The 144179-nt window shown below is 36.9% G+C and overlaps 1 protein-coding gene and 1 long non-coding RNA gene across 3 annotated transcripts in view; both read left to right on the top strand.

Annotated features, from left to right (window-relative positions):
- LOC122204199 overlaps positions 1 to 11402 on the top strand; it is a 16925-nt gene extending 5523 nt beyond the window's left edge. Inside the window, exon 2 of the long non-coding RNA XR_006195549.1 lies at positions 10901 to 11402. This is a non-coding gene — a long non-coding RNA (uncharacterized LOC122204199). The remainder of the gene's footprint in view (positions 1 to 10900) is intronic.
- A 13602-nt stretch (positions 11403 to 25004) lies between these two features.
- On the top strand, positions 25005 to 108588 carry TRAPPC8 (trafficking protein particle complex subunit 8). 2 transcript variants are annotated; one of them, XM_042911493.1, is made up of 29 exons: positions 25005 to 25499; positions 33619 to 33813; positions 37786 to 37875; positions 39383 to 39557; positions 42083 to 42236; positions 44750 to 44843; positions 46146 to 46405; positions 46758 to 46873; positions 47560 to 47710; positions 52431 to 52531; positions 58221 to 58326; positions 65869 to 66000; positions 69700 to 69924; positions 70738 to 70846; positions 72897 to 73091; positions 73510 to 73640; positions 76001 to 76075; positions 76634 to 76760; positions 77186 to 77340; positions 82375 to 82817; positions 86817 to 86964; positions 88302 to 88398; positions 89561 to 89629; positions 89718 to 89776; positions 91962 to 92135; positions 94963 to 95064; positions 99356 to 99501; positions 105042 to 105131; positions 106066 to 108588. In XM_042911493.1, the coding sequence occupies exons 1-29, from the start codon at positions 25343 to 25345 to the stop codon at positions 106298 to 106300; spliced, it is 4311 nt and encodes a 1436-aa protein (XP_042767427.1). In that variant the 5' UTR covers positions 25005 to 25342; the 3' UTR covers positions 106301 to 108588. The 2 variants fall into 2 exon arrangements, with proteins under 2 accessions (XP_042767427.1, XP_042767428.1); XM_042911494.1 differs by having other exon boundaries at positions 25006 to 25499; positions 46149 to 46405.
- The last annotated feature ends 35591 nt before the right edge of the window (positions 108589 to 144179 follow it).

Here is a 144179-nt window from a genome sequence, read left to right as displayed (position 1 = left end):
TGGAGAAGGGCCATAATATCTATAAGTGCTGCCACCATACAACAGCTGGTCTCAGTTCTTATGTTCATGTTCTAAACAAGCCCTATCCAGTGGAAATTAGTTCAGGCAAGAATCATTTCTGAGCAGCTGACAGACTGACTTAAACCTAAGCATCAAGGTGGACACAAAATTAAATGTCCCATAACCTTTATCTTCTGCAAGTTTTCTTTAAAACACACATATATATGGGGAACCTGGGTGGCTCAGTCAGCTAAGTGTCAGACCCTTGATTTTAGCTCAGGTCATGATCTCACAGTTCATGAGTTTGAGCCCCACATCTGGCTCTGTGTTGGAAGTTCGGAGTCTGCTTGAGAGTCCCTCTCCCTCTCTCTCTGCTCCTCCCTGCTCTCTCTCTCTCTCTCTCTCTCTCTTTCTCTCAAAGTAAATAAATAAACTTAAAAAAATAATAAAACATACATAAACAAAATAAGCAAAATATGAGGGCTATTCCGTTAACGGCCCTCAGAAATACCTGCCACATACATGACAGTCACCGTAAACTTTATTTTTAGAAAACTTCCTACTTGTTAGTTGACATTTAAAAATTTTTCTAATGTTTATTTAGTTTTGAAGGAGACAGAAACAGAGTGTGAGCAGGGAAGGGGCAGAAGAGAGGGAGACACAGAATCCGAAGCAGGCTCCAGGCTCTGAGCTGTCAGCACAGAGCCCCACGCGGGACTTCAACTCATGAGCTATAAGATCACAACATGAGCCTAAGTCAGACACTTAACTGACTGAGCTAACCCAGCGCCCCTGTTAGTTGACATTTAAAAGGTATATTTTCCAAGGGTGCTTGTCTGACTCAGTCATAGGAGCATGAAACTCTTGATCTCAGAGTTGTGAGGTAGAGCCCCATATTGGATGTAGAGATTACTAAAAAAAATTAATAAAGTTAAAAAATAAATAAACTTTAAAAATAAATAACTAAAAAGTAAAAAAAATGAGGTGTACTCTCCACATGATGGAAGATAATCATCGCATTTTACTTTGTACTCATCAGATCATATCTGGAACACTGTTTGATTCTAATTACTGCATTTTTATTTTTATTTTTTTATTGTTTAATATAACTTATTGTCAGGTTAGCTAACATACAGTGTATACGATGTGCTCTTGGTTTCGGAGGCAGATTCCTGTGATTCATCGCTTATGTACAACATCCAGTACTCATCCCAACAAGTGCCCTCCTCAATGCCCATCACCCATTTCCCCCTCTTCCTCCACCCCCCAATCAACCCTCAGTTTGTTCTCTGTATTCAAGAGTCTCTTATGGGTTTGCCTCCCTCTCTCTTTGAAACTATTTTTCCCCTTCCCCTTCCCCATGGTCTTCTGTTAAGTTTCTAAAGTTCCACATATGAGTGAAAACATATGATAGCTGTCTTTCTCTGACTTAATTCACTTAGCATAATACCCTCCAGTTCCATCCATGTTGTTGCAAATGGCAGGATTTCTCATTGCCAAGTAGTATTCCATTGTATATATAAACCACATCTTCTTTATCTCTTCATTGTTCGATGGATATTTTGAAAATCTCTTTCCATGATTTGGCTATTGTTGAAAGTGCTGCTATAAACATTGGGGTGCATGTGCCCCTATGCATCAGCACTCCTGTATCCTTTGGATAAATTCCTAGTAGTGCTATTGCTGGGTCATAGGGTAGTTCTATTTTTAATTTTTTGAGGAACCTCCACACTGTTTTCCAGAGTGGCTGTACCTGTTTGCCTTCCCACCAACAGTGCAAGAGGGTTCCCGTTTCTGCACATCCTCGCTAGCATCTGTTGTTTCCTGATTGTTAATTTTAGCCACTCTGACTAGTGTGAGGTGGTATCTCAGTGTGGCTTTGATTTGTATTTCCCTGATGAGTGATGTTGAGCATTTTTTTCATGTGTCTGTTGGCCATCTGGATGTCTTCTTTGGAAAAATGTCTATTAATGTCTTCTGCCCATTTCTTCACTGGATTATTTGTTTTTTGGGTGTTGAATTTGGTAACTTCTTTATAGATTTTAGAGAAACACAGACAAATGAAAGTATTCTCAGAGAAGTGAAGGGAAAATGGAAAAGGAACTAAAAACCATGCCTGAATGGAACTGTTAAAGATGTGTATATTTTTAGTCTAGAGAAGAGCAGATTATAAAGGCACATGGTACTTAGCTGGCTCTCTTCATATATGTAAAAGGAGATAGTATTTTTGTTATATAATGCTCTAGAGAGCAAAATCCAGACAAAGGGTAAAAGTCATGAGGAAGCATGTTTCAGTTCAGGCTAAGATGTGGCTTAGACATTGGCTTTGGTATTCAGTCATCAGAAGCAACCAAGTAGAGGCTAGACTATCACCTGACTGGAATATTGTAGCTTTTAATTCTAGTTTGAATATTAGATTTTATGTCCCTTCTTGTCCTTTGATTACTCGGTGTGAAACCCAGAATCTGATGAAGGAACTAAGCCACACTGCACAATTCTACAATATATTTGAAAAGCTTTAGCTGGTACAAGTTGATACAGAACCTAGGTGGGTTTTTTTGGAACTGTGTTACTCACAGCTCTAAACTGACTGCAATGTAGTGCGTGATCTCATTCATATTTTTGATGTGTATTTTCCAAGCATAAGTAGTATAAAATATCTCATACAATGACTTCATGGACACAATTTCAAGATATGTATAACTTGCAGAGCCAGAAATGTAGTCTTCTGGCTTTTTAAAAATTGAAACTTTAAGAGAATTTTCTTAAAATAGAATGAGTTGAACTTGCCCTGCAATTTTGTGGAAGAAAACCTGTTATCAATTTTCAGAGAACCATCCTGGAAAGTGCTCTCTGACTTTCAGAAGTAGGATGAAAATCATATCCCATGGGTATCACATCCTGTGTGTGGGTAAAGTGGCTCTATAAAGTGTCACTCATAGAGGCGTGCCCTGAGTGAGGGGTTGGGAAATGGGTGACAGAACAAAGCCGAGGAATGCATGTAGCCTGAGGTGGGAGAGGGGGCGGCCATGACATAAGAACGAGGCTCTGCGGGAGAAAACAGGAAGGACTGGTAGGGCCACTGCAGTCAGGGGTTTCAGCATTTAGCAAAGCAGATGAGATTAAGCACAGATCCATTCAAGGCTGCTGGAAAGAGTAAGAGTCCCCTTTCCTTTCCAGAAGGTCACTCAGATGGATGAAAGGAGAATTGTATACTCTCAGATTTCAATGCATTGGTGTTGAAGAATAGAGAAGCCTACAGATTCTGATGGTAAAAGTACTACTTTATATTTGCATACTATCTTTGAAATACTATTTTGAATAGTATAGGATTTTGAAGAGTATTTGAAATATTATTTTCCAAAGTTCTTTTCATTTAATGGAACCAGATATAACACTGTAGAAACTTTAAAATATGCTTGATATTTTTGGAGTTCCAAACCGGCTTAATGACTGCAAAATTCAGGCTATCGAATGTCTCTGTAAGGCCAGTGAATTTTGTGGGTATTAATAATAACTTCTGCATTTTATTTTTGTAGTAACTAATACAAAGATCATGTCTTCAACTTCACATTCTGGTCCATTGTATATTTCGGAAGGTTAGAATTATTTTTGTGATGCAAAATACTGTCCAGAGGGAAACTGGGCCAGGACATTGACTCGATTGCTTAAAAGCATGGACAACAGATCCAAGATGCATTTTATAAGTTTATTCTGGTTTATTCTAATAAACCTTATGTTCATATGGTTTTAAGGCTTGTACCAGTGATTCCTCAAACTAAAGCAGAAATGTTGAGTATTATTTTCAAATCAATATTCTTCATACTTTGTGGTCTTTTTTAAGAAAATGCCAACTCTATTATTTCTCAAGTACAATATTAAGAATTCTACTCACATCCATTTATTGAGTATTTTTTGAGGAGAAACTTGAAATACAAGTTATGACATTATAAAGAGTCAGGGCAATAGAAGGGGTACAGCATATAATAGATAAGAATGTGGAGTCAGAGTCTGTCAGAGTTTAGATTCTAACCCTACCACTTACTACATGGGACTTCCTGGGTGAGTCAATTTCTCTGTGACTTGGTTTCCTCAGTTGTGAAGTGAGGCTAATAATAGGATTCACTTCTTAGAATTGCTGAAAGTTTTCAATGGACTAATATATATAGAATACTCTGAACAGTGTCTAGCCTTTGGCAAATGCTCTGTAAGTGGTAGCTACCATTAGTCAGAGATTTCTACTTGAAGTTCTAAGAATTCAAGCAAAAGTTTCCTTAATCTTACCATGTATTTAGAAGTATTGGGAAAGAATTTTATATCTTAGAGCTTTGGGAGTGCCCAGCTGGCTCAGTCGATATAGCATGTGACTCTTGATCTCAGGGTTGTAAGTTTGAGCCCTACATCAGATATAGAGATTACTTACAAAATAAAATCTTAAAAAAAAAAAAAAAAGATCTTAGACCTTTGAAGAAATTATACACTTTACTGTTTCGGGATTCCAAATCAATGAATAAATGTAAATATAGTATTGTTTAGATATTTAAAATGAAAGAATTTCATTTAAAAAAGTGAGAGAATTTAGATATATGTAGATTAAGGGACTTGCCCAAGATGTGAAAGGCAAAGATTATATTAGGAATTCAGTCTTCTTATAATCTTTAGAGCATTGCAAGCAAAAGTAAATGAATACCCAGAGCCAACTCTGGTTCACAGATACTATTAACACTTGTACCCTTCGGTGTTTTATGTACACAGCTTTAAATGCAAGGTGACTTATTCCAAGGTGAGTTGAAATGAGTGAGTTGAGTCATCTTACCTTCTGGAAAATGTACTCATTTGTTTTTCCATGCTAGCAACCTTAAGACAATTATCTATACATAGGCAAGGTAGAAAGATTAACTGGGAAAGCAAACCGTATAATTCAAACCAAATGACCCCTTTGGTCTGAACTATCCAAATAACTATGACTATAAACAATGTGGTTATTTTTTTGTTTTTTTATTTACTTCATTTTGGAAACTGGAGGATCAGCAAAAAAGTAGATGTAGAAAGAACTGAATTATCCAAACAATTGTCTCAATTTTCTACTCAGGGACAGTCACTGTGGACCCTTAAAATAGATAACAGGACGTGCTATGAAAGTGTTTTGCCCTAAAATAAGAACCCTAGATCCTGTCATTTCACTATTATGCATAATTTCTATTTAAATTTTATGTTTAAAAAGCATTGCTGTTATTAAGATGTTTACTCTAAGCTGCTCTCGGCCAAAACCTGATAGTGCAGTGTCGCCACTGCCCATCAGCAGAAAGCAAGGTTAGCACATTGGTTTCTAAATATTTGTCTTGGAGAAGAAAAGGTCTTAGACATGAGGACTCAGTTTTCCAATATGCATGACTTGGATTTAGTCTAAAATGTAAACCCCGGGATCACCTATCAGTATGAATTGAGTTATTACACATAGAAACGAAAAAGCAGGGCACCTGGGTGGCTCAGTTGGTTAAGTGTTCGGCTCTTGATCTCAGCTCAGGTCATGATCTCAAATGGGGTCCAGTCCCATGCCAGGCTCTGCAATGACAGAGCAGAGGCTGCTTGGGATTCTCTCTCTCCTTCTCTCTCTGCCCTTCCCCCACTCACACACATGCACTCTCTCTCTCAAAATAAATAAATTTTAAAAAATAGTTAAAAAATAGAAATGAAAGGGAAGCCTGGGTGGCTCAGTTGGTTAAGCGTGCAACTTCAACTCAGGTCATGATCTCACGGTTTGTGGGTTTGAGCCTCGCGTCAGGCTCTGTGCTGACAACTCAGAGCCTGGAGCCTGCTTCAGATTCTGTCTCCCTCTCTCTGCCCCTCCCCTACTTGCACTCTGTCTCTATCAAAAATAAATAAACATTAAAAAAATTTAAAAAATAGAAATGAAAAAGCTAGAGCAAAATCAATTATCAGTTGCTACTATCTAAAAATATTAGAAACCTCTAAAAGTATTTGTCATCATAGTTGATGTGAATTAAACTATCAACTACCTTAACTGATATTGACAGAACTCTACACTTAACAACTATAGAGTTGTCCCCTTTGATTGCACCTTCCAAATTTTCAAATTTCTTTTCAAATTCATGCTTACTCATGAATTTTGACTCAAAGATGTTGACTCATTAAAAATACCTAATGAAAAAAATCATAATCATGTAGAATATGTTGCCTGACTATAGCAGTATTAAATTAGAAGTTACAAACAAGATATCTTGATATATTAGGCTCCTCAGGCTGCTACAACAAAGTACCACAGACTAGGTGGCTTAAAGATTTAAGGTGCCAGTGAATTTCTGGTGAGTGCTTTCTTCTTGTCTAGTACATAGCCAACTTCTTGCTATGTCTTCACATGGGTACATGAAGAAAGAGAGATGTGAAAGGGCTCTCTGATGTCTCTTATAAGGACATGCTAATCCTATCGGCTCAGTGCCCCACCCTTATGACCTTATTTAATTTTAATTAATTTCCTAGAGTCCCATCTTCAAATGTAACTACACTGGAGGTTAGGGCTTCAACATACGAATTTTGGAAGGACACAAACATTCAATCCATAACACGTGGAAAAGTTCAAATATTTAGAAGTTAAGCAACAAACTTCTAAGCGATCCATAGATCAATAAGAAATGACAGGAGAAATTGGAAACTATTTCAAACTGAATAACAATGAAAATACTAGATATCCATTTTGGGGAGGATGCAACTAAGGCAGTGCTCAGAGAAAACTTTATAGCTTTAAATTCTTATATTAAATAGAAGCAAGGCCTAGGGCACCTGGTTGGCTCAGTCAGTAGAGCATGCAACTCTTGATCTCTAGATGGTAAGTTCAAGCCCCATGTTAGGGGTAGAGTTTACTTTAAAAAAATAAATAAATAAAAGAAAGGTCTTACATCAATTATCTAAGATTCTACCTTAAAAAACTTAAAAACAGAAGAGCAAAGCAAACTCAAATTGTAGAAGGCAGGAAATAAAGCAAAGAGCAGAAATCAGTGTAATAGGAAACAGCAAACAATAGAGAAAATTAGTAAATATAAGAGCTGATTTTACATTATTCACTAGTAATGCTAAAAAGATTAGCATATGGGGCACCTGGGTGGCTCAGTTGGGTAAGTGTCCAACTTTGGCTCAGGTCGTGATCTCATGGACTCTGTGCTGACAGTGTGGATCGTGCTTCGGATAATCCATCTCCCTCTCTCTTTGCCCCTCCCCTGCACTCTCTCTCTCTCAAAAATAAATAAACATTAAAGAAAAAGACAAGATATTAGAAAAAAATACAAAAATATTAGCATAAATAGTCAAGCCTTAGAAAAGGAATCAAGGGAAAAAAATAATACATATCTCCAGTTAACAAGAATGATACAGGAATTATTACCACAGATCCTAGTGGATGCCTGAAACTGATCATAGTACCAAGCTCTACGTATCCTGTTTTTTCCTATACACACACACCTATGATAAAGTTTAATTTATAAATTAGGCACAGTAAGATATTAATAACAATGCTAATAATAAAGTAGAACAATTACAATGATATAATAAGTTTTATGAATGTGGTCTCTCCCAAAATATCTTATTGTATTTACCCTTTTTTCTTATTATTTATTTATGTGTTTTTAAAAAAAATTTTAGAGATAGAGCATGCATGAGCAGGGGAGAGGGGGAGAGAGAGAGAGAGAGAGAGAGAGAGAGAGAGAGAGAGAGAGAGAATCTCAAGTAGGCTCCATGCTAGGCATAGACACAGGGCTCAATTCCATGACTCTGGGATCTCGACCTGAGCCAAAATCAAGAGTGAGATGCTCAACCGACTGGGCCACCCAGGCGCCCCTGAAACAAAGTAATTTCAAAGCAAAAACACCAAAAATTGAAGGACTTAAGCAACCTGATTTCAAGACTTACTATAAAGTTATAGTAATCAAGAGGTGTAGTATGAAGGAGAAAAAACCACAAACAAACAAAACAAACAAAACAAAACAAAACAAGGGGTGCCTGGGTGGCTCAGTCAGTTGAGCATCTGACTTCGGCTCAGGTCATGATCTCATGGTCCATGAGTCTGAGCCCTGCATCAGGCTCTGTGCTGACAGCTGAGCCTGGAACCTGTTTCAGATTCTGTGTCTCCCTCTCTCTCTGCCCCTCCCCTGCTCATGTTTTGTCTCTGTCTCTGTCTCTGTCTCTCAAAAATAAACATTAAAAATAAGTAAATAAATAAAAATAAATAAACAGAGCAAAGCAAAACAAAACAAAAAGATGATGTATTACTGGTATAAGGATAGATGTAGAGGGGTGCCTGGGTGGCTTGGTCAGTTAAGCGTCCGACTTCGGCTCAGGTCATGATCTCACGGTCTGTGAGTTCGAGCCCCGCGTCGGGCTCTGTGCTGACAGCTCAGAGCCTGGAGCCTGTTTCAGATTCTGTGTCTCCCTCTCTCTCTGCCCCTCCCCTGTTCATGCTCTGTCTCTCTCTGTCTCAAAAATAAATAAACGTTAAAAAAAAAAAAAAAAGGATAGATGTAGAATAAAGAATCCAGAATTAGGACTTCAGATACATGGTAAATTGGTTTTCTACAAAGGTGTCAAGGCAATTCAATAGGAATGAAAATACTTTTAACAAATGATGCTGTAATAACTTGATATCCTTATGAAAAAAAGTTAGTGTTGACTCTTTCTCAAACCATTTACAAAATTAACTTGAAATGGATCATAAATGTAAACATAAAAGCTAAAAACTATAAAACTTGAAGGGAAAACCTTGGAAAAAACTTATGTCACCTTGGTATGTTTGGGGGGTGGTAAATTAAAAAAATCAAAATTATAAAATATCAAGGAAAATATACAAATTTAAGTTTATAGATCACTAAATTCCTATAAGCGAATATATCTATGCAACCACTCCCTATATCAGGATCAAGAACATTACCAACACCCCAGAAACCTATCTCATGCCCCTTTCTAGTCAATATTTCTCCACCAAAGTTTACCACTTTTCTGACATCTGTCATTATAGTTAATTTTACTTATTTTTTATTCCATAAATGTGGACTCATATAGGATGTCTTTGTACATGTAGTATTGGTTCATCACTTTTGTATATATTCTATCATAGGAATATGCCCCAATTTATCCACTCTACTGTCAATAGTCATTTTGAGTTTGTCGAATTTAGAGCTATTATCAACAAACTCCTATGAACTTTCTTATACAAATCTTTTGGAGCATATATGCCTATGTGTTAAATATCTGAATGGAATTACTGGTTCTATTAAAGTATGCTTGGCTTTATTAGATAAATGAGATATAATTTGTGTTTCTCAGAGGGATCTGGTCCAGATAAGCAGGACAGTAGTGGATTTATTTAGTTTCCACAATTCTAAATGTAAAGAGCAGCTGAAGCCAATGGGACTGAATCAACTTAAACTCCCATAGCAGAATATGAGAGTTCCAGTTACTCTACGCTATTGTGAACACTGAGTATTGGCCATGCCATAACTTTCGCCATTATGGTGTGTGACAAATGATATGGAGCACCCTTTCATTTGCTTATCAGGCATTTGGATGTCCTCTTTTGTCAAGTACCAGTTCAAATCATTTGCCTATTTAAAAATTGCAGTGTCTGTCTTTCTTACTGATTTGTAGAATCTGGATACAAATATTTTCTTGTCAAATATGTATATTGTGAATATCATCTCCTATTCTGTAGCTTGCATTTTCATTCTCTTAATAGTACATTTGTTGTACAGAAATTTTAATTTTAGTCAAGTCCAATTTAGCAATCTCTTTCATTATGTGTCTTGTGTTATGTTTAGGAAATCTTTGCATATCCTAAAGTCATGGGCATATTCTCCTATGTTATATCTAAAAAAGTTTTTGGGGCACTGGAGTGGCTCAGTTGGTTAAGCATCTGACTTGATTTCGGCGCTGGTCATGATCTCCCAGTTCACAAGATCAAGCCCCACGTTGGGTTCTGTGCTGACAGCACGGAGCCTGTTTGGGATTCTCTCCATCTCTCGCTGCCCCTCCCCTGCTCATGCTTCAGCTCTCTCTCTCTCTCTGTCTCTAAAAGATAAAGAAACTGAAAACAAAAGTTTTTTTCTTAGACACTTAAGTGTATGAGCATCTGGCATAGATTTTTGATGTCTGTTTTTGAAATTTGTTTTCTGATCCACCGATCCATTTGCTACATTTGAATCAATACCATGCTGTTTTTATACCTGTATTTAAAAATAATTTTTGATATTTGATAGTGTAAATTCTCAATTTTGTCCTTTTTCTTCAATATGGAATTTGTTATCCTTTAGATTTTGATACAAATTTTAGAATCAGTTTTACTAAATTTTCTATTCCTTTCCCCCCAAAAATATTCTTTGATATGGAAAGAATTGTCATCTTTAAAATATGGACTTCTCAAATCCGTGAAGATAACACAACCTTGATTTATTTGGGTCTTCTTTAATTTTTCTCTGTGATGTTTTGTTGTTTTCTGAATATAGGTCTTGGATATTTTTTATTAATTTTTTCCCTTAGGTATTTGATGTCTTTTGATGCAATGTTAAGTTACACTGTTTTAATATTTTATTATCTAATTTTTTAGATTTTGTTATGTAGTTTTTTTCCTAGCTTATAGAAATACCACTGATTTTTATATATACTGACCTTATATCCAGTGACCTTGCTAAAATTACTTATTAATTCTACTGGCTGATGCAAAGTTCTTCCTGATTTTCATGTGCGCAATTGTATCATCTGTGAATAATGACTGTTTTATCTCTTTCTTTCCATTCTTTGTAGATTTACTTTTTTTTTTTTGCTTAATTGCATAGTTTATATCAAATAAAATGTTGAATAAAAGTGGTGATAGTGGATATCCTTTTTTTTTCCCCAGGAAGGCTTTGGAGATTTCATCATCAAAGGTATTTTCTGTATGAGTTTTGTAGATACCTCTTTTCAGATAGACTGTATTATTTTTCTTTATTTGCTGAGAATTTTTAGATCAGTAGGTATTTTCATATGAAGGGATATTAAATTTTACCAAATGCTTTTTGGCATCAATTGAAATTATTAAATGATTTCTCTCCTTTGTTTTGTTATTGTGGTAGGTTACAATGATTGGTTTTTCAAATGTTTAAATGAATTTTATATTCCCTGGAATAAAAGCATCTTGGTCATTATGTAACACGTATATCTGTATGAATTTAATTTATTAATATTTTATTTATAATATTTGTACCTATGTTTATGAGTAAACCTATAACTTGTTTTTGTAATTTACTGTTAAGTTTTGATATCAATGTTATGGTGGTTAGGTAAAATGAGTTGGGAAGTATTCCCTTGCCTATCTGGAAGAGTTTAGGATACTTTTTTTTTTTTTTTTTTTTTACATGTTTGATAGAATTTACTAATGACACCCCTTGGGACTGGAGTTTGCTCTGTGAGAATTTTTTTTTTTTAATTATAGATGCAATTTCTTTAATAGTATAGTATTATTCACCTATCCTATTTCTTTTGGTTTCCTTTTTGTGAGGGATTTGTCGGCTTCATCTAAATATTCAAATGTATTGACATAAATAGTTCATTCTCTTATTATCCTTTTAATGTCTTTGGCATCTTTTTGTCTTCTTTTTCATGCCTGTCTTTGAAACTTCTACCTTTTTCCTGTTAAGCCTTACAAAGGGTTTAATAAAAACTTCAAAGAAAAAGTATTTTGCCTTGTTGAATTATCTCAATTTGTTTTCTATTTCTTTGATTTCTGATCTTACCTGTATTATTTCCTTCTTATTTTCTTTAGATTTAATTTGCTAATTTTCTCTTGTTGCATAAACAGTTAACTGATACCATTTCTTTTTATTCATAAATATTTAAGTCTTAGATTTTCCTCTATGCACTACTTTCACTGAGTTCCATGACTTTAAATGATATGTTTTCATTAGCATTTAGTTCAGAATTTTTCTAATTTCATTCTGATTTCTTATTTAGCCAAGAGTTATTTAGAAGTATGAAATTTCCATGCATTTGTGGATTTACTAGTTACGTGTTATTTATTTCTAGCTTAATTTCTTTATAGTTAGAGAACATACTCTCTCTGATTGTAATCTTGGATATTTGATTAGTCTTGATTTATGACTTAGCATATGATTTATTTGAATAATTGTTCCATGTGTATTTGAAAATTATGTGTTTTCTACACTTGTTGAACTATATTTTATATAATGATTAGGTCAATTTTGTTAAGTGTGTTATTCAAATAACCTTATGGACTCTTTTCTGCTTGTTTATCAATTATTAAAAAGATTTGTCTGCTTTTGCCCCTAATCCTTTAAATATTAGCTTTGTATATTCTGAGATTATATTATTAGGCAAACTACATTTTTATTTTATTTTTAAATTGAATTTTATATTAAGAGCATTTAACATGAGATCTATCCTCTTAACCTATTTTTAAATGTGCAATATACAATTGATGACCATATGTGCAGATCTCTAGAGCGTATTCATCCTGCTTGACTGAAACGATATGCCCATTTATTTGTAACTTTCCATTTCCTCCTCCCTTCAGCCCGTGTCAACCACCACTTCACTCTGTGCTTGTATGAACATTTAGATATTTCTTGTAAGAGAGATCATCCAGTTTTTATCTTTCTGTGTTGGGCTTATTTCATTGACCAAAATGTCCTCAAGATTCATCCATGTTGTTGCAGATTGCAGAATTTTCTTCTTTTTAAGACTGAATTATAGGAGCGCCTGGGTGGCTCAGTCGGTTAAGTGGCCGACTTTGGCTCAGGTCATGATCTCGCGGTCCGTGAGTTCGAGCCCCACGTCAGGCTCTGTGCTGACAGCTCAGAGCCTGGAGCCTGTTTCAGATTCTGTGTCTCCCTCTCTCTGCCCCTCCCCTGTTCATGCTCTGTCTCTCTCTGTCTCAAAAATAAATAAACGTTAAAAAAAATTAAAAAAAAAAGGACTGAATTATATTCTGCTGCATGTATGTATATACCACATTTTCTTTATTCATTCATCAGTCAACGGACATTTAGTTTGTTTCTACATCTTGGCTATTATGAATAGTGCTGTGTGGGACATTAGTGTCCTAACATTTCTTCAAGATTCCAATTTTAATTTTTTTGTAGAATTTTTCAGAAGTGGGATTGTTGGATCATATTGTAATTGTTTTTAATTTTCTGAGGAACATCATACTGTCTTCCATAGTGGCTGCACCATTTTGCATTCCCACCAACAATGTACAGAGCTCCAACTTCTTCATATCCTTGCCAACAGTTATCTTTTATTTTTTTGATAATTGCCATCCTGACAAGTGTGAGATGTTACCTCATTTCGGTTTCGATTTGCATTTCCCTGATGATTTGTAACAGTCAGCATTTTTTTTCATATGCCTGTTGATCATTTATATATTTTTTTGAGAAATGTCTATCACGTCCTCGGCCCATTTTATTGGTTATTAGTTTCTTTGCTATTGAGTTGTAGGATATATTAGATATATGATTTGCAAATATGTTCTCCCATCTTGTATGTTGCCTTTTCATTCTATTGATTCCTTTGCTGTGGAATTTTGCAGCTGAAACCACCTGAAAATAATCTCAAAATGAATCTCCTTTTCCACCTGAAACTCTAACCTTTGGAATAATCTCTCTTCCTCTTTTACATTTCTTTCTAATAACCCTCTCTTCCCTACTCTGCTTCACATATCTGGGGGAAAAATTACACAGGAGATATTAGTGAACTAAATTAGTGTCTTGATTGTCAAGTATAGTTCAGAACCATGGAGAGCAGCCCATATGGTTTAAACTTTTAGCAGTTAAGATATTATTATAGAAGGATTGTATGCCTTGTTGTAAACCAATTGGGGCAGGGCTATGAACACTTCCATAGCCCTTGATACATGCCACCAAATTGCTTTTGAAAAGCGAGACATTAATTTACAGAGCTGCCAAGTAAAACTTCTATGACCTCTCTCTTTATATCTTTCTTTCATTTATCTTACACGGGTGATGAAATGAGTGCCTACTGTGTACTTGCTCTCAAAAAACTCAAAATTTATATGTGAGAACAAATAAGAAAGCAAATGATTATATTACAATGGGACAGTCTATATTAAGTTTTGCTATGAGACACGTAGAAGTACACGACATTGCTAAACTTGAAAGAGAATTCTATCTCACGAGAAGATGAAATTTGAGCAGAATGCATTTGTGGAGGAAGAGGCTGGGGAGAGGACAATGGCTGGGTAAAAATATATCCTAACATGTCATGTTAGGGATTTGGGCTATGGAGAGTCACTGAAAATTTTTACAGAAGTGAATAACATGTTTAGATATGCATTTTAGAGAGTTCACTCTAGAGAATGGCATTGAAGCTGAACAAGATTGGAGGCTGAAAGAGCAATTAATGGGCTATTGAAAAATTGAGGTGAGGTATAATAAAACAGTAAAGGCAGGAAATACCTGAGGATAGAAAGAAGTGGGACTAATTTGAGAGATGCATAAGAACAAAAAGATATGAGGAAAGATTTATCATAAATATAACAAAAAGCAAATATGTTTCTCCTAGAAAGGAAACTCTGTATATGAAAAACATTTTATTTTTGTTATATTTATGATATACCTTTCCTCCTGTTTGGTTATTTTCTGATTATCCCTTTTTTTGTAAATAATAGTTTTAAATTTTGAAGTAGTAAAATTTACTTATTTCTGCTTTTGTAATTCCTCATATTCTTTTTTTTTTTAAGTTTATTTATTTATCTTGAGAGAGATAGCATAGAGCCCAGTGCAGAGGTCAAACTCATGAACCAGAAGATCATGACCTAAGCCAAAATCAAGAGTCGGATGCTTAATCAACTGAGCCAACCAGGCGCCCCTGATTCCTCATATTATTAAATTTAGAATTGAATTTACAGATTAATTTGAGAAGAACTGCCATCCTTACAGTGTTGAGTCCATAAACAAAGTGTATCTATTTACTTAAGTATTATTTTAAATTTTTTAGTTTTAAAAAAAAATTACTTTTTCAATAAAGTTTTAAGGTTTTCTCCACAAAATAATTTCATGTTTAAAATTTACATGTAATAAATTTCATATTAAAAAATAATACAAAAAATAAAATTTCAAAAAGCTAAAAAAATTTACATGTATATCATACATATAAAAATACATTATATATATTCCAATCAGGTCAAATATTTAATTGCTGTTGAAGAATTATCTTTTTAAATGTCTATTTTCTGGGTATCTGTTGCTGATATGTAATAGCACAATTGGTTTTTTGATCTTTTATCTAGAAATTCTCTAGAACTCTCTGTTGTAAATAACTTTTCTATGACAATAAAGTAAATTTTCTCCTTAAGTAATATCATCTGTCAAATAATGAGAGACTTACTTATTTTTCTTTCTGATCCATAGACCATATATTTCTTTCTTGCCATATTATGCAAACTAAGACCTTCAGTATTATGCTGCATGGGAGAATGATAGTGTTCATTCTTCACTAAAAAAGCCAATTCTTCAAGAAGACTTAGCAATACTAAACATTATTGCACCAAATTGAGAGCTTCAGATTATATGAAGCAAAAATTCATCGAACTGAAATGAGAAATAGGCCAATCTACAATTATAGACAGAGATTTCCATACTTCTCTCTCAATGAATAGATGTACATCAAAAAATCCACTGTAAGTCTAAAGATACAGAATGACATATCTTTCTATGAGGATAGATATAGGTATATAAGAATAGATATAAGAATAGTGTTGTGGGTTCAACTGCATCTACGAAAGAGGTGTACTGAATTCCTAACCCCCATATGTATAAATATGACTTTATTTGAAAAAGGATTTTGCAGAAGTAATCAAGTTAGATGAGGGTGGGACCTAAATCCAATCACTGATGTCTTTATAAAGAGGGGGAAATTTGGAGACAGAGACATAGGAAAGCAATCCAAGTGACAACAAAGTCAGAGATTAGATTTGCCACAAGCCAAGGAATGCCAAGGATTGTCAATATTCACCATAAGCTAGAAGAGGGAAAAGGAAGAGGATTCTTCTTTAGAGTCTTCTAAGGGAGCACGGCCCTGCTGACACCGTGACTTTGGACTTCTAGATTCCAAAGCTGTGAATAAATAATTTTCTGTTATTTTAAGCCACTCAGTTTGTGGCAATTTTTGCTACAGCAGTCCTAAGAATAAACAGATAATAGAGGTGCCTGGGTGGCTCAGTAGGTTAAGTGTCTGACTCTTGATTTAGGCTTAGGTCAGGATCTCATCATCATGAGATTGAGCCCCACGTGAGGCTCTGCACTGACAGTGCTAAGCCTGCTTGGGATTCTATCTCTCCCTCTCTCTCTGCCCCTCGCTCTTGAGTGCTCTCTCTCTCAAAATAAATAAATCAACATTAAAAAAATTTTTAAAAAGATATTAATAAGGTAAAAGATAAATATAATAGATAGATGTAAGAGTACAAGGCAATTGAAGATCATGACCAATCAATGTTACCTAATTAACATTTAGAGAACAACCTTCCAACAAGAGCAGAATGCATAATTTTTTTTCAAGTATGCACAGAACATTTACCAAGATAGACCATATTCTGAGCCTTAAACCAACTCTCACTAATTTAAAATTATTCAGTCATACAAAGTATGTTTGATCACAAAGGCATTAAATTATGAATCAATAATAGAAACATATCTGGAAAGTCCTCAATATTTGAAAAATAACTGAAATTTTCATTGATTGAGATAACCTTCCAATTCAGGAGTATAGATTTGAATGTGACATCTTTTTTTAAAAAAATTGTATTTTCCAATTAGGTTATTCTTGTTCATTTCTATTGATTTTTATGAATTTAGGACAGTTTGTTGAATAATTTTTATTAGTTCTCATGATTTTTTTTCTAAATTTGTCCGGGTTTTCTGAATATATAACAGCCTGTTTTTCCTTTTTCAATATTTATACCAGTTATTTTTATTTCATTTGTCCAAATTTCAAAACAATATTAAACATTAATAATAATTAACAGTGCCTTATGATTTATACCAGAATGCCCCTGATGTTTATCAACTTCTCAAAGAGATCTGTGATCCTAAAAATTAAGAACCATTGTTTAGAATCATAAGTTCTTTAAAAAAAAAAAATTTTTTTAACGTGTACTTATTTTTGAGAGAGAGAGGCAGAGCATGGCGGGGGTGAGGGGGGGAAGGGCAGAGAGAGAGGGAGACACAGAATCTGAAGGAGGCTCCAGGCTCCAGGTTCTGAGCTGTCAGCACAGAGCCCAACGCAGGGCTTGAACCCAAGAACCGCAAGATCATGATCTGAGCCAAAGTCAAACGCTTAATTGACTGAGCCACCCAGGCTCCCCTAGAATCCTAAGTTCTTAGCATTTGTACAATCCTTAATCTACAGATGATGATTCTTGAGATCACAAAGGTTAAGTGACTAGTGTTCCAAGGTCTTACAACTAGGCAGTGGAAAAACCATGACTAGAATTTCTTTCCATTTATGGTTTTGTTGTTACTAAACATTACAACACAAATTGTAATGCTTTTCCTCATCTCTGATCTTTTTTAATTGCAAATTATTGCAATTGCACTTTTTGAGTAACAAGTTTATTGAGATATAATTCACATACCATACAATTTCACCCACTTAAATTACACAATTCAGTGGCTTTTTAGCACATTCACAGAGTTGGGCATCATCATCATAATTATTTTAGAATATTTTTATCACCCCAAAAGAAGCCTGGCAGCCCTTAGCCATAAGCTTCCAACTCTGCCACTCCTCCTCCTCACTCCCCCCAACCCTAACCTATTTTGTATCTCTATGAATGTATTCTGGATATTTCATATAAATGGAATTGTATGTGGTCCTTTGTGACTGACTTCTTTCACTCAGCATGTTTTCAAGGTTCATCCATGTTGTAACATGTATCAGTAATATTAACAGTAATAATATTTTGTCGCATGGTATATACTTACTTATTCGTTCATTAGTTGATGAACATTTGGACTGTTTCCACTTTTGGGCTATTATGAATAATATCATTATGAAGGTTCACATACCACTTTTTGTGTGGACACACATTTTCATCTCTCCTAAGGGTAAAAGTGCTGAATCATATGGTAACTCTATGTTTTTTTGTTTTTTTACTTTTTAAAAAAATGTTTATTTCTTTTTGAGAGAGAGAGAAAACACAAGCTGGAGAGGGGCAGAGGACCTGAAACGGGCTTGGTGCGAACAACAGAGAGCCCAATGTGGGGCTCAAACTTGTGAACTGCAAGATCATGACCCAAAGTCTGACACCTAACCTACTGAGCCACCCAGGCATCCTGGCAACTCCATGTTTAATAGTTGAGAAACTCTGTTTAACAAGCTGTTTTCCAAACTGCTGCACCCCTTTAACCTTCGCACCAGCAGGAGAGGAAGGCTCAAATTTCTCCACATCCTTGTCTCATTTGTTATTCTTTGTTCTTTTGATTACAGCCATCCTAGTGGGTGTGATGTCGTATTTCATTATGGTTTTGATTTTCATTTCTGTGATGGTTAATGATGTTGAACATCTTTTTATGTGCTTATTGCCTATTTATTATCTTTCTTTGGAGAATCATCTACTTGTATCCTTTGCCCATTTTTTTTTAACTATGAGAATATTTAAATGTTTATTGACAGTTCAAGTTTCCTTTTCTGTGAAATGACTTTCTGTCATTAGTCCATTTTTCCATTGTATTGTTTCCCCTTTTCCTTATTAAACATAATTCCTTAGTGTAGATACATATCTTTTCACATCTGTAGCTTGTATTTCTGCTATCTTTGTGGTCTTCTGATGAAAAGATCTTAAATTTTATTTATTTATTTATTTATTTTGGTTTTTTGTTAAAAAATTTTTTTTAATGTTTATTTATTTCTGAGACAGAGAGAGACAGAGCATGAGTTGGGGGGAGGGGGCAGAGAGAGAGGGAGACACAGAATCCGAAGCAGGCTCCAGGCTCTGAGCTGTCAGCACAGAGCCTGATGTGGGGCTCAAACTCACAAACTGTGAGATCACGACCTGAGCCAAAGTCGGTCGCTCAACCGACTGAGCCACCCAGGCGCCCCTAGAAGATCTTAAATTTAATTATCAATATTTTCTGTCAGGATATGCACTTTTGGAATTTTGTTTAAGAAATCTGTCCCTCCTCTGTCCGAAAGGGAGACAATATAATGCATTAACATATGGCATATTAAAATGGTCTCAAGAGGCAGATTACCTAAGTTCAAATCACAGTTCTTCTACTTAGTGGCTTTGAGACAATTTAATTAACTTCTTTTGCCTCAGTTTCCTCATTTATAAAATGAGATGATATTAACAGTACCTATTTGATAGGGTTCTTATGAGGAATAAATAAGTGGCATACGTAAAAGGCTTAAAATACCAGCTTTTTAATAGGCATCAAGTAAGTGTTTGCTATTGTTATTTGCATCTTTATTCTATCTAAACTATTTTTTTTAATCTTTTTTAACATTTATTCATTTTTGAGAGACAGAGTGTGAGTGGGGGAGGGGAAGAGAGCACAGAATCTCAAGCAGGCTCCAGGCTCTGAACTGTCAGTACAGAGCCTGATGTGGGGCTCGAACTCACGGACCACGAGGTTATGACCTGAGCTAAGGTCAGAAGCTTAACGGACTGAGCCACCCAGGTGCCCCTACCTAAACTTTTTTAATGAATTGGATTTTTGTTTCAAAGAGATAACTGATTATTAAAGCGCCATTTATTGAATACTCCATCCTTTCTATATTGCTTTGTTTCAAGTTGGTCTATCTTGCAGCTCTCTATTCTATTCCATTGGCCTATTTGTCTACAGCTGTCTTTTGACAACTGTATTATGACCTTGGTATGGCTGGCTTTCTGGTAGAGTAAATACCTTGGAATTTGTCTTCAAAATTATCTATTCTTAGACCTTTGTTCTTAAATGTTGATTTCTGAATTAGTTTGTCAAATTCCATAAAATCTCTGTGGGTATTTTGATGGAAATTGCATTGAACCTGTAGATTAATTTCAGTAGAATTGACATCTTTGTGGTGCCTCTGCCACTACCAGGGAGAGCAGAAGTTAAAGTTCTCCAAAAGCATATCTTCTCATGTAATTCACTTTCAGATAGGATTTTTGCAAGTATACGCCTAGCTGACCAAAGCCAAGTCAAATGATGATGCCTTAACTCTAAGAGCTGAAAATATGAGTTCTGCCTTCCACTTGTGAGAGAGCAACTGAAGAGAAGATGAACAGCCACATGAATATGATGAAGGTGCACTGGATATTTACTCCACTATATCATCTCCAACCAAGTACAGCTTTGTTTCTTCCTTTTGAAAGCCTATAAATTTTGCTTATTTTTCTTTTCTAGCTGCTTTTGTAGGAAGCTAGAAAAGTATTGAATAGCAACAGTGATAATCCTGTTTTATTCTGACTTTAAAGTAAATGCTTCTTATATTTCACCATTGGGCATAATATTATGGATTTTTGCTACATTTTTATCCAGTTTTGGGAAGTATTTATATATAACTGAAAAGCAAGCATTTAAATCATTATTATTTTTAATGTTTGTTTTTGAGAGAGAGAGTATGCGTAAGTGGGGGAGGGGCAGAGAGAGAGGGGAGACACAGAATCCGAAGCAGCATCCAGGCTCTGAGCTGTCAACACAGAGCCTGACGTGGGGCTCGAACCCATGAACTGCAAGATCATGACCTGAGCCAAAGTTGGACACTTAACGAACTGAGCCAAACAGGTGCCCCTTACTATATTTTTTAAATTTTAGTGAGAGAGAATACACAAGCAGGGGTGAGGGGCAGAGGGAGGGAGGCAGAGAGAGAGAGAGAGAGAGAGAGAGAGAGAGAGAGAATCCCAAGCAAGCTCCACGCTCACTGTGGAGCCTGATTCAGGGCTTGATCCCATGACTCTGGGATCATGACCTGAGCCAAAATCAAGAATTAGATGGTCAACTGACTGAGCCACCCAGGTGCTCCTAAAACCAAGCATTAAAAAAAAATTAAATCAAGCATTGATACAATCTCTTATTTTAGAAGCATAAAGGAGAAAAATATTTACAAAAGATTTTTACCTGCAGATTTAATTAGAGAAGATTTATATGGAGTGTAAATACCTGTAATAAGTATAAAATAGAATTATGAGCTTTGGAGTACAAAACTGTGGTTATGATTCATCCTTAAAATAATTAGAAAATGGATGTCATGTGTTTTAGAATGTTAATAAATAATCTTAAAACATCCAGTGCAGTAAATAAAATAGAAAATATGGGCCAACATATGGGTTATATATTTAAGTCTTTTTCCCCCCTAGCGTTTCAAAGCAACATAATGTAAAATCTTTGAGCTTAAGAAACTTTTCGTGTATGAATTTTCTGGTCATCCCCTGATCTCCAATGCTCTGATATACAGGTAAGTGTCTCCTAATGAAAACTATGTATCCAGGAATTAGAACGGCTTTTACTGGGTTTTAAAAGCCAATACTCAATAGCACCATCTACTGTTTACACAATGAAATTTAATAATAGTGGAAAGAATAGATTCTCAGATCTTCACCTTCAGATGAATGCAGCAAATCTTCTAGTCTCAACTTTCTAAGCTCACAGATAAAGAATGTGAGGCTCAGGAAAGATAAGTGACTTGTCAAAAGCCACAGATTTCTTGCTAAAACTATGCATACGAAACTATGCAAATGAAAATTTCTATAGGTGCTTTCAAAGCAAGGAGACGTGGAAAAGCAATTTACCCTAGTGATCAAGTCTCTAGGTTAAACTGTACTGGTCCTGTTCCATGCTCCATTGCTGATTATCTTTGGGCAAGTTAATTAACTGTTCTGTGTTTCAGTTTCTACATCTAAAAATTGGCGATGCAAATACTTCTAAGGGTTTGTTGACAAGCAAAAGTAGTAGAGAATGTAAAGCATGATGCCTGGTGGATAGTGACCAATAATCATGATATTATTTCTATTCACAAGTGGTAGAACCACTTTTTCACCCAGGCCTCTCTGACTCCAGTGTCTCTGTTCTTTAAACTTGACTTCACCAGCCATCAGAAGAGATCAGCAATACCATACACACCAAATAAAATAATCAATGAACGTTTGATAGCACAGTATACCAAAATATAAGCCCATTGGCTTAGCAGAAGTTTTATGTCATTCTTTGATTTTGGGGAGAGAAGGAAGATAGTCCTCATATTTAATACTGGAAAAGAGGTTCTTAGTTGTTTGTGTTATTGTTACTATTTTGTCCAGCAAGTTTCCTCTTTTAGTGATAGACCCTATCCTCTTGACTTTGAGGTTGGGCACATGACCAAAGCCTGCCAATCATAGCAACTCATTTTTCCTGGACACAGTGAATAGTCTCAAGGACATGAGATACAAAAAGCTCCGGTGTCCAGAGGAATCAGAGAAATGAGAGATGTGTGATATCTTGGACCCTATATAATACATTCAGTTACATACAAATACATTCTGCAGGGTATCTCATTAATAATAAATAATGAAATGTAGTGGACACCTTGACTTCCATCCCATATTCCCTCTCCTCCTCTTCATTTAACAACAGAAGACTATGTTTTTCAGTCTCTTTTGGAGAGATACATGAGATTGTGAGACTCATTAAAGCCAGTAGTATGTGAGTGAGATTATTGAGTGCCATTAATACAATTTGAACTTAAACTATTAATCATGTGCTTTTCCATTCTTTTGTCTACTCTTGTAGCCTGGAAAGCAGTGACTCAGCTTTAACCTTTAGATGAGGACACCTTAGAAGGTCAGGATAGACGAAGAAAGAAATAGATTTTTACAGTGAATTACTCACCCACTCTGTGGATGTGGTGTTAGATTGTAAAGTCAGTGCATAAGACACAAATCCATTGAGGTTCAGCCATAAAGAGGAATTAAGTACTTATAATATGCTATAACATGAATAAACCTTGAAAACACGCTAAGTGAAGGAAGCCAAACACAGAAAGTCACATCTTCTATGATTCCATTCATATGTAATGTTCAGAATAAGTAAATCTTATCGAGACAGAAAGTAGATTAGTGATTGCCAGGGGCTGGAGAAGGTATAGGGGTAGAGAGTGTCTGCTAATGTGTACCAAGCTTCTTTTTAGGGTGATGAAAATGTCCTGGAATTAGATAGTAGTAATGGTTGTACCACTTTGAATACACTAAAAGCCACAGAAATGTATACTTTAAAGGGGTGAATTTTATGGAATGTGAATATCTCAAAAAATTCATTTAGGCTAAAATATTTGAAAGTCCTCCTCAGGGGTGCCTGGGTGGCTCAGTTGCTTAAGTGTCTGACTCGTCATTTCAGCTCAGGTCATGATCTTGAGGTTCATGGGTTCAAGCCCTGTGTAAGGCTTTGGGTTGGTGTTGGCAAGCCTGCTTGGCTTGGGATTCTCTCTCTCTCTCTCTCTCTGCCCCTCCCCTACTCATTCTCTCTCTCAAAATAAATAAATAAATAAATAAACAAACAAACTTTTTAAAAAAGTGAAAAAAATAAGAGTCCTCAGAGAGGTTAATGCAAATAGTTTTAATTTTAGTGTAAAAAATATGTTGCCTTTTTAATTACTTTGAGTACTAAATATAGTTGTATGCTTGCATTGAGGCGCCCTGTTACCAAAAAAAAAAAAAAAAAATGTATAACTTGAGTCATACTCACTTTTATAGGATTCTCACATAAGGGATTGAGGTCCAAGGTATTCAAAAGGGGATGTGTACTCCTGGGGATACAAGAAGAATTTCCAAGAGATGCTCAGGCACAGTTTTAAGGAAATGAATTCCCAGATCCTCAACTTGCATGTTATGTGTTCTAAATTGATTTGTGGCTAAAATGTCACGTCATTAGGTCCTGTCGTCCTTTCCTACCTTCCATCAATTTACAGGAGAAAGGCATACCTCTTGCCTGTCATAAATTTTTACAAGGTAAAAACCTCAGGGTGCCAAAGAATCCGACAATTTGAGATACTGGTGTTGGTGATGCCTCCTTTAAATTAAGGTACCATAAAAGCATGATAGAGCATTGTAGTTTTCCTTGCCTTGTATCTTTGGCTTATAATTCAGAAGGAATTCAAACAATTGAGTGACACTGTAATAGAATCCCTTTCATTCACCTCTACTTACGTAACCGAACAATCTTTAAAAAGGCAAACTAAGAACGGAAGCCAGTTTAGGACTTCATTTGGTAAGGAATTACTGGCTTCCCGCAACTCCATCACTGTGAAGAAAACATCCAAGCATAGTGGAGAAACGAACGTGGCGGCGAACGACTCAGATGTTTGCAAGCACACCACTTCCCTGCGACCAGCAAACATACAGTAGCGCCAGGAGTTTCCCCTTACACGCGTGTTAATTCCAGTACCCACAAGACCACACATTTCTGCTCACTGGTTGGGTCCACGTTTGTGGTAGTCCATTTCTAAAAGCATGGCTGTATTTAAACGATACAAGGTCTGCTTAGGCCCGCGCCACGAGAAACAAGCACACATCGCACGGGCAGCACACTTTTCCTTGAGCAGGTGTCCCTTGCTGCTCTACGGGGAGCGTGGGAAACAGCGCGAACAGCCACATTATTTTGCCTACTGTTTCCAGGGAGAGGCTTTGGGGCTCCAAATAGGCCCGACCCGCGTGGAAAGCGAGCGAGTTCCCGCACCACTGTGACAGCACGGATCTCGCACACGCTCGGCGCCTGCACCGCGCTCGGCTTGCGAAAGGCTTGTGTGAGAATCAGGCCTAAAGTCGCGCGTCTCGTTTGGCTCCGCCCACCGCGCTTGTAGCCCCGCCTCACTCCGTAGGGGCCCACCCATCGCACCACTTCCGGCGCCAGCCTCCCAACCGGCCTCCGTCGCTCTTCACTTCCCTCTCCTCTGCTCTTTCCCCGCCCCATCGCCTCCTTTAATACCGTCACGTGAGGGGCGAGCGCGGGGCCTGCTGGGACGGGTACTGCCGGTGGGTCAGGGTTCGGCCTCAACATGGCGGTTCCGGTCGAGCAGTGACCAAGGTTTTACCGTCTGGAGGGTTAACTGGCGATTGTCGGCGTCTCCACCCATCACGGTGGAATGTGAGGACGCCGGGGCGAGCCCTGAGGAGCGGCGGTGCAGGGGAGGGGTCCGTGGTGTGTGCCTGGGAGCCGAGGCAGCGGCGTCTGTTCCTTCTGTTGGTCTCAAGGCTTCAGTGTGGGGCCCCGCCCGGCCGGGCTAGGCCGGCGGGCGGCGGCAGTAGCTGCTGCAGCCGCAGGATCAGTCTCTGAGAGCGGGCCGGAGGGCGGGCGCCGCCGCTGCTTGTGCCGCGGCGATGGCTCAGTGTGTACAATCAGTGCAGGAGCTAATCCCGGACTCCTTCGTCCCCTGTGTCGCCGCGCTGTGCAGCGACGAAGCCGAGCGGCTCACTCGCCTCAATCACCTTAGCTTCGCGGAGTTGCTTAAGCCCTTCTCTCGCCTCACTTCGGAGGGTATGTGGTCTCCTCCCTTTTTCACTGTGCTTCCTCAAAGCCGGGCCGGGAAGGGAAGAAAAGGGCGATGTTTACATCTCGGAGCCGGTAGAGTGGCGTCCGCGGCTGGGGCCCCGGGGTGTCTCCACTGGCGGCTGGGGGAGGGGCCATGAGTGAGGTTGTCAAGACAGCGCGGTCCTAACCTCTAGTTTCTCTAGGCACTTTCCTTCTTCCCCGGACCAGCCGGGCTGCTGGGTAATTGGGGGAGGGGGGGGGGAGAGCCCCAGAGAAGGGCGTTGAGACTGTTTTCAACGACCATAGGGAGGGAATTAGGAAGTTGCAAGGCAGGTAAGGGTAGGAAGATGCTGAAGTCTTAAGAAGGCGAATCATCTTCTCCTGGGTGTTAAACTGGACTTTCAAAGTTGTTTTGAGTAGTATTCTTCTGGTAGTGGGGCCTAGCTCTGTCTCTTTTTAAGTTTATTTATTTTGAGAGTGAGAGAGCAGGGGCGGGGCAGAGAGAGAGAGAGAGAGAGAAAATCCCAAGGAGGCTCTGCACTGTCAGCACAGAGCCTGCTGCTGGACTTGATCTCATGAACCTGAGCGGAAATCTAGAGTTGGATGCTCAATCAAATGAGCCACCCGGGTGCCCACCTGGGGCCTATCTCTTTCTAAGCTTCTATTTAGTTATGTTTTTTCTTTGAAAATGTAAACATTTTCTTAGGCATATAGTATTTTATTTAACCTCTTGTGAAAAAAAATGTTATAAAAATAATAAAACTTGCAACAGCCTTTTGCCTGATGGATGAAGAAGTAAGGACAAGTTGTAATTTGGATGGTTGGAATTAAATAGATTTATAGGAATGGAAAAGTCGTAAGATTCAGTTTTTCAGATAAAAGTTTAATCAACAGGAGAAATGTGTCTTTAATTGAAGAGCCGCCTGTTTTCATCACCTTTACATTCTTTATTAGTGAAAAATAAGCATAATAAAACTCCCGAGTATTTAACCAATATATTTACCTTTGCAAATAGAACATAGCAAAGTATAAATAAAGTTCTTTCTTCTTAAGGTCCGAATAAAATGAAGGGTTCTATGATGAGGTTGTATCAAGCAAATGACTATGATGTTTATTTGGTTATGATGATTTCTTCACAGAAAGTGCTGTGCTATACATGTATGTATTTATGTGCCACAGGTGGTATTCTTTGAGAGAATAGCTCCATAAGTTCACTTTATTATTTAAATGAGAGTGGGAGCTGTCCAAAAAAACAAAGTTTGGGAACCTTTGGATTTTCTTCAGCTTGTACTTTAGCCATCAAGCTCAGCTCCTCCAATGTTCTACTAAATCAAGAACAACAAAGTGCCCTACATTCTGTTTTTGTTTTGTTTTTAAAATGTTTATTTATTTTGAAAGAGAGAGTAGGGGAGGGGCAGAGAGGAAGAGACAGAGAGAGAGAGAGAGAGAGAGAGAGAGAATATCCCAAGTAGGCTCCATGCTGTGGGTGCAGAGTCCTGCGCGGGGCTTGAACTCACGAACCAAACTGTGATCATGACCTGAGTGGAAATCCAGTGTCTGATACTTAACTGACTGAGCCACCCAGGGGCCCTTAAAGTGCCCTACATTCTTACGTTCTTAAAAAAAAAGTGTGAGAATCAGTTTGACTTTGATGTGTATGCTCTTTCCTGCTTTGTTGATGAGGAATAATGCTACTACTTGATACCTGCTTTATTTAGCTCTTCTCTTCTAGTTCTCGTTGAATCCTATAGAGTAGATAACTCTTCTCACCATTTTAAATTTGAGAACATTGAGTCATAAAGATGTTAACTTGTCTACAGTCCTATATGTGGGAAAGATTTAAAAACAGGCAATGTGACTCAAAGTATTCTTAAGTCATCTTATCTCTTGGCAGTAGGATTGTTATTCACACCAGAGAGCAGTGCTGTCCAGCAGAAATATGATGTGAGTTACATATATAATTTAAAATTATTTAGAAGTCACACTATAAAAAAAGTAAAAAGCAGGTGAAATTAGTTTTAGTATTGTAGTTAACCCAATATTTCCAAAATGTTACTATTTCAACATGTAATCAGTATAAAACATCTTAGTATTTTATGTTCTTATGGCTAAGTCTTTGAACTTTGGTATGCATTTAGACATTTATAAGGTTTACATTTTAGTTTGGATTAGACATTTCAAGTGCCCAACCCAATAGCTTCATCTGGCTGGTGCTTTCTGTATTGAATAGTGCAGTGAATAGGGGCCCACCTCAGGATTTTTCTGATTTCCTTCTGTAAACTGCGAAAGATTTAGGAAGAAACAAAATGAATTGGACTTTCATGGTTAGGTAGAGAGTTGATGGAAAGGAAGAGTGCCAGCATTCCCGTTGAGGATGGGGATGAGGTGAGAATGGCAAAAGCTAGAAGTTAAGATTGAGTGCTTCCTGAGCAGTGAGGAAACTGCCCCATCAGAGTACAGTATAGTAAGGGAAGATGATTCCTAGGTAAGGAAGGATCTTGAATTCTGGGAATGGGATTTTGGATTTCATATCTAATGGTAAAAATGCGTGGTAGTCATAGATTCTTGAGCAAGGGTATCAAGTTGGGGAGATTAGAATTGTATGGTTTATAATGATAAATAAGAGTTGATAAACATTTCAAAGTTTAAGGTGATTAGGACATTGGACTTTGGTGGTGGCATTAGAAATTTGGTGAAAAGGACATAATTTTCTGTAGTTTAATTTTTTGCTGATAAATAAATTTTGGGGTTCTTAGCCATCCAGAAAAGGCTACTGTTTTTGTTTTTGTTTTTGTTTTTTGTCTCAAGTGTGGGGATTCCTCAAAGATAGCGTATCTTTAGGCACTGAGGCATGAGAATATAACTTCAGGCACATAGTTTAAGAACACAACTAACTAAAACAGCTAAAATTTCCTTAAAAGGAGAAAGGAGTGTTAAAAAAAAATAATTGGACTCCATTCTGGCCTGCGGGTATATTGTTATTTGAGGTCAAAACTTGCTTTGACTATTGAGATACCAATGTACAGTGCACTTTTTTTCCAATTTCAGTAGAAAAACCCATGGTTTAAAGCTATAGTGAATAGTGAGGGAGGGTTGATAAAACAAATTTGAATACCATGCATGTGTAGGGCCTTAAAAATAGAGTTTAAATAAAAATAATAAAAGTTTAGACTTGTTGTATTAGTCAGTGGAGAGCCATTCTAGATTTCTTGGATACATGTTTTAAAATCCAACAAGTATTTCTTTATATTAAGTAATGATGAGTATATATATTTTTCTTATCGTTATGCTAGATAGATGTTTGAGACCTAAAAGAATATATATTCGTGATTTCAACACAAAGTTTGTAATCTTAATATTGCTTGAGAAATTTCTACTGGCCATTTATTTCAAAGAATAGTGGTGGTAGTATTACTTAATCAGACTTCACTGTTTTTGCTGTCATAGTGATAGTTCTTCAGTAATTTTAAAAAGTATTTCAACATATCATTTAGACATTTATAAGACTTAAGAAAATTTCACTTAAACATCAACTTTTGAAAGTACTTGACTGTCACTTTCAAAAAGTATTATTTTTAACTGGAGTAAATTAAGGGTTTAAAAAGAACAGAATGTAAATCTTCAGTGTAAATCTTGAGTATTTTCTAAAGGACCTTTGAAGGAAACTTATTGCCTCTAGTTTTCTTTAAAAGGAAATATTTCATTAATTTTAACTACCATGTTAGTGTGACTAGATAATTAACCTACAAATTTTTCAAGTACCAAACTTTGGATGAATTCAAGTCAAGTTTCAAAATTAAAATTTGTTTTTAGTGTTTTTATTTTTGAGAGACAGAGTGTGAGCGGGGGAGGGGCAGAGAGAGAGGGAGACACAGAATCCGAAGCAAGCTCCAGGCTCCACGCTGTTAGCATAGAGCCTGATGCAGGCCTCGAACTCACAAACTGTGAGATCATGACCTGAGCCGAAGTCAGATGGCCTAACCAACTGTGCCACCGAGGCACCCCTTAAAATTTAGATACATATGTTGTTTGTGTCATTTTTGTACAAGTTATGATTATTTTTCCAGCAATTCAGGTTTCCTGTATATAGTAAAGTCTCGTGTGCTAGGTAAAAACATAGAAGATATTATCATTTTTAAAAATATATTCCATAGGACACCCAATGTGTTATACATGCCCTGCAAATGAGTTTTATGATCAAATAAGTTTGCTTCAAATAGCATGTGTTTGGAAGAATTACAGTGTCACTGAGCACATTAAAGGCTCTGGGAAGACCTGGTATAAAGAGACTTTTTAAAAACTTAATCCTATGTTTCTCAAATTTATTTGAACATGAAATTGATTTTTCTGAAACAACTCTTAATTAGCTTGAGAAAACAGTAGTCTGTGGACCTGCACATACTGGGAAATTTTACTTCATAATACAATATTCAAGAAATTATATTTATGAGGCTACCTGGCTGGTTCAGTTGGAAAAGCATGCAAGTCTTCATCTCTGGGTCGTGAGTTCGAGCCCCATGTTGGGGGTAGAGGTTACTTATATAAAACAACAAAAAAATTATATTTATATGGTAACTTGTAAAAGTAAGACAATGGTAGAGCTGAATTTCATTTTGAAATTGAGATGTCATGTGATTATGATGTCACCTTTTGTGATATACTCTTAATGAGGCCAAGCTTTAGAACTGTGTGAGTTTTTTCAGAGTATTTTTTTAAATCGTTCTTAGCTCTTATCTTCCTCTTTATTAGGTTAGTTTTGGGATATTCCAGTGTTTTACTTCTCTGTTGTTGCATAACAAATTACTCCAAAATTAAGCACTTTAGGGGGGACAAAAGCATTATCTTGTCTCTCAGTTTGTCAGGAATCTGGGAGTAGCTCAGCTGGGTAGTTCTGTCCCAGGGTCTCTCTTGGACAGGGTCTCTCTTGAGGTTGCAGTGGTACTGTCAGCCTAGACCGTAGTCATCAGGGCTGGAGGATCTGCTTCCAAGCTCACTCATGTGGTTGTTGGCAAGTCTCACTTCCTCACTAGATGTTTTCCTGAGATCTCTGTTGTGTGCAGTGTAGGCTTTTCCATAGGCTCCTTGAGTATCCCCATGGCACGGCAGTTAGTTTCGCTAAGAGGGAGTGATGAAAGTGCACCCAAGATAGACCCTGTACTCTTTCATAACCTTATTTCAGAAGTGATGTACTCTTGCTTTTGCTGTGTTCTGTTGGGCACATATAACAACCCTGGGTGGGAAGGGATTACACAAGTGTGTGCATAACTCAAAATACAGGATTATTGGGGACTGTTTCAGAGGCTGGCTGTCACATCTGTTAACTCATTTCTGGATGTATTAGTAGGATTACCTAATAAATGATAAACTCATTCTGAATATGGGCAAAACTAGAATGTCTTTATTTATTTATTTATTTTTTTTAAAGTAACCTCTACCCCAAACGTGTGGCTTAAACTCATGACCTCTGAGACCAGGAGTCATGTGCTTTACAGACTAAGCCAGTCAGGCGACCCTAGAATGTCTTTTTTGTGTTGACACTTTTTTGTGTTGATACTAACAGTAATTAGCCAGTTTAAAATTTTGAGAGACACTTTTATGTTTTTTGACAATTAGAGACCAACTTTAGGGAGAATACTTGTACAGTATTTTCTAAAAGATATCAGAAATGCAGCATAGTATTTTCATGCTTTTCATTTTCTCTATTTCATAGTTAGACCAGCTGGGAAATTTAATTAGGGAAAAAGGCTTGTGTGTGTTTATTTAAATTAGAAAACAAACAATTATTGAAGAATTCAGAGAATTTCCTACTAAGCTTCCCACTACCCAGAACCAACTAATATTAATCTTATTACATTTACATTGTATTTCTTCCTTTTCTTTAAAAAGAAATCAAATATTATACATTTGAGTTTCCCTTTCCTTTCTTCCTTTTTTAATCATAGCCAGTCATAATGGAACTTATATGTATACTTTCTTTTTTTTTAATTAAAAATTATTTTATTTTAATTTTTTTAATGTTTATTTTTGAGAGAGCTAGAGAGACAGAGCGTGAGCAGGGGAGGGGGAGAGAGAGAGGGAGACAGATTCCAAAGCAGGCTTCAGGCTTTGAGGTGTTAGCATAGAGCCTGACGTGGGTCTCGAACTCATGAACCGCAAGATCGTGACCTGAGCCAAAGTCGAGCGCTTAACTGACTGAGCCACCCAGGTGCCCCTGCATGTATACTTTCTATACATATATTTATTTTTATAATACAAGTGTACATATTTATGCCATATATAGTATTTTTAAAAGATTATCGTCTTATGTTTGTTAATTAAAACTTGAGAAGTCAACAGAGAGGACACATAGGAAATTTTAGGAAGACATTTGATGTAACTTTATTTTAAAATATGGGCTTCATATAGAGGCTCAGTCAGTGAAGTGTCTGAATCTTGATTTTGGCTCAGATCATGATCTCACGGTTGGTGGGTTTGAGTCCCACGTCTGGCTCCATGCTAACAGTGCGGAACCTGCTTGGGATTCTCTGTCTCCCTGTCTCTGCCCTTTTCCTGCTCTCTTTCTCTCACACACACACACACACACACTCTCAAAATAAATAAGTAAACTTAAAAAAAAGTTTGATGTAAAGATTCTCCTCTGAGGAAAAAAAGTGTTTGTTTTTTTTTTTTAATGGGTAGGTATCCAAAGCCAGTTTTCCAATTTGCCTCTTATTTAAAAATGATGATCCATGCTGTACTTGAATGTGTGTGATACCTGCTGCTTTCATTTTTTCTTAAGCACCTAACTATATAGTTATGTATATGTCAGGTTTGGTGCTCAGTGCTTTTCACTTAATTGTCTCATCTAACGATATCTCATCTAAATTCTTAAAGTAACCCTTTGAAGAAGGCATTAATTACATGTTATAGATGAGGAAATTGAAGCATAGAAAAGTTGAAAAGTTTTTAGGATAACATGTGGTGGGCTAGGATTTAAAGTAAAGTCTGACTTTAAAAGTTGAGTCCAGGGCCGCCTGGGTGGCCCAGTCGGTTAAGCGTCTGACTTCAGCTCAGGTCATGATCTCGCGGTTCATGAGTTCAAGCCCCGCGTCGGGCATCTGTGCTGATGGCTCAGAGCCTGGAGCCTGTTTCAGATTCTGTGTCTCCCTCTCTCTCTGACCCTCCCCCGTTCATACTCTGTCTCTCTCTGTCTCAAAAATAAATAAACGTTAAAAAAAAATTAAAAAAAAAATAAAAATAAAAGTTGAGTCCTTAATATAATGGACTGCTTTTAATACTGTTATGGAAACTAATGATCTTCTTTGATTATATTTATGTGAAAAGAATATGTTCACATTTCCTGCTGTGCACTGTGGACACCGTCTTGTTACAGTCCCCTGCAAACCTATCCCCTGACCTAAAGTTCTGAAACACTGGTTATAAATCCTGTCGCCTTGGCAAGGCCTATAGCAGGGTGGAGTCAGGGTTTTGGGGTGGGGGAAGGGATCTGGGCATTTTCTTCTTGTTTTTTTTTTTTAAAGTAGACTTTCTTTTTTAGAGCAGACTTTCTTTTTTAGGTTCATAGTGAAGTTGAGCAGAGAATACAGAGTTTTCATATACCTTATGTTCCAGAACATAGCCTTACTACTATCAACATCTTTCTCCGGGGTGGGCACTGAGTTTTGTGATGGTAGAATAGGGCTGAGAATGCAGGCAGTATACTAGGAGAAGCAGAGGAAACCCACATGCAGCACTTAATTCCCCTTTCTTCCCCTTTACTATTTTCAGCATTGCTACTACAGATCTCACAGGTCACACTGCCTGGGGATTGCCCTTAGGGTGAGTGAGAATTAGGGATTTGATATAGATGGGGATTGGTTCCTGGCAACTCCAGAAAATAGGGGGAAGGAAAGGACCTACAAATAGCAAAGTTGTGAGTAGTAGCATTGAGGGAGAAGGTTAGACTCTACCTAGCCCTCTTGGTATATAAGTAAGTCAGTTGTGTTGTACTTCTGGAAGACTTCCACTTGGAATTCCTGGTTTTTGATTTGTGCATTCTTTTTGTAAACTATTAACCCAATTGTTTATTGTTGGATTGTTATTGTGTAGGATTAATTTCAAGTTTTTTTCCTTTTTTTTTTTAAAGTACATATGAGAGATCCTAATAATCAACTTCACATAATCAAAAATCTGAAGATAGCAGTAAGCAACATTATCACCCAACCACCTCAACCCGGAGCCATTCGGAAGCTTTTGAATGATGTTGTTTCTGGCAGTCAGCCTGCGGAAGGATTAGTAGCTAATGTGATTACAGCAGGAGATTATGACCTCAACATCAGTGGTATGTAGTAAGTTTTATTACTACTATTTAAATGAAATTTTCTTTTGTTAGAAAAAGTAATTCTGTATCTTGGAAATCATTCAATATTTAAATGCCTACTGGGTGCTAGAGCCTGGGAATACAGTATTGTAAAAAACCAATCCTTGCTTTTACAGAGATTATAGTCAAGTAGGCAGCCAACTATGAATTACATCATTTCATTTTATTTTTTTATAATGAAAATGTTTTTATAGTTCTAATTGTAAAGTTAATAGAAGGCTCCATGAGGACAGGAACTTTGGCTCTTTATTTTCTTTCCAGTACTTAAAGTAATGCCTAAAACTTATGCATGATAAATCTAGAGTGAAAGAACTAGCAGTAGATAAAAAGCAATATATTCTTTTGTGACATAAGTGATACTAAAATAAAAAGAATTAAGTTTATTTTACTTTTTATCCTGCTTGGTGTTAAGTTGAAGACATTTTTCTAATATATGAGTAAATATTTAATTTTTTGTAAGAGCTTATTTTTTAATTTTTTATTAAAAAGATTGTTTTTAATGTTTATTTTATTTTTGAGAGAGAGAGACAGAGCATGAGCGGGGAGGAGCAGAGAGAGAGGGAGACACAGAATCCGAAGCAGGCTCCAGGCTCTGAGCTGTCAGCAAAGAGCCCAACGCGGGGCTCGAACTCACAGACTGCAAGATCATGACCTGAGCCGAAGTTGGATGCATAACTGAGCCACCTAGGAGGCGCTCCCCCAATTGCCTTTTTAAAAAGCAAACTTGCTTAGAGTTCTTTGTATCTCTTCCTAGTCTTTTAAACTTCCAATAGCCTCTTGATAAGATTTCATGATTGACATTAATTTATCAGATAATCTGTTTATCAGGATCTCCTTCCTGAAGTTTTCTCTCTGCATTCTTAGTGAGGAATGATATCATCTGTCAGTGGGGGAGAAAATTTGGTTCTCAGTGGTGCAAAAATCCTAGATATTACAATGGTTTGTGACTCTCCAAAGGACCATGGTACATAAATAGGTGCACGGTACATGTATGTATCTGTGAAGACTAATTAGAAATGTCTAAAAGGCTCATAGGGGAGATTACAAAATAAAAGTTGCAAAACACTGTTCTGCTGCACGTTGGACTAGTTACTTTTCAAGGTCTGTTCCACAGCTGTCAGCCTGGGGATTTCCTTCCTTTCTCTTCTCTGTAGACTCTCAGTTTTATCTTTTTTGGTATATTTTCTTAATTTGGTGAAGGACATCTCCAGTAGCTTCCTGAGAAAGGTCACTTGGAAGGTAAAGTTTTTGAGCCAATTAATGTCTGAAAATGCTTTTAGCTTTTATATTTGATAGTTTGGCTATATATATTGTTAGAAATAATTTCCTTCAGATTTATTCCACTTTCAGTTTCTGGTATTGCTGTAAAGAAGCTGGATGACATTAGGATACCTATCCCCTCATTCCCTCCAGCCTTCAGAAGCTTTTAGAGCCTCTTTATCTCTGTTTTGAAGTTTCATTTTGGGCCTAATTTAACTTTTTTTTTTCACTCGTATCAGCAGCCCCTTTTGATAATTTGGGCATACATACTCTTTTATTAAAAAAATTTTTTTTTAATGATTTATTATTTTTGAGAGAGAGAGAGAGAAACAGAAACAGAGCATGAGCAGGGGAGGGGTGGAGAGAGAGAGGGAGACACAGAATCCGAAGCAGGGTCCAGGCTGTCAGCTGTCAGCGCAGCCCTATGCAGGCGGGGCTCGAACCAGCAGTGAGATCATGACCTGAGCCGAAGTTGGCCGCCCAACTGACTGAGCCACCCAGGTGCCCTGGGCATACATACTCTTAAACTTGACAAATTTTTTTATACTGTTTCTTGGTTAATTTCTTCCTCATTGTTTTTCCCTGTTCTTTCTGAAACTACTTGTTAATTGGATGTAGAACTTCTCAGTTGCTCCTTTAGTGTTCTTTCCTTTTTTTATAAATATTGTTCATTTACAGCTCTGTGTCTTTTTGTTTTACTTTCTGGGTGATATCTTTATCTCTGGCTTTATTTTCCTAACCTTCCGTTGAAATTTTAATGTTTATTGTGTGTGTATGTGGTTTTTTTTTTTTTTTTTTTGAAACTTTGCCTTGCTCTCTTTGTTTTCCTATTTGTACTGGGCAGTTCTTGTGTCATGTGGTATTTTAATTCAGGAAATTAATAAATTGTTGTTGGCTTCTTTTAGTATTTAAGTTTTCTTTTATCCTGTGTTTTCCTCTCATTTGTATTACTTTTTTCAGTTTGTTTTGGTCACTTTTTCACATTGGAAACTTTTCTCACATATCTGCTGAGCCCGTGGCATTATTTTCTATTTCAAACTGAGAATTAAAAGCCCCGCTGGGCATAATAAACTCTTGTTATCTAGTGGACTTCTGTACTGGGTGGTGAGGCTGTGAATAGGCTTTAGATTTGCCCAATACTTATGGTTCTTTTATTTGGGGCCATTTCATTTCTCCAGAGAAAGATGCTCAAGTCTGATGTCTGACTATCTGTAAAATGGGGGGGGGGGCTGTTTTATGACTGTTTGTTTTTTAACAGTCTATTAAAGTAGTTTGGTAGATAGAGAACATCATTTCCCCAAGTCTGTGAAGATTCCTTCCTATTTAACCAAATTTTCATTATCTTTTATTTTCTTGTCCTTGGTGCTGAGTGAAAATACATATTAATTTTCTAGCTAGACTGATTTTGACTGATTTTGGGGGAAGATATAGGTTATTGGTTGGTTAGAAAGAAAATGGGTTATAACATTGGCTAGTATTGTCATTTATTCTCCAATTTTTGTCACTTTTCATATAGATTATGGTATTTCTAAGAAAGCTTTTCCTCTCATATAGCAATGAACATGAAATTGTTACATTGATAGCCCTCCTAAACAATATATGGGTTATTCTCATAAGGTATTTGTTGGAATTAAAATTTTATATATTTATATATGGCACCAGGTTAGATACTACTATTTGGCCAAGATTGAATGGTTTTTTTTCCCCTTTACCTTCCAGTTGGTTAATGTAGTATTATAATGTGAACAAAGTATATTAGGTTTTTCAGTGATTGAGGTGAAAGGTTTGGTAGTCGGCATAAATAGCTAGGAATAGAATGTCCTTTAGTAAAACTGTGATTTATATAATCTGTTTAAACCTTGTGAAATGACCTGTCTAATGACTTAACTGTAAGTTAGTTTAAAAACAAATAAAGAATAGTTGTAAAATGCTTAGCATGGAGCAAGAGAGGTTTGACATTTTAAGAATTACATTATATACATTTATAAAAATGTGAAAACACACCTCCTTATATTTGATTACAAGGTAAATATACTTTGAAATTTCATTTAAAGAAGTTTTGTTATTGTCATACTCAAGTAATCAAATTATAAAGTAGATCTTGTCAACCTTACCACTATTGACATTCTGAGCCACATAATTCTTTTTTGTGGGGAGCTGTCTTCTGTTCATTGTAGGATGTTTTGCACTGTTCTGGACGTATTTGCCTAGAAGTCAGTAGCACACAACCCCATCCCTACTGTGACAACCCAAAGTATCTCCAGACATTGCCAAATATTTCCTGGAGGTCAAAATCACTGTTGGTTAAGAAACCATTGTTTTGAAATGATGTTTATGAAGAGGAGAGGAGCACAAAACTTTAGTTTCAGAATCTTTTTACTCATGTAGGTAATATTTAAAGGATTAATAGGTAAGTAGGTTGTGGATCATTGTGTAGGTTTAGGAATAAGTCAGTTTTATTTTTGCAAATGTATATTCCTATATTTGAATATATTTGTGTGTATGGCACAGACACTAATTTTAAAGCAGAGGTAGAAAATGCTTGTTTATATCTTTAAGTACAAGTGAAAAATGCTTATTTCACACCTTTTAGGAGTATGGACTTGACATTTTTTTTGTTGTAAATTGATTCTGTTGAGGAATTTTAACTGTTGTATATCTTGTTTATTTTAGCTACCACTCCATGGTTTGAGTCTTACAGAGAGACCTTTCTTCAGTCGATGCCAGCATCAGATCATGAATTTCTGAACCACTATTTAGCATGTATCCTTTGACCTTTGTGTTTTCTTTTTTCTTTAATTTATTTTTATTTTTTGACAGAGAGCGCACTAGTACACAAGTAGGGAAGGGACAGAGGGAGAAGGAGGGAGAGAATCTTAAGCAGGTTCCTCCCTTAGTGCAGAGCCCGAAGCAGGGCTTGATCTAATGACGGTGAGATCTTGACCCAAACTGAAATCAAGAGTTAGATACTTAGCCGACTGAGCCACCCGGGTGCCTGACCTTTGTGTTTTCTTTCCTTTCCTTTTTTTTTTTTTTAATTTTTTAACGTTTATTTATTATTGAGAGATAGAGAGAGCATGAATGTGGGAGGGGCAGAGAGAGGGGGAGACACAGAATCCAAAGCAGGCTCCAGGCTCTGAGCTGTCAGCACAGAGCCTGATACAGGGCTTGAACTCACAAATCATGAGGTCATGACCTGAGCCGAAGTCGGACACTTAACTGACTGAGCCACCTGGGCGCCCCCTGACCTTTGTGTTTTCTTAAAATCAAATGTTTTGGAAATTAGTAATCTCAGAAATAGTTCTATGAAGGCAAATTTTTAATTTTTTTTTTAATGTATATTTCTGAGAAAGAGAGTGCAAGCGGGAGAAGGGCAGAGAGAGAGAGGGAGACACAGAATCTGAAGCAGGCTCCAAGCTCTGTGCTGTCAGCACAGAGCCCAACGCGGGGCTCAAAGTCACAGACTGCGAGGTCATGACCTGAGCTGAAGTCAGACCCTTAACCAACTGAGCTACCCAGGTGTCCCCTATGAAGGCAAATTTTTTGAGAGGACATGGGAGAATAGAAAAATTATTTTTCATTGATGATGCTTCAAGTTTTTGTAACTGTTGTTTTTGTTAAATGACATCCTAGACAAGACTGGTTTTAATAAATTAATTTTTATTACAGAGTAAGAATACTGATGGCTTACTTACTGTTTTTCTTTTTTCTCCAGCTCAAATATTTCATGTTTAGTAAGTTTCTGAACCAAAGAGTAAATGTGAACTGTCATTGTTAACTGCTTTTGCTAATTGCCTCAAGATTAGTTTCTTATGCAAGATCTCATATATAAAAGCAGTTTTCCATTATTTTAGTAACCTGTTTTATAGCTGTTAACCTCTTTTGATGCTTATGACTTTTTAGTTTTCTTAATGAGGTTGCAGAGAAAGTTAAGAGGTAGGATAGAGTATGAAGCCGCAGTGAGATGGAATGGAGAGGAGCAAGATTCAGCAGAATTGTTCATTGTGTTGATGTGTAACTTTGATATTGTCCATTTTTATGTTCATGGATTTCCTTATGTATGTAAATGACCTAAAAGCCATTGTCAAAAAAGTATTTGAGATTTAAAACCTTGAGTTATTTGGAAATGCTGGAGAAATTATTTTGTGTTTGCAGTGAAAATCTGTGAAATCAGATTTTTTAGCTTAGAAAATTTCCTCAAAGTTTATTTTAATAGGATAATATGTATCATTTAGTGATAAGTGATAATTACCTTAATATGGTTTACAAGGTATGTTGGTAGCATCATCTAGTGAAGCTGAACCTGTGGAACAGTTTTCAAAGTTATCACAAGAACAGCATCGAATTCAGCACAACAGTGACTATTCCTACCCCAAGTGGTTTATACCAAATACACTTAAATATTATGTACTTTTACATGATGTAAGTGCAGGAGATGAACAGAGGTAAGCTTTATTTTTTTAACTAAAAATGTTTCCCTGTTATATGATTAGATATTAGTTTGCATGTTTTATTTAAATTTTAGATGTATTTTTTTATCTAAGAAAGTAAAAATACTAATAAAACATTTAACTATACCTTTGTTATGTTCAACAGCTAAGTTATTTTATGTTTGATTTCATATGCTTATCCAAACTTTGCTTTCAATATATATCTGTTACTACAATCTTTGTACCAAAGTGCCTGCCATTTTACACTTGTAGGTCTTAGCTGTTATTTCTTACTTTCTCATTTTTTTTTCTTTTCTCAGTTTTCCTTTTAACTTTTCACTTCTTGACTTTTTTTAAGGGCATTTCTGTTTCCACTCTTTACCCTATTGTCACTTTGTATTTTTAGCCTTGATGTTTTCATAGTCTCAAAAACATGCAGACATTTCTTTATTTTCTCTACTCTTCTCCTCTTTCTTTCTTTCTTTCTTTCTTTCTTTCTTTCATTCTCTCTTTCTGTCTTCCTTCCTTCCTTCCTTCCTTCCTTCCTTCCTTCCTTTCTGTCTGTCTTTCTGTCTTTCCTTCTGAGAATGGGCACAGCGTGAGCGAAGGGCAGAGAGAGAGAGAAGCGGGCCTCACTTGGGACTCGAACTCACCTTGAAGCAGGGTTTTGTGCTCCCCTTATGCTCACCTGAAGTGGTGCTCGAGCTCACCCAAAGCGGGACTTGAACTCAGAAACTATGAGATCATGACTTGAGCTGAAGTCAGATGCTTAGTGACTGAGCCACCCAGGTGTCCCCAGACATTTCTTACATGTCCTTTAATATTCATTATTAGTGATTTGCCATAGTCCTTTTATCTTTGGAACAAATGATTAACTTATCTTTAAAAATATAGTAAGTTCTTAAAAAATAAGATAACATAAAAAGCAATTTTATTTTTATGATTTTGGAGTTTATTTTGACTTTTGATTTGGGATGTGGATCAAATTAATTTTTTGTTTAAAATTGTCAGTCTGATAAATCAGTGCCATTTAGGATATACAAATAATCATTTCTTGCCATTGTTTTGAGCACATATCATTATCTTTTAAATAAATTTTCCTTTTATGTATTTATTATTTTAATTAATTTATTTGAAAGATTTTATTTTTAAGTAGTCTCTACACCCAACTTGGGGCTTGAACTTACAACCCCAATGTCAAGAGTCGTATGCTCCACTGACTGAACTAGCTAGGCACCCCATAAATTTTCCTTTATAACCAAAGAACTTTTCTGAGGAATAATTAATATTTAGGATTTTTTTTGAAATCATAAACAGTCTGTAGCCTGTGGATGAAGTATACTATGTAAATAGAAATAATTTGAACTGGCTATTAAAATTAGTTTCTATCTATAGAATATGATATGTATCCTTCATATTGAAGGGTTGTAACTAGGATATTTAAGTGGTAATTCAGGTATTAGATCAGTGGTTCATATCTTTAGCAGTATCACTGGTAAAGTGAGCAGTTTATTTTATTGTACTTGAGTGTATATACACATACATATACTTATATCTGCTTGTATACATTTATAACTTTTATTAATCCAGCCTTAATTTTATAGTGTGTAAATATGATTTGGTAGTCTGGCAGGCATGTTACTTGTATAGTATTATCTTGCATTTATATATAATACAAAATTTTTTGTTCCCCCCCCACCCCCCCAGATGGCTGATTGACTTAAAAAGATACCATTTAAATTAGGTTAGCCCTATGTACTAAAATTTCAGTTTTCATTAGAATATGCTGTTTGCTTCCTAGGCTGTGTTATCACTTGAATTATTTTTTCACCTACCAGCTAGCATAGCTTAGTTAACTTAAACTATGGCAATAAAACTACTTTTTATTGCATCTAAGATGTAACTCATGGATTCAGCTATTATAAATTTTGCAAGAAAAAAGGGTTGATTTCATGTAATAAATAAGTCAGCTGCTCTTCTTGAGTTTTCTTTCCTTTTCTGTCTTTGAACTGTGTCCCTTTGAAGACAGCTAAGGGAAGGATAAACTGTAGCAGTGAAAGATGTTTTGTAAGTTTTGGGGTGCTATACTTTTCTGTTTCGGCGCTTACGTTTTTTGATAAATGTTTGTTTTCTCAGATGGAATTTCCAAAATCTTCTTCCCTAAAGCCTGGTACTTACAGTTGAAAGAGTTCTTGATCTAGAAGTTTGAAGCCATTCTTTGGAAATTTACAGTGCACATGAGTAAATGGAAGGCTTGGAGGTGGTCTGCTGGTTTTGTTTACTGTAGTTCAACTAGTTTGACCACCAGAATGGTCTCTTTGACCGTTGAAGCACATTTTGTTAACTCTGCTTTAAGGTGATATCCAAGCTAGCTAAATTTCAGTTAGGATCATGATCTTTGTTTTAATTTTTTTACTATTTTATACCTGATTTTCTGTTCTGCCTTTTTTGGGAATTATTTTTGCATTATTTTAATATCTGTTATTGCCTAAGGTATGCTCTCCATTTACTACAAACTTTTTTTCCATTTTTTATTTTAGAGCTGAATCAATTTATGAAGAAATGAAACAGAAATATGGAACTCAGGGTTGCTATTTACTTAAAATTAATTCTCGAACATCTAATCGAGCATCAGATGAACAGATACCAGATCCTTGGAGTCAGTATCTTCAGAAAAATAGTATTCAAAACCAGGTATATGTAAAAAACAACCATGAAGCAAACCACAAAAGCTGTATTTCAGTTTTATGACATAATGGCATCATTGTAGAATTTTTTAAGTCTTCATTTAACTAGTAGAATTGTTTATTTATTTTGTGGAATCTAGCTAGTTCTGATCTATCAGCATGTGAGCTCTTAATTCAGTGGTTTAAAACTGTTTTTAACTAACACATAATCCCTTATATGTATTCCATTCAGGTATATAATATCCGTATTAATTGATCTTTTCTTAAAAAAATGAAAAGTGAATTACATAAGAATTGAATGAGATTGGCTAGACATGTAGAGAATAGAAGTTTTTACTTGTACATATAATTCCTTATGAATGCTTACAGTCAATTCTTTATTATCCACATGCTCTGGGGTTGCCTTCCTTCATTTTCAACATGCTGTTCTTATGGCCACCTTTTGGAGCTCATACTTTTTAGGTGGGTGGGCTTTTTTCCCTAACTTTCCTTTGATTTCCTTTCCTTCTGAATTTTCAGGAAGTGTTATTTCTTCCTAATTTTCTCCTTTCTTAATCTAGAGTCCTAGTCTAATGTTAATTGCCTATTAGTTGAAGTGGGTAGGTATAAGGTTTCATGGTCTGTTGAACTTCTAAGATAGAATTGTATGCCACTTGGTAGTAGTCAAATGTGAAGTTCCCATGTTTAGTTCAGATAATCAGGAGTTGACTTTTCTGTGTGTGTGTGTAGAAGGGGGATTTTGTAAGTAAATGAAAATATAGTTGTGTTCTGTACATTTGAATTACATTGGGTACTCTGTGATATTCTTTTTAAAATAACAATTATAAAGTTTGTAATTTTTGATGTCTTAATATAAATATTGTTTAATAATCTGTTTGCCTTATTTTTCTATCTAATATATGGAATTTTTGGTCCAAATATAGTGTTATACTGATATTTACTCACTTTAAGAAAATGCTGGGAAAAAGTGAGAAAAAAGAAAAACCAGTTGCATATGAAGGAGTTTTATTAAAAAAAATGGTCTTTCAGGGCCACACTCAGAATAGGGGCAATATTGAAAAATGGAATTTATTATTATTTTTAGTGTTTATTTGAGAAAGGGTGTGTGAGCAAGCAGGGGACGGGCAGTGAGAGAGAGAGGGAGAGAGAGAATCCCAAGCAGGCTCCATACTGTCAGTGCTGAGCCCGATGTGGGGCTGAATCTTACAAACTGTGACATCATGACCTGAGCTGAAATTAAGAGTCAGATGTTTAACTAAGTGAGCCACCCAGGTGCCCCCCAAAAATGGAATTTAGAGTCCAATCATTCTAAGGAAGGGAAACATAAGTCAAATTGACCAGTTTGAGAACTTTTAAAGAAGACAGAGGTATCAGAAATTCTATAGCTAGATAGCCAGGATTGGAGGATAGCTTTTTTATTTTTTATTATTGTTTTTATTTTTTATTTTGAGAGAGCAAGCAAGGGAGAGGGGCAGAGAGCAAGAGAGAGAGAGAGAGACACTCTCAAGCAGGTTCTACATGGAGCCTGATGCAGGGCTCAATCCCATGACTGTGAGATTTTGACCTGAACCAAAATCAGTAGTCGGACGCTTAACAGATTGAGTCATCCAGGCACTCCTGGAGGATAGTTTTAAAGCTTATCAAACCTAACCCCTAATCTATTTTAATTTCCTTTACCTGTGAATAACCTCATCTAGTACTCTCTTCATGTCTGAACAGCTGGAGGATCAACCAAAAATTATGTCCCTTAGCTTATACTCCTTGGTCCTTTGGGACCAGTTTTTCATTAAGTCACCTTTCAAAATATAGAAGGATAGTTTTTGTGTCCCCTTCTGTATTTACCAGGCTAAATATAACCACTTTTTTCAACTCTTTCTTGAGTGGCAGTTTCTTGTCCTGATCGCTTTTATCTTATAAAGTACTAGTTTGTAATTTCCCTCAAAGCATGACACTCAGAATAATACCTCAAATTATTGCTCTCGCAGAGTAGTCTGGGTATTTTTAAGTTTGTTTTGTGACTGAGAAACCAGAGCCTTTGTACAAATAAACACTGCATGGGATATATTTCTAATGCACTGTGATATATTCAGAATTTACTCCAACCTGTTAACACATGTCCATAACCCAGGAAATTTCATACCATCCTCTTATTTTCCCCTGCCTGACTCTAGTAGTCCTTCTCTCTTGGCATTTATTTCTTACTTCAGACAACTCTGCAGGTATTCATGTACTTATTACATATAAACAGGTAAACTGAGGTAGAGATCATTTGAATTCAGAAGAATTAGGATAGTAGATTGAACGTGAAAGGGCGTTTAGGAATATAGTAGATGTGGATTAGAATGGTAAAATATATGAAAGAAATTAAGAATTTGGAGGACTAAAAAGAAAGTGTCTTGCTAAAACAAATAAATGAGGCTTATAGTCAGCAGAAAAACCACAGTTGTTGATGGATTTGGTGATATCTTAAACATGATTAATTAACTAACCGCTAATGCTTTTTTTATTTTATTTTGATAGGAATCATATGAAGATGGCCCTTGTACTATAACTTCAAATAAGAATTCTGATAGTAACTTGCTTTCATTGGATGGATTAGATAACGAAGTCAAAGGTCTTGATATACTTTCTCTAAGTTTCTCTTTTAGTTGAAAATCTGCACTGTTGTCAAAGCATGCTAATCTTCATAGATAAAAGATGGGGGAAATTTTCATAATAAAAATAAAATGGGCTTCTCCTTTGAAGAGTTTTTTGAGTCATTTGAGTTTGACGTTTTTTGACATTTAAAAATTTGTTTACCGAGAGTAATATATACTATTTCTTTTAAAAATTTTTTAGGAGGCAAGGGGAAAGATACTGTGTGCAGCATTAATTATTCCCAAAGTTGACATGATTTTGAGAGCTTTATTTCTGTATTTTAAATTACAGTTGTTTTCTTTTAATTTTTTTTTTTTTAACTTTTATTTATTTTTGAGACAGAGAGAGACAGAGCATGAATGGGGGAGGGTCAGAGTGAGAGGGAGACACAGAATCTGAAACAGGCTCCAGGCTCTGAGCGGTCAGCACAGAGCTTGATGTGGGGCTTGAACTCACGGACTGCGAGATCATGACCTGAGCTGAAGTCAGGCGCTTAACTGACTGAGCCACCCAGGCGCCCCTAAATTACAGTTTTTGATGGTGATAGTTCTACAAATGTTTTTTAAAATTTTTTAATGTTTAATTTTGAGAGAGAGAGTGCACGAGCAGAGGAGGGTGGAGAGAGAGGGAGACACAGAATCCAAAGTAGGCTCTAGGCTCTGAGCTGTCTGCACAGAGCTTGACACGGGACTCAAACTTACAAACCTTGAGATTATGACCTGAGCCGAAGTCAGATGCTCGACAGACTGAGCTACCCAGGCGTCCCTCTAAAATTGTTTTGTTAAAATTTTTGTTATTGCTTAGTTGTGTTATTTAAATTTATTCGTTATATTATTTTAACACTGTAATTTTCTTCATTTATTTATATGAATCTAATTTTTTTTAAGTTTGAGAGAAAGAGCATATGCATTCACATGCCAGCCAGGGGTGGGGAGAGGGAGGCGCAGAGAGAGAGGTGGGAGAGAATCCCAAGCAGGCTCTGTGCTGTCCAAACCCTGAGATCATGCCCTGAGTCGAAATGAAGAATTGGATGCTTAACTGACTGGGCCACCCAGGCTCCCCTATTTAAAATCTTTAAATTGCTATTACATGTAACAAATATTAACTCAAGTCCTGTAGTTTTAGGAGGGAAAATGTTAATGTTATTGTATCTTAGACTTCTGAGATATACAGAAAGATGAAGGGTTCCAACATTCTTTTTTTTTTTCTTTAGCAGTATGGTAGTAATATCACAATTTTCTGTTGCATTCTGAAAGTAAAAGAAAGATCTGTTTTTCAGTAGATGGCTTACCAAATAACTTTAGAGCTCACCCACTTCAGTTGGATTCATCCAGTGACGCTTCTAACAGCATTGATGGCCCAGATCATGTAAAATCTGCTTCATCATTACATGAAACAAAGAAAGCAAATACTGGAATTATTCATGGTGCATGTTTAACCCTTACTGATCATGATAGAATTCGACAGTTTATACAAGAGTTCACTTTTCGGGGCCTTTTGCCACATATAGAGAAAACAATTCGGCAATTAAATGATCAGGTAAGATTTAATTGTTCGGATTAGTACTTTTAAATTTTCAGTAAAGAGTAAATTTGGGAATATAGTAGTATAAGTTATTTAAAGTACTTGAAGTTGTTTTGTTTTTTTTTTTAAGATAGACTAATGCCAGTATTTATTGGCATCACTGTCAGTGATGAAATTCTCTTAAATCCTAGAAGATACTTATTTACATTAGTGATTTTGCCAGCATATTGGACAATTTTCTTTAAATCAGTGTTGTTAAAATGAATATTTGCTCACTGTTAAAGCTTTTTAGTTATTTAGAATATATTGTATATAAAAGTAAAATACTAAATCTCATATTTGTAACGTATACTCTTTTTTTTGGTAGCTAATATCAAGAAAAGGTTTAAGTCGATCTCTATTTTCTGCAACTAAAAAATGGTTTAGTGGCAGTAAAGTTCCAGAAAAAAGCATTAATGAGCTGAAAAATACATCTGGATTGCTGTGAGTAAAATATTATTGTTTTTGTTTTTCCTCTGTTTAACTCTGATTGGTGTGTGACTGTGTGATGTCCTGCAAAAAATGATCTCTTTAGTTTTTTAGTTTCATATTGGTTAAAACTTCAGTAGATAAGAACAGTGACTATAAGTTAATTATATTAAAAAATGTTTTTAAACCATTAGGGAATTGGGTATCTAAAAATAAATAACAATGGAGAAAGTCCCTTACTTTGGGTTTCTTTCCCTATTTGTAAAAAGATGGAATTAGAACAAATATTCATTAATAACTCATCTAAATATTGTGGTCTAGTGGTTCTGAGCCATGGCATATATCTAGAAAATTTTGTTTCAAGGGAAAATAAAGTTCATTTTGGGTTTTTATGTTTTTTGTGGTTGTATATAGTGAGTTACCTAGAATTGACCATTTGCCTCATAATTTGACCATGGAAAAATTTCTTGCCTCTTGTTGAGAAGTTCTCAGTATAGGGCTATAAATTATATAAATATAAATGCTTCCAAATGTCTTTGAGAAATGACAGTCTCCCACTGGAGACAGAATTCTTGTTGAATCAGATTAGTTTTCCTAATATTTTAGACTCAGTTGTCTAGCTTGTTAGACATTTTATAATATTTGATGGTTCAGGGGTTATAAATTACAAATTCCTTTCTTAATTCATTTTATATTTATAGGTATCCGCCGGAAGCACCAGAGCTTCAAATCCGAAAAATGGCTGACTTATGCTTTTTGGTGCAGCATTATGATTTGGCTTATAGTTGCTATCATACTGCAAAGAAAGATTTTCTTAATGATCAAGCAATGCTTTATGCAGCTGGTGCATTGGTTGGTATTCTGTAATATTACAATTTCTTATTTCTACTGTCATAAATGATTTAGAAATCTCTCTTTATGAAATGGAAAACAAAAAACCTAGAGATAAAGTTGTACTCAAAGAGGACATAATGCTTTATGGGTTTTGAATTAGTTTATGCTGAATTGATGGATTTTCCTCAAACTGGTTTAAACGTGGTCAGATATAATGGTTGATGTCTTAGCTTTGTCTAGTACCTAATTTTTGTGCATGCTTTCAAAATTTAATTTGAGTTTCTGTTATTATATTGAGTAAATTTTTTTTAGCAGATGCTTTTAGATCTACTGAAAAATATTTTAAAATTGCTTAAATGTTTTTTTCTGATGTAAGACTATACATTGGTTAAGAACATGTACTTTGGTGTGAGACAAACTGTCATCTTAGGCATGTATTGAACATCTCTAAGCCTCAGTTTTTTCGCCTGTATAGTGTGAACCCTTACGGCATAGGGTTGGATGAAGAGGTATAAGGGCATGTGATGTGCCTAGCACACTGCCTTGTATGTTATAAGCTGTCAGTAAGCATCAGCTATGTTAGTTTTTATAATTGATATGTAAACCTTGGTGTGTCAGAGATTTATTTTGAAAGGGAGAGAGAGTGAGCATGAGCAGGGGAGGGGCAGAGAGAGAGAGAATCCCAAGCAGGCTGTCAGTGCAGAACCAGATGCGGGGCTCAGACCCACAAATTGCGAGATCATGACCTGAGCCGAAACCCAGAGTCGGACGCTTAACTGACTGAGCCACCCAGGCATCCCCAGAGAGAATTTAATATACTTGTTGCCTTATAACATTTTCATGTTCTTTTAAAGTTGTCGTATGTATATGCGTAATTTGCTTTCTGTGTGTAGAAAAGAGTAAAATCAGCACTGTTGCATTCTACATAATCACTTTAAAAGTATGTAAGCTTGTAAACAAAGTGCGAAGAACAAAAAAGTATGAGAATAAATATTTCATTGGGAATTATCATGTAGGTGCTTGTTAGTAATTGCCACTTATTTTGCATTTATTTTAATATTATGTGTGTATAAAACTAAAATAGGCAAGTTAAAAATGTAAAGCTAAAATTGCAAAATTATATTACTTTTCCTTTTCACTTCTGTAATTTTAAATGTTTACTTTTGAGAGAGAGAGCATGAGCAGAGAGGTGCAGAGAGAGAGAGGGACAGAGGATCTGCAGCGGGCTCTGCATTGACAGCAGAGAGCCTGATGTGGGGCTCAAACTCATGAACTCTGAGATCATGACCTGAGTGAAGTTGGATGCTAAACCGACTGAGCTACCCAGGTGCCCTTGTAATGTTAAAAAAAACATTTTTTTTTAAGTTTCTTTATTTCTGAGAGAGAGAGAGAGAGAGTGCGAGCATGAGCGGGAGAGGAGCAGAGAGAGGGAGACACAGAATCCAAAGCAGGCTCCAGGCTCTGAGCTGTCAGCACAGAGCCTGACGCAGGGCTCGAATTAGCAAACTGCGAGATCATGACCTGAGCCAAAGTCGGACGCTTAACCGATGGAGCCACCCAGGCACCCCTTTTTAAAAAAAAAAAAAAAAAAAAAAAAAAAAAAAAAAAAATTTTAAAGTTTCTTTATTTCTGAGAGAGCGAAAAAAATATTTATTTATTTTGAGAGAGAGAGAGAGAGGGAAAGAGAGAGAGAGAGAGAGAGAGAGAGAGAGAATTCCAACCAGGCTCTGTGCTGACAGTGCAGGCTCAATTCCATGAACTGTGAGATCATGACCTGAGCCAAAATCATGAGTCAGATGCTTAATTGACTGATCCACCCAGGTGCCCCTTCCTGTAATATTTTTAATGAAAAACATCTAACTTTTGAAAACCTTGTTCAGGAACTTAAAATATGCTATCTTTATAAATTGAAGTGTTTGAAAACTTACATGAATTGTCCTTGGCCAGACATTCTGTAATCTTTTATTATAGTCATCTAAAATGACGACTATATGGATATGAAATAATAAATAATGTTATTTCATAAATATAACATATTTATGAATTGATAAAATTTTACATTATGTACTTGCTAATGCATTGCTTGTATTTAGGTAGGTCTTTATAAAGGTATGGCAAAAAAATGTCAGTGGTTTTATGGTGTGTAAGCTTTTTCATTTTTATCTATAATCTGATAAATACTGTATTTAAGCCATTTAGGTGGTGGTATTAATAGCAACTATATGAGAAAAAACAGTTTAGCAATGGAAAATAAAGGTATATCTGCTATAACATAATATATGTATACCTGAAAATCCTTGTCTATAAAACTGTCCTAAAAATAATAGGCCATGGAGAAAAATAGGGTCGGGAAGTCTTCTCAAAACCTATGTATGTATCTTTGAAAACAAAGTACAAATAAGAACACAAAATTTATACCTTGAGAGATGATATATGTAATCTAGTGAGGCTGCTCCATCATGCCTAGAAGTTACTTAAAGGCATTAAAAAACACACACACACAAAACCAGTATATCAGTACTGGCTGGGAGAAGAAGAGCTCCTAATCCGTTATGGTGCCATGATGGGGAGCGTGGAGGGAAGTGAAGCTGTCTTGAGCCAAGAACTGTGCATTTACACTGGGCATGTACTTCTCTAGAGAGAGAGTCAGTGAGCACCAAAACTCAGGCATTCGTTTTCTGTAAAATACAGATAAAGGGAGCTCCTGCTTGTGCAACAGCTGAGCTTAGGGCTTGCTCCTTTCGTGCTGAAGGTTATAATTTTATATTTGCTATTTTTGATCCCCTTGCCCAAGAAAAATTGTTTATAAATGAATACAAATTTTATTTGTGTTGATACCACTTTCCTATTTACCATTCACATATTTAGCTAATTGATAAGGTCAAAATATGTTGTAGTAGAACAGACTATATTGCTTGCCTTTTTAGCTGAAAATTGTAGAAGGTATTTAGTTATGCTATCTTTAAAATTAAGTATCATAGCAAAACCAGTAATAGGAATTCTTAATACTGTTTTTTTGTAGTTCAGTTATATAACTACCTTAACTAACTGAAGGGTAAGTAGATCACTGTGGTTCTTGATGAAAATTTTTGTAAAAAGTATTGATCTGTTATTGATGACTATAAGAAATGATTTAATGGTTTGATATAATAGCTGGGGGTGATCATTCTGAATGTTCTCACCAGATCTGTAAAAATTATGTCGGTTTTGTTTGAATGTATATTGATTTAATACTTGCAGAATTAGAAAATAACTTAGAATTTGGGGGCATATTTTTCTCACAGGATTTTTTCTTAGTACCCTTTAATATATGTAATATATATTGTTTGTATGTAGTAAATAGGTATTTTGTACAATATAGTATTATACCATATGTTCAATGCATATTTGCTTTTTTGTATAATATAGAAGCATATGTGTATTCATTACATTAGTTAAAATATAAAGTAGTTAAGAAACCATGTTTCAGAGCTGTAGTATACTTTGTCACATGGGTATAATGCTTTTTCTTTAAGTTTATTTATATTTAGAGAGAGGGAGGGAGAGAGAGAGAGACAGAGAGAGAGACAGAGAAAGAGAGAGAACAGGGGAGGGGCAGAGAAAGAAGAGGGAGAATCCCAAGCAGGCTCTGCACTGTCAGTGCAAAGCCCTACGTGGGGCTCAAACTCACAAACCGAGATCATGACCTGAGCTAAAATCAAGAGTCAGACACTTAACCTAATTGACTGAGCCACCCAGGTGCCCCTGGATATAATGTATTTTCATTCAGCTTTTTCAGTAAATTTTGGAGCAAACACTGCTGGGTACTGAGGATGGAAAGACATTCTGAAACAGATACATTTTATATTGTCATGAAACCTATAGTCTGTCACGTTAAAGGTTTTAGTTATTCTCTGATTTTTAGGTAATTATTTGTATTTTTTTCTATTTTAAAAGTTGCAGATAAATACATATGTTCATCCTAAAAGTGTTGGCATTAACAGTTTTCCTTCCCAATTTATGAAGGTTTCATTTATTTTTAGTTTTTATTAAAACTTGGTCTATAAAAGGACATAGGATATTTTACTAAGAAAGCCAAAACCCATATTTGGATCATCATTTCTAAATTCATTAGGACTATTGTATATTTTTTGCATTATTAACTGAAAGCATACACATTGACAATAGATTGGCTTTTAAAAATGAAATACAAAGATCTAGAAAACTGACAGTAATTTAAGTCTAAGAAATAAGGTCTTTGTGCCTTTTGTATGGTATAGGATATACATTAGAGTGTGTAAATAGCTGAAAATATATATAGTTCAAGTTGTTGAGAGCTCTCTTCGCCTGTTCTGATGCCAGTAATTAGAAAGAGACGTGCTTTATTTTGTCTTGCTTTATATGGTCTTATCATTGGTCTGTTTCCTCATTGAGGAATAGGGAAAAACAGAGAGGAAGTGGTAGCAGAATCTTAAGCTAGGTGTACTTGGTAGTTGTATATATACACCATAATTCAAAATGCTTCTCAGGTCTTCTTGAAAATCTCATTTAAATTCTGAATGACAGACTTTGGTATTTGACTGTAGAATTGAAAAACAAAAAGCATATAAATATATTTTTCAAGCCTGCATTAACCCATGAAATTTCTATATCCTACATAAAAAGCCCCAGCAAACTTCAGTCCAATTTTTAGGTTTCCAAATGCTAAACTATAAGAATATTCCTCTTTTTGAAATAGTATAAATATCTTTTTCTTTAGGAAATGGCAGCAGTGTCAGCTTTCCTTCAGCCAGGAGCGCCTAGGCCATACCCTGCGCATTACATGGATACAGCAATCCAGACATACAGGGATATCTGCAAGTAGGTGACTAGAATGTTTATGTTCTGTCCATTTAGAGGTAAATTTAACACTTACATCATTATTAGATGTAAATGGTTCTTTGTTTTTCAGGCTTTAAACTTAAACAAGCTCCCAAATCAACTCAGTATACTCAGATAAGATGAGGTGATTTTTTTAAAAGTCCGTGTTTTCTTACATCCCTTATTTTCCTCTTTTGTTTGGATTTGTGGTTAAGAATTTGTTACATGTAAAATTGGGGTTATATGTTACATTGGATGATTTTATTGTGAGGATAGCTCTAACCTAAACTATTGTTAAGCCAGGGGTTAGCCATTTTGAATTTTTCTTGTTAAATAGGCAGAACACAGAGAATTAAATAGTAGTCCAGGGAAGAAAATGAGAAGTGTTTTCTTCACACATAATGAGTTCTCTTGGAACTCTATAGTAGTTAGAACTCACCACCTGTAAGGAGACTATGAACCGGTGCAGAAAGTGTTCAGAGGAGGTTTCGTAGTATTTTTAAAGAATGAATCTAGAAGAAAGGTAGTGGGGATTTGACAGCCATGAATATATTTCAGGAATTGTGATTGGCAGGAATAATGTTTTGGTTGAACATCACTGGTGAAAGGAAATGGAGCCTTGGCTAGGTTAGAAGGTGTACATGAAAAGGTGTTTTGAGAGACATTGGTGTGGGGGGGCCTTCACTCTCACTTATTATTGTTATTCTTAAGCTGTAGTTAAGATTTATGTATTAGCAATGGAGAGTTCCTGAATATTCACATAGAACCTTGACATAATAAAAGTGATTTTTCAGGAAGATTGATCTGACTGTTCTATGTAGAATGAATGGGTTGGAAGACAGATAAAGAGGCAGTCTTGTCTCTTATAATGTTGTTTAAGGATTAGTAATAGCAGTGTGTTTTTTAGTGTTTTAACAGCACTAATAAGCATTAACTTTTTTGTGTGTGCCCAGCATTTGCCACTATGCCAAAGTAATTTACATGCTCATTGAATCTTTACAACAAATCTGTGAAATGGTGGTTACTATCATTATCCTCACTTATAGATTAGAAGAATGAAACTTAGAGTTTAACTTGCTCTAGGGCCGCAGCTAATAAGTGGTGGAGCCAATTTTGGATCCCACCTCTTACCTTTTACAGTCTGTTCGAAACTATATTTAAAAAAAAAAACAAAAAAACATATATATGTATATGTTTGGAGAGTCTGGCAGGAGATATGCCCTGTGTGAAGGAGGACACATTGAAGGATTGTGAAAAGGTGAGGTTCAGAAGGTAGAAGAACTAGGAGAGTGAGGTGTCATAGAAACTAGAGTAGTAAAAAACTTTCAAGAAGTTTGAATATTCTTTCTCTGAGAAGATTTTCTTGTTTTCACAAGGTACATAGCTTTCGGTGAGAGGCACATGGAATGATGCAAAAGAGAAGGCATAATACCTAGTGACTCAGATAGCCAGATATGTCTGGCAATCCAATTTTGTCCTCCTGTTTGCAATAGACTATCATCTTTTTCTAAGTCTACACTTATTGTTTTGCAAAAAATTTACTTTATAATCTTCATTTTAAGTTATCATAATTGATAAGATTTATCATCAATTTAATATATATTTTGGGATAAATGAGAAACACTACATTCATTATACATGTGCATTTTAAGAAGCTCCCTGATCTCAGAAATATTAAAATGTAAATAAATTTTCTTAAAGTACAGGAAATGCAATATTACTTTTACAATGCTCTCCTCTTAGAATACCATGCTTCACCTTTTAACTGATGAGATCCTGTTTATCCTTAAAAGATTTTCTTAAATATTCTTTTATGATGCCATCCATTCCCTTTCTCTCCCCAAATCATAGTAAATATCAAGTATTCCCTGTTGGTTATCTATGACTGAGATCATGATGTGAGCTGAAATCAAGAGCTGGATGCTTAACTGACTAAGCCACCCAGGTGTCCATTACCTGTTTTATACCACTTTCCTTTTTTAGTTAGGGATTGTGTCATGGAAATACTTGAGTTCGTAGCACTTCCAATGCCTGAACCAAATGATTTTTTAAAAAATTATTTATTTAAAAAATGTAGATATTTTTGTTAAAAATTCAAAATTTTGGCTATTCTGACAGGTGTGAGGAGATATCTCATTGCGATTTTGATTTGCATTTCCCTGGTGATGAGTGATGTTGAGCATCTTTTCATGTGTCTTTTGGCCATCTGGATGTCTTCTTTGGAGAAATGTTCATGTCTCCTGCCCATTTTTTAATTGGATTGATGCTTAATTGTATTTGGTGTTGAGTTATATATGTTCTTTATATATTTTAGGTACTAATCCTTTATCAGGTCATTTGCAAATATCTTCTTCCATTCAGTAGATTGTTTTTTAGTGTGGTTGGTTTCCTTTGCTGTACAGAAGCTTTTTATTTTGATGTAGTCTCAATATTGTATTTTTGCTTTTGTTTCCCTTGCCTTGGGAGATATCTACAAAGATGTTCCTGTGGCCAGTGTCAGAGAAGTTACTGCCTATGCTCTCTTCTTGGATTTTTATAGTTTCAGGACTTACATTTAGGTCCTTAATCCATTTTGAGTTTATTTTTGTGTGTGGTATAAGAAAGTGGTCCAGTTTCAATCTTTTGCAGGTAGTTGTTCAATTTTCCCAATACCATTTGTTGAAGAGACTTTTTCCCATTGCATATTCGTGCCTCGTTTATCAAAGATTCGTTGACCATGTAATTGTGAGTTTATTTCTGGGCTTTCTGTTGTGTTCCAGTGATCCATGTGTCTGTTTTTGTGCCAGTGCCATACTGTTTTGATTACTACAGCTTTATTTTTTTTTTCAGTCTTTCTTTCTTTCTTTCTTTCTTTCTTATTTATTTATTTATTTATTTATTTATTTATTTATTTAGAGAGGGAGTGAGTGTGAGTTGGGGAGGGACAGAGAGAGGGAGAGAGTGAATCCCAAACAGGCTCTGCGCTGACAGTGCGTAGTGCAACATGGGACTTGAACACATGAACCGTGAGATCATGACCTGAGCCGAGATCAAGAGTCAGACACTTAACCGACTGAGTCACCCAGGCTGCAGCCACCCTGATTACTGCAGCTTTATAATAAAACTTGAACTCTGGAATTGTGATATCTCCAGTTTTATTCCTCTTTATTCAAGCTTGCTTTGGCTATTCAGGTTCTGTTCCATATAAATTTTAGGATTATTTATTCCAGTTCTATGAAAAATGCTGTGGGTATTTTGAAAGGGATTGCATTAAATCTGTAGATTGATTTGGATAGTATAGACATTTTAACAGTATTTGTTCTTTCAATCCATGAGTATGGATTGTCTTTTCGTTTGTTTGTGTTGTCTTCACTTTCTTTCATCAGTGTTTTACAGTTTTTAGAATACAGGTCTTTTATCTCTCTGGGTAAGTTTATTCCTAGGTATTTTATTATTTTTGTGACAGTTGTAAATGGATTTTTTTTTTATTTGTCTTTCTGCTATTTCATTATTGGTGTATAGAAATGCAGTGGATTTATATCCTGCAACTGTACTGAATTCATTCATCGTTCTAGTAGTTTTTTTGTGGAGTCTTTCAGGTTTTCTATGTATAGTATCATGTCATCTGCAAATAGTGAAAGTTTTACTTCTTCCTTGCCTATTTGGATGCCCTTTATTCCTTTTTGTTGTGTGAGTGTTGAGGTTAGGACTTCCACTGCTGTGTTGAATAAAGGTGGTGAGAGTGGACATCCTTGTATTGTTCCTGACCTTAGGAAAAAAACTCATACACTGAGTGTGATGTTTGCTGTTGGTTTTCATATAAGGACTTTATTATGTTGAGGTATGTTCCTCTAAACTTACTTTGTTTGAGGGTTTTTATCGTGACTGGATGTTTTACTTTGTCAGATGCTTGTTCTGCATCTATTGAAATGATCACATGGTTTTTATACCTTTTGTTGATGTGATGTATCACATTGATTGATTTGCAAATATGAACACAAATGATTAAAGAAAAAAATTTTTTTGTAACGTTTATTATGGAGAGACAGAGAGACACAGAGCATGAGCAGGGGAGGGGCCAAGAGATGGAGAGACACAGAATCTGAAGCAGGCTCAAGACTCTGAGCTGTCAGCACAGAGCCTGACGTGGGGCTCGAACTCACAAGCTGCGAGATGACCTGAGCCGAACTCAGACGCTCAACCGACTGAGCCACTCAGGCACCCCCAAAATGATTTTTTTAAATGTTGCTTGAATAAACAAATTAATCAAATCTTGGACTTGGTAGCGTTGTAACCTAATAACTGACCACATGGAGAACATAGGTGAGGAATCAAACAAAAATAAGTAAAACAATAGTGTAAGATGTAAGAGTGTTTATAAAGTTTACTTAAAACTCGTTAAGAAATGAGCATATTTAAGGGGTGCCTGGGTGGCTCAGTAGGTTAAGCATTGGACTTCGGCTCAGGTCATGATGTCATGGTTTGTGAGTTCTGGCCCCACATGGGGCTGTGTGCTGATGGTGTGTAGCCTGCTTGGAATTCTCTGTCTTCCTCTCTCTCTCTCTGCCCCCCTCCCACTCTCTTTCTCTCTCTCTCAAAATCAATATACTTAAAAAAAAAGAAGAGAGCATATTATATATGAGTAGATGTTACTAATTAGGAGTTAGTCTTTTGTGTTCATTAAAATAACCTTAGATGTTTATAAATACCTAAGAAAACATGATTTGTAGTAAGCTTAAGGCAGATAACTTTTGGAAGTAGAAAATTGTATTTTTAAAATATCACTGTTCAGAATGACCTTCAAGTTAGTAATCTGTGCAATTTTAAGGCCAATTTTGATATAAGGATTAGAAAATTAAAATAAAAAACTTTGCTATTTCCCAGCAGAAGCATTCCATCTTATAATTTCATAGTAAGAATATTTTAATTTATTATTATTTTTTTTTAGAGACAGAGAAGGAGGGGCAGAGTGTGAGGGATAGAGAGAATCTTAAAAGCAGGCTCCACGCCTGCTGCAGAGGCCAACACAGGGCTCAATTTCATGACTATGAGATTATAACCTGAGCCGAAATCAAGGGTCAGACGCCTAACCAACGGAGCCACTCATACGCCTCTATTTTATTATTTTTAATAATGATATTTTATTATTTTTAATTATTGATGATAGTAGTCCATGACGAAAAATCAGCTGATTGTGTGTTTTTACAAAGATTTTGCTTAAGAATCAATTAGGCATCACTGCCCCTCGTGTTATCTCCAATTGAAATATCTCAATGGTACTACTAGATGGAAAACACTTAAGTATTCCCAGAAGTAGCCGTAAATTAAAACACACATAACCACAGTTTGCAATGAGGAAAGAGAAAGAAATATGGTGAAATGTATGTATTCTTTTGTGTTCATAGCAAGTTTTATTTGTTAACCAGCAGCTGGTTCAAATATACCATTTAGGTTCTAGTGTTTTGTGTATAGAAAATGTGACTTTGCACTGTATTCTTACCATGAAATTATATGATGATCAAAAGTTTTGAATACTTATGAGAATTCTTTGAAGTTTTCTTTTTAACCTTTTGGTAAGTGGAAAACAAGAACATGGATTTCTTTTTACTCAAAAACTAGAATTGGAACTTTTATTTAACACATGGTTACTATGATGTATTAAGATATTATTGTAGTGCTAATTATATTTTTCTTGTCTTTTTTTCTTTAGGAATATGGTATTGGCTGAAAGATGTGTATTGCTTAGTGCTGAAATCTTAAAAAGCCAAAGCAAATATTCAGAGGCCGCAGCTCTCCTAATACGGTTGACCAGTGAGGTACTGAAAATGTATTTACTTTAATAACACTTTATAAATTTTAAAAAGTATGTCTTTTTTCTTGAAAGGGTGTGCAAAACATAAAAGTAGAGGGGAATTTCCTTTTGGGAATTTACACTATGCTACTTTAGCTATTTGTTGAATTAATTTTAAATGTGATATTTCATAAATATTTTGAGAATTTATTTTATTTCTAAATTTTAAGTCTATGCTATTATTAACCACAAACATATATTGTCCATCTTCTGTGAATTAGATTCTGACTTATGTATTACTATTTATTTATTTAGATTATTTTTCTTTTAAAATTTTTTACTTTGAGTATAGCTGACATACAATGTTACATTAATTTCAGATATACAACACAGGATTCAACTTCTCTATACATTATACTGTGCTCACCACAAGTGTAGTTACCATCTGTCACATACAGCACTATTACAGTATCATTGACTATTCCCTATGATATGACTTATTCCATAACTGGAAGCCTGTATCGCCCATCCCTTTTGATCCATTTTTGCCCATTTCCCCAACCCTTTCCCTCTGGCAGCCATCAATTTGTTCTCTGTATTTATAGCTCTGATTCTGCTTTTTATTTATTCATTTGTTTTAAGTTTCTACATATGAATGAAGTTATATGGTATTTGATTTTCTCAGTCTGACTTTTTTCACTTCACATAATATCCTCTAGGTCCATCTATATGTTGTTGCAGATGGCAAGAGTTCATTCTTTTTTATGGCTGTGTAATATTCCCTTTTGTATATAAGTATCCATTTGTCTACTAGTGGACGCTTGGGTTGCTTCCGTACCTTAGCTGTTGTAAAGCTGCAATAAACAAGGGGTGCATATATCCTTTCAAATTAGTGTTTTTGTATTCTTTGGGAAAATAAATACCCAGTAGTGTGATTAGTGGATCATAGGGTAGTTCCATTTTTAACTTTCTGAGGAACTCCATATTATTTTCCGCAGTGGCTGTACCAGTTTGCATTCTCAACAGTGCACAAGGTTTCCCTTTTTTCCACATCCTCACCAACACTTGTTGTTTCTTGTGTTATTGAGTTTAACCATTCTGACAGGTGATGTCTCGTTGTAATTGTGATTTGCATTTCCTTAATGATGAGTGATGTTGAGTATCATTTCAAGTATCTGTTGACCATCTGTATGTCTTCTTTGGATAAATGTCTGTTCAGGTCCTCTACACCACTTTCAATGGGATTGTTTATTTTTTAATGTTGAGTTAGTGTAAGTTCTTTATATATTTTGGCTATTATCCTCTTATTGGTTATATTATTTGCAGATATCTTCTCCCATTCAGTAGCTTGCCTTTTTGTTGACAGTTTTTTCACTGTGCAAAACTTTTTATTTTGATAACAGTCCCAATAGTTTATTTTTGCTTTTGTTTCCCTTGCCCTATACAAAAAAAGAGACATATCTAGAAAAACCTTGTCATGGTCGATGACAGAGAAATTACTGCATTCTCTTCTAGGATTTTTATGGTTTCAGATCTCACATTTAGGTCTTTAATCTATTTTGAGTTTATTTTTGAGTGGTGTAAAGAAAGTGGTCCAGTTTCATTCTTTTTGCATGTAGCTGTCCAGTTTTCCCAGCAGCATTTATTTAAGAGACTTTTCCCCATTGTATTTTATTGCCTCCTTTATCATAGATTAAATAGATAGATCATTGATCATATAAGGATGGCTTTTATTTTGGAGATGTCTATTCTATTCCATTGGTCTGTATATCTCATTTTTGTGCCAGTACCGTGCTGTTTTGATTTTTAAAGCTTTGTAGTGTATCTTGAAATCTGGGATTGTGATACCTCCAGCTTTGTTCTTTTTTCTCAAGATTGCTTTGGCTATTCAGGGTCTTCTGTGGTTCCACAAATTTTAGTATTGTTTGTTCTATTTCTGTGAAAAATGCTATTGGTGTTTTGATGGGAATTGCATTGAATCTGTAGATTGCTTTGGGAAGTATGGTAATTTTAACAACAGTAATTCTTCCAGTATATGAGCATGGATTAACTTTCCATTCGTTTGTGTCATCTTCAGTTTCTTTCATCAGTATTTTACAGTTTTCAGAGTACAGGTCTTTCACCTCTTTGGTTAAGTTTATTCCTAGGTATTTTATTCTTTTTGGTGCAGTTGTAAATGGAATTGTTTTCTTATGTATAACAATATTTAAAGCAACATACATGTGCATCATTCTCATATACAGTTGATACTTAAAATGAGTAATCACTGAGGACTTTTTAATCTTGTTTTCACTAGTATGAACTTTTAAAAACAATAATCTTAAGCACTGAAAATAATCTATATTATGAATATTTCAAAAGACAGAAAAAGTAATCCATTTATAGTTGCTGGTGAAGGTTTACAACAGATATTATTAAGTCGCATTGACTCCTGGCTTGTAAAGTACAATGGTAGTGATTTTGTGAGTATGGTTAAAGATAGGCTTTTTTTTTAGATGAATGCTTAAGAGCAAAAGAACAAAATCAAGCACCTCCTTTGTTTGCCTTTTAAACGTTAATATACCCTATGGTTTTAATCCTTGGACTGCTGTACTTTTTACTCTACACATTTTTGGGTGTGGTCAGTTCTTAGTGATGATTTTTACTCTTAAATCTGTCTTCAACACTGATCTCTTTGAGGTTTATAGATTTGTAATGCCAGCTGCCTTTTAGACTTACCTACTTGGATGTTTCTAAAACACCTTAAGTTAACATATCTAAACACAGAAACCTTCTTACCTTGTTGATCATGATTTAAAATTATGGTATAACCATCTAGCTCCTTGTTTGCTCAGCACAGAAACTGAGAGGTGCCTGTATTCTCCTGTCCTATCACTAATCCAGTTGGGTGTTTTTTGTTTTTGTTATTTTCTTTCCGTATCTCCAAATAATATACTCCCTCTACTTTAAGTCCTTCCTACTGCTGTCTTGGTTCATGTCCTTGATGTCCTTCTGGACTGTGGCCCTTTTCCTCTTTGTTCACCTTGTCTACAAGTCCTTATATCAGTCTTGTCCTAAAGATAGTTATCTGCAGTGCCCCAGGTTATCCTGTGTCTCTATCCTCCCCTCTCATATAATGCTGGAAGACCTGACTTGTCATGTAATACTGGAAATCATATTTAAGTTCCTGAGGGTAGGGAACTGTGTTGTCTTCTACATTTTTGTCTTTTGTGCCTAGCACTGGCCTTGGCACATGGTATATAATTTACCTGTATTTGTTGAGCTGAACCATTAATTACTCTAAAAAGGTTAACTAATTAGGTTAAGGGATGATATTAACGATGTTGAGTAATTGATATTGCATTGACAACTGATCAATATGAATAGTTGCTAGACATAAATTATTTGGTAGAGCTGAACATGTAGACGCTTGAGGGCGATGATGTTCTGTATTGTAATAAATAATCTTAATGTGGGTTTGAATATGTTGCTGTTTTTCAGTCTAGGAATTATCAGTGAATATAAAGGGAATTTATGCTTTAGGAGCTTGAATAAAAATTATCTAGCGAAAATTCTTCTGGCTTTATTTTTTGGACTGCAAATTTATGGGCAAGTGGATCTTACTATTGTTATGCCCTGGGATTCTCAGGATGACAGAGCAAACCCAGCTAATGATATAATATGCCACATTTACCACCACACAGGACAGCGTGTCTGAATTTGGTACTTAAGATATGATGCTTTTCTTCTACTTATGTCTTTGTTTCTGTGCTGAACATTTATTCTGGTCTTAATAGCCCCTTTGTCTGTTACTGCATTTAAACACAGTAAATCAGTTTTTTGTTTTTTTGTTTTTTTGTTTTTTTACTATCTGGGATAGTTAATAGTTTTTACAAGGTTCTTCACCTTGGCAGGAACTGTTCCTGTGGTAAACTCATCAGCTTATAGCACCTTTCCTACTAACTTCATAGTTACCCAAAGAAAAAATCTGAAAGCCATCCTTGAGATTTGATTCCTTTAAGTTTGTGCCACCAGTACCTGTATCAGTTCTGTAGTATCAGATATTTTTTTCTTAGTTCCTTATGGAGCGTATGTAATAGACTTGTTCATATCATAGATGTGAACTACCACTGAAATAAAATTTTATTCAATTCATTCAAAGCCTCTGCTTTCTAGATAAAACTGTCACTCTGTGAAATCCTTTCATTTTTCTTCCATCAACACTGATGGCAGTTGTGATTCTTTGCGGGGCTATTTTTTTGGTTTCAGGGGAATGTTTTTTCTCCTTTAGGTGTCACTGTAAGCGATAGGGACTACTAAAGAACAAAGTTGCAGTGAGTCATGAGTGTAGGGCATTCAGCACAGCAGACTGATTCTTTTTCAGACAACTGCCATACTGGATTCAAGAGTCAAATTTTGCTTCAACTAAATTAATAATATGCCATGGACTTCCAGGTCTCTTCTAAATTGGTCAGCCCTTGAGTATTAATTTTGACTGTGCTGAGGGTTTACTGTCCTGGTCTCAATTGGGTTATACATTAGAATCATTTACATACCATCAAAGATTCTAAGGCGTGTTCCTTATCTTAATCAAAATGTCCAGGATTGCTGCCCTTCCAAGTTTTTGAGTTTAATGAAGCCTCATAGGCAATTAAAAAACATATATATGTATTTATGCTGTATGTTTGTATGTGCCAGCGTGTGTTCACTTGCACATTACTAGGTATAGACTTAATTTATAGCACTTAAAAAAACCTGTGAAATACTATTGAGAAGCCTAAATAAAATTCTGAAATAGAAGAAGTAATTAGAGGGAATTGCTTTTCCAGATATTAAAATGTTACAAAGCTACAGAAATTGAAACTTTTTACAGTGATAAAAAGAGACAGAGTAATGGAATAGAATGAGAATTTAAATACAACATATGATTAGGTATCATTAAAACTAGTGGGGAATGTTAGGTTATTCACCAAATAGTATTGTGACATCTAACTGTTTGAGGTTGGATTCCTGTCTTACTTGTTACATGATAATATAATTATAGCTTGATTAAGTTATAATATAGAAAAACAACCTAACAGAATATGTAGGAAAACATTTTTTTTTTAATCTAGGAATGATACCATCCTTTCTTAGTTTGATGCAGTATTTTGAAGCTATAAAGGCAAAAGATAGTATGCTTGACTACTAAATAAACTCTTTCATGTAAAAACTGGGAAATATTAATGCAAATGTATGACAAAGACCTAATATTGATTAAGCATACAAAGGGCTTTTAGAAACCCCATAATCACAAAAACCCATTCACAAAAAGAGTATAAATGGGTAATTCACAGAAAAAATACAAAGATCCTTAAACGTATGAAAAGATTACCAGCCTTACTAGTCAATGTATGTTGAGCAAAGTGGTTTTTTTTTTTTTTTTAATTAAAGAGGTAAAAAAAAACTTAAATGATTTTTGGCTGAGTGGAATAGAAAACATACACTCATTCTCTGTTGAGATGACTATATGTTGGTATTACTTTTTTTTGTAGTAGTTTGGTTCTGTTGGCTAGAATTTGAACTATATACATAGCTTTCATTAACTAACCAGTTCTACTTCCGGAAATGTGTCTAATAAAAATGTATAATTACTCAAAAATGATTTTGTAAAGATGTTTATCAAAGTATTTTTTTGTAGTAACAAAATTCTGAAGCAATATTAAATCAGTTGGACACTGTATTAATAAAATTATGGTGTATTTATATAACAGGATACAATGTAGCTTTAAAAGAAATAAGAGATGTAGGTGTCTTGGAAAAATGTCCGTGATATTATTGTAAGTCAAAAAACGAGATAAAGAATATTCTGTATAATACCATTTATGTATAAAAAAGTATTGCATTTTTAGAAAACTATGTATTACATAAAAACAAATATGGAGCGAGAGAAATGACAAACACCAACACCAAGCTGGTAACTGTGTAGGTACCTCTGGAAAGTCAGATGAGGCATGGGGTAGGAAAGAAAGATGTTCACTTTTTTTTTTTTTCTGAACATTTATTCTTTTAGAAAAAAGTATTTTTAAAGAAAACATTTTCCTAAAAAATAAAAAAAGTATACTCCCTAGCTGCCTTAAGTAATTCTGATGTAAACCCTTGGATAAGAACTGCTTGTTAATTGTACGTTCCTGATTTTCCCACTTACTAGCTTTGGGATCTTACTTAGAAAAAAACACCTGATCAGATACTTAGTTTTTGTCACAAGGGGGTTGAAATAATATCTGCCATTTACTGGATGCTTTCTAGATTTTTCCCTCAGATCTGTTTCCACTCTAATTTTGTGATTGCTGCAGAGATAGTTATAATCACTGATTACACTGATTATGAGCACTATTTGATGTAACTATAATTTGTTGACATTATTGCATTTAAAGTAAATGTTTTCTGTTTTCAACTTTCCCTGGGGAAAATAATGGCAGCAGAACACATGGAAGGGCATGGTAAGTTCAGCTTGAGAACAGCTGAAAACCTAGAGAAAGTTTTGGTGAAAATGTTGATGCTTGATCAGCAACCTTCACTACTTTCTCAGTTATTTGTAAAGTGATGATGGCTCTTTCATTTGAAAGGTTGTCCTTATGGGTGAGGATGTAAATGCGGTATGTGGTTTTTGTAGACACTGTTGTAAGAGTCTGTTGAAGCGGAAACTAATTTGAGTTGTACCATTTACTAATAATACTAATAGTAGGTGATAATCTTTGAAGGGAAAAGCCTTCTAAATTTTTTAATGAAAAGCAGTCATTTTGACATTCTTGAATTAAGCAAAAATTGAGAATTGCTTTTAAATCCAGTAAAGTTAATAGAGGATAAAGTAGTAGATTGGATTATTTCATAATCTATACACATTCTCTTTTTATCTTTCCTTTTTTTCTTGGATGGAAATAGGCTATTGGATGTCACAGATCAGTTTCCGGAAGAAATTAGATAATTGTGAATCTATTGTTTTCTGCATTCTCTTTTCTGGTTTATCTTTATTCAGTATACCTGTATTAAATTCTCAGTTTATATACTTTTTTCTTTGCCATTTGAAAAAGGATTACATTTCTTTTGTATATTTTTGAGACAGAGAGAGAGCATGAGCAGGGGAGGGGCAGAGGGGGAGGGAGACACAGAATCCAAAGCAGGCTCCAGGCTCTGAGCTGTCAGCACAGAGCCTGACGTGGGGCTCGAACTCACGGAGTGTGAGATCATGACCTGAGCTGAAGTCGGACGCTTAACTGACTGAGCCACCCAGGCGCCCCGAAAAGGGATTACATTTCTTCAGAGATTTATTACAGGGTACATATCATAACCACACATTTGGCTTTATGAAAAACAAAAGAAAATATTTCATGGTAGAGAATGTTTTGAACGATTTTAAGAAAAGTTCATGCTTATTGGAAGAAAGAATCATCAAGATTAGATTGCCCCTTGATCTCTACCCTCAGATACTCTTAAGTTAAAGTGCATATGCTTATATTGTTTTTAGAAAGTAAATATTTTTTTACCAGTTATCTTTTTACTTTTAATTTTGTGAAACTAACCTTATTTTCTCTTAAACATTCAATAGGATTCTGATCTTCGAAGTGCACTTCTTTTGGAACAGGCGGCACATTGCTTTATAAACATGAAGAGCCCCATGGTTAGAAAATACGCATTTCATATGATACTGGCAGGACATCGGTTTAGTAAAGCAGGGCAAGTGAGTGCATTTTATTTAACAAATAAATTATTTTAATTTTTGTTACAGTTTGTTATGTATTTTATAAATATATGTCATTTGTCAATTTTTTATGATTTAAAATTAATCCTAAAAATGGAAGTAAATTTTGTTATATTGGTAAGGGCATGAGATTTGGATTTAGGTAAATGTGGGCTTCAGTCTTGATCTTCTACTCACAACATGACCTGGGTTACTTCTCTGAGCCTCAGGTTTTGTATTTATAAAATTTGAAAATTCTCCCAAAGTTTTGTGAGCTTAAATCAAAGTATATATGTGAAAGTTCCAATATACTGAATGTATTCAACCAGTTTTAATTATCCTTCACAGTGGTTGGACTGTCCCTACTTCAGCTCTAGTCTTCTGTTACCTCTCAAAGTGCCTTATAATGATATTTACTAAATATTTAATGAGTAGAAATCATCTCTCTCTCGTACCTGGAAGCAGTTGGGTTGGAGAGATCTTTAATTTAGATCGATTAATTTAGAGCAGTTTCTCCAGCCCCAGTTGCCTCTTTAAGCATTAGTTGGAGGGACTTTGCTGGAGGCAGAGTGGTAGCAGTAGTAAATGGTGGATAGAAATGTGGATTGAAGAATCCTCCCTGTGTTCCTGTCTGTCTCTGTCTCTGTCTCTCTCTTTCAAAATAAAAAAGTTAAAAGTGTTCTGTTAAAAAATTTACAAAATGTATAAAGTATGTGGTTCCTTTTGCTTGGGAGGAAAATTATATACCTCATTGGGAATGGTCCATTGTCTCTTATTAAAAACAAGTCATTCTTTTTCCACATCTTTGTCCACTTTTGTGAATGGTTTCATTTGTGAACATGATGATGTCATTGGAACTGGAAATAGCCACACATATTTCATCTTCTGAAATTGTAGGGCATATTGCTTCTAGGAAATGCATAGCAAATTAAAAATGGCTACATTTGTGGTAGGTTGACATACATTTACTATTTGGCTCAGTAATCTAACTATAGTTATATCGTGGAGTTAATGATTCCAGGGTACCCGGTTTTGTATTTTGAGAACATTCTATATAGACCCTGAACCTCTTTCTCAGACAGTATGTAGCAGCTGAAAGCATGACTAGAAATGCTTTTCTGTTGGAAAAGCAAATACATATCCTATTGAAGTTGGTCAAGAACAGTATCTTCCTGGGAAGGTAGGACGTAGAACACAAACAGTTGTGACTGAGGCCAAATTGTTTCTGAGAAGCACCAACTTTTCATGACATTTCCATTAAAATGTGTGTTGTTGGCAAGGATGAGAGGACAGTAGAGGAGATATGTGTGTATAGTAATGCCATTTCTCAGTCCTCCCTGAGAATTTGTGCTGGATTGCTTATCTTGTCCCTAGAAATTTTTCCTTTTTCCTTTTTTTTATTTTTTAAGAGAGAGAGAGCCTATGCATGAGAGCGCAAGCTGGGGAGAGGTAGAAAGGGAGGGAGGGAGAGAATCTCAAGCAGGCTCCATGCCCATTGCAGAGCCTGACGTGGGGCTTGATCTCACAACTGCAAGAACATGAACTGAGCTGAAATCAAGAGTTGTATACTCAACTGACTGAGCCACCCAGGCGCCCCTAGAAATTTTTTATAGGTTTTTTTTCCCATTAGATTTCCATTATGATTATCAACTAGTGAAAGGCATTTAAAAAAAAGGAACTGGCATTACCAAAGATTAAAATTAGTAAATTTTTTTTATGATAATTAGTAAAAAAAAAATTTTTAAGGAAGTGCTGGGGAGAGGGTGCCTGGGTGGCTCAATCAGTTGTGTCCGACTCTTGATTTCATCTCAGGTCATGATCTCATGGGTTTGTGAGTTCGAGCCTTGGCTTCAGGCTTCACGCTGACAGTGTGGAACCTGCTTGAGACTCTCTCTCTCCAGTTCTCTCTCTGCCCCTCCTGCTCTCACTCTCTCAGAATAATAAATACACTTAAAAAAAATTGCTGGGGAGGGTATATGTATATGTGTCCAAGTATACCCCTAGACAGTCTTTCAATTCTTACTTTAAAAAGCAGACTTTAAATCCTTTTTACCTTTTAAATCTCGTTGGGTGTTTTTCCAAGAAATCCTAAAAATGTACTTGAACTCAGCATTTTGACATATTCAATTTTTTCTCTGTATCTCTTAGTTTGTAAGACTTGTTTGTATTCCTTTTTACTGAATGCAGTATGGAGATTAGGGGTGTTTTCAAGAAACATCACTTTAAAATTATTTTGAAATAGTCTCAAACTTATAAAAATGTTACAAGTACGGTTCAGAAACTTTACCTGAGTGTTTGATAGTTGTCTCCCTGGTACCTCATTACCTCCAAATACTTTAGGACATTATTTCCTGTTTCCTAGAAACAAGACTTTTTCTACTATATAACCATAATACAACCATCAAATCAAGAACTTAGTACTAATACAGTACCACCCATCCTTAGACCCCATGTGGGTTTTGACAGTTGTCCCATAAAAATGGTCCTTTATAGCATAAGGATCCTGTTCAGAAAGATACTTTGACTTGATCACCTTGATAGTTTTGAAGATTACAGTCCAGTTATTTTAGTGGAGTATCCCTCAATTTAGGTTTGTTTGGTGTTTCCTCATGATGAGATTCAAATTGGGTATCTGTAGGAATATCACAAAAGAGATACTGAGTTCTTAAATTCTATGGTATTAAGTGGCAGATGATTTTGATTTGTTTTAATTATTTACAAGGAAACATTTCTTTTAAAAAACGAGCAGTCTTGGATATACATACTAAAAGTTTGTAATCCACCCTGGAGAGGAGAGGAGGTATAAGAGTATACTCTGAAGCAAAAGGTTGAGTGGGGAGAAGCCTCTTCCTTGGTACCAAATCCAGGTTTTAAGATAAAGGTTGTCTGAGTTCAGAGTGTGGCAGTGATAGGTAATTAATGCCAAATAATTGCTCACGGGTGTGGCAGGATGCAGCAGTGGGCAAAAAAAAAAAAAAAAAAAAAAAAAAAAAAGAATATATCATACTCTTACTCCCAAGTGAAACAGTAGTTAAAAAATGTGTATACACATATAAATACATATATACACACATATGGGGTATCCATTCAGCCCAATGCAGTGGTATAGAGATGATCATAACAAAATTAGTAAGATAGTTCTCAGTTATAAAATAACAACCGGGGCGCCTGGGTGGCTCAGTCAGTTGAGTGGCCGACTTCAGCTCAGGTGATGATCTCACAGCTTGTGAGTTCAAGCCCCGCTTCGGGCTGTGTGCTGACAGCTGGAGCCTGGAGCCTGCTTTGGATTCTGTGTCTCCCTCTCTCTCTGCCCCTAACCCACTCTCATTCTGTCTCTGTCTCTCTCAAAAATAAATAAACATTAAAAAAAAACATTAACAACCAAGCCTCTGATTCATGACTGCATATACTGCCGTTCTGAGAACTCCCAGATGGTTTTTTATAAAGTCCTTATTATTTCTGACTTCTTAGACTTCCTGCCCTTGGACAAAGCAATTAACTTGCCTGCTTCAGGATCTCTTGGTTTTTAGTAATAATTGCAACGGGGTTTTCATAAATGTTAGTTTCATTTTCCTCATCATTCCAGTCTCTGTTAGAGGAAGTACCAATTAACAGTTACGTGATTATGTGTGTGTGTATTTGTTTTTTCTAGTCCAAGAGAAATTCAGATTGTAATACTTTGTTTATTTTTTTTTACAGAAAAAGCATGCTTTACGCTGTTATTGTCAAGCCATGCAGGTTTACAAAGGAAAAGGCTGGTCTCTGGCAGAGGATCACATTAACTTCACTATTGGGCGCCAGTCCTATACCCTTAGGCAACTGGACAATGCTGTGTCTGCTTTTAGGCATATTTTAATCAATGAAAGTAAACAATCTGCTGCTCAACAAGGGGCCTTCCTCAGAGAGTATCTTTATGTTTACAAGGTGAATACTTATTTTCAGGACTAGATATTAAAATTATATTTAAGTTATTACTTTCAGCAAAAAGCATATTCAGTGGTGTCTAGTAGGAGTTTAATAAAATGGCTTTCTTAGAATTTATGTACTTATCTGCCATAATAAAGTGTGGCAGGCTATGCTCTTGGGTCATAGAACTGAGTTGCATTGCTCTTCTACACTTCTTTAAAAGAGGATTTTAATATTTCATTAAGCATTTGATTTATATTGGAATTAAAAACATTCTGGACTATTTCTTCATTATTTCTTTTTTTTGAATCATGCAAATTTTTTTATATTGGGTCCTCATACCATCCCTTGGTGAGAAAATACTTCACTGAGACAAGAGGGTAGAAAATACAAAACATTGTTTTACGGAAAAAGTGGAAAGTTGTGAATTTTTTTCTCAAGACCTATGGATAATGAATATTTTATCTGTCCTGCAGAAAAATACCTCTTTCTAAGAAACTTTATTAATTTGAGATCATATGGGTTAGAATTTTGGCAGATAGGATGCTGTAATGAGTCACAGGAAGTAAAGTGCACCAAAATAATATTTGGAAGTTTTAACTTCCAAAGAGAGCTAATAGCTAGCTGAGTAACTTTAGGAAGATTCTCTTGGGCCAGAATAAATGAGACCTAAAATTTTATGACTGATGTATTAAGTGAAACTATTAATTGTTAACCTTAATATTCTTGCTTAACATGTTTTTAATACCTTGCATATTAAAAAATGAGGAGGCAAATATGAAGGAAATGGAATTTTCTCAAAAAAACTTTTTTCTTTTGTATTTCTCCTAGAACGTAAGTCAGCTGTCACCAGATGGCCCTTTACCGCAGCTACCTTTACCGTATATTAACAGTTCAGCCACACGGGTTTTCTTTGGCCACGACAGACGACCAGCAGATGGTTCGTAAAATTTTATTTTGCCTTTTTACCTAGTGACTATTTTTTTAAGTGCTTTTTTCTTTATTTAAGAAATGATGTTGTAATTGTTAAAGAATGTTTGAAGATAAATAACTCTGTACCATGTCACCATCCTGCCACCTTGAAGATAACCACTACTTCAGTGGTTTTTCTTCCGGCTCTAAAAGCTAAAAATAACAAAATAGCTATAATTATAATGGGTTTTCTCACATAATAGGAAAAATGCCCATGTTATTACATACCTTAAAAAAAAATTTTTTTTTAATGTTTTTTTATTTTTGAGAGAGCGAGGGAGCACAAGCAGTAGAGGGGCAGAAAGAGAAAGACACAGAATCCGAAGGAGGCTCCAGGCTCAGAACTCTGAGTACAGAGCCTGACGTGGGTCTCGAATCCACAAACCATGAGATCATTAGATCGTGACCTGAGCCGAAATCAGATATTTAACCAACTGAGCCACCCAGGCATTCCCATGTTATTATGTAATCTTAATGAACAATGTTAATGGCTGTAAGATACTTTATTCAGTACTTACAAAGTACTGTAATGTTCGCGTCTTATATAGTTGGACTTTTTCTTCTTTTTCTTATATAAACATTGTGATGGATGTTCTTGTGGATAAAACTTGTTAACTTTTTATTATGGAAATTTATTATTTATTAATTTATAATTTATTAATTTACTAAATTTATTATGGAAATTTCAAATGTACACAGAAGCAGAGAACAATTGCCAATATTCTGCTGTCCTTGTTGTAAGACTTTTTAAAATATAGGCTTATTTTCTTAGGATTGAACCTTAGAATGGTATACTGGGCCAAGAGTATAAATATACTGATGTATGTTAGAGTAAAATTTGTGATTCTGTGTATTCTTATATTTAAGCTTACTATATTTCTCCTTGAGATTTAATTTAGTATTTTATTTAAAAATATTTATCAAGATGTTTATGGCAACATTGATGTTAACAGCAAAAAAAAAAGTGAAACAGTAGCAGGAAATGAATTGATAAATTTTGGCATATTTATACAATGGATTCATGCTGTAGAAATAGTTCTGTATGTTTCTACATGGATAATACACCATAATGTTGAGTGAAAACAGTTACAGAACAGTCAGTCAAATGTAATTCCATTTCTATAAATTTCAAACATATAAGCCAATTCTATGCATTGTTTATGTATACATTCATGTGATCAAGTAAAAAGCAAATATGGATGAAAACATTATATTTCAGCTTTGGAATAGCCCTGGGAAGAAGGGCTAGTGGACATGAAGGAGAGCAGTAGGATTTGGGAGGGTTACACAGAGCGCAATAATTCTATCTGTAACATTTATTTTATGAAGAGTATTTGGGATCTTACAACAAACATTGGCATTTGTTAAATTTTAATATATAAATATTTGTTATTCCCCATGTGTTTCTGTATGTTTGAAGTATTTCATATAAAATTATTTGGAATATTAGGAAAAATATATTCTTTCAGAGTCAAGAGGAAAAGAACATCAATGTTATAAGCCAAGTTCCAGTTAGACTAGGGTTAATAAGAGGATATTCTTCTCTCAGATAATTATAGGCAAGAGTGTATATGTATATGTATTTATTCGGATACCTCATATTTTTATTTAAAATAAGTTTCGGGGGTGCCTGGGTGGTTCAGTCGATTGAGTGTCCGACTCAATTTTGGCTCAGGTCATGATCCCGGGGTTGTGGGATTGAGCTCGGTGTCGGGCTCTGTGCTGAACGTGGAGCCTGCTTAAGACTGACTCTCTCTCTCTGTCTCTCTCTCTCTCTCTCTCTCTCACTCTCTCTCACTCTCTCTCACTCTCTCTCACTCTCACTCTCTCTCACTCTCACTCTCTCTCTCTCTCTTTCTCTTTCGCCCCACACCCCCACCTCTTCTCCCTCTGCCCTTGTCCCCTGCTTGCGTGCACATTCTGTTTCTCTCTCAAATACAATAATAAATAATAATAATATGTCTCATTGAAGGCAGGTGTTAATAAACGTGTTTAATTGTGACACTTTTTTTTTTTAGGTGAAAAGCAAGCAGCTACTCATGTAAGTCTCGATCAGGAATATGACTCTGAATCCTCTCAGCAGTGGCGAGAACTTGAGGAACAAGTTGTAGCTGTGGTTAACAGAGGAGTAGTTCCATCCAATTTCTACCCCACACAATATTGTTTGAGTAGTTATTCAGATAACTCAAGATTTCCACTGGCAGTTGTAGAAGGTGATATACTTGAATTTTTATTCATGGTTTTTTGTTTACCTACAGTAGATGCAAGATAATTTTCTATGTGCCAAAAATTACTGGAAGCCAGGCATGCAAAAAATAAATTAGGAATCATAACTTAGTGAGCTGTATGTATAAAACCAGGCACTATGTATGAGATGTAATACTAGTATATAAGTGTGCTATTGGAATATAGAAGAGAGAGTGACATTCGTTAGCACATAGGAATTGGGGAAATCTTCTAGAGGAAGTAGTTTTAAAACTGAATCCTGAATAAATGGACATTTATAAGCTGGTAAAGGACAGTCTAGGCAGAAATGCAGAGCTGTGAAAGTAAGGTGTGTTCAGAGAATTGAAGCATAGGATGATAGGTGGGATTTATTGAAGTTACTAATTTAGGCCTTTCTTTTTGTAGAACCAATAACAGTGGAAGTGGCTTTTAGAAATCCTTTGAAGGTTCCACTTTTGTTGACTGATTTGTCATTGCTATGGAAGTTTCAACCTAAAGATACTAGTGGAAAGGATAATGAAGAAGTTAAAGAACTAGTAAGTTATTAAAAGGTATTTGTAATAAGCATGTTTCAGTAATAGCCTAGCAGATACATAACATTTCAATATTTTCTGTTCAGTGAACTACACTTATTCTTTTTTATGCCTGTTTTCCGTAGTTATAAAAAGTATGATATATGCATATTGTTGAAAATAGAGAATACAAAGAACATACAGAATAAAGATAAATCTGTCTTCTCAGTATTTAGAAATAACCACTTTAACACTTTTCTATATATCTTTCCAGTAATTTCTATTTGTATGTTTTCTCTCATATATGGGATTTTAAAAATATTGTGTGTGTTGTTTTTTTTTCATTCTGTTGATTTGTATGTGTATCTTGATATTAACATGTCTTAATATTTCATTTCTGTGTAATTATTCCATCATGGATGATCTATAAGCTCTTCTGTGTCTCCATTGATAGTTGTTTTAGAAGTTTCCATTTGTTTACTATCCTCATAATTCAATGGTTAAATTTGGGTGTATACTTTTTTCATCCTGATAACTTCTGTAGTAATGATTCCTAGGCATGAAGTTAAAAAATTTTAGGGAATAAGTATGTTAGTGCTCTTTTGGTTTCCCAAGAGGTCATACCAAAGCTTTTTACCAGCAACACATGGGATTGGATATCTCATCTTTGCAACATTAAGCATTCTTATTTATAAAAAAGCATCTTAATTGATTTACTAGGTATGAAAAATGCTGTTTTACTTTATTATTTTCCATCTCATTCATTAATTTCTGGTGAAGTTGAAGATCTTGGATTTCCTTTTTTTGGATTATCTTTATATGTATTTTATCTTTTTCTTACTCGTGTCTGTAATAAGCTCTTTATCTAAGATAGTTTTGTTTTTTTTTTTTTATTTTGAGAGAGCACACACACACGTGTCAAGGAGGAGCGGAGATAGAATCCCAAGCAGGCTCTGTGCTCACGAACCATGAGATCATGACCTGAGCTAAAATCAAGAGTTGAACACTTAACTGACTGAGCCACCCAGGCACCCACCCCTAAGATAGTTATTATTGAAGTTGGAATGACTTGAACAAATAATCTTTATTACCAAGCTGATTGTAACAGAAATAACTGGGAAATAATATTTTTTTCCACTTACTGGGCTATTCACCACTACCTACTATATAACTTTTACTTCTTTGTACTACCTTGATATATGCTTTAATCATTATTTTGGAACTGGGAAATATCCCAACATTTTGGCATTGATTTATGAAGGGAGAACTGGAAAGAGATGTATGTTGTACTAAACTTTACTATTAAATTATTTCTCTTGGAGTGTTTTGATTTTTAAAGATTTCCTTCTGTAAAGTCTTGTTGGTTAAATTCATTGAAGACGTGTTGTGATTAAACTCATTGTGGATAGTTCCAAAGATTGAGATTTTGTAGGCTCTATTCTGACTTGAATTTTAGCAACTCCATGAATTTTTCTAATTTTTTTTTTCTGATGCCTGGAATACAAATAAGAAGCTTATGAATGGTTCACTCTTGGTAGAGTTTTTTAAAAGATCCATTAGCTTTTTAGTATATTAGTCTGTTTAATATATTAAATTTTAAAGGAGGTTTATTAAAGTGAGATTTTTCTTTGTGTATAATTAAGTTATACTTTATCCTGTAAATTTCAAACTCTTTGGATTTCTTCATAACTTTCTGCTGCTGATGGATTAAGATACTGAACTGAAATTTAGGGAAATGTAATTTTAATTTATTGTATGAAATAACTAACTTCATGGTAAAAGTAAAACAGTGTTTATGAGGACCAGCTTTACCCCAAGTGTGAGCCAGTTAACTGTGCTTTGTTACATGACCAAAGATTATAGTCTCTTACAGAAGTCATTGATTTGGAGGAGGCCTTTTTTTTTTTTTGTTCTCTCCTACTGCCCATATTGTCCACCAGTCTTTTATGCATGTTGCTTAGGCTGCCATTACTCGATACAATTGGACAATGTGGAAAAAGAGACCAGTCAGAGTAAAAGATGGAGAAATTTGCTCTTACTGCAAAATTAAACTAAGCGGCCATTTTGGCCATTGTTGACAATTAGTAGCTGAACTTTATGTCTTGAAGTTTTATCCTCTTGGTGGCTGCAACTTTGAGTAGATCACTTATCCTCCTCACTTGAATTGGACTGAATGAAATAGAAAAATATATCACATGTTAGATCACTCCAGGTGTGAAAGTAAAAAAAAAACAAACAACTTTGTATATTGATTAGCACATAGTAAGAACCTGGTAAATGCTAACTGTAATTATTGTTATTGTTCTTAAATATTGATGTATAGGAATGTTAATATTCTTCTGATACTTTTCATTAGAAAATGTATTTTACAAAATATTTTTCAGGTAACAGGTGAACCTAAAATGATTGGAACTGAAGTTATTTCAGAATTTTTAATTAATAGTGAAGAATCTAAAGTGGTAATTATTTTCTTATTTTTATGTCTTAAGCCTTTCAAAAAAGTAAGTTGGAAACAAATTTAAAAAACCAGTTTGTTAGGTTTATTTTATATTTTAATTTTCTTAAAAGCTAAAATTTGGAAGATTCGGAAACAGGAATTGCACAAGAGGAAATTGGTGGGAGAAGAGTAGTCTGGTTTGTTAATTTGGCTTGTTAATTTTCAAAGAAGCCTGGTGCAATGTTTTTGGTTTTTTGTGGTTTTTTTTTTTTTTTGTTTGTTTGTTTGTTTTTTTGTGGGGTGGTCAGTATGGTAATTTCATATGACATTTGGTTGACCAGAATATTTTGGTTTTTGTTGACTTTGAAGTATTAGTTAAGATCTGTGCCTGTAATTGTAGAATTTACAGAATTTACAGATTTTTCTTTTGAAGCAAATGCTTTCCAGTCTAATAAATTAATTCATTATTCAAAAGCTTAGGTCATGACTTTCAATTTCTGCAATATTGCAGAATTTAGGTATTGCACTATTTAAGATATTATGAAAACAGATAATAAGAGTGACTTAAATATCTCCACAGGCAAGACTAAAGCTCTTTCCCCATCACATAGGGGAGCTGCATATTCTCGGAGTTGTTTATAATCTTGGCACTATTCAGGGCTGCATGACAGTAGATGGCATTGGTTCTCTTCCTGGATGTCACACAGGTAAAACCATAGCATTGCTAAACAGATACAAAACTAGTAGTTAAATCTTTATAAAATAAAATGAATGAAAATAGCATGTTTGAAAAATAGGTCTAATGTACCTTTAACAAAGGCAGTTAGTCAGATTATTTGGATTATTTTAAACTCTGCCATTGCTTCAAAAATAAACAACTGTATTCCTTTCTAATGTATTTTGTATTTGCAAAGTAAGTAAGTCTCATTTCTCCTAAATGAGAAATTGAGCAGCATACAGTAGGTATGGTTAAACATAAAAGTAAAATATGCCTAATTCTTTGATTAATCATGCTACTCAGTAATTGTCTAGAATTTTTCTAGAAATAATATGAAAGTTACAGTATTCAAGCTAAATTTATGTCACTTAACATATCAAATTATTTTAGGGCGTTGATTATTTTTTGTTTCAGGAAAACATTCCTTGAGTATGTCAGTCAGAGGGAGACAAGATTTAGAAATTCAAGGTCCTCGACTTAACAATACAAAAGAAGAGAAAACATCTATCAAATATGGTCCTGATCGACGTTTAGATCCCATTATCACGGAGGAAATGCCACTGTTGGAGGTATTTCACTTTTTAAAATTTCATGGACTTAATAAATTATAAGGTCAGATAATATTTTCAGTAAATTAATTGTAGACTTTGAAGGTACTGATGTTACATTGAACCATACTTTTTAATTATTGCTAAGCTAGGGTTAAATAGGTCTAATTTACAAAGATAAGTCACAGCCAGGTTATAAAATATAAACCTCAAAATATTGATGGAAATTGAGAAAATGCATTTAAAGAACACTTTATTAAAATCAGTGGCTCTTTTTTGATAAGGTACACAAATAATATAGGAATTAATGGTTGTAAAAAGTTTACACAAAATAGATAAATATATTCGTAAGAAACAATATTCCCTTTATTCTCTCTGTTTTCCTACCCCAACCTACTTTTATGCCATATAAGTTCCAGCTTTTTTAGTTGCAGAAGATAGAAACTGATGCTAGGGAGCATAAGCCAAAAAAGAGAAAATGTATTATTTAGTTAAAGGATATTGGAACATCTCTTGGAAACTGAAGTATTCTAGAACAGTAAGTCTCAGAAAAATAAGGACTTGGCACCTCCAGGAAATTTAGCAGCAAATGTTTGTGAGCCTTTAGAAAGCATTGCTTTTGATATGACCTTAGTTTAACAACTTTTCCAGTCTTTGTGCCACTTTATTACTAGTTTCAAGTTTCTAGGAGAGAAGTCTGGCCTACCTTGGATCAGTTGTCTACCTGAGAGGCAGACCAGTGGCAGGGTTGTATAGTATTACAGACACTGGCAGAAGGTCTTTCCTCCTGCATCCTCAAGTTTTCTTAGTAGGGGAGTTAGAAGCTTAGCCACTTACCTTCTACAAGTGCTCGTGATACTAAATTGGCGTTTTCTCCTTTCAGACCTTTCACTGAACACTTATGTATAGTTTTAGTAATTATAAATGGAATCATACTGCACATTTTATCCTTACTTTTTGTCTTTAACAACATAACTTGGTCTTGTTTTCATTCAGTAAAAATTCCTTATTTTACAGCTGTATATGGTATTCCTTTATTTAGATACCATAATGTATTTTAACCATTTGTCTGTTGTTGAGTGTGGTTCTGGTTTTTCATCATTACTGATAGTTCTGCAGTAAATCACATTATGTATATACTCTGTGTTCTAGTTTAGACTAAAGTGGAATTGCTGGGTCAAAGGATATATAAATAAAATGTTTTGTAACATACTACAGAATTACCTTCAGCAAGGCTATAGCAATTTGCACTTACTTGAGTATGAGAATATCCGTTGTCTCACATTTATGACATACTGGGTATTATCGCTTTTTTTTTTTTTTTTTTTACTTTTGCAAATCAGGTTGGTGAAAAATGACATTCTTTTTATTTACATTTCTCTGATGTCTGATAAGATTGATCAATCTTCATACGTTTTTTTGTTCATATGATTTTTTTTCTTCTATATGTTTATATGATTACCTGTTGATACCCTTTGAATTGGGTACCATTTCCCTTTTCTCATTGGATGGTTTTTATGGGCACTAATCCTTTGCCTGTATGGGGAGGGGGAGTTATACTCATTAAAAAAGTGAAGGGGAGGGTTGTGTTTGAGGGAGGGTATTGCTGAGCCACATGTATTCTGCCCAAGTTTTACACTTGGTTAATTATGGTTCACTTAAAGAGTTATGTAGGGCAAAAAAAAAAGACTTAGGGACTGACTTCAGTGCTAGCTTCTGCTTGATAAATATTTTATATATTTTAACTTTGATTTGGTGTCTTTCACCATGTTAAGGCTTTTAACATATATGAAGGCCTGATTGTCCTTTGTTGCGTCTGAGTTTTACAAACACTTTTAAGAGACTTCTATAGTCAAAACTTTTACTGTTTTATTTTTTAATGTCTGTGTTCTGTTTTAAATCCAAGGGAATAATACTCTTCTGAATGTCAAGGGGTAGCGAGTCAAACTTTATTTTTACCGTTAATTGAATATTGGCAACTCATTATACCATCCTTCTAATATACTAATATCCTTAAAGTGTGTATACCTATTTTTATTTTTTTCTGTGGTTACCTATTCTTGCCGATAATAATTCCTCATCTTTCTTTGTCAATACTATATTCTTGCTTTATAATTTTTTGAATCTGACAAACCAGATTAAAAATTAATCTTTAATTTTTTTCTTTTTTCTTATACTTGTGCCATTTTTGTGTAAGCCTGTCAAGTTCCCGTAGTAATGCATTGGATTTTTATTAGGATTTGCATTGCTACACCTAGGCTGAATCTAAGGCTGAAGATGGATTGAAATGAGTTGGGATCCAAATTTTATTTTAGGGCTATTCATCATTATAGCTAGCTAGCTAGCTAGCTATTTATTTATTTATTTATTTATTTATTTATTTATTTATTGTTTTTCAGTTTATATGTATTGAGAGAGAGAGTGCACGTGTGAGCAGGGAAAGAAAGGTCAGAGAGAGAGAGAGGGAGGGAGAGAATCCCAAGCAGGCTGTGCACTGTCCACACAGAGGCACACAGGACTCAATCTCACAAGTGTGAGATCATGACCTGAGCTGAAATCAGGAGTTGGATGCATAATCGACTAAGCCATCCAGGTGCCCCCCATCATTATAGTTTAGAAGTCACTAATTTATACAGTTTGCTTGGAATTCTATACATAAGAATTTCCTAGAGCTTACTTTTGAAAGGGAAGATTCTGACCCCTCTGGTTAATTGAAATCAGTCCATTGAGGACACCAGAATACTCAGTTTTTATAGCTTACCCTTTTTTTTTTTTAAGCTTATTTATTTATTTTGAGAGTGTGAGAGAGCATGAGTAGGAGAGGAGCAGAGAGAATGAGAGAGAGGAGAGAGAGGGGGAGAGAGAATGAATCCCAAGCAGGCCCTGCACTGTTAGTGCAGAGCCTGACTCAGGGCTTGATCTCAGGAACTGAACCATGAGATCACGACCTTAACCAAGATCAAGAGTTGGATGCTTAACTGACTGAGCCACCCAGCTTATACTTTTCATTGTATCTGATGATTAAGATGTTCTTTGTTACTAAGATTGGTAAAAGTACAAATGGTTTTTAAGTGCGGTACTTCTCAGATGATAGATTATTACGTATAGAGCCTTTCTTTTAGACTTTTTTCTAAGCTCCATCTCTAATTATCTGAACTTGGACAGTTTCTTCTCTTATGAAATGAGGAAAATTGAACCAGATGATGTTTAATTTTAAATGTTAAACTGAGTAGTCTTTAAAATTATTTTGTTTTTGATATTGCTCATTCTGTATTTAAGTTTTCTTCTTGCATACCATGGTGGTTTAAAAAAAAACTTTATTGTTATAGATGTAATTTTCCTTGCAGAAGGTAGAATATGTAGAGGACCTCTTATTCTACATAGTAACAACTGGTGTTTGGTTGATTAAACAAAAAAGCTTGTAGTGAATAACAAAAAAACCCCACAATAGATCCATATCATAAATATTTTGCCTTAAGAAAATACACAAATGTACATTTATTCACTGTCTTGCCATCCTCTTACCTTGGGTGGGGGGAGGATTTAGGTCAGAGGCCTTTTCTTTTCTTTAAATTTTTTTTAATGTTTGTTTATTTTGAGAGAGAGAAAGAGAGAGAACATGCATGAGCAGGGGAGGGGCAGAGAGAGAGGGAGACATAGAATCTGGAGCAGGCTCCAGGCTCGAGCTGTCAGCACAGAGCCCACTGTGGGGCTCAAACTCGTGAACTGTGAGATCATGACCTGAGCTGAAGTTGAACACTTAATTAACCAACTGAGCCATCCACATACCCCATTTTCATACCCACTTTTAAAGCTTCTGACATCCACAGAATTTATCTGCTTTCCTTAAGACTATGGCCATAGTGAAATTCCTGTCAAACTTAGATTAAGAAACAGGTTTTTCCACTGGATTTTTATAACTCCTCTGGGACTACTAGTCATAACTTCATTAGAACATTTTTTCTTACACTTTTACCTTTATGTTCCTCTTTTCTTGGATACTTTCAGTGTACCTCTGATATTTACACTTAAGGATCTTTTATTTATTTTCTTAAATTTTATTTAACTTTATCTATTTTGAGAGAGAGTGCGCATATGCACGGAGGACGGGCAGAGAGAGGGGGAGAGAGAATCCCAAGCAGGCTCTGCACTGCCAGTACAGAGCCTGATATGGGGCTCAAACTAACAAACCATGATACCATGACCTGAGGAGAAAGCAAGAGTCAAATGCCCAGCCACCCAGGCGCCTGACTTAAGGGGAAATGCAGATAACTTACTAGATGGTTGGTAGCCCATATTTCTACCTCTGTAATACAGGTTCACATTCCCTTATCTGAAATCCTGAGGCCAGATGTGTGTTGGAAATCTGTTTCTCCTTTAATTTTTAGAAATTGTGTGTGTGTGTGTGTGTGTGTGTGGTTTTTTATATAAAGTGTTATGTAACCCCTGTTGGGTTTGTGGTAGCATCTGGAAATCAAGCAAATTAATATTGTGTGACTGAACCATGGGACTATCACACTAAATGGGAAAGGGTATAAAAAGCCTCTGTTAGATCGGGTTTTGTTCCCATGTGAGTTACTAAACGTTTGAGGTCGTTTGGAGCTTTTTGGTTTTAAAATTATGGATATGGAATCATGGATCTGTACATTCCTCCCATTTAAGACTTATGGGGTATCTTTTCATCTTGATGTGTAAATAAATAGTTGAGCTACTTTTCAAGTTGACATTGATGAGGGCTTTTCAACTGACAATTATTTAATTCACATAGTCATGTTAAATTTCTTATAACTTCTCTTACCCATAGTCTACACAGTCGTCAGAGTTTTGCTGATACTCACTTGTCACTGATGTTTTGTCTTTAATTCATACTTCTGACATCTGCTGTTGAATAACATTTTCTAAAATGGTATTGTTAATTGCCACATATTCAGGGAGATATCAAAGAGAATTAATGAAATTCTCTTTATAAAGAAATATAACATCTTAACTTATTATTCATTAGAGGTTCGGAATTTTTAACAGACAATAAAATAATATTTTTTCCCTCCAATGCAGGTATTCTTTATACATTTCCCTACAGGGCTCCTCTGTGGAGAAATCCGAAAAGCATATGTAGAGTTTGTCAATGTCAGCAAAAGTCCTCTTACTGGATTGAAGGTTGTTTCTAAACGTCCAGAGTTCTTTACTTTTGGTGGTAACACAGCTGTTCTAACACCACTAAGTCCTTCAGCTTCTGAGAACTGTAGTGCTTACAAGACTGTTGCGACAGACTCTACCGCTGTGTGTACAGCACTCATATCATCGGCTTCCTCTGTAGACTTTGGCATTGGCATAGGGAGTCAGCCAGAGGTGATTCCTGTTCCCCTTCCTGACACTGTTCTTCTACCTGGAGCTTCAGTCCAGCTACCAATGTGGTTACGTGGGCCAGATGAAGAAGGTGTCCATGAAATTAACTTTTTGTTTTACTATGAAAGTGTTAAAAAGCAGCCTAAGATCCGGTGAGTATTATAAAACTTTCTTGATTTAAGCTCTGTGTTTAATGTATGTGCACAAATTCAAATAAACATTTTGATATTTGTTAACATCTGTCATTGTTTATTTAAAAAATTACCCCCTTCTATATTATGCATGATGTTTATAATTGAGTTTGTCCCTAATCTAAGTTCTAAGTAGCCAAAAGTGAAAAAAAATTAGGCTACTATAATCTTCTTAGTGGCTTCTGTCTGTTAACTTCATGATTCTCTGATTCGACCAAGTACCAGGGCCAAAGTTACCACATAATAATGAAGTTCACAGGTACCATTTGTATGTGAAAACAACCTGTCGATAGTCATCCTGTTTCAAGAAAATTACTTTGTTTTACCTTTCCTTTTCCCTGTGCCCTCTCCTGACTCCTGGGAATGTATGGGGGGAAGATATATATTTGCAGAACAGATGATTAGAGTGGTGTTATAATAAGGGTCACTGAAGAAATTTACCTTGGCACTCACAAGGGTCTGTGGCCTATAAATCATTAAACAACAGGTTATTTTATTTGTGATAATGCTGCTGTCATTTTTATAAAATTAACTAGGAATAATTGTATTACTCCATTTATTAATAGAATATCTAAAATATCTAAGACTTCTGAGGACAAAATGATACAGTATTTATAACGGGGACATATTAGATACTCAATAATATTCTCCTTCAGAGTACAATAGAGCATACTCTGGCCAAGGCAGTCAGAGAAGGCTTTGTAGAATATAGTAGTGGTGAAATGACCTTCCAAGGAAAGGAAAGATTTCAAAATTTGGATATCAAGGGGGATAGGCAAGAGAGTAGTGGGTGTTCCAGGGAGTGGCTGTATATATGAATGAAGATTTGCAAATTAGAAAATATAAACTGAATATAGTTAGTTTGGTCACAGTGTAAAATATGTGTAAAAGAAGGGAAAATTGTTAGAAGTAATGAATTCAGTAAAGTCGTAGGATCCAAAATTAACATACAGAGATTGATTGCATTTCTAGATGCTAATAATGAACTATCAGAAAAAGAAGTTAAGAAACCAGTCCTATTTACAATTGCGTAAAACAGAATAAAATACCTAGGAATAAATTTAACCAAGGAGATAAAAGACCTGTACTCTGAAAACTGTAAGACATTGATGAAAGAAATTGAAGATGACATAAATAAATGGAAAGATACACTGTGTTCATGGATTGGAAGAATGAATATTGTTAATATGTTCATACTTCCCAAAGCAATCGACAGATTCAGTTCAAGCCCCATCAGAATACGATTGGCATTTTTTACAGAATGAGAACAAAGAATCCTAAAATTTGTGTTGAACCACAAAAGACCCCAAATAGCCAAAGCATTCTGGAGAAAGAAGAATAAAGCTGGAACTGTCATGCTACCTGATTTCAAACTATACTACAAAGCTATAGTAATCAATACAGTATGGTACTGGGACGAAAATAGACACACATCAGTGGAACACAATAGAAAACCCAGAAATAAATGCATGCATATGTGGTCAATTAATCTTGACCAGGGAGGCAAGAATATACAATGGAGAAGATAGTTTCTTCAATAAATGACGTTGGGAAAATGGGACAACTGCATATAAAAGAATGAACCTGGACCATTACCTTACACCATAAACAAAGATAATTCACAACGGAGTAGAGACTAGAATGCAAGATTTTAAACCATAAAACTCCTAGAAGAAAACATAGGCAGTGAGCTCTTTGACACTGATCTTAGCAATATTCTTTTGGACCAGTGTTTTCAGGCAAGGGCAGCAAAAGTGAATACAAATGGATCACATCAAACTTGAAAGCTTTTGCACAAAGAAACCATCAGCAAAACAAAAAGGCATCCTACTGAATGGGACAAAGTATTTGCAGATCATGTACCCAACAAGGGGTTAATATCCAAAAATATAAATAACTTACACAATTAATATTAAGAACACCCCAATTTAGGGGCGCCTGGTTGGCTCAGTCGGTTAAGTGTCAACTCTTGGTTTTGGCTCAGGTCATGAATTTGCAGTTTGTGAGTTCGAGCCCCACGTTGGGCTCCTCACTGATGGTACAGAGCCCGCTTGGGATTCTCTCTCCCTTTCTCTCTGCCCCTTCCCCACTTACTCAAAATAAATAAACTTTAAAAAAAATTTTAAAAATAAAAAAAATCCCAATTTAAAAATGGGCAGGGGATCTAAGTAGACATTTTTCCGAAGACCTACCGATGGCCAACAGGCACAAGAGAAGATGCTCAGCATCACTAATCAAGGAAATGCACATCAAAACCACAATGAGATATTACTTCACACTTGTCAGATTGGCTGTTATCAAAGACACAAAGTAATATATATTGGTGAGGATGTGAAGAAAAAGGAACCCACATATACACTGTTAGTGGATATGTGAATTGGTACAGCCACTTAGAAAAACAGTATGGAAGTTTCTCAAAAAATTAAAATGGAACTACCATATAAAGCAATTTCAATTCTGGTATTCATCTGGAGAAAACAAAATCACCAATCCAAAGAGATACATACATTCCTTTGTTCACTGCTGTATTATTTATAATATTAGCCAAGTTGTGGAGGCAACCTAGGTGTCCTGTTGATAAGGATAAAGAAGATGTGCAATGCGCATGTGTACACAAACACACTCAGAGGAACATTACTCAGCCATAAAAAGGAATGAATCTTGCCATTTGTGATTACATGGGTGGAGACCTGGACGGGTATTATGCTATGTAAAATAAGACAGACCGCATTATTTCACCTATATGTGGAATCCAAAAAAAACAGAAACAGACTCATAGAAGAAAGAAGCTGTTGGTTACCAGAGTAGGGAGGAGTTGGTGGAGTAGGCGAAATAGGTGAAGGGGATTAAGAGGTACAAATTTTCAATTATAAAAGAAGTCATGAGGATGCAATGTACAGTGTAGGGAATATAGTCAGTAATATTACAATAGCTTTGTATGATAGGTGGTCACTAGATTTATGAAAGGGATCATTTCATAATATATAAAAATACTGAATCACTATGATTTATCCCTGAAACTAATAGGATATTGTATTTCAATTGCACTTAAAAAAAAATAAAATTATGGGGTGCCTGGGTGGCTCAGTCAGTTAAGCGTCTGACTTCGGCTCAGGCCATGATCTCATAGTTCGTGAGTTCTAACCCCGCGTTGGGCTATGTGCTAACAGCTCAGAACCTGGATCCTGCTTTGGATTCTGTGTCTCCCTCTCTCTCTGCCCCTCCCCCACTCACACTCTGTCTCTCTCTGTCTCTCAAAAATAAGTAAATGTGGGGGCGCCTGGGTGGCTTGGTCGGTTAAGCGTCTGACTTTGGCTCAGGTCATGATCTCACAGTCCGTGAGTTCGAGCCCCGCATCGGGCTCTGTGCTGACAGCTCAGAGCCTGGAGCCTGTTTCAGATTCTGTGTCTCCCTCTCTCTCTGCCCCTCCCCTGTTCATGCTCTGTCTCTCTCTGTCTCAAAAAAAAATAAATGTTGAAAAAAAAAATTAAAAAAATAAGTAAATGTGAAAACATTTAAAAAAAAATTTAGGAGGTAATGTTAAAAAAAAAGTAAAGGGGAATTAACATGGAAATGTAAATAGCTGTATTGTGGAGGGCTTTAAATGCCAAGTTAAAGTTTGAAGTTTACTTGATAGGGGATCAGTTACTTTGGAACCACTGTCAGAGAAGAAGCATAATTAGGACATTGCTGCATGAAAATTATTTTCCTGTGCTAGACTGATGAGTTTGGTAAGCAGACATGCCTAGAGTCAAGGTGACTATTAGTTTCCTTCTGAACTGAGAAGAATTGAACTGAAGTTACACTACATAATTTTACTTTATTATTCTGTTTTTGTTTTGTTTTCTGAGTATAAATGGTCCTGAGAGCAATTAGGTTTTAAAAGCTTTATTTGGAATTAGAGAATCATAACACATGGAGAGGTTCTTACATTAAACTTGCTATTTTTTATTTCTTTAGTCACAGAATATTAAGACACACTGCAGTCATTTGTACCAGCCGATCTTTGAATGTACGGGCCACTGTCTGCAGAAGTAATTCTCTTGAAGATGAGGAGGGCAGAGGGGGCAATATGTTAGTCTTTGTGGATGTGGAAAATACCAATACTGTAAGTTGGTTTAAAACTAAATTTTATTTTTAATTATAGTGGAAGTGTTTCCTTTGTTTTTAGTAAAGGATTCTTTTTTCACAAGATAGCATAAGCTAGGAATTTAGGAATATTCATATACAACAGTGTGAAAACATCTTAATTTTCTATCAGCTTTGTGATTTTAAGTCTCTTCAAATAAAATGACCTGGTGGCATTAATATGGTACATATCATATGAAAGGGTAGCCCTATACGTGAGTAATTAAACCCAAAAGAGATCTGATAGAGTGCTTTCTAGTCTCACCATTCAGAATCTGTTGATGTAATTAAATTTACAAAGTTCTGTATTAGGATTTCCCATTCAGTATTATTAACTTGATAATCGTCACTTACATATTTCTGAGAGTACCATTTTCCTTATATAAAGCATTTCAAACATTTTATCATTCCTGTTTATTTATATACTCTAAATATATAAAAATGAGTATTAAAGAAGGAAATGTGATCTCATTATTAAAATAACATCTTAGTGGGGCACCTGGGGGGCTCAGTTGGTAAGGCATCTGACCATTGATCTCAGCTCAGGTCTTGGTCTCAGGGTTGTGAGTTCGAGCCCTGCATTGCACTCCACTCTGGGCGTGAAGCCTACTTAATAATAATAAGATAGCATCTTAGCATCAGATTGATTCAGTTCAGATACTTACATGAAGTGTTGCTTATTCTGTAATGAATTCTGTAATGTCCTTTTTTTTAGCTTCATAAATTTGTAAGGTTGCCTTTTAGGATATTTAGGATTTATGTGCTTAATACTTTGGTGATCTTTAAAGAAAATAACATTTGTAAAAGTAAGAAAATTGTAATAATTTCAAATTAGCTCTTTTCCAGGTAAATAAAAAATTGTGTACAGATTAACTTTATGTACATTGGCTGTGTATGGAGATTCTGATTTGTTCAATTTTTGTTTATTTTTGCCTTAATGACAATGAGATATCTCAGAAAGATGAGAAGGAATAAAAAAAATGCTACAGTTTTGATTCAAAATTGACAACAAATACTGTTTGATTAAATACTATCAGTAACTCATTATGATAGGTTCTAATGACTGAATACTCCAGTGGGAGTACATCATAGTTAAATACAGTTCTCATATAAAATGTTGACTTCTCTAAGTAAGTTTAAGGAGGGATTTAAATAACGTAAGCATTCCGAAATGTATATTATTTATTTCAAAATAAAAATTTAATCTTATGTTAATTAATACTTACTTTGGTAGAAGAGTCAGAATATTATTTACATTAGAATATTCTAAGTTCATGCCCCTAAATCTTAAATGACTCTTTTATTTCTTTTTGATAGAGTGAAGCAGGTGTTAAGGAATTCCATATAGTACAAGTATCGAGTAGTAGCAAACACTGGAAATTCCAGAAATCTGTAAATCTCTCTGAAAACAAAGGTTTGTGCTTTATTTTCCTTTTCATAGTAAATTTTCAAATCTTCATTGCTTGATATTTTTCAGAATAGTACTATAATATCAGAAGATTGTTGGTACCTTTTTTATAATTAAGTTTTTTAAGCATTAAGTTGTGTTTTCATTAGTGCAAGTGACTGAATCAAATTACCTATCTTAATCCGTTCTTTCCCATCTTTTTATTCCCTTCCACATATTTCTATTTGCATTTTCTTTATTCAATTGGAAAATCAGTGCCTGAGTAGATGATCACTTTCAAAATTTCAAACAGTACAGAAACATATAGACTAGAATGTGGAAGGTTCTTTTTGTGTCCTTTGCCATTGGTAGGCTGTTTTTTCTGTGTATAACCATACCTCTGTAGTGACTGACTTTATACCCATATAACACTTAAAAGAATATACATGTGATATATATTGACAGATTGTTTTCCAGAATATTTCTGTCAGTTATCCTGGTAGTAATATAAGAATGCCAGTGCTTTTAAGAGTGGAGGGAAGCCGACAAAATATTTGCTCTTTCTGGAGAAAAATTGTACAGTATTATTTCAGAAGCTATAAAAATATTTAAACTCATACTTAGCCTTTCAGTAATCCTTATTTTTGGAATTTGTACAAAGGAATTAATTCAAAACATAGGAAAATCTGTATACTGAGAGCAGGGCAGTTAATTGCAAAGTTGTGTTTAATAGGGAGAAATTCAGTGTGGCTTTAATGTAAATTATAACAGACTATTTTTTAGTCACTAAAAAATAGTGGGCTCCCTGGTTGTGGGCTCCCTGGTTCCCAGGTTCGGATCTTTTAAACTTTTATCTGTAATTTGACACACACACACACACACACACACACACACACACACATAAATATAAATATAAAATGAGTATTATTTATTCACACACACACACACACACACACACACACAAGCACATGTGTGACCATGTATTTCAAGAAAATTGAATTTCATCCTTTTTATGGGCTGAGTGAAATTTGCTTTATTGAGATGAAAACAAAGATGTTTTTCATTAAACATTATTTATAATTATGAATTATTTTCCAGTATTGTTAAGGAAGTCTGAAGAATAAATTAGGTTTTACCATGTCAGAAGCTGAGAAAGATCTTTGAAATTTTTTCTTTCTTTTCTTTCTAGATGCCAAACTTGCCAGCAGGGAGAAGGGAAAATTTTGTTTTAAGGCAATACGATGTAAGGAAAAAGAAGGTAAATTCATTTTATTTTCAGACTTTCTTAATGGTATTTTATATTTCATTCCAACGATATGATTAGTTTGTTTTCCCCTGTTTTTTAGTTGCCACACAGTCCTCAGAAAAATACACCTTTGCAGATATCATCTTTGGAAATGAACAGGTATGAAAATAAGCACAATAGCATTTGATCTTCTGGATCAAAGTCACAGTTCTTGAATATCTATTTTGGCAAAACTATTGCTTTAGTAATCCTCAAAATCTTTAGTGGGTGAATATGTCAATATCGTTGGGTTTTGCTGCTTCCCTTCATGCTCTAAAACAGACCAGAAATACTATGTGGATTATGCCCTTTTAGTTAGTTATTCAAAACTAACTTTCTTTTGAGGGTATCACAGGAAAAAAGTATAAACCTTGGTATTAAAGAAAGAAACCAGATTATACAAGGGAACCAATTTATTAGGGAAAGTGGTTACAGTGGAACATAAAGATGATAATTCTCTGGATTTTGGTGTATCATATGGTTCTGAGACCAAAATAACAAGCTCTTTTGTAGTTTTAAATGTATTTTCCAAAACAGTGGTATTTCAAGTTAATTATTTGTAAGAATCACTTAGAGTAGGTTTTCAAACTTTCACAACATGTGGGGCTCTTGTTAAATGCAAATTCTATTTCAGTAGGACTAGGGTGGGACCTGAGATTCTAAATTGCTATAAGCTGGAGCATCTGGTTGGCACATTTGGTAGAATATGTGACTCTTGATTTGGGGGTTGTGAATTCGTGCCCTGCATGGGGCATAGTTTACTTAATAAAAAATATGTATACTAAATTACTGTAAGCTCCTAGATGATGTTAAGGTTATTAGTCTCTTTTTTTTTTTTTCAGACCCGCTTTTTGATCTGAGAATTTTGTAAAAATGAAAATTTTGCTTTCCCGCCTCCAAAACTTTGATTTGTTATGTCTTGGGGGGAGTTTGGGAATATGCATTTGTTTGGGAATATGCATTTTTTCCTTCCCTCCCTCCCTCCCTTCCTATTTATTTATTTTGAGAGAGACACAGAGACAGGGACAACGTGAGTCGGGGAGGGGCAGAGAGGGAGAGAGAGAGAATCCTAAGCAGGTTCCACACTGTCAGCACAGAGTCCGATGTGGGGCTAGAACTCACAAACTGTGAGATCATGACCCAAGCTGAAATCAGAGAGTTGGAAGCTTAACCCCAGGAATATGCATTTTCAACCAGCTCTGCATATAATCTGACGAGGTGATGTGGTGATTTGCTTTGAGAAATGCTGGACCAAGGGTGTAAACTTCCACGTAGGCATGCCCTGGTACTGTTAACAATGTTACTGTTTGTGTTATTGTTTCTTCTTTGTGTTTTTTGATTTGATAATTCTAGACATTCTTATGCTTTTGTATTTCTCTTATCATTGGCCTTCATCTGACTCACTCTTTGTGGCTATCTTTTGACTATTTGAAGAAGCAGTTATTTAGAAATATCTCAGAGTACCAAAAGCCCAGTAATTCCAAAACAAGTATACTTTTAGCAATGCCATGCCTCCTGAATGACTGAATTTAGGTTTCATGATTTCAGTTGTTTGTCCTTTTCACTTCTTTTTTAAATTTAAAATCCCTAGAGACATAATCAAGACCCTTAAATCGTATTAAGTGTATAATTTTTATTGTATTTATTAGCAAATAATTTTGTATAGGAGTACTGAAGAAAGTAAAAACAAAAAAGGACATTTTCCCTTTTGATGAATCTGGTTGAGTAAATAGAACTCCCCAAGCACTACAGATTAATGAGAAAACTATGGGGACAGTTGCTTACCAGAAAATAGTTTATTCTTAAAGGGAAAATGTGTGTATTTATTAATATTTAATAATTAACTTGAAACTTAGCATCTATATAATATAGCCTATAATGAAGGGAATCCTAAGTGTAGACAGTTTACCGTGAAACATAATATCCCATTAAAGGAAATCCTGTACTTCTGATTCCATTAAGAAGTTTTTAAAAAATTCTTTTCTCATGTTCTCTTCCTTCAAGTAGAAGAGCCACATTAAGACCAATTACTCAGTTTGCATTCTGTTTCACTAGATGTTGTCTAGTATTCTAAGTATTCGAATGAGAACTATTTCTGTTATTTTAATAGCACAAAAAATATTACTTTTCAATAATTTATTTTTTATTCATTTTCTTAGAGCTACCCATCATCTTCCCTGGATACTTGACCAGAAATTTTTTAATAAGCATTTTGGTTATACAGAAATATATAGAGAAATACAAATTTTGGTAGGGTGCATTTAATTGAAAACATTTATGTAGATAAGTGATTTTCTTTTGACAGATAATAAGTTCAGCAAGTCCATGTGCAGACTTCTTTTATCGAAGCTTATCTTCTGAATTAAAGAAACCACAAGCCCAGCCGTCCGTGCATACTGAAAAACAGTCATTAGAGGATGCTGTGAGATTGATTCAGAAGTGCAGTGAGGTGGATTTGAATATTGTCGTATTATGGAAGGTATGTGTTACTAAATTATTTCAGCAAGCCTTGCTTACGGATACTTGAGCCTCAAGCTAAAGAACAAATGTAAGCTGGTATTTGCATTTTTTCTGCTTAAGTTTTTCAGTTTCAATATTAAAGTTGTTTTATAATTTTATTTAATAGTTCTATAATGACTTTTTTACTTAAAGAATTCAAATTAGATAGCTTTCTTCTTTGTTATTGTTACTTCTAAGTGGTACTGAGAATATTAGATTTGTTAACCTCCATGAAAACAACTGTTATTATTAAATTCTTTATTATTGGCATTTTCAGAAACTGAAAATGGAAAAAAATAGCACTGTGAACCTTCAGGTACCCATTACTCAGACTCCACAGTCACTAATTTGTTGCTATTCATCTTTCATCTATTCCATTAGCCCCTCTCCTTTGTTTTCTTTTATTTTTACTTTCCTTTATTATTTGCTATAGTATTTTTTTTTTAGTGACATAATATTTTACGTGTAAATGCTCTGTATTCTAGCAGATGAAGACTTTCTTTAACATCTCCAAAATATTGTTATCTCATCCAACCAAATTAACAGTACTTCTTAATTATGATCTATTTGTTGGTCTGTTTTTGTTTTTCCAGATTATTTTAAAATATTTTAATTTTTTAAAAATCATATCCAAATAAGATCCACACACGACAGAGCAAAATGAGATTGCTTAGGCATTAGTCTTCCTTAGAGTTACCTGTTATACAGAGCAGGCTTGTTTCGCACAGTGTACCCTCTGTATCTTAGAAATTTATAATTGCATATAAATTGTATACATTACATAGAATATATGATACAATTATATATTACTTTTTAAAAAACAATTCTACAGTGAAATTAAGGATCTTGCCTAAGGATATTCACCTGCACTGTGTGGAAAGGTTTCATTTTGTGTTGTCTGATACAAGAGCTCTCTCACATAGAGGTATTTTCATAGTAGATGATCAATATATGTATTTTTAAATTGGTTCAGATATTCTAGACTATTATTTTTACTAAATCACACATTTTTAAATAAACTTTCTTGAAACTAAGCTGGCATGAGTTTTTTATTTTTTTGCATGAGTTTTAATAAAACTGCTTAAACAAATTGGTACTTTTGTTGACTATAGATGTTTAATATTTAAAAGGTCAGTTACACATTTTTAGCTTGAAATCAGATGTTCTTGGGGCTTAGAATCAAGAGGATTCTATTTTCAGGCTTAGCAGTATTTTCCTCTTAATGTAAACCAACCAGTCATTAAATATATACTATAACCGTGGCGTATGTGGCTGTCACTCCACAGATTCCTGCCGTGTAACACTTTGTAATATTACTGAGACAAGATTTTGAGTAATCTGTACTCTGTATTCATTGTTAAGTCCACAGTAACTTTGGCTGGGGGTGAAAGTGTTACCTTTTAAAAAACAGCCCGGAATAAAATCCCACTACTAGTAGTACTGCTGATCACATGAAGAAGAAAACTAAGATTGTGATGCTCCGTGGCTAGAAAATGGAAATTGGAATAGAATGAAGAATGGGATATGAAGTTGGTAGTGGCTCGTATTTGTGTTTATCACATACTCATTTGAGAAAGTGGTAGAGTTCCTTTAGTGAGGTCTCTGGATAATGCAGAAATGACACACTGAATGAAATGAAATTTGAAAAGTCATTTAAGCTGTGGAGGAGGAAACACAGGATGCCTAGGACTCTTTTAATAAAATATAATTCAGGAGAAAAACCGAGCTCAGACAACATCTTTGTGAAAAATAATTGGAAAAGAGGCACAGAACAACTCAGCAGTTTTAACCAAGTATAAATGTTTGTTTTAAAAAGCGAAGCCTTTGTGCAGAAAGGAGAATGTTATTTATAGAATTAGACATGGCTAGGGGTGATTTTTGTTCGATCCCATGAGACCATTGGAAAAAACGTGACATGTCTCCCAACCTTGTATTCAACCTATCAAAGGTCCACCCCGTCAGGTGTTTAAGTCCAGCATTTTGGGTTATGTATTGGTTCACACGAGCAGGTCCTGGGCTGTCCAATGCCTTAGTGCACTACTCCCAAGTTGGTCTGCAGATGACATGCTGTCACTGGTCATGATAAAATGAGTACAAAAATTGAACATAAACATTTAGAAACTTCTATAGCATTTTGGCTGAGAAATTTTGTGTCTGTTGAATCTAATAGTAAAAAAATTGGGCTTGTTAAAAAATTTTTAAACCTTTGTATTTGCATAATGTGGCAATAACAGCGTATCAGAGCCATTTACGTATTATATTTTCTCTGGGACAGAAGCGGTTCAAGAGGGAGATGAGTTATATGCTGGAACCAGTGTTTTGATATAGATGAAATTGGCCTTTTTTTTTTTTTTTTTTTAAGTATATGTACTTATGTTTAAGATATCTCCAAGGGTGTGACATTTCCACTTACAAGATTTATGATTGTTTTCACGATTATGTTCTTCTAGGTGATAAACCCTGTGGCATTTCAGAAGCATGTACGTTTTGCCTGTATTTTGGTAGTTCAATCACAAAAAGACTTGTGTTATAGCACTAGTTTCTTAAGAGCTCTAGAGAAAACTGAAGAAAGATTTTAAGATGTATCCTTCAAATATCCAGGCCCAACTGTATTATACTGAGGCAAACAGATTTTGACAGATTCTTTATTGATTGAATGAGTAAATAAAAGTAGAAATGCTGACATAGCCATCGTGTTGATAATTGATAAACAGCCATGATATTTCTACCTTCCATCAAATAATTGCATTCATTACTTTTGAGGTATTGCCAAGCAAGGTAACATTTTTGTGCTTTGTATGTCTTAGGCTTATGTAGTGGAAGATAGTAAGCAACTAATTTTGGAAGGTCAGCATCATGTTATTCTTCGCACTATAGGAAAAGAAGCGTTTTCATGTCCTCAGAAACAGGTAATAGTAATGTTTGCTTTGGGTCTTCTTGTGAACTTGGGGTTTTTTGTTTGGTTGGTTTTTGGGTTTTTAAAGGGATCTGCTGGTATATGCAGGCTTTTATATTGAGATTTGAGTGGGGGGTTGGTGGCAGACAACTAATTAGAATGAGAAATGAACATAAATAAAATTCATTAGCATCTTGTAAGAGTATTAGATACACTTGTGATCTTGAGGTTTCCTAATATTCTGTATTGAATCTAGAATTCATAGTTACAAAAAGAATTGATTTGCTTGAGAGGAAGGGAAACATGCCCTTGCCACTGCAGAACTCCAGAGGAGGCATATCGTGAAATGTAAAGATGGCCCCTGGAGTTGTGCAGCAGCTGGGAATAGTATTTAATATGTTTTCTCATTTCTCATAAAATACTATTTCATCTTACCAAAAAGTTCTCGTATATATGAACAAAATTTCCAGTAATTTGAACCATGACCTTGTATTGCATTTCTAAATAATGAATCTTAATTTCAAGCTTTCTTACATTATTTTTGAAAACTTATTTTGAAATAATTTTCAAACTTGCAGAAAAGCTGCAAGAATTGTGTAAAGAGTGACTCTCTTACACCTTTTACCAAGGTTCACCAGTGGTTAGCATTTTACCTTCTTTGCTTTATCATTCTTCCTCTGTTTATGTACACATTGATTTTTTTCTTAATTATTCTTAAGTAATTACTCTCAAGTAAATTTGCAGACATCCTTCTCCTCTGCCCCTATTTACTTCATTGAGTATTGCAATGAATAAGAATAATCTCTTAAATAGGGGTGCCTGGGTGACTCAGTCAGTTAAGTGTCCGACTTCAGCTCAGGTCATGATCTCACGGATCGGATGGTGGGTTTGAGCCCCGCATCAGGCTCTGTGCCGACAGCTCAGAGCCTGGAGCCTGCTTCGGATTCTGTGTCTCCTTCTCTCTCTGCCCTCCCCTGCTTGCACTCTGTCTCTCTCTGTCTCTCAAAAATAAACATTTAAAAAAAAAAAAATCCTCTCCCAAATCATAAAAAAAAAAAGAATAATCTCTCAAATAATCACAAAAACCATTATTAAATTCACGAAGTTTCACATTGATGCAGTACTCCTGTATAGTCCATATTCAAATGCCATCAGAGTTCTCCATTTTATCCTTGTAACAGTTTGTGTTTTCTTACCAGGATCCAGTCCAAGATCATACATTGCATTTACTTGTCCTGTTTCTCTAGTCTCCTTTAATTTGGGACAGTTTCTGAGCCTTCATTTGTCCTGTGTCATATGATATCTTTGAAGAGCATGGGCAAGTTATTTTAATGTAAAATAATACCTCTTTGGTTTTTTCTTGTTTCCTCAGGACTAGATTAAGGTTATACATTTTTGGCAGGGATACTACAGAAGTGATGTTATGTCCCTGCCAGTGAATTACATCAGAAAGCTCTTGATATTAATTTGTTTCATTATCAGTGATGGGTCACACTGATAAGGTCCACCTTATTTCTCTACAGTAAAATTACTGTTGTTTCTAATAAGTAATTTGTGGAGAAATAATTTGGGCCTATGTAAATGTCTGATTTCTTGTTAAACCTAGTTCCACTAGTTTTAGCATTCACTGGTTGTTCTACAACTTGAATCAGTTTTTACTTTGATGATTACTAATGGTAATATTCCATTAGGTTTAATGAAGATATCAAATTTAACCCTGGATCTATTTCTTAATATAAGAAAATTATTTTTTCCCCTTTGAAGTCCCAAGTTTTGGTTGTCTATGTTACAAACTTTTGATAATTTAGAATATCTCAAACATAGGCAGAATAAGTATTTAGAAAAGGAAGAAGTGATTAAAAAAAATTTTTTTTAATGTTTGTTTATTTTTGACAGAGAGAGAGAGAGAGAGAGAGAGACAGAGCATGAGTGGGGGAGGGGCAGAGAGAGAGGGAGACACAAATCTAAAGCAGGCTCCAGGCTCTGAGCTGTCAGCACAGAGCCTGACGCGGGGCTTGAACTCACAGACCGTGAGATCATGACCTGAGCTGAAGTCAGATGCTCAACTGACTGAGCTACCCAGGTACCCCAGAAATGATTTATATAAAATATATTTGTATTCTTGGGGCACCTGGGTGGTTCAGTCAGTTAAACATCAGACTTTGTCTCAGGTCATGATCTCTCAGTTCCTGAGTTTGAGCCCCACATCAGACTCTGTGCTGTTAATGCAGAGCCCATTTCAGATCCTCTGTCCCCCTCTCTTTCTGCCCCTCCCCTGCTCTCTCTCTCTCTCTCTCTCTCTCAAAAATAAATAAACATTTAAAAAAAAAGTGATATTTTCATTTTATGTACCATGAATAGCATATCCTTTTTATTTCTCCGTATTTCACTTTTGAAATATTTTATATTCTCTTTATATGGTTAACTGAGCTTGGGACATAAAGCGGTTTCATCATACTGTGAATGATAGATTTGGAGCCCCAAAACTTTCAGATTGATGATCTAGTATAAATTACTTGCATAACTTAATGAACTTTAGCTTACTACTCACTTGTAAAACCAGGATGATAATTCTTTACACCTTGTCTGTCTTGTGGTAGAAATGTCATAAGGTAGAATCAAATCCTTATTACCAAACTGCTGCACAAATATTTAGTGCTGATTGTGAAAATACTTTTTGCTACTCTAAAGCTGCGAGAGGGGGAAACTCTTTTAAGTATTCTCTTAGTAAATTAGCTTGGGCCTTTGGTATCCTTTTCATGGCTGTTGTTCATGTATTTTCCTCCTAATAAGTGGCATATAGAAATTTATTTAGTATAACTTAGAAGTCTCAAATAATAGCTTATTTTTCGATGATTGGAATATATTAAAAAATACATTTTTTGAACTTTCAATTGAAGTGTAAGATAAATACAGAACAGTTGAATAGCTCATTGAATTTCACAAATTGAATACTCCAGTATAACCAGGACCCAGATAAAGAAATAGAACATAACCAGCACCCCAGAAATTCTGCTTCCGTTCTCTTCTTTCTTCCAGCGTAAACCTCTAGTCACTTTTCTCTGACTTATAAATCAAAAGCAAACTTAGGTCTTACTTTTACAGCTATATAGATCAGGGATCAGCAAACTTTTTCTAAGAATAAGCAGATGGTAGGTAATATTTTAGGCTTTACTGGCCAGAAGGTCTTTGTCTTAATTACTATCTCTGTTGGTGAAGTCCAGAAGTAACCGTATGACAGTATGTAAACAAATGGATATGGCTATGGGTCAATAAAACTTTCTTTCCAAAAAAACAAACAAACAAACAAAAAACCCAGGAGGCAGGCTGAATTTGGTCCATGGGCTGTAGTTTGCCAATCCCTGGTGTAGATCAATGTCCAGCTAGGCTAGCAAGAAATTAAAAATCAAAATTTTCCTGGATGGTAAAGGGAAATGGAGAAAAAATGGCTAAGAAAAAAATACCACTAGAAAGGGGACAATACTCTCTGTTTTCATTTAGATGATAATGATATTGAAATGTTTACAGTATGCCTGACATTGGCTATATTGAGACTTTTACATGTGTGTTAACCTTCAGTTAATACAGATGAAGGATTACAATCTATAAAACACAGCAGTCTATTTTCAAAATGAAATTTTAAGGCAACTTTAGTTTTTTATTAAAACAGATGCTATACAATTGAATGTCTGTAGCTTAAGTACTAAGTAATAAGGAATTTACTAGATGAGACCCACAACAGATTTTGAAATTATTATGAGACTTTTTTATAAATGAGGAAATTAAGTCTTAAGACATTAAATGCCTTATCCAAGATCACAGAGCTAATATGTGAAGTTGTTGGAATTCAAGTCTAACTCCAGCACATAATAAATAAGGAATGAATAAATGATTCTGATCCTAGATTCTTTTTTTTTTTTTTTTAAGTTTATTTATTTATTTTGAGAGAGAAAGGGAGAGAGCATGAGCAGGGGAGGGACAGAGAGAGGGAGAGACAGAATCCCAGGCAGGCTCCACACTGTCCGTGCAGAGCCTGACATGGGGCTCCAACTCACAAACTGCGAGATCATGACCTGAGCTGAGATCAAGAATCACACACTTAACCGACTGAGCCACCCAGGCGCCCCTGAGTCTAAATTCTTTATCCTAGATTATATCACAGATGATTCTATTGGTTTAAATAACAGCAGAAAGTATTGTTCATGCTTTCCGTTATCTCAGCTGTTTTTTACTACTTTTGTTTATGCTATATTTTAACAAGACAGTGTTTTTATTGTCATATGTATATTTTTTTCTTTTCTCAGGAACCACCAGAAATGGAACTATTAAAATTTTTCAGGCCAGAAAACACTACAGTTCCTTTAAGACCGTCAGTAGAGCAGCTTTCTAATCTCATTAAAACGAGTCTTCACTATCCAGAATCATTTAATCATCCATTTCATCAAAAAAGGTCTGAGGCTTATTTTTGTTAAAATTTTTCTACATGCGCACACCCACGCAGAGACTCTTATTTATTTAAACTATAGCATTAACCCAAATATTGATGAAGAAATTTAGAATAATATTGAGTATCTGTAAAGTGCTCTTAAATATTTTACCCTTTACTCTGATTACTGTATGTTGCACCTGTGGTTAGAGATGGCTATTTGCCTTAGACACCTCAATTGCCAAAAGTTTCTGGTGGGCAAGTTTATCACTAAGTCAAAAACAAGGAAAAAATATGTTATTTGTTTTTGTGTTGGACACAAATTAATTGTAAGAAATGACTATAGTATAGACTCATCAAACAGTTCAAGTTTTAATAGCATCATTTACTTAAGATTTACTAAGTGCCAAACTTCTTGGGGAATGATGTTCAGTTCAGTTGAACGATGAAGTTCAAACTGTGTGGGTCTACTTATACATGATCTTTTTTATTGTAAATGTGTTTTCTCTTAAGGGTTTTCTTAATATTTTCTTTTCTTCAGCTTCTTTTATTATAAGAATATAGTATATAATTCATATACCATACAAAATATGCATTAATAGACAGTTTATGTTATTGGTAAGGCTTTGGGTCAACAGTAGGCTATTAGTAGTTAAGTGTTAAGGTAGTCAGAAGGTGTATATGATTTCCGATCGTGTGGGCGTTGGTACCCCTAACCCCTGTATTGTTCAAGGGGCATCTGTATTTGCAATTTTGGTAAGTAGGTTGATTATATAAACTTAAGGTTCTGTAAATAAAAAGTCCTAAATCAGATGACACTTCAAAAAGTTGCTGGTTTGCAGGTATAAAAACATGGAGAGAAGTCTATTAGAATCAGTCTATAAGTGAAAATTGAAGGTATGAATTTTGGTGAAGTCACCCTGGGTAGGGTGGGGATGAGGTGGGATAGAACAAAAAGAGAACAGTGACCTACAGAACAGTGACATCTGAGAGAAAAGCTAAGGAAAAAGAAATCCGTGAAAAAGACTGGTTGAGAAGTAATTAGGAAGAAAAGATCAATGAGAAAGTGATATCTCAAAAGTTCAGTGAGAGAGAAATGGGTTAACTGTTTAAAATGCTGCAAAAATGTCAAATAGTAAAAGGATGAAAAGGTTACTTATTGGATCTGACAATGAGTGACTACAGTCATTTCCTCCCCACCCCCCACAAAATTAACACCCAAATAACCAAACTACCTGTATTCAGGAAATAAAATATTGCTAGCATCACAGAAGCCCGCTGGTACTCCCTCACAGTCACTACCCTGCCCCCCCCCCATATTGGTAGTCATTTCTTTGCTGCTTTTTATAATTTTCCCAACTAAGTTTATATGCATCTCTAATTTTGATTTTCATGGGGCATTTTTTGAACTTTATTATATAAGTGGAATTATACAGAGTATCTTCTTTTTATGTCCAGCTGCTTTCATTTAATATTATGTTAGTAATTGTCAGCCACTGCATGAAGCTATAGCATTTTCATTGCCATATGAATATGTTTGAATGCACTGGAATAATTTACTCTCTTGATGGACTTTGGGATTATTTTCATATTTGAGCTATTTTGAATTCTGCTGTGAATAATCTTGTGTATAATCTCTTGGTTTATGTGAACTTGCCCAGCCCCCCTTATTTTTGCATGCTTATCTAGGAATTTTTCCAAATAGTTTGACCATCTTGTACAACTCACTAGCAGTTCCCTTTGCTTCATATCTTTACCACCACTGTTGTCAGATTTTTAAAAATTTTAACCATTTAAATTATTTATAAAATTCTTTTTGCCCAGGTCTTAATGTTGCTCTAATATGCAGCTGTAGTTGAGGGGGAAGATGGTATGTTTTATCCCTATCAAGTCTGTCATGACTTCATGTACTTTCATGGGAAATTTGGATTCCCTGATGTTTCTTTTTTTTTTTTTTTTTTTAATGTTTATTTACTTATTTTTGAGAGAGTGGAGGAGGGACAAAAAGGGAGAGGGAGAGAGGGAGAGAATCCCAAGCAGGCTCCACGCTGTCAGTGCAAAGCCTGATGCAGGGCCTGAACTCATGAACTGTGAGATCATGACCTGAGTCAAAACCAAGAGTCAGACACTTAATAACTGAGCCACCCAGGGCCCCCCCCCCACCCCGCCCCGATGTTTCATTGTAACCCATTGTTCTACTTTATCAGACCTATCCTGCTTCATATCTTAGATTCCATGGTGTTTCTTTTTAACTGTAGCAGTTAAAACCTTGGCTGTACTTTAGAGGTAAGGATATTTAGGAATTGTCCACATGATTCAATTGGAGCTAAAAAGCATCACAGAATCTGGGAATCTAGCATGGAATTATGTGAAGCAGGGCAGGTTTGATCAAACTAGAGTAGAGTGGTGGGTTAAAAATAAAACATCACAGAATTAAAACTGTACACAAAGTATGTGAAAACAAGGCAGGCTAGATAAGGATGAAATGTGGCAGTTTTTTGCAGCCCTTGCTGCCCATTAGAATTACCTGGGGAATTTTTAAAGATTCCAGTGCCAGTTAAATCAGAATCTCTTGGGAGTAGGTCCCAGGCATCTGTATAATTTAAATGTCCTCAGATGATACCAGCATGCACCTGTATCCATCACTGTTGCCACAGAAATGCTTCACAACAAACCACTCCAGAATTTAGTTGCTTATAAGGCATTCTTATACTCATGGATCCACAGATCAGCTTACCGTTTGGCTGCAGCTCACCTTCAAGCTGTGGTTGGTTGGGTTCATGTCTGTACCACATATATTTTGGGCTCAGTGCAATGGGCAGCAGCTACTTGGATATGTTCTTCTTATGGCATATCTCTGGAGTACAAAGGTGAATTATACTGAGATAGCACATTTAAGGCTTTTGTTTGCGTCAAAGACATTAATATTCCATTGGCCAATTAGCCTCACCTTCACATCAACAAGAATGACTCCTAGTCCCACAGTGGGAAGTAAATAATGGCTAGGGGAGTAAATAATGAAGTGAGGGGAGTAAATAATGGCTAAACAGTAATTATAGTTACACCGCAGCCACCAAGATGAAGACGCACTGATGTAGAGGGCCAGAGTGGTTGGTCATCCTTACAAAACTAAGAATAGAAGTGTACTTGAGTGAGAGAGCTAGAGAAATGGGAGATGGTTGTCAGAGAGTGGAGTGACAGTATTATTTCAGAGGTAGCTATTTTAGGTGACTAAAAAAAAATTACAATATGGTTAAGGAAGGTAGATGGATGAGTTTTGAATAGTACTGATGGTTATGAGGTGGTAAGAATTTGGGAAGGTGTCGAATGAGTTATCTACTTAGTAAAGTTGTCAGGATTGAAAAGAAGAAAGCAAATTCCTGCTGAAGCTTTTAACTGAAGCCAGTAGATGATCTGGAAGAGAAGCCTTCGGGCAGTGTCTCTCACGTAGGTGGTATGCCTCTGCTTCCCAGACGTGTAAGATGAATGGGAGGTGGGAGGTCAAGCAGATGGTTCCCTCATCTTTACCTCAGATATTTCAAAATACTCATCCTTTCTCCCTCCCCCAAAGAATCTGCTGTACTGAGTTACTATTTTTGGTTTTAGTATTTTAGTATGAGGACATAAAAAAAGATTAAAAACCATGGAGTAATATGACCAAAAAATGGATGTTTTGACAGAAGGGGTAGGAGGAAGAAATCGTCAAGAAGTGGCATTGAGAACTACATTAATGATACATTCTGACCCGAGATATGGAAGCTGTTGGAAGAAACACAGCATCTAATGTTGAGAGGACTGTAGAGGAAGCCGTGTATTCAGCCAAATTTCAGTTAAAGCAAGATATAGAAACATAGAGATTAAGGGTCTAGGGGAGTGTTCTTAATGTAACATAGAAATGTGGGAGGGAATGCGACAGCAGGAGGTTTGGTTATGGCAGTAGCACACGGATCATACAGGAACAAGTATATGAGGAAGAATATTTGACCAGAGATAACAGAGGTGAAACACTGGGTTTAGCTGCCATAGTTTTCAAAATAAGAAGTCACATTAGACATTGTTTATGGAGCTTTTGAGCATTATTCTCAGCACTTAGCATATTTGATCTCACCTAATCATCGTAACAAACCCAAGAGGTAGGTACAATTATTGTTCCTAGTTTGCAGTTGAGAAAACTGAGTACAGAATTATTGAGTAGATATTTGAACCTTAGTCAAACTGTAGTATGCTTTTATTAATGCTAAATTTGGTGGTGGGGGGATAGTTGTCAGCAGTTTGGTCTCTAGGGACTGTTTGTGCCTCATCAGATTAGCATTTTTCAAAGACTATTAGTATAAAGTGTTTTTTTTTTTTTTTAATTAATTAATTTTGAGAGAAAGGGAGCAGGGAGAGGGGCAGAGAGAGAGAGGAGAGAGAGAATTCGAAGCAGGCTCTGCATGAGAGAGACCATGAGATCATGACCTGAGCCGAACTCAAGAGTTGGACACTTGGGGCGCCTGGGTGGCTCAGTCAGTTGAGTGCCGACTTCAACTCAGGTCATGATCTCACAGCTCATGAGTTCGAGCCCCGCGTCAGGCTCCGTGCTGACAGCTCGGAGCCTGGAGCCTGCTTCGGATTCTGTGCCTCCCTCTCTCTCTGCCCCAACCCCAGCCCACTTGCATTCTGCATTTGTCTCTCTAAAAAATAAATAAACATTAAAAAAAAAAAAAAAAGAGTTGGACACTTAACCAACTGAGCCACCCAGGCACACCTAGTTTTTACTATCTCTTTATTCTTTGTGTTTATAGAATAAAATATTAATACTAGTATGTAAGCAGGCTTCATTTGTGCCCAGGTTATGTCCATTTATTATATTCTTGATTTGAACATAACACCAGTCTATTCATATATCCTCTTCTGTCACTGCCTGTCCTTTCTGTGCTTAGTAATACTTTAGTAATTTATTAATTCTAAAGTGATAGGAGAAACTAGGTTACCTGAGAAAATGTGTCCACTTAAAAAGGCTTTCCTCATAATTTGTTCTATAGAAAGAATTTTCATATTCTCTGTAACACAATGGCTTTTATGTAAATTTGGTAGAAAAGCAAATGTCAATCTAGTCCAAGTTCCCAAAATAAAGTAACTTTCAAGAAACGTAAAGAGAACAGGATTAGTTGTTGGCATTTTCATGATTTATTTTTTTCTTCATTGATCTGAGTTTTACTTTTGTTTTTCATTTTGAGAAATAACCACTTAGAAACACTTGGGTGTTTTTTGTTGTTGTTGTTGTTGTTGAGGTTTTTTTTTTTTTTTTTTTTTTTTTTTTTTTAGTAGTAGCTATAATAAATGGAAATAAGATGGTTTTGTGGATGCATATATTCTGGGATTTAGTATGCAAGTATTGTAGTAACAGGTTTTTCTTATATACACAAATAATTTGTCTTGAGTGATTTTGGAACTCAGTTTTTTTCCCTACTTGAATCTAATTAGTTTTAAGGAGACTGTTAGGTATTCTTAAGTGTTATTTTCAAGATAGCTGGTTTAAAAAAGAAAATACACAGCTTAACCTTTTCATTTTTCTTCCACAGCCTTTGTTTAGTACCAGTCACCCTTTTACTTTCCAATTGTTCTAAGGCTGATGTTGATGTAATAGTTGATCTTCGGCATAAAACAACAAGGTAAAGATGTATTTAGTGCAAGATTGTTTTGTGGCTTAAGATTGATTTGAGAACAATTTATGGATATAATTACCTAATGTGGATAGAGAAAGTTTATTCAGGCGTGCCCTGGGTGTTTGGTTTTACAGAAATGTTACAGAAGACTTACAGAGGGTTGTCTCAGCATTACAATAGTGATAAAATAACAAGCAGTTTCCAAAAGCAGCAAATTGTTTTGATTGGAGACAGAATTTTTCAGAAAAGTTTGTTGGTGATAAAAAACTCTAAAATTGAATATCAGCAAGTTTGTGATAGAAGTTTTTTTAAGGTTTTTTTTTTTTTGTGCGTGTATGATTGTAAAATAATACCCCAAAAATACAGGTACATACTTCCATATCTGATACCTCAAGGCTAGATGCTTTTTGGAATTCAGAAATTTTTGGATTTTTGGAAAAGTAATATGAAACGTGAATGGATTACTACTGTATAAACTAACTCCAAATAGGATCTGGGGCAGCTGTATGGAATCCAGACACGTCCTATGTATGATTATGTGTGTCATAAATTGATGCCTTATTGGTAGATACTGGGTTCCATTTTTCAGCATTATAAATGGTTTCAGTATTATAAGCATTCCTGTATATGAATTTTTTTTAGGTACAGATAACCAATTGGTTAAAAGCTGAGGTTTGAAATCAGGTTCCATTATTTCCCACCTGCTGTTGTGAGCATTAAATGCAATAATGCTTGTGCCTACAACATAGTAACTATTAATAAATGTTGACTATTAGAGCAATAGTAATAGTAGCTGTTGTCATTGTTGTTATTAAGAAACAGTTGGCTTCATGAAAAAGTTTCTAGAAGTAGAATTGCTAGATGAAAGGGATGTGTTACTGAGACTTGGGGAAAATTTTTATAAAACCCTTCAACTTACCATTTTCCTTCTCCCACATAGTCCAGAAGCATTGGAAATCCATGGATCATTTACATGGCTTGGACAAACACAATATAAACTTCAGCTTAAAAGCCAGGAGATTCACAGTTTGCAGCTGAAGGCATGCTTTGTCCATACAGGTGTTTATAACCTTGGAACACCTAGGGTATTTGCCAAGTTATCGGACCAAGTTACAGTGTTTGAAACGAGTCAGCAGAACTCCATGCCTGCCCTGATCATCATCAATAATGTGTGATGACTTGCAAATTTGTACTGAAATCCACAAGAATCAGTTTTATTTTACTGAATGGGTTTTAACAGCAGTATTTGTTATACCTAACTTGTTATGGAGGTTGGTGTCGGGTCACTGCAAAATACTTTCGACTTGTCAATCTGTTGATGATGCAAAGCACGTTGGACTGAGAATACTCATATTCTTTTTTTGTATTTCTTTAAACCCTGGTAATAATTTACATGCTCATAATACGGAATTTCAACATAGCCACGCACCTTATTAAGCCCTGTCTTAAAAACCAGTGTCTAAGTCTGCTGTTACAACATATTGATGGTATATGAATATTACCAGATGATTTTGAGGAAGGAAAGGCCTTGTTGGTGATACTCCTGTTAAGCCATTAGTCTATAAATTCCAGCTTTACTGTGAAGTTCTATAGAGTGTTAAATACGGATTTTCCTGTCTTGCTTCACACAATTCTCTAAAATACATTTTGAACTTTGGTTATAGAGTCTTCATACTTCAGTATCTGGTGGTTCCTATGGCTTATACATAACTTTGTAAAAAGAAAAAAATTTTTTCTGATGCTTTGAATATAGTTTTGAAAGGAGTTTGACTTTTTTTTCCTCATTCATCTCAGTATAGGGTGCACTATTTCACAATATGAGATTTTTTGTCATTTAAATTATCATATTCTTTATTATGTAACTTTAACATTTGAGTTGATCTGTTTAAAATATGAATCTCAAGTTAATTAAAAATAAGCTTTTCAAAAATGTATTATATTTATAACAAATGTAAATAGAATAAAGACATGCTATTCACTGTATAGATTTATTAGATGCCTTTTTTTAATTCTGAGGACATAATATATTCTTTATTTAAAATGAATGCTAACCATATTAATTATAGCAGGAGAAACTAGTTTCCTGAGAAAGCCTTGTTTCCAAACATGAAGTACAAGGCTTTGTTCCAGTAGTCCTTGGTGGCCATGTTTACATGAGCAAACAAATTTTGTCTTTAAATATGTCATGTCTGACACCCAGTTACAAATTTGGAGAATTCTTTAATATCCTGGGAGAAAGGAAGATCATGCCTACTGAACTATTGAAAATAACCACATTGCAGACTCTGATGCTGGGTATGGTAGACGAGGTGATTAGCCTTCCTGCTGAAGAAAAGTAGACTCTAGACAAAAGAGATGAAAACCTCTTACAAAAAACAAAGTGTTAACAGTATAGTCAGTTATTAGTGGACCAAAATCTAGAAGAAAGTCTAGAGGGGAGAGACCAACATTTGAGGCTACTTTGCCTTGGGAGTGTTTATCTACTTAGGAAGAAGCAGCCGATGCACAGAGCCTTATGTTTGACATATTTTGAAACAAATACAGGTCAGGAGAAATCATCGGAACTTCTGAAGCAAGGAGACAGTATTTGGAAAATAGGCACAAGAAACTAAGGGACCTACTGGGTTCAGTGAGAAAATTTTATGTTTATCTGGAGTCCCAGAAGGAGGAGAGAGAGGGTAGGGCAGAAGTGGTATTTGAAGAGAATCTCTGAGAATTTTCCAAGATGAACACCAAATTACAGATTCAAGTGGTTTAGTAAATCCCAAACAACAGAAATATAAAGAAGCCTATATCTGGATGCCACGTAGTGAAAATGCTGGGAATTAAAGAAAAGGGGAATACAATCTTGAATACAGAAGACAATTGGTAGCATAACTGATAGCATACCTCGGAATAAAAATAATGGAAATCAGAAAAGGGGGGGGGGGGTATCTTCAAAGGGCTGAAAGAAACTAACTGCTAAGCCAGAATTTAAACTCAGCAAGAATACTTTCAAGAATGGAAATGAAACATATTTTAAGACAAAACCAGAGAGTTTATTTCCAGGTGGCCCTAGGATAATGATGTCTACCTAAATCTTCACCTTTCCCTTCATTCTGCAATTAAGTATACAAATCAAGAAGAGCAAGTGAAGCCGCACCCAACTCCTACTTTTAGCATAACTAGACAGAGAATACTACTAACTTGAAATTATCTGTACATGGAGAATCTAGCACTGAATTGCAGCAAACTGTCTCAAGCATCTACTACAAGCCTTTGTAGAGAGGAGGTGGGGAAGACAGGAATCCAGAAGGAACTGTGGAAAGGAGCCAAGAGAACACAGGGGTTAAGGGCCAGCGGAAGTCACTTTCAAACAATGTCTACCCTCACTGCAAAAGTACTCAGCAAGAGGGGCACCTGGGTGGCTCAGGCGGTTAAGTGTCCCGACTTCGGCTCAGGTCGTGATCTCACAGTTCTTGAGTTTGAGCCACGCGTCAGGCTCTGTGCAGACAGCCTGGAGCCTGCTTGAGGTTCTGTATCTCCCTCTTTCTCTGCCACTCCCCTGCTCACGCACTGTCTCTCTCAAAAATAAACGTTAAAAAAATTTTTTTTAACAGGAGATCTGGCAGATGGAGCTCTGATGACAGGCTTTGCAGTGGGGCCTCTTAGGAGCAGCAAGAAACAGGGTCCATTCATCAGGCAGCTAAGGAAACGGGAATAACCTTATCAGTTGGCTACTTAGGAGAGTATTGAGTATTATGAGGCTTGTGCAGCTCAAAGAACTTTCAATCTCAACAGAAATTTTTTCATTAAGTTTCACACCCTTAGGCCTGATTTCCAGAAGACTCCATTAAAATGCAAATAACCTGTGAGTGCCGTAATAACCAAATCGATAAGATTCGTCAGGCTGCTTGTAAGAGCAGGTCTCGGCTCCCGGTGGCAGGGGACACAGGAACAGTGCCTAGAAGGAAGGTGAGGAGTGCTGGTGGGAGGTGCAGGGGTGGGGGCAGGGATTGGAGGAGCCAAAGAGAAACTTGATCCATCTGATGCTTTTGCTAGGGTCAGCGCTGTTTGATAATATCCCATTGCTTGTTTCCAGGGTTATTGGGCTGTAGTTTTGGGCCTCAGAAGAGTTTGCATGCCTGTGTTTCCCGCCTCCTCCCCAGGTTTCTGTTTTGATCTTTAAGCTGTGATAGAAGTCAGCTTTACTAACCAACAGTTTACACTTCCTTAGCTGTTGAATTAATTATGCTGTACTTGGTGGGAGGAAGGGACACATCTGAGAATTAGATGCTTTTGTGAAAGGCACCCCCCTCCCCAGTTCGTTTTTTGCATTTGAATGGTATGTGTTAGTTCAGCAAACATTCCAGGAGGATTATTTCAAGGCTATTATCTGTTGATTAGAAAGTCTGGTTTCAAAATAACTTACTAACCAGAGGAGAGGCTCATTTGACTGGGACCGGCAACTCCCAGAATTTTACCACAAAACCCTGATACATGCAGTAAAGGAAGAGGAGGAGCTCTTTCCAAGGCTGGCCTCTGTAATTGAAGGAGGACGGGCTGTGGTGTGGGCCAGAGGGAGCCAGGCTCAGCCAAGTCTGAAACAGGTGGAACCTCAGCCCCTGTGCTTTCGGCGGTTGCCACAGTTTATTCTAGTATGTATCCCGGCAACCTTCTAGGGGGAACTGCACAAAAGTGAGGAGAGATCAAAATACCTCATTTTCCAGATTCAATAACTTTGAAGATTCAAAACCTGGCCACAGAGCAATTTCTGTTAGGGTTGCAGGGGGGCGCCTGGGTGGCTTAGTCAGTCGAGCACCTGACTCTTGATTTAGGCTCAGGTCAAGATCCCAGGGTTGTAGGATCAAGCCACATGTTGGGTTCCGCACGGAATGTGAAGCCTGCTTGAGATTCTCTCTCTCCTGCCCCTCTCCAGTCGAGCACATGCTCCCTCTCCCAAAACAAAACAAAACAAAGCACTTCTGGGTCTTAGGCTACTGCTCATCTGTTCCTGACTCTGCATTCAATGTTGTCTTGCTCTGGTGAAGTTTGAAATTATCCATAGTGGGAATATTTACCCCAGAGGCATCAGATGCTACACATTAGGACTTGCTGTATTGATTTTTGCTGTTTAGTTCTCAGAGAACAATGGGGAATATAATAATGTAGGTTAAAAGTGTTGCATTCAGGTAGCTGTTACATTATGAATAGCACAAATATTTGAGGAAATATCCCTCCAGAATCTGAAAACTATTATCCAGATCAGCAAAGAAGTTGCTCATGTCATTGATGAACAGCATCAGGTGAGGACCCGGCATGGCATGTCTTCTCACTTTCCTCTTCCTCAACGTAAACAAAAATATCAACCAACACTCATTGGAATTATTCTCATTTGTTGATTGCAACATAAGTTGGTTGTGTAAGAGTTTGGCAAAACTCAACAAAAGCCTTCTGTGAGGATCAGTGAGCTATATAGAATTTATAATACAGAATATTACATATTTTATTAATTGTAAATTGTGCTGCAAAGACTTAATATCTGCTTAGAAACTTTTTTCCTGTAAGTTGATAAACATTTACCAGCAGACCTCTGGGTATGGGCATAGACATAAAGAAGTTCTATATTGTAGTTAGCCAAGAGCTAAGGTGTCTTATGGAATATTCCAGACTTTAGGACTCAATAGGGCAACAGTTCTCAAAGTGTATGGGCATAATCATTGGTCACTACTAAAAATGGAATTCCATACACTACTTCCCCAGAAATCGATGGTCTACCTGCCTAGACCAATTTTGTTGGTTTGGTTTGAGTGTGGAATCTTGTTTTTGTTGTTGAGGTTTGTTTGTTTATTGTTTTTAAATCTTGTGGTTTTGGGCATGTGGGTGGCTCATTCAGTTAAGCATCTGCTCAGGTCATGATCTCACAGTTTATGAGTTTGAACCCCACATTGGGCTCTGTGCTGACAGCTCAGAGCCTGGAGCCTGCTTCAGATTCTGTGTCTCCCTCTCTCTCCGCCCCTCCCCTGTTCGTTCTCTCTCTCTCTCTCTCTCTCTCTCTCTCTCTCAAAAATAAATAAACATTAAAAAAATTTTTTTTAATCTTGTGGTTTTTAACAAGTCCTGAAGCTAATGAGGGGGCCTGTCCACCACACTTTAGGAAACATTGCCGTAGGGAGCCTGCAAAGCACTGTTTTTTTATCAAGTTTGTTTCTATCTAATTTTTAGTCACATCATAGAAATATTATTCTTTAAAAGTTCTAGGTGGCTAGGCCAGTTTTTTTAACCATAAGCCCCTAAAATATGGCAAATTGTTCAAAGATTAGTTTTCTACTTAAGGATATTGAAATAAAAATTCAGTTTACAATAGCTCTTATGCTCAATTAGTTAAAGTAAACAATTAGGCTGTGGTTGATGTTCAATCCCAGCTTGCCTGTCAACTTCACTATTTCTTGGCCATTGATCATCCATAACTATTAACTCTTAGTAGCTTTTGACGTTGTCAGTTTTGCCATTCACAAATACTAGGCATAGGTAGATGAGAGCTATAAATAGGATAGCCACATGGGTTTTCACTGAAAATGAGGTATTTTGAGAGTGAAAGGGGGCGCTGTTAATTTCAGTGGGACAAACAGGCATAAACTGGGTCTGTTCCAGGCTCACCGGGATGTGTGTTCATATCAGCCTCAGCTTTCCTTCCTCTCGGGTTATTTGCTGGTTGACATGTTACAGTGAATTCTGCTACACATAAGTACTGCAATTCACAAAGCAGCCATAAAGACTCCTTCCTAGATGCTGGAGAAGTTCTAGCTCCCTGCATTTTGGCAGAAATGTTTACTCAATTCTTGGGGTACCTGGGTGGCTCAGTCAGTTGGGCGTCTGACTTCAGCTCAGGTCATGATCTCTTTGGTCAGTAAGTTCGAGCCCCACGTTGGGCTCTGTGCTGACAGCTCAGAGCCTGGAGCCTGCAGATTCTGTGTCTCCCTCACTCTGCCCCTCCCCCACTCACGCCTAGTCTCTCGAAAGTTAATAAATGTTAAAAAAAAAAAAATTAAGATGTTTACTCAATTCAGATGTGATGGTGAGTGGCAAAGATTCAGCTAATCTTCAGATTGGAATCAAGTGACAGAATTTCTTGATACTTAGTGGCCAGAACCAGGACTGAATTTTAGCCCTCCAAGGGGAATAGGCTACTGGCCTATCTAGTTCCTTAAACCGTCTTCATGTAAGCATGGAGGACCTTGTAGAATATCTCTGGCCAATATGCATATCTTGAACACCACTTATATCAGTCACCTTACATTGATTAAACTCACTACTGCTAAGTGAGATAACTGATATTTGAAAGGTTTTGGGGGGCGCCTGGGTGGCTTGGTCGGTTAAGCGTCCGACTTCGGCTCAGGTCATGATCTCACGATCTGTGAGTTCGAGCCCCGCGTCGGGCTCTGTGCTGACAGCTCAGAGCCTGGAGCCTGTTTCAGATTCTGTGTCTCCCTCTCTCTCTGCCCCTCCCCTGTTCATGCTCTGTCTCTCTCTGTCTCAAAAATAAATAAACGTTAAAAAAAAAAAATTTTGAAAGGTTTTGGTAGACATTTTTGGATTATGGACTGAGGAGATATTTTCAATGGCTAAATAACCATTCCTGGGTTAGGTACTTCAAGTGTTTTTTAACTACTCCTAGGTGGTTAAAACGAACTTAATTTATATATCCCCTATGTTGGTGAACTATTTTTTTTTAATTTTTTAAATGTTTTTATTTATTTTTGAGGCAGAGACAGAGCATGAGCAGGGGAGGGGCAGAGAGAGAGGGAGACACCGAATCGGAAGCAGGCTCCAGGCTCCGACCTGTCAGCACAGAGCCCGACACGGGGCTTGAACCCATGGACCGGGAGATCATGACCTGAGCCGAAGTCGGACGCTTAACCAACTGAGCCACCCAGGCGCCCCGTTGGTGAACTATTTTAAAGTAAATTACACTCAATATAACATTTAATTATAACTTAAGAAATGAGTACAGATGCACCAAGATGGAATATTTCCTCTTAGACTGATAAGAACTGTAATAAGACTTAATGCTTTAAGCACAATATTATAAAATAGTATTTCCCAAAATGTTTTCCACTGAATAGGATGTAAATAGGTATTAGATGAAAAAAAGAGTTCCCTGACTGAACAAATTAGGGAATGAGGGAATTAAAATTAGAGGTTTCTTTACTGCTCATGTGCATTCATGGGGGTTTCCCAGACATTTTCGACGAGGAACAGCCCTTCCTCGCCAAGCGTTTTTCAGAGCTAGTGATAATGCTTACAGACCAGAGATCAGCAAACTTTTTCTGTTCAGTAGCAGACAGTAAGCCTTTCATGTGTTCGGGATCATACAGTCTCTGGCTGCCAAACATGGGATGTAAATGAAAAGGTGTGGCTATTTTTGTAAACACCTGTTTCTGTAAGTAAAGTTTTATTAGTTTTGACACTGAGTGATATCATCAGTATATTTGGGGAACCTGGACAAGACCAGAGAATAAAGGAGGAGAAAGGGGAGAGGACAAAGCATAGTGAGAAGAAATGCTTCATTCCTCTTTGGCAGGTTTCGCTAGAATTTAGCAAGTGATTCCTGAAACCAACCATGTCCACTAGAGGGCACCAGGACTGCAATTTTACATTGGTGTCATCCTTCCCATTTGCTTTTACAATGTTGAAATTTATCATTTTATGAGGTAGCACTTAGTGGAGTTTAGGTTAGCATTTTCCTTCTTCCTTCTGCTACAGAGGATTAGAATCAGGCAAATTAATAATTTACCAACCTAACATTAACGATATTAAGCCAGTATATACTTCATAATTAAAACTTAATTGACTTTCTAGTAGCCTTTACCTCATCCAGAGAATCAAGATGGATGGATTTTCTTGAAACTTTTAATAACTTAAGGCACTGAAAGTTGCCTTAAGGCACTGAAAATAAAACTAAAGTTTTACTGATCAGAAAGTCATTTTAATTTGTCATAGTGCAATCTAAAATGGAGGCTACATTGGGAAATTGTTAAATCAACAAAACGATGACGGTAAGAATTCCTCCATCTTGGGGCACCTGGCTGGCTCAGTCACGGAGTGTGTGATTCTTGATCTTAAAGTTGTGAGTTCAAGCCCCATGTTGGGTGTAGAGATTACTTAAAAAATAAAATTTTAGAAAAAAAATTCCTCCACCCCCACTTGTTGGTCATGGACAAATCTCTTAACCTCTTTATTTCCTTGTAACGTGGTATTCTTTTATGGTATATTTAAGTGAGATAATGAGTTTTAAAGCATTTGAAATGGGGCACCTGAGTGGCTCAGTCAGTTAAGCATCCAACTTCTGGTTTCCGCTCAGGTCGTGATCTCATGGATGTGAGTTCGAGCCCTACATTGGACTCCTTGCTGACAGTGGGGAGCCTGCTTCAGATTCTCTCTCTCCCTCTCTCTATGCCCCCTCCCCCAATTGCTCTCTCTGTCTCTCAAAATTAATAAATAAACAAACCAAAAAATAAGGTGTTTGAAACATGGTTGGTGTCCAATACATAATTTGCTAAGTCATATTTGGGTAGGCTATGTGTTGGAGTTTCAGTGTACCTGTAGAAGTCCTCCCAGTGGGATATGATACCATAGGGTGAGATGACTGAAACTGGAAGTCCCCCCAGGCTGTTGGGGAGAACAGGAAAACTTACGAGCTGGATTCAGTCATTGGGGCAGCTTTCTGAGTTATCTCACGGTTGCCCAAAAGTACATGTTTGGGAAAATGTTTGCTTATTGGGGTTGTATTTCTGGAAGGTAACAGAAGAACCTGGTAATAATGATGGTTGTCTCTGGACTGGAAAGTGGATGCTTGTGGGACAGGAGCAGGGGGCAGGCTTCCTTTTACTTGATATTCTTTGTTACCATTTATACATCTAACCATGGAAATACCTTTACTTAAAAATTACAATAGTTAAAAACAAAATTATTTTTTTAATGTTTATTTTTGAGAGAGAGAGAGCATGTGCAAGTGGGAAAGTAGCAGAGAGAGAGAGAGAGAGAGAGAGAGAGAGAGAGAGAGAGAGAGAGAATCCCAAGTGGGCTCTGTGCTGACACCAGGGAGCCCGATGCAGGGCTCAAATCCACGGACCATGAGATCACGACCCAAGCCAAAGCTAGAGGCTTAACCGACCGACTCACCAAGGCACCCCAAAACAAATAACTTTAAAAACTAATTTCCAACCCCTATGCCTAGACAGATCTGAATAGGAACCATGAATGTACGTATTTAACAGCAAAAATGTTCATGTCTTAGGTTTCTCGGGAATGTGACATTTTTATGAGTATAATGATAGAATTTAGAATTATTTCCTGAATGAATGTATAGTATCAGTATTTACCATTTGTTGCTGGTAAGTACCATAGTCTTCACATTATAAGTGACATTTTGGATCCATTCCCCTTGATAACAAGGAACTAGAGTATTCTCACAGAGATTCTCAGGAATTATTTATTGAGGTATAATTAACATGTAACATTATGTTTCAGGTATACAACATACTGATTCAATATTTGTATACGTGTGGGAGTGGGACCTACAGGCTTCCAGTTAAGGAATGAATAAGTCACAGGGATAAAAGGTACAACAAAAGGAATATAGTCAATGGTTATCGAGATAGTGTTTTATGGTGACAGATGGTAGCTACACTTGTGGTGAGCACAGGTCAATGTATAAACTTGTCTGTCAAATCATTATGTTGTACATGTGAGACTAATGTAACATCGTAACATCGTGTGCCAACTATACTTCAATAAAAAAATCTGTATACATTGCAAAATGATCACAGTAAGTCTAGTTACTATCTGTCACCATACAAAATTATACAAATGTTTTTCTTGTGATGAGAACTTTTGCACTGTATTCTTTTAGCAACTTTCAAATATGCAATACGATATTACTGACTACTCACCATGATGTATATTACATCCCCATGACTTATTTATTCAGCAACTGAAACTTTGTACCTCCTGATCCCCTTCACTCATTTCACCCACCCCAACCCCCTCCTTTCTGGCAACCACCAAGCTGTTCTCTGTATCTATGTGAGTTTTGTTTTGTTTTGTTTTTCAGGAATTATTTTACATCACTCATATATGACTTATGGACAAAACATGTGCCATTTGCTCATGCAATGCCAATCGTTTCACTTTCTTTTCTTTTTTAATTTTATTTTTTATTTTTTAAAATTTACATCCAAATTAGCATATAGTGAAACAATGATTTCAGGAGTAGATTCCTTAGTGCCTGTTACCCATTTAGCCCATCCCCCCTCCCACAACCCCTCCCATAACCCTCAGTTTGTTCTCCATATTTATGAGTCTCTTCTGTTTTGTCCCCCTCCCTGTTTTTATATTATTTTTGTTTCCCTTCCCTTATGTTCATCTGTTCTGTCTCTTAAAGTTCTCATATGAGTGAAGTCATAGGATTTTCATCTTTCTCTGACTAATTTCACTTAGCATAATACCTTCCAGTTCCATCCATGTAGTTGCAAATGGCAAGATTTCATTCTTTTTGATTGCCGAGGTATACTCCATTGTTTATATATATATACCATATCTTCTTTATCCATTCATCCATCGATGGACATTTGGGCTCTTTCCATACTTTGGCTATTGTTGATAGTGCTGCCATTAACATGGGGGTGCATGGGTCCCTTCGAAACAGCACACCCATATCCCATGGATAAATGCCCAGTAATGCAACTGCTGGGTCATAGGGTAGTTCTATTTTTAGTTTTCTGAGGAACCTCCATACTGTTTTCCAGAGTGGCAGCACCAGCTTGCATTGCCACCAACAATGCAAAAGAGATCCTTGTTCTCTCTGCATCCTCACCAACATCTGTTGTTGCCTGAGTTGTTAATGTTAGCCATTCTGACAGGTGTGAGGTGGTATCTCATTGTGGTTTTGATTTGTATTCCCCTGATGATGAGTAATGTTGAGCATTTTTTCATGTGTCGGTTGGCCATCTGGATGTCTTGGAGAAGTGTCTATTCATGTCTTTTGCCCATTTCTTCACTGGATTATTTGTTTTTTGGGTGTTGAGTTTGAGAAGTTCTTAATAGATTTTGGATCCTAACCCTTTATCTGATATGTCGTTGACAAATATCTTCTCCCATTCTGTTGGTTGCCTTTTAGTTTTGCTGATTGTTTCCTTCACTGTGCAGAAGCTTTTTATTTTGATGAGGTCCCAATAGTTCATTTTTGCTTTTGTTTCCCTTGCCTCCAGAGACGTGTTGAGTGAGAAGTTGCTGCAGCCAAGATCAAAGAGGTTTTGCCTGCTCTCTCCTCGAGGATTTTGATGGCTTCCTGTCTTACATTTAGGTCTTTCATCCATTTTGAGTTTATTTTTATGTATGGTGTAAGAAAGTGGTCCAGCATCATTTTTCTGCATGTCGCTGTCCAGTTTTCCCAACACCACTTGCTGAAGAGACTGTATTTATTCCACTGGATATTCTTTCCTGCTTTGTCAAAGATTAGTTGGCCATATGTTTGTGGGGCCATTTCTGGGTTCTCTATTCTGTTCCATTGATCTGAGTGTCTGTTCTTGTGCCAGTACCATACTGTCTTGATGATTACAGCTTTGTAATACAGTTTGTAGTCTGGGATTGTGATGCCTCCTGCTTTGGTTTTCTTTGGTTTTCAAGATCGCTTTGGATATTCGGGGTCTTTCCTGGTTCCATAAAATTTTAGGATTATTTGTTCTAGCTCTGTGAAGAATGCTGGTGTTATGTTGATAGGGATTGTATTGAATATGTAGATTGCTTCAGGTAGTATTGACATTTTAACAATATTTGTTCTTACTATCCAGGAGCATGGAATCTTTTTCCATTTCTTTGTGTCTTCTTCAAGTTCCCTCATAAGCTTTCTATAATTTTCAGTGTATAGATTTTTCACCTCTTTGGTTAGATTTATTCCTAGGTATTTTATGGTTTTTTGTGCAACTGTAAAGGCAATCGATTCCTTGATTTCTCTTTCTGTCGCTTCATTGTTGGTGTATAGGAATGCAACCAATTTCTGTGCATTGATTTTATATCCTGCAACTTTGCTGAATTCATGAGTCAATTCTAGCAGTTTTTTGGTGGGCTCTTTTGGGTTTTCCATATAGAGTATCATGTTATCTGCGAAGAGTGAAAGTTTGACCTCCTCCTGGCCGATGTGGATGCCTTTTATTTCTTTGTGTTGTCTGATTGCAGAGGCTAAGACTTCCAATACTATGTTGAATAACAGTGGTGAGAGTGGACATCCCTGTCTTGTTCCTGACCTTAGGGGGAAAGCTCTCAGTTTTTCCCCATTGAGGATGATCTTAGCATTGGGTCGTTCATATATGGCTTTTTTGATCTCGAGGTATGCTCCTTCTATCCCTACTTTCTTGAGGACTTTTATCAAGAAAGGATGCTGTATTTTGTCAAATGCTTTCTCTGCATCTATTGAGAGGGTCATATGGTTCTTGTCCTTTTACTGATGTAATGAATCATGTTAATTGTTTTGCGGATATTGAACCAGCCCTGCATCCCAGGTATAAATCCTGCTTGGTCGTGGTGAATAATTTTTTTAATGTATTGTTGGATCCGGTTGGCTAATATCTTGTTGAAGATTTTTGCATCCATGTTCATCAGGGAAATTGGTCTGTAGTTCTCCTTTTTATTTTTTATTTTTTATTTTATTTATTTTTTTATTTTTTATTTTTTTCAACGTTTTTTTATTTATTTTTGGGACAGAGAGAGACAGAGCATGAACGGGGGAGGGGCAGAGAGAGAGGGAGACACAGAATCGGAAACAGGCTCCAGGCTCCGAGCCATCAGCCCAGAGCCTGACGCGGGGCTCGAACTCACAGACCGCGAGATCGAGACCTGGCTGAAGTCGGACGCTTAACCTGCGCCACCCAGGCGCCCCTGTAGTTCTCCTTTTTAGTGGGGTCTCTGTCTGGTTTTGGAATCAAGGTAATGCTGGCTTCATAGAAAGAGTTTGGAAGTTTTCCTTCCATTTCTATTTTTTGGAACAGTTTCAAGAGAATAGGTGTTAACTCTTCCTTAAGTGTTTGATAGGATTCCCCTAGAAAGCCATCTGGCCCTGGACTCTTGTGTTTTGGCAGATTTTTGATTACTAATTCGATTTCCTTACTGGGTATGGGTCTGTTCAAATTTTCTATTTCTTCCTGTTTCAGTTTTGGTAGTGTATGTGTTTCTAGGAATTTGTCCATTTCTTCCAGATTGCCCAATTTATTGGCATATAATTGCTCATAATATTCTCTTATTATTGTTTTTATTTCTGCCGTGTTGGTTGTGATCTCTCCTCTTTCATTCTTGATTTTATTTGTTTGGGTCCTTTCCTTTTTCTTTTTGATCAAACTGGCTAGTGGTTTATCAATTTTGTTAATTGTTTCAAAAAACCAGCTTCTGGTTTCATTGGTCTGTTCTGTTTTGTTGGTTTCAATAGCATTAATTTCTGCTCTAATCTTGATTATTTCCTGTCTTCTGCTGGTTTGGGGTTTTATTTGCTGTTCTTTTTCCAGCTCCTTAAGGCGTAAGGTTAGGATGTGTATCTGAGATTTTTCTTCCTTCTTTAGGAAGGCCTGGATTGCTGTATACTTTCCTCTTATGACTGCCTTTGCTGTGTCCCAGAGGTTTTGGGTTGTGGTGTTATCATTTTCATTGACTTCCATATACTTTTTAATTTCCTCTTTAACTTCTTGGTTAGCCCATTCATTCTTTATAGGATGTTCTTCAGTCTCCAAGTATTTGTTACCTTTCCAAATTTTTTCTTGTGGTTAATTTCGAGTTTCATAGCTTTGTGGTCTGAAAATATGCACAGTATGATCTCAATCTTTTTGTATTTACTTAGGGCTGATTTGTGTCCCAGTATGTGGTCTATTCTGGAGAACATTCCATGTGCACTGGAGAAGAATGTATATTCTGCTGCTTTAGTATTAAATGTTCTGATATATCTGTTAAGTCCACCTGGTCCAGTGTGTCATTCAAAGCCATTGTTTCCTTGTTGATTTTTTGATTAGATCTGTCCATTGTTGTGAGTGGGGTGTTGAAGTCTCCTACTATTATGGTATTACTATCGATGAGTTTCTTTATGTTTGTGATTAATTGATTGATATATTTGGGTGCTCCCACCTTTGGCACATAAATGTTTACAATTAGGTCTTCTTGGTGGATAGACCCCTTGATTATGATATAATGCCCTTCTGCATCTCTTGATACAGTCTTTATTTTAAAATCTAGATTGTCTGATATGAGTATGGCTACTCCGGCTTTCTTTTGTTGACCATTAACATGATAGATGGTTCTCCATCCCCTTATTTTAAATATGAAGGTGTCTCTTGTAAACAACATATAGAGGGGTCTTGTTTTCTTATCCATTCTGTTACCCTATGTCTTTTGATTGGAGCATTGAGTCCATTGATGTTTAGAGTGATTACTGAAAGATATGAATTGATTGCCATTATGATGCTTGTAGAGTTGGCGTTTCTGGTGGTGTTCTCTGGTCCTTTCTAATCTTTGTTGCTTTTGGTATTTATTTATTTATATATATAAATATATATATATATTTTTTTTTTTTCATCTTTTCTCCCCTCAGAAAGTCCCCCTTAAAATTTCTTACAGGGCTGGTTTAGTGGTCATAAACTCCTTTAATTTTTGTTGGTCTGGGAAACTTTTTATCTCTCCTTCTATTTTGAATGACAGCCTTGCTGGACAAAGAATTCTTGGCTACATATTTTTCTGATTCAGCACACTGAATATGTCCCACCACTCCTTTCTGGCCTGCCACGTTTCTGTGGATAGGTCTGCTGCAAACCTGATCTGTCTTCCCTTGTAGGGTAAGGACTTTTTTTCCCTTGCTGCTTTCATGATTCTCTCCTTGCCTGAGTATTTTGTGCATTTGACTGTGATGTGCCTTGTTGATGGTTGGGTTTTTTTTAACCTAATGGGGGTCCTCTGTGCTTCCTGGATTTTGATGTCTGTGTCTTTCCCCAGGTTAGGAAAGTTTTCCGCTATGATTTGCTCACATAACCCTTCTACCCCTATTTCTCTCTCTTCCTCTTCTGGGACTCCTATGATTCTGATGTTTCTTTTTAATGAATCACTGATTTCTCTAATGCTTAAATCGTGCCCTTTTGCCTTACTCTCCCTCTTTTTTTCTGCTTCGTTATTCTCTGTACATTTGTCCTCTATATCGCTGATTCTGTTTTGCCTCGTCCATCCTTGCCGCCGTTGCATCCATCCGTGATTGTGGCTCAGTTATAGCATTTTTAATTTCATTCTGGCTATTTTTTACTTCTTTTATCTCTGCAGAAAGGGATTCTTACCTATTTTAAATTCCACCAATCGTTTCACTTTCTGAAGTGCCAGTGACCCAAACTCTATGTTTCACGGAAGCTCAAAGGTCTGTGGCAATGGAGCGTTGTTACACTGGAGCACACCCCAACACAACAGAAACTGGAAACTCAACACCAGACATCCAGGCAGCAGTCCTTTGATGACCTTTACCCCAGGCATCATTTTCTGCTGACCTGTTTTCCCAGTTTCCCATCATCTGGCCACCAAACCTCTCTCTCTCCCTTTTCCCATCTGCCTCCTGGAATGCAGTATTCATGTCTTATGTACTTATGGACTCCATAGGATGCAGCAGAAAACAATTCTTCTTCTTTTCCTTCCCTTCCCCAGTACATGCACCAAAACCGGAGAATGGAATGAAATTCGGGCACCATACTGCTTTCAGTCAATGCCTGCCATTCACCTTAAATCTCAAGAACAGATTTAATTCCAACAATTAAAATTTCCAGGGTGCCTGGCTGGCTCAGTCAGTAGAGAATGTGGCTCTTGATCTCTGGGTTGGGAGTTCAAGCCCCACTTTGGATGCAGAGCTTACTTAAAATTAAAACAAAACAAAAACTGTCTTGGTGAACATGGCCTTAAAAAAAATAATTAAAATTTCCAAGAACCTTATTTATTTAAGTTAAATTTTTTATTTTAATTCAAGTACAGTTAACATTCAGTGTTATATTAGTTCCAGGTGTACAATATACTGACTCAACAATGCTATTCCAAGCACTTTGATAACTAGCAGGCTGAATTTCACAAAGTTAAACCTTTGTTTCTCTACTAAGAAGCCTTAAAATGGGGAGGAACATGGCCAACTTACCCTGTTTTCTATTGAGTCTTCCCTTCTGTCTTGGTATACCTGGCTGCCTCCGAGTCTTCCAGGATTTGGTGAGAGGTAGGAGACACAAGGGTTAAGGAAGGTCTCCCCTCACTGGTACTGTGGTCATTTGGCATTGATGTCCTCCCGGCTCTCTGCTCTCGGTAGCTGTTTAACACAGACCCTATCAGGGAATGTTTGTGTTTTTGGGAGAACTGCCATTGCTGGAGATCTCTCATCTAAAGTTCCTCGAATGTGGGCATACCTCCATGGGTGGTTGTTTATGGCTTGCTTCCTCCCTTGGGCTCCCACTTCCCTCTCTTGAACCCCTTTAATTACAGCTGCAGGTGGTCTGTCTCTTGACCATGGCCCACATCTGGTACTTCATGCCAACAAACTGCAAAGACGGACTGTTCCTAATGCAGCCACCTCTCTTGGCTCTTCTACCGGAGGAACAAGCCACAGTTTCTTGCATTTAGGCTTTTCCGTCCATGGGCCCGACACTCACTTCTCATCCCCACTGTCTCCATGAGACCCAGGTCAAACTGTCTGAGAAGTTCCACCAAGGCCCTCTAGACTTACCTCTTTTTACACTTTTGAGGTGGATGTCGAGTCAACTGGACTGTGAACCCTGCACAGGCTGTTTTGGTGCCTTACTTAGGAATATGGGAGTACTTTACACCTTTTGTGCTATTCTCAGAATTTGGGATACCAGTGAAAACGAAAACAGAAGGAGTCCCATTTAAAAACCCATTTCATTCATCGTATGGGACAATTTAGGTTTCTGTGTGTCATTATTCTTGTATATTGGCCATTTCCAAAAGGTGATACAACCAAAATGACCTGGCAAAGTTTTTGACGTTGTTGTTCATAAAGAGTTTGGCTCTATTCATTTCTATTTCATTTCTCTTGACTTTTTTCAATTTTGTTCTCAATAACCTTGTATTTTCAGCAGTGTCTCATTTTTGTGCTGCTTCCAAAATAGACTTCACTTATATATTTTTATATACTTAAAAGTATATATATTTTTCTTCTTTCATGTCATTCTCATCTTGTTCTTGTGATCTTATATCTCTTGGCCTCGTGCTCATGTCGAACTTCGAGGGGATTGCTTCATTAAGTATTTCTTTTCTAATTTGATGAGTAGATCTCTGGTCACCTTTTCTGTCTTCTCTATGTCAACCTTATTCAATACTTTTTATTGTTTTTCCTTTTTCCATATAGTATTTTTTATATATATTCTGGTCTGGTTTCTAAAGTCACCCTCAAAAGAAATGAGTTCCTTAACCAACCAGGTTGCAAGAGGTTTGTGTTTGTTTGATAATGCTGGCTTGCAATAATTTGGTGTGTGTGTTCCAATAATTTTTCTTATAATCGAGGGTTATATATATGAGTAATTTTAGCCTTTGCTAGTTTTTTGCCGACCACAATGAATAGCTGTAGAAGTTCCTTGTGAATATTTGCTTCACTCTGCCTCATTGAAAGATTTTTTTCTTACAAAAAAGGCTTATCCATGTATTTCTAGTCCCACCCTGCCTTCTCTGTTTTTCTCATGTTCAAACTCAAACTAGAGAGACTCTCATCTTGACTTTCACGGCAGAATACACTTCTGGTTGTTCTCCAATACCTTCCATGCTCCCTTTGATACTCCTTTTTAAGCTCCTTTGTCTTTATTCAACCATCAACAGTTGGGTCTAATTGTTTGTTGAAGGGTGGACTAGTTTTGGCAAAGCATGAGGTTTCAACTAAAAGGAGAGACTTGGGGCTCCTCGTGGCTCAGTCAGTTAAGCATCGACTTTGGCTCAGGTCATGATTTCACAGTTTGTGAGTTCAAGCCCCATGTCAGGCTCTGTGCTGACATCTCAGAGCCTGGAGCCTGCTTTGGATCCTCTGTCTCCCTCTCTCTCCCGCCCCCACTTGCTCTCTCTCTCTCTCAAAATAAGTAAATAAATATTAAAAAATTAACAAAAAAAAAAAGAGAGAGAGAGAGGCTTGATTCTACTCCTATTTTTATTTTCTGCACTTCCATGGAATCTTGGGTTAGTAATCATAAACAATTATAGGGAAAGTGACTTTTCTCCTGAATTTTTGGGATGCATAATTAAGCATTTAAAAATTAACAGTGCTCAGGACTAGATGAATTAATAAATAGGACAACACAGAAATGGCTTTATGATAAAAAAAAATTCCAGAGTAACAAGGTGAAATAAATTTTTAAAATATTCTTACATAATAAATGAAAGGTAAGCCTGATGCCATTCTTTAGAAAGCTATTCCTCTGTTATAAAAAATAGAATTGTCAACTCAAGGAAAAGTAATTAAAATCTGGAACTGTTAGCCTAAAATGAATTGTAGTTTGGGGAGATGCAAAACTCCTTGATAAGTTTAATATTTTAAAAATTAGGACTGTCTTTCTAGTAAATTTTTTACACTTCATATTTCACATTAATGTATTGAATCAATCAGAAAATTGGATAATTGCAAGTCACTTATTATATGTAAAATAAATGATTACTGCTGATGTAATAATGTAATATAACTAATGTAACAATTCTTATGTTCTTATATATAGGAACTTGGGAGTGGCTATTTTATACAAACACTCAAGTGCCTATTATAGTTATTTTAAAATGTAAATTTAGATCTACCATATAGGAATTTGGAATTGGATACTTTTCACAAACACATTTGTCAGTTATAATTATTTTTATTTTTATTTATTAAAAAATTTTTTTTAACGTTTATTCATTTTTGAGAGACAGAGAGACAGAGCACGAGCAGGGAAGGGGCAGAGAGAGGGAGACACAGAATCCGAAGCAGGGTCCAGGCTCTAGCTGTCAGCACAGAGCCCGATGTGGGGCTCAAACTCATGAACTGCGAGATCATGACCTGAGTCGAAGTCAGAGGCTCAACCGACTGAGCCACCCAGGTGCCCCAGTTATAATTATTTTTACATGTAAGCTTAGATACACCATTTGAACATGATGATTGATCATTTACAAATTTATATCTCCAACCAAAATTTCTCTCTGAACTTTAGCCCTGGACATTTAAACTCCGCATGTTCTAAGCTATCCCACCTTCCCCTGCCTTGATGCTGCTACCAACTTCCTTATCTCAGTTGACTGAAGTTCAGCCACACACCAAAGCCAAGACACAAGAGATTTGTCCCTAACTTCTTCCTCTCCCTCATCCTCCACAGCCAATAAATTGTCATGTCTTGTTAATACTATCACCAATCACATGAATTCGTCTACTTTTCTCCTTTTCTATTGCTACTTCCAGAGTCTGGGCTTCTGTGAGACTAGTCTGGTTTACTACAAGAGTTACCTAATGGGTTTAATCCTCATGTCATCCTTCATGCAATCTAGTTTCCAAATTACATCCAGAGTTTCCTTCTAAAGTGCAAATCTGATCAAGTTACTGGAAGTGTTATGTATAATGTCTGAGAAGTGTCCTTAAAGGGAGGGGATATGCCTTCCTTCTCTCATTATTCTGGTGGAAGGCCAGGATGTATGACTGGATGGCTGGGGCCAGAGAAGCCGTCTTCAGCCACGAGGTAGAAGCCACGTATTGAGAATGGATCAACAAGTTAGAGAAGTCCATAGTTCTAATGACTGCAGCATCTACATAGTAGTCTACAAAAGAGTTTTGTGAAAAAGAAATAAACTTTATTTTTATTTAAGCCATTGGTATTTTTACTGAACATAACCCTAATAAAACTGTATAGCCATTGCCAGTCAGGCTGGTTTGGCATGCCATATTTTATTGTTTATGCCCAATTTCTAATACAGCAGTTAATTTGGTTGGGGTTAGCATTGTTCTTATTGACCAATTATTCCTCCAAATTCTCCATCTCCCATACTTATTTATTTATTTAATGAAGTATTTTTTAAAAGATTTTCTAAATGTTTATTTATTTTGAGAGAGAGAGAGACAGAGAGTGAGCAGGGTAGGGGCAGAGAGAGAGGGAGACACAGAATCCAGAGCAGGCTCCAGGCTCTGAGCTGTCACCACAGAGCCCGACGTGGGGCTAGAACCCATGAGTGAGACCATGTTGGACGCTCAACCGAGTGAGTCACCCAGGCACCCCTAAATGTGTTTTATTTATTTTGAGAGAGAGAGAGGGAGGGGCAGAGAGAGAGAGAGAGAGAGAGACAGAGAGAAACAGAGAGAGAATCCCAAGCAGGCTCCTCATTAACAGCACAGAGCCTGACTTGGGGGTCAATCTCACAAACTGCAAGATCATTACCTGAGCCAACATCAACAGTTGGACACTTAACCGACTGAGCCACCCAGGCGCCATCCCCATATTCAGTTTTTTAAAGTCTAGTCTTTGAGCAGGTTCATTCCACTATTAAGTCCATCCTGGCTTTGCTTGTCTGGATAGCTGCTGCTCTCACTTCTGGGGACACCTCTGGCCATTGGGCAAGTAACACACTTCTCTGGCTGCAGCTTCTTCCATGCTACTTGGCCCTTAGCTATACTAAGCTATAGCACTGGAACAAGAATTAACTGAAGGTTTGCTGGTAACAAGAACACCAATTAGGGGCATCTGGGTGGCTCAGTCGGTTAAGCATCTGACTTCAGCTCAGGTCACGATCACACAGTTTGTGGGTTCGAGCCTGGCATCAGGCTCTGTGCTGGCAGCTCAGAGCCTGGAGCCTGATTCAGATTCTGTGTCTCCCTCTCTCTCTGCACCTCCCCTGCTTGTCCTCTATCTCTTTCTCAAAAATAAATAAACATTAAAAAAAATTAAAATTAAAGCAAAACAAGACCACCAACTAGAATCTGTTTTCTAAACAGAGTAAAATTGCCCAGATGCTGAACAAAGTCCAGCCTTTACCAATGGATTTGTCTCAGTGGGCTTTTTACTGACTGTGGGGTAACTTAGATTCAAACTTCCGTTCATAAAATATTTATATCTTTTGTAACGGGCTTTAAGCAAACCCACCTGACCTTCACTGCAGACAGGGACATTAGCTTTGTTATCCTGAATGCAGGCTTCAAAGGCTGTTCACTATACAGCTATTCTGGAGAAGATGGTCTGAAACAAAAGGCCCCTAATGCTCATAAGACCTGCAGAAATACGAGACCCATGGAAAACTGTCTCCCAACAGAAGGCCGTTATGTCCCTTGGAGATACCACTGAACATGTAAGAAGCTTTCTTAAGTAACGTTAAGAGTAGTAAAACACTTCTAAAATGTACTCCACCTGGAAAATAATCCATAGCATATAATCTTAAAGAAAAAAGGAAGTGTTATATCAAGGAATTATTAGGATTGCTAGCCAAGATACTAGGAATATGGATAGCCTTGGAAACGATATTTGTAGCTTCTCATGTTACATCATAAAATCTGTGTTAGCCGTTTATTTCTTGGTATCACACCTCGATTGATGATAATCAGAAATCCTTTGCAGATGAAGGCCATTGTTCTGTAGACTGTATGTTCTCAAATGACAGATAATGCAATTCCGGGGTTCCCAATGCTCACACAAACTTTTCCATTTGGGGAAGTTGACAGCTTACTATTTCCTTTTTCTTATTTCCTATTTTGGCTTTGTATGCATTCAAAATGTTCTATATTTAGGGGCGCCTGGGTGGCTCAGTCGGTTAAGCTTCCGACTTCAGCTCAGGTCACGATCTCGCGGTCCGTGAGTTCGAGCCCCGCATCGGGCTCTGGGCTGATGGCTCAGAGCCTGGAGCCTGCTTCCGTTTCTGTGTCTCCCTCTCTCTCTGCCCCTCCCCCATTCATGCTCTGTCTCTCTCAGTCTCAAAAATAAATAAACATTAAAAAAAAATTAAAAAAAAAATAAAAAACAAACAAACAAAATGTTCTATATTTAGGTGACTCTTCCCCCATGTGAGATGGTGTGATATTATAGAGAATTTAAATTCTTGCAGCTAAAGTAGCTTTACCTTTAGTCGCTTACTTATAATGGAAATATCACAACTCTCATATTTTATAGTATTTTTAGTTCTTTCATTTTTTTCTGGAATGGAATAATATGATAGAAAAGATACAATTTTTTTCCTGTCGGTTCCTGAGACAAGCCCCAGTTCCACCTAATGGGGAAATTGACTGGTCATGGAATAGCACCAACCCAGTCTATGTGGGGCTTAGGGCTCTGTGCACACACTGCTCCAGGGACAGAGCAAAATGGCAAATGGAAAAGACCATGATTAGTCCAGAATTTGAATTTTCTTGTAGTTATCAAAACCCTTCCTCCCAGTAGTCTGGGACAGCTGTCAGGGTTACCTGGACATGTTTGAGACCATTGTGGCATGCAGATTTTTAGCTTCTATCTATAGAAAGATGCTTCTACCACCAGGGAACAAAACTATGTTTGAAAGCTCATCCCAGAGATGTACAGAGGGCATAGAAACTCAGAATGTTTTTTATGACTATGTGTCTTTTCTGGATTGTTCCCTTCTTTCTGGTAGAACATCACATATGTCCCCAGGCAAATCATGGGAATTCTGGATGTTTCCTAAAACCCCATGTTTCAAAATTTATTTAAGTCATGTGGATTTGGCTGAGATTGAGGATTTTGATCCTATTAGGAAGCGGTAAAACCCAACAGATGTAGCAGAAATATTCTAAAGCAATTAGCTGGGACAGCAGAAGCTACAAAAGGGTAGTCATTATGCAAATACAGAGCCATCAAATGCCGGTCTTCCTCGCATAAATAATGTCAAAACCTGTTTCAGACCCAAAAGAAGGGAAGATGAATGCGTCATGTTTTCTTTCAGCACAATTCACCAGATTAAGACCCAGGCTGTCCTTGTTCCACCAGGCTGACAAATTTTGCTGAACAGCAAAGACCAGCAGCTGATTTCTGATGGAAATGATGTCCATTTCACATGCTGGTTTGCTCTCCTCCTCTCAGTATCTTTCTTCTTCTTCTTCTTCTTTTTTTTTTTTTTTTTTTATGAAATTTATTGTCAAATTGGTTTCCATACAACACCCAGTGCTCATCCCAACAGGTGCCCACCTCAATACCCATCACCCACCCACCCCTCCCTCCCACCCCCCATCAACCCTCAGTTTATTCTCAGTTTTTAAGAGTCTCTTATGGTTTGGCTCCCTCCCTCTCTAACTTTTTTTTTCCTTCCCTTCCCCCATGGTCTTCTGTTAAGTTTCTCAGGATCCAGTATCTTTCTTCTGAACTTTGATGGTTTTTTTCCCCCTTAAGTTACATGGTCAAGGAGACCCAAGAAAAAAGCAAGGAAAATCATCTTTGAAAAGCATAGTCCATTTCCTACCTATTTTACATCTTATGAACTACAATGCGTGTTTGCCGAGAAAGTGGATCCATTGTCTCCTCATTGCTCAATGGATCATGACCAATGGCTGTGATTCCTCTTTCTCCTTCTTCTCTCCCTAAGACCTGGACTGGTTTAGTGTTGAAAGAGAACTTTGGTTGCCTCCATTTTGACCTCAAGCTTTCCAGTGGGGTTCTTCTTTCCAGCTTGTCTCTTGGCTCAGGTGAAAGACGCTGAGGGGAAAGCATCCCCTGGTGGGAACTGAAACAGCCCCCTCAGCAGTCAGGACTGCCGGGAGCCCAGGACCCCGCTATGATTGAATCCAAGACCAGGATCGATTTGACCTTCACTTCCCACCTGCACGTACCCACCTACCTTTGCCCCACATTTTCCTTATAGAACCCTGGAAGTATTTTTGGCACTTTGGAGTGAGTCTTTGAGGTGCTAGTCTGCTGTCTTCCTGGTATTGGCCTCACTGAAATGAGTTCCTTTCTTATTTTCCAAAATTCCTTTCTCTGCTTTTGGCTTTTGTCAGAGGTGAGTGGCCAAATCTGGTCTGTTTGGGACCCCCGGGGTCAGGGGCTCAGGCACTCCTGCGCCCCAGCTTACAGTGTTATCTCTCCTGAAGACTCTTTGGCTAAAAGAGGAAAGAAACGTGTTGTACACCTGAAACTAACATGACACTGTGCATCAACTACACTTCAATTAATAAAATAAAGTGGAAACAGGGACAATCATGTACTTCATATTATTTTGAAATGTTATATTGTTACCTAAACTATTTTATACAATCGTTTATAACAACAACAACAACCAAAGAGGCAAGAAACAGGTGCTATAATTCTGTAGTTCAGTTATTGCCTGAAATGAAAAAGCCGCAAGACCAAGAGTGCTTGTATCACAAAGGGTGAAGGGAGAGAACAACATTGTGAGGTTGCTGTGTATTCCCCACAATGATCCAGGCACAGCACCAGGAAGAACTGAGCCCAACTGGAAGGAATGCAAGGGGAAGGATCCAGAAGCAAGCAGGAAAGAGAGACGACAAGCCGAAGCTTGAGAAGAAAGGGCAGATCTGGTGAGACAAGCATCGATTTTGGACCAAAGGTCCTAACTGGTTTTCCCACCAGTTCTGGCACTAGGGGCCCCAAGAAGGGTCCAGGGCCGTCTCTGCCGCCCTCACAGGGAATGGCAACAGAGAAGCCGCAAATGAAATCCTCTGTGAGCTGTAAAGCAGAAGGCAAATAAGTATGAGGTCTCAAGAACATTACAGATAAATTGAGGCACATTAAACATTTTAAGAACTTAAATTTGAGCAAAACTGTTTGGAATCAGGTAGTGCTGCTCTGGGAGTGGTAGGAGCGGTCCACTGACAGGAGCCAAGGGAAAGGAAGCAAAGGGACGGGATTATTTGAATGCTACTGCTCAGAGCTCACATTGGGATTGGCTGTCCCTAGTGATCTGATTTTGTAACTCTGAGGCATTCACAGGGTTCCATTTTGGTTTGCTCACAGGCGGTCGGCCATCAGAGCCACCTCAGTCCAGGGGCCTCCTTGTCTAACTTAACAGGAGTCACAGGCGGAAGAGGGCGTCCCACCTAGAATTGGGGAGACTGCTTTCCTCTGCAATCCCTTCTTGTTTTTTCCAGCCTGCATCCCGGATATTCTGTAAGCCGTAGCTTCCAGAAAAGTACTTTCTGATGACTGAGTCCCTCAGAGCCAATGTTTCTTCTTCCCGCCTGAGCCCTGAAGCAACCCTTCTCATCACCGATCCCCATTTCTTCCTTTCCATGCAGACAGCATCGTCTGCTCACCTGTTCTGCCTTCTGTGCATCCACGGTAGTGAGAACGTTGGTTTCCTTTTGTTTCCAGCCAATCGTCAGTTGCCTCCTGCTTGTCTTCCAGCCTGGGAGGAAGCACAACCTCTAACAGAACTCTTGAATGAATCATGTCTGCTATGTTGTGGTTTACTGGTTTAACACTCAGAGGGCAATATGTATCTCCTTAAAATGCATTAGGGGCTGTTTCACAGTCACGGCCATATATATGGCATTGTCAGAGGCGGGACTTCGGGAAGAAAGGTGGGTTTTGGACTTTGTCAAACTTGTCTGTTTGATTGCTGTTCTGAGTCATGGAGCCCACACCACATTGTAGTGCGCGGGGCTTTCCCTACAAAGACGGTACATGTTTCTTCTGTCAGTCATCCTGAGGTAGGACGGGATGGATTCGGGGACATCCTCTGGGGCGGTTGGGTCTGGACTCGTGAGGTGCCTAGGGGTGCCCGGGGTCCCCACCGGGGGGTGGAGCGCGTCCCTCTGCATGGCGGTGTGTTGCAGTCTGCTCAGGACTTCTCGGGGTAGGTTAATAGCAGTTGCACAGTAGTTGTCCCATTTTCTGACTCCTACCTTACTAAAAAGGAATAAAAGCCACCGTCTGGTCTCAGCTGTCTTCTGGGCAATTAGTGGCCTCAGCACACTCCAGGTGAGGACAAGGCAGGAGCATCAGAGTGGTCATCATGGGGACAGCTGACCCCAACAGAGGGCTAGGTTGCAAGGCTCACTGGAAGAAACAGGGACCTGTGCTACACTTCTCCTGAGGCAGGTCCTCGGAAAGGCTGGAAAGAGGCGGAAGGCCCTTGGAAGGAAATAGGCCCGTGGGTGATAGCGTCCCAGTAAGTCGAATGGACAAAGGGGACGTAAGCTCGCTGTGGGGCGTGTGCCTCTGGCGACGTGAATTACAGCAATTCTTTAAATATTCCCCACTTCCCTTTCTTCTAAAACTATGCTCGCCAAGTGGCCTTCAAATAAGGATTCAGCTTCCCAAACAGTTGCCAGCAGGAGAGAATATACTGGCAGCGGCCAGTCGTTCAGTGGTTCAGCAAGCTTTGTTTTGCTTCATTAATCAGTATGACTCTTCCTGTCCACAAAGCAACCTTCTGGGAGTTTGGCACATGTCCGTTAGTCCTTAAATGATTACCTAGTGCTCCCAAGAACAACATCAGATTCGGGGGCCTGCAGAGCTGACTGAGGGTGAGGTCTTAGGCTATAGTCTCTGCAGTAGTTTGCTAGAGCTGTGGTAGAGTCCCACAGACGGGGTGGAGTCAACGATAGGAATGTGTTTTCTCACAATAAACAGAAAAGAAAAATTTTAAGTTTATTTATTTTCGAGAGAGAGCGAGTGGGAGGGGGGACGGGAAGAGCAGGAGAGAAGGAATCTCAAGCAGGCTCCATGCTCTTAGCACAGAGCCCGATGTGGGGCTCAAACTCATGACCCGAGCTGAAATCAAGAGTCAGACACTTAATTCTGGTGCCCCCAGAAATTTATCTTCTAAAGGGGAGTCTAAGGTCAAGGTTTTATCAAGTTTGGTTTTTCCTGAGGCTGCGTTCCTTGGCTTGCGGAGGGCGCTCTTCTTGCTGTGTCCTCATGTGGACTTTTCTCTGTCCACCCATCCCTGGCATCTCTTCCTCTTCTCGTAAGGATGCAAGTCATTTTGGGTTAGGGCCCCATCCGTATAACCTCATTTAACCTTAATTACCTTTTTAAAAGCCCTATCTCCAGAGGTCACCTTGGGTGTTAGGGCTTCAATGCAAATTTGGGGGGACAGAGTTCAGTCCACAATATCCTCCCTCCTTTCTCCCCTGATCCCAACACTACCGCTCTGTGAGGCCCAAAGATCCAACTGCTCTCCCCAGGTGACTTTTCTATTGACCCCTCTCCACCAACCTCATCACCTCCCCATACTTTCCTTATTGTTGCTATTGACTATCATGAATGGCCCTCCACAGGTTGACTCTCACCCCTGGATTCCTCTCCCTCTTCTTCCTGCTGTCACCCTGGGTGACTTCAGTGGGTGTGGGGCTCAGCACCCTGAACTCACATCTTTACAAGCTCCCCCATTCGACCTGTGTGCTCACGCCAACCCACTGAACTATTCTCTTCCCAGAATTCTCAGCTTGTAGACCTACACTGGTTCCACCCGACTCACTTTGTAGGCCCTCAACCTTAAAAATGTTCTACTAGAGTCCAGTTTTCTTCTCCAACACCAGGAGGCTTCTAGAAAACAATTTAAAAGTCTTTAGTACAACAATCAATCCTTAGTCGGCCAGCTCATTTGGGCATCAGTGGAAATCTATCTGACCTTCCTCTCTGTCTGGTTTCTTGCAGCAGCTCTGACAAACTACCTTGTTCTTCTTAGGCCTCCAAATATGAACGCACATTCCCCATTCCCCACACATCTCATGTATTAGTTCACTTAAATCTAATTCTCCTAACACCCCTGTGAGGTAGATACTATTATTCATCTCTGCCCTCCATTGAATAGATGGAGATTAAGGCACAGAGAAGTTATAGAACCTGCTTATGGTTTCCACAGCTACTAAGTACTAGACCTAGATACTAGACAGAAGGTAAGCATCCTGTCTGCAGAACCTCTGAGCCACTCTGTGATATTGCTTCCAGGATGCTTAGGCTTTCACCAAGGTCCTTACCCTTTCAGAGAGAAAGTGAAGGCATAAATGGCATTGTGTTCTTGTCTTCCACATACTTAATCCTAATCTTTCTCTCTAGGCTCAGAGAGAGAAATGCTTTTTTCTTTTCTTTTTTTTTCAAGTTTATTTATTTATTTTTGAGAGACAGAGAGTGACAGAGCATGAGTAGGGGAGGGACACAGAGAGAGAGAGAGAGAGAGAGAGAGAGAGAGAGAGAACCTGAAGCAGGCTCCAGGCTCTGAGCTATCAGCATAGAGCCCCATGTGGGGTTCGAACTCACCGAGTGCAAGATCATGACCTGAGCCGAGGTCGGACACTTAACCAACTGAGCCACCCAGGTGCCCCGAGAGATGCTTTTTCTCTTGTCCCAGGTAAATTCTTCCACCTGAGCTGTAAGTCATATTCCTTCCTCTGAGACCTGCTTCTCTCAGTTTTTCCCTGCCTTCAAATTCTTCCTCTCATTGGCTCTTTCCAGCTTTGGAAGTCCCCAGAGCCCAATTGTGTCAGCACCCGTCCAGTTGAGTAAGCTCACGATAGCTGATGTATCACCCAGCCCTGAAAAGTGGCATCCCAATGTATCCATATACAGTGACAAGCACCACTTCCAAGGGAGCCAAGTAGTCATTACTGTTCCTTTGAGACAAAGCTCAAATCTCATCTCTTCCATGAGGCTTTTTCTGCTTTGTTGTTTAGCTCTCCTTGGCACTTACCATATGCTACTATGCATTGTTATTGTCTTATGTATTACTGTCCTGTGACAACTAAAGTAGACACAAGGTCCCTTGAGAACAGAGATTATATCCAAGCTTACTTTATTTGCCTGGCCTAGCACTTTGCACATAAGGAATTCACTTGATTCTTGAGGCACTTTTTTCATCCAACACAAATTTATTAGCTGCTACTATGTGCCAGACATTGTTCTGGGAGTGAGTAGTGTATAAAACAATGAATCCGATCAAATAGAGCCTACGTTCTAGTGGAAGGAGATGAACAATTAGGAAATGTATGTCAGGTTATAATATGAACTATAAAGAAAAATAATGCAGAAGACAGTGTTAGGGACTTGAGAGGGGGTGCATTATTTTACAGGAAGGGGTCAGAGACAGCTCTGATAAGGTGATATTTGATGGAGACCCAGGTGAGGTGAGGGAACAGAGGCCTGGCTTTATCAGCACGAATGTTTATGAAGCTGTTGGCTCTGGATATGACACCACTAACCAGCCACGTAATTTTTCCCCTAATATCTTACTACAAAAAAAAAAAAAATAAACATTTGGAAAAGCTGAAAGAATTTTACAATGAGCACCAAATACCACCACCTACACTCTACCGTAAGCATTTTCCTTTACGGCGCATCTCTCTGCGCATCCTCTATTCGTCCATCAAGTCATTTAATTAATTTATTTATTTTTGAGCATTTCAGAGTACATTGAAGACTTTAGAATACTTTTCCCTAAATACTTCCGTATACATACGTTCAATTTTTTTTTAGTTTATTTTTCCTGAAAGTAAAATGAAATGCACAAATGTTATGTGTACATTTGCTGATTTTTGACAAATGCATATATTCACAGAACCCAAATTTTGATCAAGATATAGAATATTACCACCACCCCATGTGGCGTCCCATCAACCCCTGTACCCCCTCCCTAGGTGACCACTGTTGCGCCCCTCCCCCCAAATAGACTACTTTGGCCTGTTCTAGAATGTCATATAAATGGAATCACACAGTATGTGCTCTTTCATGCAAGGCTTTTGTCATAATGTTTTTGAGATATGTCCATGTTGTTGCACGTATTAGTGGCTTTACTATAAATGAAACTGTAGTCCATTGGGCCTCAGGAGACATTTAACAATGTCTGGAGACATTTCTAGTTGTCACAGCTGGTTTTGGGGGGACGGGTGGGATTGCTGCAAGCATTTAGTGGTTAGAGGCCAGGTATGCTTTTAAACATTTTATCGTGCAGAGGACAGCTTGCTCCCCACTCCTTACTACAAAGAATCATCCAACTCCAATGTCAATAGTTGTGACGTTGAGAAACCCTGCTTTGGCCAGATATAAAATATCATTTGTCCTTCCATCCAATCAATGTCTTCTGTCAGCCATCAATGATCAACTAAGGCATTAAATACGGATCTTCGTTTAGTTAGTCTTCTTGGGTGTTTTGTTTTACATTTTAAAAAGGGCATTGTTTTTTTTTTAATTTTTTAAAATGTTTTGATTTTTGAGACAGAGACAGAGCATGAGCAGGGGAGGGGTAGAGAGAGAGGGAGACACAGAATCCGAAGATTGCTCCAGGCTCTGAGCTGGCAGCACAGAGCCTGACAGAGGGCTCGAACTCACGGACTGTGAGATCATGACCTGAGCTGAAGTCGGACACCCAACCGACTGAGCCACCCAGGTGCCCCCAAAAGGGCATTGTTTTAGCCAAAATAGTTTTTCTTTAGTAGTGGAAAATTAATTCATCAATAGCAGACCCATGTAGGAGAAAATTTGGGTATGACTCTTTCCTGGGATTCATCAAATCTTAATGCATTCAGACTTCTTGAAAAACCTAGTCTGTGTCCAAACCACACTAGCTTCTGGGAATGACCAGAGAAAATGCAAGATTAGAAAATTTCACTTTCTTTTATTTTTGAATATCCTTATGAGTGTGGGGAGTGACTAAGTGGCCACCTGATTAGAGAAGGGTTTGGATGTTTCCGGGTTTTATTTGTTCCCTTTCAGAGCCATAATTCAACAACAGATATAAGCTGGGGGTGCGAGGAAGTGGCAGGTACTTTGAAATATTCTGTTTTATTTTCCAAACAAAAGTCATTGACTGAAACAAAGAAGATGAGATTCACAGAAGTGTATTGTAAAGATGTTACATTAAGTGTCTCATAAATTTAATGGCTATTGTTTTGAACTACCTGATAGATTTTCTGGTGTTGAGACTGCCATGAGGCTGAATTTCTCGTGTCAAAGAGAGCCATGCTTAGCATTCAGATAGCTCCCTGGTACCACTGAAAGTGGAATAAACACGCAGAGAAGAACATTTGTCTCAAAAGCCAGCTGCCAGGGGCACCTGGGTGGCTCATGCGGTTAAGGTTCCAGCTCTTGATTTCAGCTCAGGTCATGATCTCAGGGTTGTAGGATGGAGCCCTGTGCTGAGAGCACGGAGCCTGCTTGGGCTTCCTTCTCTCACTCCCTCTCTCTCTCTGCCCCTCCCCTCCTCTCAAAATAAATAAAATAAACTTAAAAAAAAAAAGCCAGCTGTCATGAAGCTCTCCATTTATGATTTACTATTGTCATCTGTGTTGAGTTTTTTTATTTTAATAATTTTATCTATTTGGGCTAATTATTTTAAATATTAAAGAGTAATACTAATGGATAGAAAAGCCTTTTTTGTAAGTTAAAATTTTTGTTTTTATTTCTTTGACTGTTCTTGTGTTAGAAATACAATGCAATTTGGCCTTTGCTAATCAGTAATTTTTAATTAGTTGTAATTTTAATTTCAATTTACTTTAAATTACACTTTTTTACATTAATATACATTACAGTATTTATAAACAAGTAATATAATGTTATATGAAATACAGAGAACAAATCAAATTAAAACTTAGCTATCAGGGGTGCCTGGGTGGCTCAGTCAGTTAAGTGTCCAACTTCGGCTCAGATCATGATCTCACAGTTTGTGAGTTTGAGCCCCGCGTTGGGCTCTGTGCTGACAGTATAGAGCCAGCTTCAGATCCCCTGTCTCCCTCTCTCTCTGCGCCTCCCCCACTCACACTCTATGTCTCTCTCTCTCTCTCTCAAAACTAAATAAACATTAAAAAAATACTTAGCTAATACTGGGGATCCTGGCTGGCTCATTTGAAAGAACATACGATTCTTGCTCTCAGGATCTTGAGTTTGAGCCCCACACTGGGTGTGGAGATTACTAAAATAAACAGACTTAAAAAAAAATAACCCCCTGAAAAAAACTTCACTAGCATTATCTAACTAACGCACTCACATTGTTAAAAAATAACTTTTTAAAAAACGTTTCTTTATAAGTCAAAGTTCTGTCCGCTGGTGCTCTTCCTTCTCTCTTTTCCAGTGCCTCTTTCCCTGGTAGTGTCTTGAGAAACTACCAACAAGACCCAGAGGATCAGCTACTCTTCGCTGACCTTTGCCTTATGACTTAGTTGAGGTGCTGTTAATCTCCGTAGGCCAAATATATTCTTTTTTGTTACAATTAGTTGGTCCAAGTGATATTTTCCTCACAGATTCTTTAAAAAACGCCGTTACTGGTCATAAGTTCCAGGTGAGAATGTTGTCTCTCTATCACACAATAGTGTTGTACTTGTATGCTAGGGCTGCTGGAATAAAGGATCACGAACAATGTGGCTCAAAAACTAAAATCTGTTGTCTCACAATTCTGGAGGCTAGTAATCTGAAATCGAGGCGTTGGCAAGGTTAGTTCTTTCTGAGGGCTGTGAGAAGAATCTGTTTTTGGCTTTCCTCCTTGGTTTGTAGATGGCTGTCTTCATGTCACATGGCCTCTCCGTGTGTGTGTGTGTGTGTGTGTGTGTGTGTGTGTGTGTGTGTGTATCTAGCTGACTTCAAATTTCTCCCTTTAAAAAAAATTTTTTTTAACGTTTATTTTTGAGACAGAGAGAGACAGAGCATGAACGGGGGAGGGGCAGAGAGAGAGGGAGACACAGAATCGGAAGCAGGCTCCAGACTCTGAGCCATCAGCCCAGAGCCCAACGCGGGGCTCGAACTCACGGTCCGTGAGATTGTGACCTGAGCTGAAGTCGGACGCTTAACCGACTGAGCCACCCAGCCGCCCCCAAATTTCTCCTTTTTATAAAGACACTAGCCGTACTGAATTAGAGGCCAACCTAATGACATCATTTTAACTTGATTACCTCTGTAAAGACCCTATCTACAAAGCTGACTTTCTGAGTTACTGGGGTTAAGATTTCAACATATGAATGGAGCAGACACAATTCAACTGATAACAAGTGTTAGTTTCTAAACTTCCTGAGAACTCTTACAGAGCCCAACACCTGTTCATACCTGAAAAGTTTATGTTTAGAGGCACCTGGGTGACTCAGTCAGTTGAGCTTCGGACTCTCGATTTCAGCTCAGGCCATGATTCCACAGTTTGTGAGAGTGAGCCCTTCTGTTGGGCTCAGTGCTGACAGCACAGAGTCTGATTGGGATTCTCTCTCTCCCTGCCCCTTCCCTGCTCTCTGTCTTTCTCAAAATAAACTTAAAAAGAAGTTTATGTTTAAAGTGTACAATTGATAAATTTTTGACTCTGACATATGTCTACAGAAGCCATGAAACTATCACCAGAATCAAGATAATGAACCTATCTTTTCCCCCTTCCACCAAGATTTCCCCAGGCCCCTTTGTCAATTCTCCTTTCTGTTCCTCCTCAACCCATCCATCCCCAAGACAACCACTGATCTGCTTTCTGTCATCATAACTAGTTTGCATTTCCTATAATTTTTTAAAACTTTATTATTTTTTTAAACGTTTATTTATTTTTGAAAGAGAGACAGAGCATGAGCAGGGAAGGGGCAGAGAGAGATGGAGACACAGAATCCGAAGCAGGCTCCAGGCTCTGAGCCGGCAGGACAGAGCCTGACACAGGGTTTGAACTCACGGGCGCCTGAGATCATGGCCTGAACTGACTGAGTCACTCAGGCACCCCTGCATTCTTATACTTTTATACACATGGAATCATAAGTATGTGTTCTTTTTTGTCCGGCTTCTTTCACTCAGCAGAATTATATTGAGATTCATCCATGTTGTCGTCTGTATCAATAGTGCATTTCTTCTTATTGCTGAATAGTATTCTGATTTTTGGATATACTATAGTTTACCCATTTACCTGTAGATGGACATTTAAGTCCTTTCTGGATTTTGGCTATTATAATGCACATATCTAATCAGCTATGAACTTTTGTGTATAAGTCTTTCTATGGGCATATGTTTTCATTTCTTTCGGTAAAATGCCTAGGAGGAGAGTGGCTGGATCACATAATAGTATAAGTTTAACCACTTAAGAAACTACCAAAGGGTCTTCCAAAGTATCTGCACCATTTTATATTGCCACCAGCAGTGGATGAAAGGTCCAGTTTCTCCACATCCTCACCAACACTTAGTATGGTCAGTTTTTTAAATTTAGCCATTCTGATTGGTGTGGTGTAGTGACTCACCATGGATTTCAGTTGTATCTCCTTCATAAATAATGACATCCAGCATCTTTTCTGGTGCCTTTTGATCATTCATTTAGAAAAAACTGGTGATGAAACAAAATTTCCTAGACAAATCTAATCCTGAGTTTATGTCAAAATTCATAAACTTGCTAGGGGCAAAGGAGCCAGTAAAGTTCAAAAGAGAGAGAGCGAGAGAGAGAGAAAATGGAAATAGAGGTATTAAATAGATGGGAAAGAGAATGAATACACAAGGAGCTAATGTTTTTTCAAGTGAAAAATAGTTTGCAGTTTTATTTCACATCATGACCCTGTCAGTGGTTCCCCAAAATGTCTGTGACAATGTGTTTCCAGATGCCAGATATGCTGCCTGCCAGACAAGAAAGAAAAGCCATCTCCAAGCAAATGAGGAAGATACATCTGTGCTGCTAATCCCTGGAATAACACAATGTCACCCCCACCAGAGGTGCTGGTTAGTCCAATCCACCTGAAAAGGTGAACTGGGGTCAGCCAGAGAGCGGACGGATGTGGGGCACTGAGGAATGCAGTTGAATGTTAAACAGGCTATTGCCCGTAATGATTTTCTTCATCCAGGAGCCAAACAAAGATGCAGAATACACAGTTCTTCCATTTCCTAGTTTGGGGACTATTTTCTTCCCTTTGATGCCATCAAAGAGCATGGGAGAGTTTACTTGTTTTAAATAAAGTGTGGATTATCTGAGGAAGGATGCCTCCTCTGAAGAGAGAATGGCTGAAGAATGAGGCAGGTGAACAACAGGTCAAGGTAGCAAAAGGATTTAAAAAAATTTTTTTTTAATGTTTATTTACTTTTGAGAGAGAGAGAGAGAGAGAGCACAAGTGGGAGAGGGGTGGAAAGAGAGAGAGAGAGAGAGAGAGAGAGAGAGAGAGAGAGAGAGAGAGAGAATCTGTAGCAGGCTCCAGACTCTGAGCTGTCAGCACAGAGCCTGACGTGGGGCTCGAATTCATGAACTGTGAGATCATGACCTGAGCTGAAGTCAGACACTTAACCGACTGAGCCACCCAGGTGCCTGGGTAGTGAGAGGAATTTTAAGAACAAGTTTTGTTTAATTGTTAGGTTTTGGAATTACTGTCTTGTCAATACCTCTGTCGACTCCAAATGTCAGTAAACTCTTAGACACACGAATGCCCTGTTTGTTTGTGTGTGTGTGTGTGTGTGTGTGTGTGTGTGTGTGTGTCTAAACCAGGGGCAAGAAGCTGAATTTGACATGTAGACTGGCACACAGGAGATATCTTTGAGATTCACAAGTCCTGAAAGAACAGGAACCATGAGCCAGAATTGCCCATGAGAATATATGCCCTGGAGAATTTGCAGGAACACATGGAGACCATTAGACCTCTCACAATTGTGGGAAAGTAGATTTCAGCTAATTTTGTCTAAATCTTTGAAAGTAGAGTGACATTTGGATTTTATGATTGTTGTGCTATGATAGTTTTATATTAGTGTCAATTCTTAGTGTAATAAGAATTTTTTAACATATTTTTTTTTGAGAGAGAGAGAGATTGCGCCTGTGCATTTGTACATGAGAGAGCAGGGAGAGGGCAGAGAGAGAGGGGGACAGAGGATCTGAAGCAGCTGTCAGCACAGAGCCCGATGCAGAGCTTGAACTCACGAACCATGAGATCATGAGCTGAAGCTGGACACTTAATCAACTGAGCCACCAAGGTGTCTTATAAGTATTTTTTTTAATGTAAACTCTAATCCAATGCGGGGCTTGAACTCATGATCCTGAGATCAAGAATTGCATGCTCTACTGACTGGGCCAGCCAGGCACCCTAATTGACCCTCGCCTTGCCCTCCAGAGCATACTGCAGGATGTGATAATCCTGATTATCAGCAGATTTCTCAAGTCAACCTATTCACTCTTCAGGGGCACCGGTGATGGGATGGAGTGGAGGAATTGGAATTTGAGCAACACAAGCCGAGGCATACTCTGCAACCCTCAGCCCTGCAGAACTGTCAGTTGTGGGTTTTGTCACCTCAGATCAGGTCCCCTCTGTGGTCTCTATGCTAGGTAGACACTGATATAGGTCTCATCCTTCCAGACCTTCCAGTGGGTAACTAGGAAATATATTTCTTTCACGCACACACCATGCTCCCAAGGACAAACAGATTCTCACAGATATGTCAGTATGAATCCATACACCTTCTCCTATCTGCAAAATACCCAGAATGTTGGCTCCAGCCCACAATAGAGTCATGAAAGAGTAAGCAATGGAGGTTATGTCCCTTTGTTCTACTTGCTATTTTCAGACTCTGCCTTGGACTATATTCAAGAGCAAAGCATCTAGTTATGCTCACTCGTAAGCTCATCAAACGCCCAGGAGATGTTCTAAAATGAAAGGGTGTTTTTGTTTTTCTATTTTGGGGGTTTTGTCAAACGCTCATGCAATTTTTAGGGTAAGCTCTGTAAAAGCAAGAAAGCTGGGGTGGACGTCTATTAACGTCAGGCCCCCACATGTGTGAGAGAGGGCTTGATTTTCATCTTCATGTTGTAAAGTAATTTTAAGGAAATGCAGTTGTTTCTGAAACCAATTTTCTTTTCTTTTCTTTTTTAGTTTGTTTTTAGAGGGAGAGAGAGAGTGTGGGGGGGGGGGTGGGTAGAGAGACAGAGGGAGAGAGAAAATCCTAAGCAGGCTCAACACCGTCAGTGCAGAGCCCAGCTCGGGGCTCAAACTCACCAGCCGTGAAATCATGACCTCAGTCATAATCAAGAGTCAGACGCTTAAACCACTGAGCCACCCAGGCACCCCTGAAACCAACTTTCAGTTCCACATCATGAAAACTCAGCCACTGTGGCTAAGAAAATGGTCAGGTTTTCATTCTGGTCTGCATTCCTCTTTTTGACTCTACTAATATTTTTCTGTTTCTCACATCATCCTTCCCTACTCTCGGCTACACTAATTTATCACTTTCTTGTATTAGGTCTCTCCATGACAGAGGTAAACAGTCCACTATCCGTAACTCCAAAGTCCAAAACACTCTTAAAACAAAACCCATCTGGCAACAAAACTGCCCTATCCTGACCTAACGTGACTGCACAACCGTGCTTGAGCACAGGGGAGGGTCTGTACATGCCTTACCAGTTAGTGCAAAGAGCAATAATAATTCACGGTGCAAGTTTTAATGTGTTTTAATATGAGACATTGCTATGGATCCTGCTAGGAATGTTCTATATTAGTTGGGTTTTCACTGTATTCCTTTGTAAAATCTGAAAAATTCTGAATCCTGAAACTCAACTACCCCCAGGGTTTCAAATAAGAGATTATGGATTTGTATTTGCAGTCAGTTCTTAGCCTTGACATCTGCAAACACTAATATTTACTTTAGGAGTTGAATCTTTATCTTATTTTTACCTAGAAGTCTTTGCTTCTTTCCAATACGCTTTTCAAAATTCTAGTTATCCGCTTTCTTAACTACTCAAGGAGGCTCAAGGTCACAGTCTTCGTGTGCCTGTGCTAACTTTTTCTTCTATTTCTAAGTCTCATTATGTCTTTGTGGGAAAGAATAACTTTCATCAGGATCTGAAGTGTGAACAGGGTTTCCCATTCTACAGATCTAAATGTGTCCCTGTAACACCGTCAACCCATTCTCCTAGAGGAGGGGCTGAGAGGTTCACCCTTTCACATTCACAAAGATGTCATTTTCCCAAATTGGGATTCTATTAAAAATGCAAATATTTCTGGAGCAGCTGCGTGGCCCATTTGGTTGAGTGAGCACTGACTCTTAATTTTGGCTCAGGTCATGATCTCACTGTTCATGAGATTGAGCCCTGCATCAAGCTCCATGCTAACAGTGCAGAGTCTGCTTGGGATTCTCTCTCTCTCCTTCTCTGTGCCCCAACCCTGCTCATGTGCTCTCTCTCTCTTTCTCTCAAAATAAATAAATAAACATT

This window comes from Panthera leo, chromosome D3 (assembly GCF_018350215.1).
Source record: "Panthera leo isolate Ple1 chromosome D3, P.leo_Ple1_pat1.1, whole genome shotgun sequence".
In the NCBI taxonomy this organism is placed as follows: Eukaryota; Metazoa; Chordata; class Mammalia; order Carnivora; family Felidae; genus Panthera; species Panthera leo.
Note: the sequence above shows the minus strand (reverse complement) of the source record. Positions and strands in the feature narration are given on the sequence as shown.

Excerpts from the sequence above, each read along its gene's own strand:
- TRAPPC8 (XM_042911493.1), top strand. The coding sequence starts at position 25,343 with ATGGCTCAGTGTGTACAATCAGTGCAGGAGCTAATCCCGGACTCCTTC. Across the intron at positions 46,874-47,559 it reads AAAAATACATCTGGATTGCT|GTATCCGCCGGAAGCACCAG; the intron begins GTGAGTAAAATA and ends TTATATTTATAG. Across the intron at positions 69,925-70,737 it reads AGTATCTTTATGTTTACAAG|AACGTAAGTCAGCTGTCACC; the intron begins GTGAATACTTAT and ends TATTTCTCCTAG.